Here is a 144,179-nt window from a genome sequence, read left to right as displayed (position 1 = left end):
TTACATTTTTTCTATTTGTTTTTAAGTCATTAAATGGCCTCGCCCCGGCATACCTCTCTGAGCTCCTCCACTCCTACGCACCATCCCACAGCCTCAGGTCTGCGGACCAGACGCTGCATGAGGTGCCGAAATGTGCTATATAAATAAAATTGTATTGTATTGTATAAGCTACAAGCTGTTATGCATTACTTACATAGTAGCTTAACTACATTGAAGTTACTCACTAGAGAAATATAACTTGGTCAGTGATAAGAAAATGACAACATTGAAGCAGTTCATCATTCCCTGTACTATATGCTGTTATTCTGGATAAATAGGTGCACCACACCAGTAATGGAAAGAGCTGACGTAGCGATCAATCGATGGTATCTTTTACGAATAAATAGTATGTAAAACATTAATAACACATTCTGGTAATAGTAATGGCTAATGCTAACAAGACACCTAAAGTGTATTTATATGTCATTTACACACTCAGTCAAATAAAATGTATAATCAGGTAGATACACCACCACCTGTGTCAACACACGTATTGTTCTTGTTCAAATTCTCAAATAACTGTCAGGGGATACATTTTCTGATGGAAAATATGGCATTCTTGCAGTGGACCAAGATGATTGCTCCTCAGTGCTGTTACTTAAATTTAACTGATTGAGCTCATTTAGCATCTTGGATAAAATGACATTAGAAAAACAGCCAGGTTGCAGCTACTGGCCAGCTGGCAAAGCTTTATGGCAAGGCATGTGGTTTCTAATGAATGACAGTTAGATGAGTTTATTAGAGGCAATAATGCCACTGACCTTAAAAATAAACTTTCTCTATACCTGCAAAGATATATATATATACGAGAAAAAAAAATAGATTGAAAAGTTTTGAAGCTTTTTGGAAATAGTGGAGTTGTGCTACAAATAGGGGTGTAAATCACGGTTCGGTTCGAACTTGGGTTCGGTATATTTTCGGTACAAAAAAAACAGACTTTTTTTTTAATATGTTTATTTTGAAAAGATGACAAGTAAATTTTACATTTACATTTTTTAGAAAAAATAAATAAAAGCGAACCATTCGGGTGATATTCTAAGAAATTACACCAGAAGAAAAAATACACTAACAATAAAGATCTCTTAATTTTGTAAATTATTAAGACACTGAAATCTTTAAACACTAAGCAGCAACAGCCTGTGACACACCGAAGTATTCAAGTTAAAGACAAGTTGCCACTGCAGTACATGTATACACTTTTTGTGATTAAAATAAAATACATACAATAACAGTTACAATTGTTGCTAACTATTTTAAAACCTTTTATAATGAAAAAAATACAGTAACTTTACAAAGTCTTTATGAAATTGTCTACATTTTTTAGGCATTGAAATCTTTGAATGTTCAACGGCATATTGTAACGTTTTTATCTGTTGTGGTCGGATTTGTGTGTTGCCGAGTTGTGATGTTTCCGAGGTTCATGAATGCATCGCACGGCAAAGCGAGTGGAGCAGCAGAGAAAGAAGCGCGCGAGCAGTTGTACTTGGAATAATAAAAACGTGATAATTAAACTACGTCTGACGGCGTGTTCCTGGAAGATGCTACAATATGATAAATCTTGCTATTTAAAATTGACCTTTTGGGCTAAAAAGACTGCGCGCTTCCACGTCTAAGAAACATTCACAGTCGGATGATGCCGCCGATCTCATGCAGCAATGTCGGCACACAACGTTCGGACCTATCCACGCACCTTTCCCCATCGGTGATGGGGAACAGGAAAGCCAGAATGTTCCCAAACAGGAGACCGCAGTGTACGCTGGGACCTTCGAGCTCTGGCCCTTTTCTGGCTCTCTCTTTTGTGCCGCCACCCTCCTCTCCCGCGAGCAACAGTCAATAGCGTCCGTGCATAAGCTCGCGCTAATAATAAAAACTGATAAGAAAAGGTACGCAAGGTGGACCGAACCGAATATGCCATACCGAAACATATTAATACACCCACGTGTACCGTTACACCCCTTAGTAACAAAAGATACAAAAGATTTCAAATCCAAAACACAAACTACAAAGAAAGAAAGGCAAGGCAACTTTATTTATATAGCATGTTTCATACACAAGGTGCTTCACATATTTACACATCATTTAAAGCCAACATTTAAAGGCAAAATACAACATTTAAAGTAGGGATGGGCGATACCAGTGATTTTGGATTTGATCCGAAAAAAAAGCGCCTGTGCACTCAAACATTATTTAAAGCTCATTACCTGGCTAATAAGTCCCATTGCAAATCCACATACAGGCTGGGAGTATCGTGAGTGAAATCAATTGTTTACAACTGTTTAACCAAACTAGCATTTAGGTGCCAACTTAATGCAGGTCGGTCACCTGACCAGAGCCCGCCAGGGGACATCACAAGAATATTTATGATCGCTATATAACGCAACACTGTTGTGTGTTATTGCCAAACTTTTGTGTTATAATGACCACAAATACTCAAAACACTCAAATAATGTAAACCATCTTTACATTTACTAAAATTAATAAATAAATACTGACTTGTTAAAACATATAATAGCTGTATGGCTAAAAAAAAAAAAAAAACATGACAAATAAATGTTTTTTTTGTTACTGTATTCCTTCAGTTCTATTTCATTCAAAATGCAAGGATTTGGCATTTGTGTAAAGAAATTTGAATGCTGACGTAGGCCTCATTGAGATGAGCAAATGCTTGTTTGTTTGTGCTATCTGATCAAAGAAAGACGAGTCAGCATGAAGCTTAGAAAATCTTTAAATTACTGATCCCTCTTTACTGGTTGCAACGTTCAACTCATTTCCCTTTCTGCCCTTTGCTTTGTGTGGACTACACACTAATAGAACTTTTTGTACTTCTGTATTGTCTTTGTTGAACTAGGTTAAATTATTATGTTAGAATGCTGAATGCCTGTGAAATACTAACTAACACAATATAATTCAACTGTGTGTCATATTGTGATGCCATCATTAACATTCACAAATTTGGGTTTCCTGCTAGGGATTGTTTAATGTCTGGTCAACACTTCCCATTTTGTACTTGTTCAGCAAGGCTAACTACAGTTCTGCTGTTTCTACAGTAATTACAAACAGACTGTACATACAGCTGACAAATCACTTTTTTCCCCCATCTGACTGCTAGTGACATTCTGTACTCATGCTGTGTAATATTACTCTTGGGAACGTTCCCACACAATCTCAGGTCTTTAACCAGCCCCTTTGGCCATTCCTTTCTTTTTCACTTCATCAGACTGCAGTACAGATTGGAGACTATAGTGTTTGTTCAATTTCATATTACTGTGGAATTTTACTGAGCATGCAACAAAAGCTGCATAAAGTGGGAATAACAATAAAACATGTGTCCAAACAAAATGATTCACACTTTGTCATTAGTGAGGCTATGAAACGCAATATCCATCTCTCCGCACTATTTACTATACCGCTTGTCCTGTTCAGTGTTGCAGGAAGCTGGCGCCTATTCCAGACAACTTTGGGCGAAAGGCAGACGAGGCTACATTCTGGAATAGTTTCCTGTCAATTACAGGGCACATGGAGACAAACATTCACACTCACATTCACACAAGGAACTGGACCCTAACACACGCACGCAAAACACGAACACACAAACACACACAAGTATTATATAGTATGTACACTATACCTCTGCAAAATGATCATCTTCTGTGATTTTTCTATGTATGCGCACATCAAGGTATATGTTGAGGTAAAATAAACATTTTTCATCAACAATTGCTACTTCTTACTGACCTAACTTCAAAGTTAAAATATTGTCAAAAAATACAAAAAATGTTTTTTGCAGAACATGACAAATGGTCAAAATACTCATAAATTTGTAAGAAAAGTTTTTTTTTTGTTGTTGTCTTAATTTTTTTGACAGTCGTATATTTATATACTCACACACACAAACAGCGTGGATCTGCATCCAAATATATTATTGTGCCTCTGTGTGAATGCAATGTACAATGGAGCAGGCAGAAACGTGCTGTCGAAACATGTTCTGTTGAGGTGTGCACAAACATCAATGTGCAAACAATGTGCTATCGAAATATGTATTGCTAATTTGGATCGGAATATCGATATTTTGGTATCGATGCACCCATCCCTAGTTGAAGGCAGTGAGGTCGGCCGTCCCTGCCGATGAGGAGGCCCTTATTTTATTTTCAGGGAGTTGGCAACCCAACTATGTAGAGGCCTCAATGCATACTAATCTGAGGCAGAGATGGGAAATCCAGGTCCAGAAAGTAAAAACTATGACACATTTTGGCTTTAGCAAGCTCATTTGATTAGAAGCACCTGTGGCTCAAGACAAATTGTGGCAGGTTTTTTACGTTCTGAACCTGGATTTACCATCTCTGAACTGGGGACAGTAGGAAGCAATGTTCCATCTAATTTTCAATTTGTGGCGTATGGTTGTACCAATAAGTCTGGAAGAAGTGCTACGTGCATATTTCTTTGGTAAGAATGCAATCATAAATTGATTTCTATAAGCTACAGTATATCTGAGAGTGTTACTGAAAGATTCTTGTGCATCATGTTGTCAGAACCGTCAACAATGAAATCAAAGTAGCAAAGCCCATCAAGACAATATTCGCTGCAGAATACACGGCAGCCAAACCAGTATCACACCTGTCCAAAACCTTAGATCACAAAAAGTTGCATGATGTAGGTATGTTGTAAAAAAAGTTCTAACTACTTACAAATATAAATAAAAACATAACCTATCACTGAATAGAGATTTGTGACACATAAGTTCAGCGCTTGTTACTTTCTTTTATTTTAGCACACAGGTCATTTATAGGTTAAGTATAATTGAGTCGTAATACAATTTGTAAAAACATGGTCCCACGTTGTCTACTCATAAATAATGGAAAACGTATAATTTAATAAAACACGAAAATTTCTTGTCACAATACCTCTGAAACACGAGACAAAGAGCCTCATTTAAGGGGCTATACGCCACGCTGACCAGTGAACTAAATATCCATCACCTCGTTAAAGTGACTTGCACCTTGTAAAAAGCACACAAATTGAAACTCAGGAAAACAAATCATATTTGCAAATATAAGATCAAAATTGTCCCACAGTGTGGAATGCTTCTACTTTTGTGAGCACTATCACACTGACTTGAAGGGAAGACTTGAGCTTCAAAAGATGCGTGATTCATTAGGAAGAGACGCAATCCATTGACAGATACACCTCCTTAGAAAATTAGACCCCTCAGTAACAGGAAGTGATTAAGTGATACAGTGGCTGTATGGGTCATGCTAACTCAACGTCTGAAAGTCGTCCCTTTTTTTTCTCCTCTACAACGGACCTCCGGTCCAGCCGGACTATGCATCCGTACTTAAGCTTGACAGTGCATTGTATTATCTAGTGACAGTTTTGCACTAATCATTGATTCATGTTTAAGTAAGACCAGGGAGAAATGTGAAATGCTAGTCACTGGCTGGTTGGTAAAATGATTTGCTGACAGACTGTTGGCTTTACAGACTTGACTGTCTACCTTCTCTCATGTTGATGATTTTGTTTCAGATGATATATGTACTTTCTTCTTTCATTATTGGTTTAATTAATTAAGGACAGATCTGAAATCTATTGTGTAAGTAAAATGCTGTTAATCCCGATGGATTGTTCTGTTTGTATTAAGTTAAATTGACTGGCATTTTGACTTCAAAGAAAGAAAAATTAAGTTTAAATAAAATACATTCAAAATACTTCATTTTTCATTATTTTTTATTTTACAAAGAAATCGTAATCGTAAAATTGGGTTTGAGAAAAAATAACCGGGATTTTCTTAGGCAAAAATCGAACAACCCTAGTTCAAACTGTAGCACAACAACTGAGTGTGCACCCTTGGTCGTGCTACTCAAACCGTAAGGGAAGTGAGAATGGTGTGGTGTCCTGTTTGTAGATTAAACTGGGGTGGAAATGAAGAAATGAATATAGAAATGTAGAAATGTAATGTGTATGTGTATGTGTGCCATCATCACCGTAGCCTTGTGTTGCCAAGTCATTATTGACGGAATGACTCCGTCACACAATGATTACATAACATGGGTGTTTGCCTTGCATTTCAGTCTTACGTTGTTGATTTTTTTCTTTACCACTCCAACCAGCCACATGCCTAATAAACTTTTTATTGTTTCTTTATATGAGAAGAATGTGAAAATACAAAATGTAAATACAGCTCAGGTTAGAATTTCTTAATGTGCTGCATACATTTGCTGTGCGCTAAGTGGGTGAGAGCACTGCGCAATTGCTCAAGCGCGGAGCTTAGAGGAAACATTGGTCGGAAGATGTTCAGGATTTGGGGTTTTGGAATGGGAGTCAAATTTCTTCACCAAGGAGCAGAAGTCACTGAAACTGACAACAGAGATGAATGAAAAAACTTTAGACAACATAACCTAAATACTATTTATGCTGCTCTTTTAAAAACAAATATGCATGTATTTTGTATTGTTTGTCTTCAAGGAAAATAATATGGTGGCAACCCTCAAACGGCCGGCCGCCAATGGTTGATGAATCAAAAACGTGTCAAACTGGGCTGCTAGCTACAGGGCAACAATCAATGCACAACCCCGATTATTTGCATTCCAGAAGAGAAGTCGAGACTTGAAGGTTAATAATGACGGTGGATTGGCAGCTGGTAATCAAGTAAAAGAAAATCTACTGGCAAGTCTCAGTGGCATGGGACATCAATAATTTCTATTGTCTTTAAACATTATAATTACTACCAGCTACAATAACAACAAAACCACTTCTGCCTTTATTTCATTGAGGCTTAATGTAGTCACAATGTCAATAGGATTTCTGTTGAACAAAACCATTTACTCTAGAATTTTCGCATGCCTTGTCATTGTAAATAATTATGTATAACTGTGTTATTTTATATGTGATCTTTTTCGGTAAAAAACAATCTTTGACAATAAGCGTATTGCTGCAAGCAGGTCCAATGCTGTCGATTTTAACCCGTGTTCTGAGTTGACTTCTGCTGCACTCCAAAACTGCGCTCATTACGATCTAGAGGGGTAGTTCTGTGAGCAGGTTCAACACATGCTTGATATAAATCTGAGGTTTGCGTTGATGTCACCTGAACTCAAAAATTCTGATAATTCAGGACCGGACAGCTAATCTGAATTAGTTCAATCAAATCTGAATACACACATTTAGCTCAAGGTGACTACCTTGAGCGTGTGTATGGCCGCAACAAAAAAGACATCAATGTAGCCCCAGTATGTCGATTCACCATGGAAACTGAAAAAAAAATGTCAAGTTACTTACTTTCCCTTTGGAATTGAAGGCACTCATGGCCTTATAGTAATTATAATTAAAATATATTGTATATAAATACAAGATAAAAAAGATACCAATAAAATGATAATACATTCCCTTTTTAATATTTTATTATTTCTAATTAATTTCATTTAAATAAAGAAGCAATTATTGAATAAGAATAATATTAAATGCACATTATATGCAAAATTATTGAAGTTCCTTTTTTTCTCGTGACATTAAATCAATTAACTATTAGACAAATAAAAAGTATGACATGACTCAACATAAGCGTATATTTTACTAATAAAATAATCCACTCATTTAAAAACTATAATCAAATGATAATTAATATTTGTGAATGAATAAAACGTCCAATTTATATGTTATTTATTGTTTTAGTATTCAACCAAGCTACCATTTATTTATGAGAAAATGAATACAAAATCAATATAAACAAGGGAATTTATTTAATCAACCCATTTTAAGGGGCGGTACGGTGGGCGACTGGTTAGCACGTCTGCCTCACGGTTCAGAGGTCGTGGGTTCGATCCCAGCTCTGGCCTCCCTGTGTGGCGTTTGCATGTTCTCCCCGTGCCTGCATGAGTTTTCTCCGGGTACCACATTCCAAAAACATGCATGGTAAGTTGATTAGACTCTCTAAATCGCCCCTAGGTATGATTGTGAGTGCGGATGTTTGTCTTTGTGTGCCCTGCGATTGGCTGGCAACCAATTCAGGGTGTCCCCCGCCTACTGCCCGAAGAAAGCTGGGATAGGCTCCAGCACGCCCCGCGACCCTTGTGAGGATAAGCGGTATCGATAATGGATAGTTGGATGGATGGATGGATGTTAATGTAAATGCTGAGCAAACTGGAATAAAGAAAGAAGCTAAGCCCTGTACTTTGCCCACCCCTGAATTGGAATGCGTCGTAGTCCGAGCATCAGTGTGCCTATCATAATTATTTAATAAAACATAAAAGTGAAATAAATGATAACTACTTCCATCTTTTGCAATTGTGGATTTTTTTTTTTTTTTTTTTTTACAGGGTAGTAAGGGGGAAAACTACAATTAAACGTACTTTTCTCACTGATGGACACACTGCTTTTTTGAAATATGCTTTGTTGTTAGATGAGAAATTAATCTGAGAATGCGAGTCATCATTTTAAATTTAGTTGTGTCTCAATATGGATTGGAAGAGGTAGAAGGTCAGGGATGGGCATCAAAATCTGATAGCAAGTAGATTAGATTAGGTTCACAGAATCTGTATCTATGATGATTGACTCTGAAATTTCTCTTACCTGGCTCTCTCAACCGGGTAATTCGGAATTTTCCTCATCTTGGGGTCAATTTCCACAGAGATTTCACATACAATCTGGGGCTGACACGCCTGTGTAACAATGTGTGGACATTGGGGGCAGTGCCGCTGGATTGGCAGTGACTGAAGGGTGTGTTCAAAATAAAGGGTGATCATACTCCTCAGCCTCCCTGGTAAAGACTATTCAGTGGTTCTGGAGAAGAAGGTCCAGTTGGAAGTGGAATTTCAGATTGAGGAGGAGCAGCGTAGTTGTTGTCCTGGCTGTGGAACAAAGAACCAGCTCTTTCTCCGTATATCTGTCTGATCAAAATGAGGAGTGGCTAGTAACACCAGGAAACCAGTAGCCACAGTGCCTCGTGAAGAAAATAGTTAAACTGTTTACTTTCCATTGGAACATCCATCCATCTATTCTCTTCACCATGTCTCCTGTTCAGGGTTACGGCTGCTGACTTTGGGCGAAAGACGGACTACACCCGCATATTGAGACGGCCAACAATTTGTAATCACTCTCACACAGTCATTGGGTGAGAACTCAACCCACACAACCTACACTGAGCGAAGTCAGGCGAACGTACCACTACACTTATCAGTGACACCATTACAATGTTCAACTCAAAATCTCTTCACTATAATGTAAGAGTGCACAATCATTATCTAATAACGTGTCATAAGAATATAAAACTAGAAATAAAATACATCATACTCACCAGAGATGCTTATTATTTGAGGACAAACTCTAGGTCTGTGACAATAAATCAGGCTGGCGCCATTTTTGTCTGATCACATCTCACACGTCTGTTTGCGATCCTCTGAGAAAAATGTGCTCTGGCTGATTAAAAATGTCATGTCATGTCATCTTCCAAACCGCTTATCCTATATAGGGTCACGGGAAGTTGCTGGAGCCTATCCCAGCCGTCTGATTAAAAATGTGTTTTTCGCATCTATGTTTAGATATGATGTAGAGTGGAATCCCCTCTGTCACCTCATTTTCAGTTTGATGATCTTCATGCAGTATTTCTTTATCATAGGCATGGACGGATTATTCATACCCTATACCTAAAAGCCTTGAAATCTAGCTTGCTTTTTTTGTATCAACCTATCTCAACTAAATTTGAGGTATTTTGGGGACATGCAGACTAAGTTAAATCCACTTTGTACGATGCTGAAGATATGATAATACGGTGCCCAAATTTTTGTCACCTAACCGTGAATGGGGGGTGACGCAGGAGCGCCTTAGTCCGGGATAAGACAGCCTGCGTACTGTAGTGCAGATGAGAACAGAGAGGATTAAACAAAACAGTTTAAAAAATATATCCTTATATTTGGCTTAGAAATCCAAAGCCAATAATATAAAGGGCTCTAAAGCCTGCACATTGCAGGTGCTTTTGCTCCCATCGAGAGGCAGTCATGCCATATTAACCACTGCCTTTGAAATATGAGATAGTGTAGCATGATAAAACATTTGATGCTGAAACAGACTGATAGTTGCACACCAACTGGAGCCAAGAAAGAGGCTTCAAATTTGCATTTTACATCCAGAACATTAGGTTTAAGGCTTCAAACCATCTGTGATGAATTCCATGCTCTTGGGTGGTATCTGTGCAATCGGATGCTGCAAGTACTGTAGCTTGCTTGATAAATTACAGTGTTTCAATTATACTTATAATACTGTGTCACGCGCATGTGCACACATACAGACCCTCACACACACATAAGCACAATGGAAATAAACAAGTTTCTGAATTTAGCAAATGGATAAAATACCCAAAATGTTTGGCCTGCTCTACCTTGTGTGCACTTGATCAATTATTTTTAGAGAAGTCAATCACATGCTATAATTTGAATGTAGCAGGGTTCTCTAAATCCATTCTCCACCTGTCAGTCCTCATTTGTTTAGTCCTTACACCTCTCGCTCTCTCTCCCCTCTCCGTCTTTCCCCCCTGGCTATGTGCAACCGCAGAAGTGTTTTTGAATGTAGTTTGGATGAAATATGATGAAATAATTAATTGTAACACACACCAGATACTCAGTTAATTCAATACATACAAATGTGTGGTGTTTTGTTTTGATTTTTCAGTCATTCTGTGGCGAGTCAGAATTGTTTTTTCAGGACTTCATTGTGTCCAACATATGCACCCATGAGAATGCAGGTGCTTTGTGTATGGGGGGCGGGGTGTGCGTGTGCGTGTGTGTGTAAACTCTATAAGCTGCAGCTGGCTCACTGCTGCATGCATCTCTACACAGACACTTCGACAGACCCCTTCAGCATTAATTACAGTGGCCATTAATCAGACCAACACATAAATGCGTAATCCTCCATAATTCAGGTTTCTGGACTGGGGCATCCATGTTAACTGGATTTGATTGGTCACTGATATGATTGAGAACCCAAAACCTTCTAAAGGTAATATGTGGCAGTCACTACGTACCTTAAGCTGCACTTGTGGTGCCGTGGTTATTTTAAATAAATAGCTTTTTGATTTAGCCCTTAAGAGTGAAATGATGATAGTAATACTGCAGCACTAAAATTAATGTGCTGTCACCTGCAATAAATATGTGTAAATACTAGCGATAGACCGATATGCTTTTTTCACCGCCGATGCCGATTATTAGTAGTCAAGGAGGCCGAGAACCGATATTTGAAGCCGATATTCATTTGTAGAAAAAAGGGGTAAAATGGTGTCAGAATTTTGAAAACTAAAAACCTCGTAACACGCCTTTAAGCACATTTTTATTCAACAACGTTAGTGATTTACATGTTAAAGCTTTTTTAGATCTTTGAAAATAAACAACTTTGTTTTAAAAGTCTAACAAAAAGTGCCGGGAGCTCCCAGGCCCAGCCGCATGTCTTGTAGTTCAATGAACACAAACATCTCCTTAAAGTTTACAGTCTACAGTAAATAGTTTTCTAAAAATTCACTATAACTGTTACAGTTGTGTGTGTCGCATATGCAGCTGCCGTCTCCATCATGCTGACTTTCTGTGGAAGCAGAAAAAAAAAAAGACATTTTTTTGCTTTTAATGGCTAGGTTCACACCGCAGGTCTTAATGCTCAATTTGGATTGTTTTTTTTAAAAATCTGATTTTTTTTGTGTAAGTGTAGGTTATAAGTAAGTTAGTAAGTAAGTTATAAATACGACCTCGGTCTTCTCTGCTGTATGAAGACACCAAGTAACCCGCATGTGCAGAAGAAGAGACGACGTCACTTCCAAGGACGGGACTTTCACTTGCAGTACTTAGCCATCAACTTTTGAATCATGTACAGCACTTTGTATGGAGTGGTGGTTGTTTTAAAGTGCTCTATCAATAAAGTTGAGTTGAGTTTAGCTTTTCATGACATGTGGCTTACATACAGGCTCGCACTCACTTCTTTCTTTAATTACCATTTCCCTTTCCCTGCAACTTTACTCCTCTCCTCAGCCATGCCATTCACAAAGCATCAAATTTCCTCTGCATTGTTCCAATGGGGGAGCGGTTAGCTTTCGCCGCAAAGCATCTTACTGTGGCGAGCATAACTGCACCTTGTGTTTATAGGACATAAAAGGGGTCATAGTAATGTTACAAATGGTTGTGAGTTATAGTAGACTGACATTTACTAAAATTTCGGCAAAGTCTGTTGCATTACCTTGAACTGCTCACTTGATGTCTCCCTCTCTCTGCATGTGTGTGTGTGCGCTTCGAGGAAAAGCAACCAAGCAGCTATACAATGATGGGCCAGTAGACAAAGAGAGAAGGGCGCTGCAGCAATCCAAAATATACCAATTTATAAATCATCGGTCTTAAATTGTTTTTTTTTGTTTTTTTTAATGCAGATGCCGATAATCGCCAAAATGCCAAATATCGGCCCGCAATAATAATCAGCCCGGCCGATAATCGGTCTATCACTAGTAAATACCAGACTCAGGCAAACAAGTGATGATTTTAAATGTGCATATCTTCTTTATTAGCTGTTGTTTGCTTAAACAACTTGTTTGCTCGACAAAGTATTTATCAAAAAGACAAAAAAACTTCAAAGATTTTATCTGCCTTTGTGACATGCATATGGGGGCAGCCCTTTTTCAAGTTTTTCACTCTTGCAAGCAGACCCGTTTGCAGTGCCCAGCCTCAGGGGGCACATGAAATGCATGGTGGGGAGGAACAACCCCTGGGAAGTATTATCATAGGCAACAATTATAGAACGTAGTACATATACATAGGTGTCATCATGAGTACGTCAACATCGCAGCCGTATTGGATGTAGCAAAGTGAAGCTATTTGCGAAGAAGCCTCGTTCACTTTCTCCTTGGTGCTGCATCATCACGCCTGAACTCATTGGACTAATACCGAACTATGGCTTTGATTATATTATGTCATTCTAACTCAATTTTATCAGTATCATTTGCTGATTTTTATGGTTAATACAATTGGCATACAGTAGCCACATCCGATGTAGCAGATGCGCTTCGAACGGGCCACCCGGTTAAAGCAGAAATTAAAAGAAAAAAGGATAAGAATATCATTTTCATTTTAGATGACCAAAAGGTTTGTGGCTGCTGTGGTTTCTTTTATGGAATGAATTCAAATGGCTCTTTCGTTGCTGACACTAATGCAATATGTCCCTCCTCACTCGCCATGGAGTGATTGTGCCAGGGACAGCCTAAATGCATAATATAGGAAACTAATCATCTCGTAATGTCAGAAAATTGCTATCAAACGTCACCAAATGTTTTGTTGACATACTTACTAGAATGATTGCCCAAGTATTAAGGATTTTATGGCGATGGTGTTTTCCATGTACGTGAAGGCGCTCATTTCAAAGCTTGTCACTTCATGGGGAAAACACTCACAAAATACAAAATATTGCTGTGATATTTTTAGAGGTTGATGTGGGCCTAAGTGTCAATGTCCACATGCATTTTAGAGATGAGTGATTGCAGTTTTGTGACATATTGAGCGACGTAAACTTTTTTTTGGTGAAGTTTTAGAGTAGACTGCTGCCCCAAGTGCCAGTGTAATGCAGTGTCCTCCGCTTTTTTTTTTCTTTACAATTACGTACATATTTTACAGACATGTCTTGCCACATTACACAATGCCACACACAAAAAAATCACTTTGAAAAATGTGCATTACTCTTGCATGCCAACATCAATGTATTTGTCTCATATAAGACTGTGTACCTAACATTATTTTCAGTATGGGCTTGATTGACTGTTGTGGATAAGACTAGCCATCAATCAAACAAAATCAAACCACTGTTTCTTTATATTTTTAATGTCTTAGTCATGAAGAACTCATTATTAGTATTGCACATCACAAAATAGCTACTACTATAATAATAATAAGAAAAATAATAACCCCAATAATAATAATAACGTTTATTTTTAGAGATCCATGCGTCAAATGAGGGGTGGGGGGCACAAGCATCTTGTCAGTGAATGGCCAACCGTGGCCCACCCGTGGCAACGGGTGTGGTCGCGAGAGTACAAATTTGCAAGAATGTGACATGTGACACCAGTTATGGCTTATGATGCACCTTTATTTACGAAGAAAACGAAACCAAGCTAGCAAATACTCAGCAACCACATGGTACATACAGTATTATCACGGTCAAGCAGAATCCTCGAATCTCCAAAATGACAAATTTTCAGGAGATAAAATAAAAAAATTGAGACCTTGCTTCAGTTACCACTTAATGCATGGTTCAAGTTATTATGCCTTATTATATACATTGCACACCAACTTCATCAAAAAAAACACTCCAAAATCATGTTCAATCACAAATTTAAAAGGCTATAAAAATTGGTAATTTATTATGCTGTCAATGATTAAAATGGTCAAATTCAGTGCAAGCTGTGCACATCAGTCTGCCCTCGTGCCGGCTTGGTCTTCTTCCCAAACTCTTTTTTAAGGCTTCTTTAAGCACGTCACTGCCTTTATACTTTATACCACGCGTTGTTTTGAAAATGTGTTGCAGTTTCACTCCAAGTCGGGGGGCGTCGCTACGGCTGATACTGATGAGGACACCACAGGGTGGAAATTCCTCTGCCTTTTCTGGCCAATTCTGGTCGGCGTTTTTACTTCCGAGCAACAATCAAAAAGACAGCAACAACAATGGATATCGTGCCTGCTACAACAAAGGGATCTAGATGACAAGACGATGTATTTAATAGTATCTCAGACAATGCATTGGTCCAATGTGACGTGTTCCGTAATTTCATTGGTCGGATGTGATGAGCCTATTGGTAAATCTATTGGCGGCTTGAAGTTCGTTAGTAAAAATTCATAAATAAACCGTGTCATATTAAAAGCCGCAGGGATCAAAAAGTGGGGAAAAAGTAGCGGTAGTTATGTCACTTCTTGTCATAGTATACCATGCAAACTGTTGAGTGCAGCTTACTGTTTTCAAAATTAGCCTCGCATTTGGATAGCGACATGCAACCAGGGCAGGCAGTGGAGGCAAAGCCTCCTCTATATCCTGCATGTGAGGAGAAATAAAAAAACAAACTAATAGTGATTCATCCATCCATCCAATTTAGTTATTTTCCAGTTTAGTTCCGTGGTCTGTGTTTTAATAATAATTTAATGACTAAAATAGCTCAATTTGGGTATTTCCTGCTCAAATGCATGGGTGAGAACGGAAGAGCAGCTCTGAGTGGCATTGCACCCTAAGTGCCTCGAGCCACTATGCACACATTAATTGAGGCTGGCAGTTATTGGCGCGTGCCCTCTCAGGAGAGACATTGCTATTTCTCTTTATAGCGCCTATATACATGTTTCATCACACATGTACTGCACATGCTGACATTCAACTGTCTAATATATTTAATTAATAAATGTGTATGACATATTTAGTCTTTATGACTGTCTAGGAAAGCAAGTCCAAGTGCACGGTTGAACCCAGAAAGCACTGTGCCGTTGACAGGTGACAGTGTTGAGCTCCATTGGCACAATGCGTAGAATCACTTCACTCTTCCCAAGGGGAACCTCGGCTGCTTGAGGGTGCCTCCACGGCAATATGCGAGAATACATCCACTCTGAAAAACGTGCTTTCAAGCCACAAGCGCACAACACGTTGCAAAATAAAAGGCCCTGTTGGTTAAGTTGGCATTTGAGGGATGCTGTTGCATATAGAAAATTGCCCACATCCTGCCCTAAATTCAATTCAACTCAAATTGCTGCCTCAATTCTTCTAAATCTAAAGTAAACCTTATAGTATGTTTATTTTACTCAATACCCGCCAGGGAATACTTGTTTTATAACGCTTTATCTGCATGTGTGTGTGCACACGTCTGTGTGTTTTCACTGTTGCACTACACATTTTAGGTGTCCTAAAACAGGAAAATCAAAAACATGTTCTTGATTGTGTTCACACTTTCTGGATGGCCAGGTGTTCCAGAGGCCCAACAATCTGTATTTAAATCCATAATAAGTATGTCCCCTTTAAGCACGAGGTCCATCAGCATCATCTAGGGTCCAAAAATATTTGGCAACATGTACTTTTGTAGTATAAGCTTTACTGCCATTGTGCCAGGTATATTTAGAGTTCTATTAAAGTTTTTTAATCGGTTGTTTTCCATTCGCCATACATAAGATATTCAATCAAAACACAAATTGTGAACACTGCAAATTGAAATGATTGTTTTGATTTTCCACGGATTAAAGGACCATTATTTACCAAACTATGATCGTTTTGTTGTAATATTTAACTTAATTTCGGATCAAATAGGTTTGCTGCTTTTACTTAAAAGCTAATAAACAGAATTTAAATTTAATTAACTTAATAAAAAACTTAATGGTATTTGTTTTACTGTTCATATTCTTCAAGGAAATCATTTTGGGCTTTTTCTTTTAAGGCTGTTTTAACAGATTAGTGTAGGACTCCATTAAGATGAGGATGTAGAAATCATTGCCTCTGCTAGATTTGTGAGACATGTAAAATGCTCAGGTCTACTTCCACAATAAGATGATAAGAAACTAACCAAAAACAATTATATGTCAAAAAGTGGGGTATGAAACACACATGTATTGGCAGCAATTTGCCAAAGTGTGACATGGCAGGTACATTGCTAATTAAATGAGTGAAAATCTGGCAGTTGATAGTAGGGGTGTAACGGTACGCTAAATTGCGTTTCGGTTCAGTTCGGGGTTTTTTAAACTTCGGTTCTGTTTTTTTTAAACATCGGTTCGGTATATTTTCGGTACAAAAAAAAAGATTTTTTTTTTTTATGTTTATTTTGAAAAGATGACAAGTAAACTGTACTTTTTTTTTCTAAAAAATAAATAAAAGCGAACCATTTGGGTGATATTCTAAGAAATTACACCAGAATAAAAAATACACTAACAATAAAGATCTCTTAATTTTGTAAATTATTAAGACACTGAAATATTTAAACACACAGCAGCAACAGCCTATGACACATCTAGCTACTGAAGTTAAAGCCAAGTTGTCATTACAGTTAGGGGTGTAACGGTACGCCAAATCACATTTCGGTTCGGTTCGTTTTTTTGGAAACTTCGGTTCGGTATATTTTCGGTACAAAAAAACAGATTTTTACACTTTGTGATTAAAAAAAAATACATACAATAACAGTTACAACTAGAGCTGCAAGCAGCTATAAAGGGCCCTCGCAGCCCTGGCAACGTTGGGGCACCGGCACGTCGGGATGCTCACACATCGGAACTGAACTGGGACAGGGGAGAAAAAAGAGCGCAAGCAGTTATATTTGGGTAAGAAAAACGTGATTAAACTACGTCTGACGGCGTGTTCCTGGAAGACGCTACAATATGATAAATCTCGCTATTTAAGTTGAACGTTTTTGCTCCCTCGTCTAAGAAACATTCACAGTCGGATGATGCCGTGCATGTTAGACGTGCTACAGTATCTGCAACAGAGCCGCCAATCTCATGTAGCAATGTCAGCACACAACGTTGGGACTCCTCCACGTACCTTTCCCCATCGGCGATTTTAACAGGAAAGCCAGAATGTTCCCAAACAGGAGACCGCAGTGTACGCGGCGACTTTCGAGCTCTGGCTCTTTTCTGGCTATCTCTTTTGTGCCGCCACTCTCGTCTCCCGCACGCAACAGTCAGCGTCCGTGCAACAGCATATTGTAACGAATTGGGTTATCTGTGTTGTGGTCGGATTTGTGTGTTGCCGAGTTGTGATGTTTCCGAGGTTCATGAATGCATCGTACGGCCAGCGAATGGAGCAGCGGGGAAAGAAGAGCGCAAGCAGTTGTACTTGGATTAATAAAAACGTGATAATTAAACTACGTCTGATGGCATGTTCCTGGAAGACGCTACAATATGATAAATCTCGCAATTTAAGTTTGACATTGTGCTCCCTCGTCTAAGAAACATTCACAGTCGGATGATGCCGTGCATGTTAGACGTGCTACCTGCCGCCCATCTCATGTAGCAATGTCGGCACACAACTTTCGGACCTATCCACGCACCTTTCCCCATTGGCGATGGGAAACAGGAAAGCCAGAATGTTCCCAAACAGGAGACCGCAGTGTACGGGGGGACCTTCGAGCTCTGGCTCTTTTCTGGCTCTCACTGTTGTGCCGCCACTTTCCTCTCCCGCATGGAACAGTCAATAGCGCCCGTGCGTAAGCTCGCGCTAATAAGTGGAGCAAACCGAACGCAAGTGGACCAAACCGAACATGCCATGCCGAAACATATTAATACACCCACGTGTACTGTTACACCCCTAGTTGATAGGTCACTCAGCAGAACAGATGAGTGCTGGAGGGAAAAAAAAACGGTAGCAAACGGGATATGACTGAGAAGGTATGACCTCCATGAGAGATGAATCCAAACTACCAAGATACACAAATGTAAAAAAAAAAAACACAAATTTGACATGTAACTATCATGCTTTTACCTTACATCTAGTGTTTTCTTAGTTGCACATCAATACATGTAATTTTTCAATGGCATATAAGACAATGTGTACTCAACAAACAATGACTGACAGGGTACTATAGGCAATGGTTGTGCAAATATGGGCACAGTCAGAGGTTTATCATGCAGCCTTCAGTGACTAACAAGACTGGCAGCTTGAATTTGGGCAATAACTGTCACAATGCACTATGACTAATTTAATGACCAGTTGAGACCCGCCCAAGATCAGCGAGTCAAACCATATGAAAAATAAGATATAGCTATTGTCATGCAAAACTCCGTTTCGTCTCATAAATAAGATGGACCTTTAGTCCAATTCATTGATCTGGACAGACCTACAATACACTATATTTGGCTGACCTTGATTTCCCCACATGAGTAAAAGATTCATAGTCAACCAGATGCTTGTCCCGCTCTTGAAAGAGTATGATGCAACTTAGATGTCATAAACCTCCAGGATCACAACTTGCAGTGAACAGAAAATAACAGGACACAGAGAACTACTGGCCAAGTCACTGCATTGTAGCATTTGGTGGTATATGATTGATAAGAGCATTATAATCCATTACAGGGCTGGATGTGAGCAATTAGTGCATTGACTGTTCATTACAAATGTTGAGGTAGAAAGGATGAGAGAGCTGAATCGTTATGGTCATATTAGAAGTTGCAATATTGAAGCATCTTGGGAGATGTGAAATCATGCTCTCATTGAGACAGTCATTTAAATATTAAAAGCCGCAATTATGTGGGGTTGGATTATACCTAAATGCATTACAAAATGGAAGAAAGCAATGAGTGAGTGAGAAAAGTCAGCTGAAAAGTATACATACATGCTACGCAACCAACAAACTGATCAAAGCAGAGCAATTTGCTGGTGCTTCCAGTAAAATGCATTGTGACAAGTGACAACTCAAGAGTTCCCAAACAATAATAGAGTTGAGCATGTAAATACAGAATGGTATTTTTAAAGCTGTGATACACCTCACTGTTTACAAAAATCTAGAAGAAAAAAAAGCAACAGGTCTACCTCTGTTACACACAGATGGATATATGCCATGAGATCCCATTAAGTAACAAAGGCAGATGCTAAGGGCGTCTTGGACTCCAAGGTGCGCCAAAAATCAACTAAAAATTCACCTTCAATGTAATTCTATTCAAACGACTTATTACTAATGAACCCTAGGTGTGATTGTGAGTGCGGATGTTTGTCTCTGTGTGCCCTGCGATTGGCTGGCAACCAATTCAGGGTGTCCCCTGCCTACTGTCCAAAGACAGCTGGGATAGGCTCCAGCACGCCCCGCGACCCTTGTGAGGATAAGCGGTATCGAGAATGGATGGATGGATATTACTAATGAAAGTTAAAAAGAAAAGAGGAATAAATTGAATTAAATATTAACAATTAATTAAGCGAAGAGGAGATAGTAGAATTAATTTGAACTTTTTCCTGTGAGGGCCACATGACTTTTGCCTTCTCTGATGGGGTGCTGGGGTCAGTTTGTAACAGAAAAAGTGTGACAATCGCAGGGGTGCCTAAACTTAATTATTTATTGGTAGGCCTGTCGCGATAACAAATTTTTGCAAATGATATATTTATCCAGAAACTATCACAATAAACGAAGGCATCATTTATTTTTTAAATGACACTGATATACTTATGATGTTAGAGCAAATCTAATAAGTTTACATCCTTTTAAAGTGCCATTATCTTTCAATTCTGAAGGATATGGAACATTTGCACTCAAATGTAGAACGAAAATATGTTGGATAAATAAATATATAAAAATGTAATTAAATTGAAAAGGCTCAGGCTCTGGTATTTATTTTAACAACAACAATCAACAAATATTAACACATACAATGCTATCTGCAGTGGCAGAGTAAAATTATGTCTTTCATTTCCTTCCTTTTCTCCTTACAGAAAAAACATTTTAATGTTTCTAATTTTAAAATGGCAGGAACATTACATGTATGTGTGTGTTTTACGGTATATATTTATTTAATATTAATGCTTCAAAGAATAGGTCACTAACGGAATTATTTACTTAGCAGTGACCGTTCAACAATGAAGACCCCCAATCATTTTAGTGCCAATGGCCATCTTCACGTATAGACTATTTCAAGGGCCAAAATGAAAGCGAACAGATGATTAAAAATATCACTTAGCATAGCTGCACTTCAACGAGCCGTGGCTGTTTGTATTATTACACCAAGTATTAATTACTATTATGACAGAAAGGACAAAGTGCAGTGTCATAGCGTTTGCTCTGTATCCATCCATTTTCTGAACCACTTTTCCGTGAGGAATCTGGGCGTGTAGCCCGGTGTTACGGTTCAAGTGGCTTCCACATTAACTGGCTCCCTATTGCAGATGTGCCATGAGGGAAATGTCAGTCCAGTAATTTTGTGTTTCCTGTCTGCAGATTCGTCACGAACTACATCAAAATTGCTCAACTGCATACCTGTTCAATTCTTCAATAAACACTTGAGACAAAACGTCTCGTTTACAACTCCGAACTGGCTACAAGAAATGATAAACATAATAAAAAATTAAAATATAAAAGTAGACAGCGGTATTTGAACCCGAGTACGAAGGAGGAAAAAAAGAGTAACAGCACCTTTGGAGGGAACACTCTACCCACTACGCCAAGCTGGCACACTTTACCCGAACAAAATTTGTCCTTGCAGATCTAAATAAATTATTCGGCGAGTGCACAAGTTAATCTGGTGCTCATTGTATACACCCATGTCAACTGGCTTCTGGGATGCAATTTGACATGGTGGCGATCGTGTTGTTTTCACCTTAATTAAACGTCTTACACGGACTAATATGCGCCGACATCAATGATGACAAGCACAGGTATGTATAGATGTAAAAAGAAGTGATGTCAAAAAGAAGCATTAACGTGTTTGAAGCAATATTGTAATCGTCTCCATCTGAAAAGGAAGATACGCATAACCCGCTGTTTGTCTGTCTGATCATATTGTTTTATTCATCTATCCATCCATTCATCCATTATCCAAACCGCTTATCCTCACGAGGGTTGCAGGCGAGGTGGAGCTTAGGGCAACATCACTTCAGCAACATTAGTATTTTCATTAACCATTTTGAGAAGATTGTTAACTGTCAGTGTATCACTGACCATGTATTTCGCGCTTGGGGGCGATTACATGTCCAAGTTGTCAATAAGCCAACACAAACGGCTAGTTTTCCACTCTCGAACTGCATGGAAATTGCGAATATTACAAAAAAGTAAGAATCAAATTCAAAAAGGGCGACTTACGTAACAGCCGGACTCGAACTGCATGACGAAAAGGCACTACTCCTTTGTTTTCTCCGCTCTTCTCACTGGCCTACGAGATCTACTGCTGCAGAAGTTAGATCAGGTCACTCAAAAAGTTGCCCTTGTGGTCGGCTGCAAATTGATGCCTGTCAACTGACTGCTGGGAAGCAGTTTAAGATGGTTAGCATGTTGCTAAAGTGATGTTTCCCCAAATCGACTAATCCACATGCTGTTCTGTGTGATTATGAATGAGTTAAAAACAATGTGATTAGACGGGCGAACTGCGTGTCTTCCTTTTAGATTTTGTAGCATGGAGCCAATTGCAACATCGCTTCAAACATGTTGATGCTTCTTTTCCACATCACTTCTTTTTACATCCATGCACATGTACTTGTAATCAGTGATTTTGGCGCATACGTGTCCGCGGGAGTGTCAGATACGAACTTTAATTTAGGGAAAAAAAATACGATCGCGACCATGTAAATTGCTTCCTAGGATCCAGTTGACATGGGCATTATACATGAAACAGCAGATTAACTTCTGCCACCTCGCGGGGGTACTTATTCGTATCTAAAAGTATCAATTGTGCGCCTCCGAAAGTGTGCCAGCTAGTGGCGCAGTAGTTAGGAAGGGTTGCTTTATTCTTCACCGCCTAATGGGTTCAGTTACTGCCCTCCACTTTTTGTTTTAATTTATTTTCATTTTCACTACGTTTACAATTACTTGTAGCCATGAATCGGGAGTTGTAAACGAGACGTTTGGTGTTTATTGAGGATTTGAACAGGTATGCACTTGAACAATTTACATGTAGCTTGTGACGAACCTGTAGACAGGAAACTGACTTTTTGACATTGCCCTAACGCCCACATCTGGAATTGGGAGCCAGTATATCTGGAAGCCAGTTGAACTTAACACCGGTTTCCATGATTAACAAACAGTGGCGTCTCAGGCATGATAAGTTGAGTGGGGCACAATAGTAGGCAATTTCCAATTTATGTTCACAAGCAGCAAAACCTACAAAATAAATTCTAATTCAAGACCACAATCAATTTGTATTCATAGACTTACAAAATAAGTCTATGAATAAAACCTTTGAGTAGTTCAAAATAAAAATGTTACTTACCAGTGTTGTTCATTTCTTGAATATAAAGAATGCATGTCGATCTTTCATCAGGGCAAACTTGTCAATAACTGGCTATCAAAGTCCAATATTTCATGAATTGATTCATTTTCAATGGACAACATAGCCAATGCATTTAATATCTGCTGCCCCATTGTGTTTCTCTGCGTTTCTTGTAAATACCTTCATTCTCTTCAGTGTTGAAAAGTTTCTCTCAGACTCACCTGTGGTCATTGGTGTTGTGATCATTTTGAGCAGTGAGACAGTTTCGGATAGGGCATCCTTTCTGTAAATTGTCATAAATCAACTGCAGCAGAGACAGAGTTGCCAGCATTCAACTCTGAGTGATTGTTCAGGGACTTCAGCTGCAGTTTCGGTCTTGATTTGCTGAAGTAAGTGAAAAGAGTGTGGTCCACAAGCTAGACGTGCTAATCACTCTTGCAAAATCTCTCCTCCACTTGAGTCACCACGGTACGGTATCACAAGCTTCCTTTATAACTGCTATAGAGTTTTATTATTCCCTCCGTTTCTTCAGCGGTGGCTCTCTCTCTCTTGAGTGATGACATCCACCTTTTGTCAGTCGACTCACACTGTCTTTGAAGCTATCCATAGCACGGTTAACTGTAGCCGCATCGACACTTGTTTTGCAGTGCGTCTAAATATCCACCGGGTGATGTCGTCCCAAACTTTTAATTTTTTGCCCGAGTGGCAAAGTGCTAAATTTACCCTTTATCAACGAATCGTTGGTTTGCTATTATTGTCTTTTTGCTCCCGATGAAAACCAGTCTGTCCGCTGATAGTGTAGTGGTACACATGCCTGAGTTGTGTGCGGGCAGCGTGGGATCGATTCCCGCTCAGTGACAGTGTCTATGTGTGCCCTGCGACTGGCTGGCGACCAGTTCGGGGTGTAGTCTGCCTTCGCCCATTGACGGCTGGGATAGGCTCCAGCAACTCCCCGCGACCCTATATAGGATAAGCGGTTTGGAAGATGACATGACATGACATGAAAACCAGTCTAGTTTACTGCTGTATACTTTGGGACGATGGACCCAGTTAATGTGGTCCTATGGTCGTCTATTGAGAGCAGTTTGGGACATGCGCATCTCTAAAATAAACGCTCATGCGCCGGCCCTATTTCACTCCAGTTTAAAGAAGTTAGATTATTGAACTTGGCTTTGATGAAGCCTTTGTATTCCGCATAAATGTTTATTATGAAACTGCCTAAGTAACATAATTGGTATTTATTGCATATTATTATTCTCGAGAAAATATTTCATAAATGATTATCTACAAAGGAGACCGATTCTATTTCCAATTATTTTGAGCCAGCATATTGCTCAACATCGCCATCTGGTGGGGCCAGGCCCCGGTGATCCCAAATGCAGAGACGTCACTGTTCACAAATGCAACAGGTCCGAATTTAGCGACTTCCCGCTAGTTGTTGCTCCGGATCACCTGTTCTGTGTTACAGATTTGGCCTTTGAGTGGGTAGCATTCACCTTCGCCTAGCCGGGTAGCCCATCTCGGCAGCTTTTTGTTGACGTTGCCTGTGCCACCTACGGCGCCTGTCAGACGCGCGACAACAATCCACATAGGTCCCGCTAAATATGGTTAAAGTCGCTCGAACTCGTCCTTTTGTTCTGTAATCCAATGTCGATTAAACCCACACGTTTATAGTTTCCAAGTAATAAGACAGTTAAAGGGGAATCACACTCCGACGTTCAGGTGCTCCGGCGGCTGCCTGAAGCCTCGTCCGGTGAGGCGGGGCCACTACCAACGGGCCAGATGACCGCCGAGAGAGCTGCGGCCCTCAAGCTTAAATTGGAATAGAATGTCACGTAACGTTCCATGTGTGTTTTAGTCTCGATCGTGTTGCCCTATGAAAAAAAAGTCAACCCTTCATATGATTGGCAGAGCCACAAACATTGGTCTGATTTATTTTTTAATCGTCATGCATCATGTAAAACAAAAGTAGCGACCCTGTTTTGAAAATGTATCGAGCAAGTCCAGATTCTGGTGTTAAAATATAACGGATAAAAGTAAAAAGTATTCCAAAAAATAAATACTTCATGAATTACAAAGTACTGGAAAAAACTACTCAAGTACAGTAACAAAGTATTTGTAATTCCCATCTGGCCTACATTAAGCTATGTGTGTGATCTGGTTCTCTGTGTGGTGTACAACAAAAAATATACAGCAAACCACAAACACAAAATACAAAAAGAAAAAAAAATCATCCACCCCTGCTCACAGTTGATTGCACTTTGTGCTAGACCTGAGCTGGGCATGAAAATTGGGCCCTTCATTGTACCCTGCAAAGATTACTGTATTAAATGTCTGTTTTGCCAGTTTTGATGATTTGCCATGATTCATTCAAACCTACATTTAAAAATTAGGTTAGGCTCCTCCAATGAATTTCTCACTGAAATCAAATATACCAACAAAATGCTCTGCTTTTCACTTTACTTTCCAAGCTAATGTGCCTTTATGCTTGAAGTCTTTATTAATCACCTCCACACCACTTGGCTTCTGTGACACATCTTGAATGGACATTACTGTATTAGATTACACATTGCAACAGTGCTTCACTTCAGGCATGGGACATAGAGTGTGACAATGAAGCAGAGCAGATTACTTTGGGGAAAATCTTATGTATATATATATATACATATATATGTATATATATATATATATATATATATATATATATATATATATATATATATATATATATATATATATATATATATATATATATATATATATATATTAGTTTTTATTTATTTATTTGTTATTTTTTTGTCAGGTTTTCATTTGGTCAAATTTAGAATTGAACCCAAATGTCATGACAAACACAACGGCAATACATCACACCCAACACCCCACCAAGGAAAGGCTTTGCGTGAACCGTTTCAACATTTCCCTGAGTACACAGACATGCCTTTGGGGAATTAGTTTGGATTTTACCGAACACTGATTTGAACAAACATCTTTCTTGTCATCTAATTATTCAGTTCACATGAAGAGAAAGCTAAATAAGTGAAAGGAACACAAAGGTACTTGTGAAAGATAGCGTGATGTTGAATTTCAGCAGCCAGTATCTGCAAATAAATATTTGGAGTACTGAATGAATGCCTGTTTAAAGATGTGTGGTAGATTACAAGCACACTTGTGTAACTCTCAGAATCCATAAATAGTAATTTTCCACTTTGCACAGGCAATTTTCTCAACATCAATATTCATTTTTGTCTTGGTTCATTTCAGGAAACTGCATTGAGAAAAAAAAAAATAGATCATTCTGTTTATGGAGGCGTGCTCCAAGAAACTAGACAGAAAAGGAAATCAACACTCAAGAGTCACAGACCTAAGTCACACACATAATTAAACCAAAATGTCTCCTATTCCCCAAGGTAATTTTCAACATCTAGCAGTGAAGACTCACTTAGTAAAAGCGAAAAACACACTGTCCTTTCTAAGTCAACAATTCAAAGATAAGCTTCCAAATACATATTCTATCATATGTGCATAGTCACTGTCAATAGATGAACATGTATCTGCCCGCCCCCCCCCCCTTTATGTCATGTTTTGTTTGTACTGTTTTTCTTGTTGAAGGAAGGCACGCACATATGACAAGATTATTGTAACAAAACCTCTCATGTAAATGTGACCAGCATTTTTTGTTTGACGCAATAAGAAATGTCAATAAATGTGATGTAAGTGGGCTAAATGAAAAAAAAACCTCTAGTGGAAAGTACAATAAAGAAACAATCTTTGAAGCATAGTGTGTACAAAGTATAATGCATATTACCAATAGTTCACTCAGTCTAACCAAGAGTAATTGTCCATTATTATTTGCTGGTCACATTATTCTCAGTTAGTATTTGCTTCATGTATGCAAAACAAAACAATTCACTGACTGACTTCAACGTCAGGCATACAGGCAGAGAGAAAACTCTTGCTGTCATGCTTTAAGGTTAGAAGAGTGGAGGCAGATGGAAATGTGGAAAGCAGTGCACAAGTACAATCAGACACTTGGAAAATGTTTTATTGTCTTAGCTGTATGAGATGTGTCAGAAAAGTTCCAGAACTCCATCCATCCATCCATTATCTATACCGCTTATCCTCACAAGGGTCGCGGGGCGTGCTGGAGCCTATCCCAGCTGTCTTCGGGCAGTAGGCGGGGGACACCCTGAATTGGTTGCCAGCCAATCGCAGGGCACACAAAGACAAACATCCGCACTCACAATCATACCTAGGGGTGATTTAGAGAGTCCAATCAACTTACCATGCATGTTTTTGGAATGTGGTACACGGAGAAAACCCACGCAGGCACGGGGAGAACATGCAAACTCCACACAGGGAGGCCAGAGCCGGGATCGAACCCTCGACCTCTGAACTGTGAGGCAGACGTGCTAACCAGTCGACCACCGTGCCGCCTCAAGTTCCAGAACTAATGTCACAAAATATATAATCATAATCAAAATCCTATATCAAATCCAACCGATAAACTACTAGTCCATGGAGCCATCACCTTACCGTGGTGGAGGGGTTTGTGTGTCTGGGGCTTATATGCCCATGGCAGGGTCACCCAACAGGTTCTAGGTGAAATACCAGACCATGCAGGTTCATGGTTCATATGACCCCCTAATGATGATAAATACAATACACCTAGCTTTACTTTGCCCAAATGCAGGTCACCGGGGCCCCCTTTTGGAGCCTGGCCTGGAGGTGGAGCTCGTTGACGAGCACCTTGTGGCCGGGCCTGCACCCATGGGGCAACGTGGGTTCCCCCTTCCCATGGGCTCACCACCTGTGGGTGGGGACATAGAGGTTGGGTGCCTTGTGACCTGGGTGGGGGCCACAGGTGGGGACCTTGGCGGTTCAATCCCCAGCTACAGAAGCTAGCTCTAGGGACATGGAATGTCACCTCTCTGGCAGGGAAGGAGCCCGGGCCAGCGTGCGAAGCAGAAAACTTCCGAGTAGACAAAGTCAGACTCCCCCCCACACATAGCTTGGGCTCTGCTGCTCCTCTGCATTGAGAGGAGCCAGATGAGGTGGCTCCGGCATCTTGTTAAGATGCCACCTGAACGCCTCCCTGGTGAGGTGTTCTAGACATGGGTGGAGGTCACTTCTGAGGCCTAATTCTCATAACGTCTCGCAATTCTGAGTGTAATGGAAATCCAACTTATATCCCCTGGCTGGCTGGGGAACGCCTCTGGTATCCCAGGAGGAGCTGGACAAAGTGGCTAGGGAGAAGGACGTCTGGGCGTCCCTGCTTAAGCTTCTGCCCCCGGACGTGATACCATCGGACTTTTTTAAAAAAGCTTAACTCTACGGCAATGTATTAAGCATTTGTGGTGTGAAGATCACATGGCAGAACAGTTTCTGCTGTTAATATGTTATAAGCTACTGTGACTGAAAAAGAACATCTGTGTCATGTGTGTATTGGGATTTGGACCCATTCGCAGATATGACACGGAAGTTGAAGTGTAAAAAGTATTTATCAAGAAAAATACAAAGTAACAACAGAGATCATAACTGGAAGAGAGTCCGCATCCTCACTCCAAGAAGGTTTGACATACTGACAGTGTGTCACCGTCTAACTCAAAGTTTTAAACTGTTAAGACTTAAGGCCTATATGACATAATAAAGGACAAAGCATAAAAGGACCATAGCAACTGCAGAGCAACTGATACATCACGTAAACAACCAGTCATAACAATCTGTCCTTAAATGTGTGATATAATGCTGTTATGTAATGGGTAAATTCAATGAATCTATGCTAATATTTTTCAAGGTTAAAATGGAATCAAAAGTTTACACTTTTCAAAGACGAGGAGATAGCTCTTGCAGCAACAACTTGGTTTTGAGTTGTAACAAGTTTAACGTATTGTCAGATTGTGTTTGCATGCCAACCAGAAGTTGACATGTCACCTGGCACTGATCGACTAAGTCCTGTGTGCATATATAGTTCATTGTATGTGATTGTTCAAATCATTATATAAAGTGCAATAAAATGATATGTAAGTGTATATACAGTATAGAAAATATTCTATTTAAAAAATAAATAATTAATAAATATATAAAAAGATTTTTTACAAAGACAATAGAGAGAGACATTAGCCTTAGTTTTCCAGAATATGAGACAGATGAGTGACATCCAGGTTGGGTGTCACCTAGGTTACAGGGAGATCAGGCCAAAAGAGACTGCACAATCTGCCAGACAGGTAAACAGAAGGCAGTAAGGGCCAGATAGTAAACCTGAGATAGGCGAGACAGCGATGAATGACAGACACCAGATCGATGGCAGTGTGTAACTTTTGTCAGTGTAGGCGTACTGAAATCAGCCACCAGTTGGAAGAGAACCGAACCCTGATGTGTGAGCTTGACAGGAGGAAAATTGATCAAGAGTTCTTGAAGTATGACAATGTTAAATTGAAGTACTACATTGGATTTCCCACACCTTAAAGTTTTAATAGGTGTGCTGGCATGTGTTGTACCATAACATTTAACATTCATGCAAGATTTTATTTTGTTTTTTTAATAAATAGCTACTTTTCTCCTGCCAATTGTTTCTGCATTTATACTGAATTATAGTGATGTGTCGGTCACAAACGTCTCTAAGAGCAGTCTCTTTGAAGTGATCGATGAGAGCCCGCATCTGATAGGTCAATATGTGCAGCTTCGTCTCTGACTGATCGGAATAGGGTTGGTATGGTGGCAGTTATCCAGCGATGTAAGAGAGGAACAGAGCAAGAGGCCTCATGTAAAGAGACAACACAAACACTCTGTTATGGAAGAAGTAAGAAAATGAGTGACAACGGGAGAAGTAACACTTACACACTTAAAGTGGAAGTCAACGCAAACATTTTTTTTTCAAGAATATGTTCTATGCAAGCCCACTAGTTGAAACAGGGCATTCTGATAAATATTGCGATTGTGAAATAAGTGTTAATCCACTCGTCTTGGACATATCCGGGGGCAACCATTTTGTCTTCTTGAAAGACGTTCACCAGAAGTTCACAAGCAGTTTAAGTTGTTGCCTAGAAATTTTGAACATCTTCAACATTTTGCCGCTCGGTGGGATATGGGCTTTTAGGTTTTTTGTATTCAATATGTTTTGTAGCACTATGTAGAATAAATAAATAAAGGCATATTTTTATAATCAAAAACATAGCATGTTTCTTTACATTCCTAAACACAAATGTAAATTGTCTTTGGTAAGAAATTAATTTAATTGAATCAACAGCCTTTGTCAGCCGTACCAAAAGTGTCGGTTCTCTAAAAGAGCCAGAATTGCCAGCACTCTTTAACTAATTCAAATGTATGTGTCATACAAACATGGATCGGGTGCACTTGGGAAACTGTATACAGTACATACTTGATTAGTTAACAAACTGTAAACAAAACCACAATAAAACAGTGTTGCAGTAACTCTGCAAATGTACATGACATACTGTATTTGTGACAATTTCTATCATTAATCTAGTCAGGCATCCACAACAATTATTGCCTGTCATGTTTATCATCCCCTTGCACCATATTGTTGTCACGTTCATGCAATTTATTCCAAGGTGACCTGAAACATGTTTGATGTCAGAACATAATGTAAACAGCATTAGAACTTCAGATCAGCCACTGTGGGACATTAATTTGCTATTGACATTACAGGTGGCAACTATTCAGGCCTTGAACACTGGAGGGTAAATTAACAAGTGGGTTTTAATGGGTTTAGTTTGTATCCATAATCTGTCAGCCCTCTGGGATCCAACTAATACTGTACAGTATGTGCTCTTCATTTTATTTATTTACTCAAATGTATAATTTTAAAACCCGAATTTATTGATTGTTTTTCATTAATCATTGTTGCACTCAATATTTAATTTTAGTAGCATTTGTGGTCTGTTCAATCAAACAAAAGATGATACCAAGATGAAAAGCTAACTTTTTTCGTTTAAATGTTAATAGTGGTATTTTGTGGGGGAGGAGGGGAAGCAAAGTTAATTGTTTCTGGATGCTTTTTGGAATTACTTTTTGGAAGCAAAATGAAACCCACATTTTAATGCACAATCAGCATTCAATGCCAGTTTTAAATGTTTACTCAGTTTGAATATGAATTAAACATATCTTCCATCCCGGCTGGCACAATTTGCTCTTTGCCGAGATGAGATTAAATGTATCTTTATAATTCATGGTTCCTTTCCTGTCATCTAACCGTAATGTGTTGATTTACTCATCTTTTGTAGGGGGGAAACACGGGACATTTCATGAAACAACTGGAGGATAAAACTTTGCCATTAAAACAAACCAAACTCTGAACATTTTATCTTTTTGATCCATGGAGGGGTAGACATATAAAAGTCATGAATACTAAATACACAAACCACTGAAGTGTGGATCAGAGCCATCAAAATGATGCATTTGGGGCGAAAAAGCTACCCCGATATTACTTTTTCCACCATAAACAAGCTTAAAGCTTACAGTTTACCCATTCATGAAAAGGCAACTGTTGGCAAAAGGGTTGTTATGCTGCTGTGTCAAAGGTAAGGTAAGTTCTGATTTGTCTTCATTCTCACATATTATTAGAACACTTATTGAATTAAACAATCAATTAGGCTATGGAGGGACTAAAACAGAATTACAAAAAACATTCTGTCACTCTTTAAAACCATTGTAAGATGGATGTCTAAAGGGATTTGATGTAGTGTTTGCATGCATGCACTGGTGCCTGCACTGGCCATCCGTTTTTGGTTTACTCTGACTAACCGAACAGCAAATTTGAGTAATGATCTGAGTTTCCAAATGGTCGGAGTGAACCAATGCACGCTCAGAGCGTATTCCCTTAATTGTTGGCGCAGTAAGAACACAACCAGTTCTACTTGAAAGCAAGTGGGGTCCGAGTGGGAGTAAATTCGAAACACACTTTTTAAACATACTATGATGACAATATAACGCACATTTACTATACATGTTTGAATTTAGTATTGATATATTCATTGCCAGTAGTAAAGGTGGCAACCGGGGTAAAATCAATGATTATTATGGACAATATTATTTTCAAATTAACTTTCAACTTGTGTTTTTATCCAAAGCTTGAGCGTAACCAGAGGACTATACTATCTGCTTTGTTGCCATTATTGTTTTTATTTGTTTTTGTTTATTTTACTCTTTATTTACAGAAGACTTTGGACTTTATGCAGTGTAGTCTACACAAAGCAAAAAAGGACTGCTAAGCAATGAACAAATAAGGAAGATGGAGAACATAACACCAATTCTGGCCTCCCTTTACTGGCTCCCAGTGCACTTTCGGATTCAATTTAAGATTCTTCTATTTGTTTATAAGTCATTAAATGGCCTCGCCCCGGCATACCTCTCTGAGCTCCTTCAGTCCTGCGCACCATCCTGCAGCCTCAGGTCTGCGGACCAGGCGCTGCTCAAGGTGCTGAGGAGTAAGTGGAGCCTCAGAGGGCATCGAGACTTCTCTGTTGCCGGTCCTTCCCTTTGGAATGACCTCCCATTGGATGTTAGCCCCCTCTCTGTCCATGTTTAAAACACATTTGAAGACACATTTCTATTCGTTTGATCTGACCTGAGATTGACACATTTTCGGCTGTTTTTCCGGTGTCTGTTATTATGTAGTGTTTTGAATTAAATTATTGATTTCCCTTTTTGCGTTATGGCTATTTTGTTGTTGTATGTAAAGTGCTTTGTTACAGCTGTAGCTGTTGTGAAATGCGCTGTATAAATAAAATTGTATTGTATAATTGCTTCAATACATGCATCCACTGTAGGGGATTAGGGCCTTTGCTAGTAGCAATGCCAACAGCAAGTGAATTTGTACTGTAGTTAGCACTTGCACGCCTGACCTGCAATGTTTACAATAATTTCTTGAAAATTGGGCTTGGAAGAAGATTAATATTTAAGTGAAATGACCTTTGACTTTAGCCACTTCCACCATCTTAGATTTAGATCTTGTCATTCTACTTCTTCCTTCATAAGCTGGAGCACTTCGTGATGTATACATTTTCCCATTCATCTGGTATTTGGTCCAATGGTGCCATCATGGATTAGTTTCTGTTTTTTTTTTTAATTATGAAATTATATATATGTATACAATAATATCCTTACATGTTTGAATGAAATGGGATGAATTTATAGGCTGGTAGAGTCCTAAAAAAACGCCCCCATTTGACACTTAACCTTAGAAATCGACTACCTCAACAATCGTGTGGTCAGATATATTTAAACATGAATAAGATTCTTTAATGGACACAAGAAATTAATGTTTGAAAATCTGTGGAGTAATGGGAGCGAACCTACTACCTGTAGAATAGTAGCTTCTGGACAAGACATGCCCTTGCCAGTCTGCACATTGTTCTCATTTCAGTAAGGACTATAGAGATAAATCATCCACTTCCCTTCTGACCTTTTATAGAGTGTTGGGGAGATATTTGTTGCTTTTCAGACACCGCAAGCCTTTGCACAATACATGAGCCTGCTGGCACCATTGAGCCCAGAGTTGTATGTTGTTGTTTAAGAGAGCAAGGCACACTCAACTACAAGGGCTTTGCAAGGCCACTGTCGAGCTGGCAGTTCCTGGGGACTTAGTCATCTTTTGCTTCCTATAGCCACAAGCTTTGGAAAACAACAATAAACTCAGGGAACACATGATTTTGGTTGACTGGTGTGCGGCTAGATGGTCTTTCTCTGCCCTGCCTCTAAATTACAGAATGTGCTTTCAAACGTAATCAAAATCAGTGACGGCTAAGCTATTAAAGGGGAAGTTTACAGTATTCAAGCTGCTAGCAAGATTTTAATGTAGCCTAATTTTACTCAGCCCTCCGCCACCTTGACTCTCTGACCTCTCTTAACCAATTAAATGCATCAGAATATACACGTGACGATGTCGTGGGCCCGCGTTGGATGTTCAGGAATTCTTTTGAGTCGTAATGGTGTACGCCGTCAATCACAGGGGCTCTGAAATGAGTAAAGGCAGTGAACGTGAATTGAATTTGATACATGGTTAAGATATAAGTTTACAGGCGGCTGACATGTTTCACTTCTATCTTTCTGCCATGGATACCCGAAAGAGACAAATCACCTGATAACAAATTGGCTGGATCAATGACTACAGCATGTGTAATAAATGCAATGCACTTACTTCGCCACTTGAAGGAATATTAGAAGTCGTTTGTGAAGACATTTTGCTTGTACCTCTGCTGAAGTATTTTGCGGTAGACTTAATCAGTGTGGTCCCTCTGAGGCAACGTAGTGCGCAATCTTCAAAATATTATATTTCTAGTTATGTTAGTTTTTAGTATTTTTAGTATTCTATTAGTTCACCACTAGATGGCAAGTGCATTTTACACGCTGTACCTCTAAGTTCATCCACGAGGTGGGTGGCTCAGGAAAAAAAATAAGCACAAAACAACCTCTGGTGCTCATTTGAGATCTACACCAACATTTTTATGTGCAAACTGATGTCTAAATTACTAAATTTTAAAGTGATTCCTACTAGATAAATAACTTCATTGTGTAAAAAAATAAAATATAATACATACATACATGCATATTCTATACTGCTTATCCTATTCAGGGTCATAGGGAGCTGAAGTAATAGACTACAGCTCCCACTGGCTTCAGGCAAAAGGCAGACTAAATCCTGGACTGCCAAGGTCCTTGCCATCGCTCAACACTGAGGACCCCCTCCCCCCAACCCCCCCAGGTGGTGAGCCCATGGGAAAGGGGGGACTAATGTTGTTTATTTGGGCTGGGCCCCATGGTGCAAGCCCAACTACCAGACACTCTTTTGAACTATGGTGCATATGAGTTGAAGTGGGAAGAAAAAGGATGTTTAATCATAATGTACTGTATTGTGTTTTTGGCATGTAAACGTAACTTGAAAATTATCCAGCATTTCTTTCCGATTTTAATGTCAGCATGAGAGAAAGTAAATGCAACAATGATGAGCATTCTTTATTATTTAACATACACATGTCTATATAAAGGCGGTACGGTGGGTGACTGGTTAGCACGTCCGCCGCACAGTTGAGAGATCGTGGGTTCGATCCCAGCCCCGGCCTCCCTGTGTGGAGTTTGCATGTTCTCCCCGTGCCTGCGTGGGTTTTCTCCGGGTCCTCCGGTTTCCTCCCACATTCCAAAAACATGCATGGTAAGTTGATTGGACTCTCTAAATTGCCCTTAGGTGTGATTGTGAGTGCGGATGTTTGTCTTTGTGTGCCCTGCGATTGGCTGGCAATTCAGGGTGTCTCCCGCCTACTGCCCGAAGACAGCTGGGATAGGCTCCAGCACGCCCCGCGACCCTTGTGAGGATAAGCGGTATCGATAATGGATGGATGGATATCTATATAAATCTCTGTCGTTTCTTTTCCACGGAAATTGATTTTATATACAGTAGACATACGACTCCTGGAAAGGACAACTCACATTTGAATCTAAGGCAATACTTTTTCGATGACTGTCCATAGAGGAACATTCAGCGAATGAGTTAAAACTGTGAAATGCTTTCCATGCCAATAAGTACAATAGAACAGTAGAAGTAACTTTACCATAATTCCCTAAATTAAAACATAGACTAAATTGTGATCATTTTCTATCATATCCATGGCCTTTGTCAGCTTACTAGAAATTTAGTTTCAATAGGCAGCAGGAGTGACAGAAAATGCATTGGTGCAGTACTTCATACTGTGCAACTGAATCTGTTTGACTGACACTTAAAAACACAGAACCTCGAGGTCAAAGAGAAAAGACAATAAAAGACACCTTGGCAGTCAACTCCCACTGAGATGCAGTCCAGGAAATCATTCCACAATTGGAGTTACCTGTCATTTTAAGAACTAAAGACTTACCTTGGAATCCATTGTTAGGAAAAGGCCATAATCAATTCCTGCAAGGTCCTCACGCAAGAAGAAAAGGAAGATGTCAAGTCAAGACAAATTTATTTCTATAGCAATTAATCACAGGAAAGTTTCAAAGGGCTTCACATGCCCATAGCTAACAGCATATAAACGACATCCCTTGATCTTAACCCCTCGGAAGGCAAGGAAAAACTAAAAAAAAATCCCATCTGGGGAAAAATGAGAAACCTTGAGAAGGGACCACAGGTGGGGGAATCCCCCTTCCAGGATGGTCAGGCTGCAGTGGATGCCGAGTGGGCAACATTGAACACACATTATTATACTATACAGTGTTAGTTAAAATAATGTGAAAATTAATCAAATGAAGTACTTATGACATCGGTGAAGTGGGTCCCTGCCCAGTTGGCCAATGAAGAAATCTCCATAGCAGCACCTCCAAGGAAGTGGTCAACCTCCGATGTTGTAGCGGTTGGATGCTGTGTGATTGAAACCTCCGATTCGGTCGTCGTCACCTAATTCCCAAGCCTGGGAAAAGGGAGCAGAGAAAAGAATAGAAGCGTCAGTAAAGAGGCCAAAACAAACAGTTCAACAAAATGTAGGATTGTACAAATAAGTATTCCAAAGCACTGGGGCCCGAATAGAAATTGCTTTAGAGTTCTTTTTGGCTCTTGGGATCATTAAAAGGCCGGCATTTTGTGACCGAAGATTTTGTGTCAGAATACGCTATTGTAACATATGATTTAGTTGCCAAATTATATTTTCATTTTATTTATTTAAATTTGGGCATTGCACATATCATTATGTATTTATTGTTGTCCTAACATGCTACAGTGTTGTCTTTTAGTATATGTATCTATTTTTATTTTGCTTGAGTGTTTGTTTCTTTTTGAGTTGCATTGGCACTGCACATTTTCATGAGCGAAGAAGAAAAGGGAGAGAGTGTGCATTATGCGAGGCTGTTGAAATAAAGAAAAAGATGTAAAGAAATATTGTCCTGCCGTGTCGGTTGTTTTGGCAAGGAAGACACCAGAAGTGGATGAACTTGATTTTATCTTGAAGCCCGCCATACCACACCCTCCGATAAGGTAGAACAACTTATTAGGGTTACAGTATCACTAGATCGGCAAGATAGGAAGATGCTAAGCCGTCCAATATTTTGTAGGTAAGTAACATACCCTTAAATCGCATCTCAAGTGGACTGGGAGCCAATGCGTGATGTCATGTTCATAAATGTATTAGTACATAAGTGTAGGTTGCAATACACAATCAAATTGTATCCCCGCATGGGGAGTGTTGAGTGAATTTAGTTTGGTGGGGGTGGGGGGTGGTCAAAGGTTCCCCTTTGGGAACAGTCAGATTTTCCTGCTGTTCTATCTTTGTTCCTGCCTATCAACCAGCAAACTGGACAGAAGGTCAGAGAGCTGATGCATGCCAAAGTAATTTTTACCCCTCCTTCCACCTTTTTCTCATTTTCCCTTTCAAACATTCAGGACCCCCTAATGAGAATATGTTATTTACAAATACCATCTGTTCTGCATGCACACTAAAAGAGTGAATAACGAACATGTGACATAGTTCCAATGAGACTGATTAATCAAAGTCATTGGGTTGTTGCCCCGTGGAGGACATGTATTACTGTGTCTTCAATATGTTTGTTGAGTGTAACCAAAAGGAATCCTGATATGGCTCATAATTTGGCAACTTTAATACTATAGGGAGTCCTTATTTTACGAACGAGTTCCGTTCCTGCACTGTCGATGTAACCTGAATTTCGGTGTATGTTGGATTTCACCGTTATGAATGACATGCAAAATTTGCTTTAATGCGAAAAAGGTAGCCCAGTCCAGGCGCCGTTTCTGGTTCAAAAGTGGCTTGACCTGGGGAATGCGGCACCTGTAGCCCATTTCCTGCTCATGCCTGTGCACGGTGGCTCTGGATGTTTCTACTCCAGACTCCAGAAGTGGAAATGACGTCCATTTGAGTCATGACGCCGTGTGTCGCCGTACACAGTAGCTGATTCAAATGCCGGAGCAACTCTGTCCGCTCAATCATGTAAACGGGATATTCAGAATGTTTCAGAAATCGGAATTTTGATTTAAATCCGAATATTGACTGCATGTAAACATATTTACTATAGTGCTGGGGACAAAATGGAGGAGGAGGGGCGGGGGTCGTAAAATCGAAACGTCATAGGTCGCGTACGTCGTAACACGAGGACCGCCTGTATTACAATTTGGTATTAACAAGCAGAGATGGGCATTCCGTCCCTGGGGCGTCCGAACATCCCAGGCAGATGCTCATTTTTGGAGCGGCAGGGTGGGGTGTGAAAAAAAGGGGCGGACTAAGCAAGGGCGGAAGGGGATTTTAGTCCGGCTCACTAATCAGCCCGCATGCATGTGATGTGGCCGTGAGGTTCATATCAGCCTACTCAGCGAAAAGGGCAAACGACAAAAATTGTACCCGAACACTTCAAATGCAACACTAGTTACCCAACTGCGTAGGAGATTTTTTTCAACAGGATATACAACGCGAGTTATACTAGTATGATGTAAAGTGCTGCAGCATGTAGAGTCGCAGTATCAGTTGTCTCTGCTATAGTCGAAGATTACATTCAATCTTTTTCACAATATGGCAACAACTTTGCCGTTACACCGTAACGCAATATCTAAATTTGGCAGAAAGGTCATTGTTTGTTGTTCGGTCATGGTTTCATAGTAGAATGTATATGTGTCCAGAATTTTGCTCAGCACATTCATGGTGGAAGTGAGTCATGTCATGTCATCTTCCAAACCGCTTATCCTATATAGGGTCGCGGGGAGTTGCTGGAGCCTATCCCAGCCGTCAATGGGCGAAGGCAGACTACACCCCGAACTGGTCGCCAGTCAGTCGCAGGGCACACATAGACACTGTCACTGAGCGGGAATCGATCCCACGCTGCCCGCACACAACTCAGGCGTGTGTACCACTACACTATCAGCGGACGGTGGAAGTGAGTACAAATCTAAATGAAAAAGTAGTGTTTAGAATTGTAGCAAATTCATATATTTTTGTGCTATGGTGCTTTTTAGATATGAATGAATAAGCCACCAATGTCTGTCTGCAAAGTGGTGTCAGTGACAATCACTCTGATTGGCTGTCAGCCAGGAAATGCAATCAGGCATGAGAATTTGTAAAATGGTATACAATTTATTTCAGATCATTTAACCAAACAACATTGTATTTTTAACTGTATTGCATTGGTTCAAGTAAAAAAAAAACAATGTTTAAAATACAGCAATATATAAATTATACAAGGAAATATGATCCTTTCCACATATATTAACTGTAAAATTAACAATGAATAATTGTTCTGTTTTTTTACAATACATTGCCTTAAAATACACACTGATTCATTGTTTTTCATATTACAGATTGTTCATGTCATGATTTTACAGCATGTTAATATTAATTTCCCAAACATTTTTTACAGTGCAGGTATAATAACCTCATCACTCACGGTTCATGTGTGTTTTAATCTTTTTTTTTAATCACAATGAGCACTTTTCCTTCTCCAATACTCCGAGCTTTTTAATGACATTTCAAGGTCTGCTGATGTAAAAATAACAGAGCTGGGCAGTCCGTCCCTGGGCCGGATGCCCATTTTTGGGGCGGGGGGTGGGGGCTAACAAATGTTTAAAAAGGGACACTCAGAACAATCTCGTGCCGCAAGGAATACCTCTGCATCATTGTCTGATATGGGCATAAAAGGGGAGTAACTCAAAGTGTGGCCCCCATCATCCCCTGACCTCAACTCTGTTCATAACTTTTGGATCATCCTCAAGCAAAGATCTGTGTGAGAGTGGGAGGCAGTTGACATCCAAAGAGCAACTTCAGGAGGCTCTCCTGATTTCTGTCAAAAACACTCAAGCAGAGAATCTTTAAAAACAAGTTCAATGGATGCAAGACTTGCAAAGCTGCTATCAAATAAGAGGCCCCGTGTTCAAATGTAACTTGACCTATTAAGAATACAGCACAACACAACCTCCTAATGCTGCAAATTCAATAAATGACTATTTTCAGTTCTTTGCAACCTATAAAATGTCTCAAAACACTGCTGTGAGTAATAATTTCTCACAGTGCATTTGAATGAAAACCGTGTATTAGTTTTTCGAAAAAAAAATCGTTATCATGAGTCCGGTTTGTTTAAAAAGGCCTTTTTTTTTTCCTGCAAATGGCTTTTACATTTCCAGTGGCAAATGGCATTGGCATTTCAAGTGTTCATTCTGAGTATTTTAAGTTACGAGTGTGGTCACATTACAAGTTTAACTTGTATCTAAAGGCACCACTGCACATTGAACCTAAAGTCACAGCCTTTTGGTTCAAATTGGTGTTTTCAAAATCCATTGACTATACAGTACAAACTGAACAAAATTATTTCCTTTCCCCTTTTATCATATTGTACAGCCCTTTCAGCTTGTAGCTTTTCATTTTTTATTATTGTTGTGGGAATAACATACATGGCTACAAGGAAATATACTGACTCTCTTGACAACTGAGTAGTCACCAAATGACATCATATTTGACTCAGAATTTAGAGATCAGAAGACTTTGAGTTCTCAGTCAGGCAATAACTACATAGTGTATACAGAGCACTGTAATTATTAGAAGCCCAGACATCAAAATGAGATTTGTCACCAAATCAAGTTTTGAATCAAAACAAATTTCCATAGTGTTTAAACTCCTACTACTACTAAACTAAACTAATACTTAATCTGCTGACACATTTTCTTCACTACGAGATTTGTTTTGATGATACAGTTGTGTTTCAAGATAAGGATTTCGAAGTTTAAAGGACAATTTAGAATGTGAGAGGAAACTGCAGTACACACAGAAAATCAAGCACAGATAGAATATGTCAACTTCACACCAGAGGTGGGTAGAGTAGCCAAAAATCGTACTCAAGTAAAAGTACTGTTACTTCAGAATAATATGACTCAAGTAGAAGTAAAAAGTAGTCATCCAAATAATTACTTGAGTAAAAGTAAAAAAGTACTTGGTGAAAAAACTACTCAAGAACTGAATAACTGTTGCAACGTCTCATTTATTTATTTTTTAAAAAACAACCATTCAATCAGACAAAAATACAAAAGAATTATCTTCAGGCAAATTAAAGTCCAATCAATAAAAGGAATTGCATTTAATTAAAGAATAATTAAAAATAATCTTAAAGCAAATTCAAGTACTTTAATAAACAATAAAATGATAATCGTACAAATAAAAGAAATAAATTAAGCACAAGTACCACAAAATTTCAGCCCCTGTACTTTTTTTTAACACGCTCCGCAGGCAGAACAACAAAGTAGCCCATGAACTCGTATAAACTGTGTGCGCGTGTGTGTGTGTGTAGGGTCAGTGTAGGGGTGTTCGTGTGTGTGTTTCAGTCTGTGTGTCTATGTGACAAAACATACAAAAACAAACATTTTCCCCAAAGAACCTCCTCTTCTGTGTCTGCATAGTCGGCATTGCTGCGTGACATTTTTGATCTGTTTCATCCGAAAACAACTCTTTCCCGCAGCTGAAGTTGAATATGATCACGTGACAAGACATGCAGGGCTATACGGCTACGTTTGATTGGTGAAACACAGTCACATGGTAGAGCCTGGCACAGGTCTCTGACAAAATAAATGCGCCTTTCTCTGAGAGAGAGAGAGAGAGAGAGAGACAACGGGTTCAATGTAGCCTAATGTAGCCAAGTAAGAGTACAATTTCTTCTTCACAAATCTACTCAAGTAAAAGTAAAAAGTATAGTGATTTAAATATACTCCTAGAAGTACAACATTTCCCAAAACGTATTCAAGTAAATGTAACGGAATAAAAGTAACTACCCACCTCTGCTCCACACAGGAAGGCCAGAGCCCAGATTCAAACCCCCACATCCTTGTGCCTTCAATACGATAATAAACAAATATTTATCTAATGACACGTAACACATTTATCAAATGTTCATTAAAAACAAGGCGGATGCTTTATTCTTGAAAATTATATGGAAATTATTAATCTTGGTCTCATATTTTTTTATATGTAAATAAAACTGCCATTTAAACGTTGATCCGCAGACCTTTTTATATCCACTGTAGTTAGAAAATAGCAGAAGATTTGTTTATATTTTCATTCAGTGTAACAAAGAGCATTTTGACAGGAAACAATCTACTGCTGAGGTAAACAGGATGTACGCTCAGATAATACTTCATGTATCTAACGTTTGAAAAACACCCACCTCTGTCGTGCAGTAGAGCGTTTGACAATGCTCATTGAACAATCCACAACTGTGCATGGAACATGGTGGCAGCTTTTCACGTCATCATTTGTAACACAGTAGTCACCAAGCCAACAGCACCAAAGAGAAAAATCTATTAAAACCAGCACTGTTTGGTTCATTATATTGTTGGCTTCATATTTCATTTATTTATATAATATGAACAGGGGTGCACATCATTTTTCATAGGGTACTCACATGAGTACCAGAAGATTGTCTTTGGTACTCACTAGTGGTCCATCGGATCACAAAAGTCACATTTAATACCATACAATTGTGCCATGGTAATGAACAGAATTATAGAATTATACAGAATTTTGAAAATTTAAGAGGCCAGGAGCATCTTCATCTATATACGCAAAATAATAACACATCAAAGTTTGAAAACCATAATATTAGTGTTAAAGGGTCACAGTTGTACTTGGATGATGGTCAAAGTTGTCTGCCAATGAAGTTATGACATATTTTCTTATTAATTCAATGTCAGTCAAAAGACAGTATAAAATGTAAGTACATTATAAATAGAAGTAATGTCATGATTGGCATTATTACAAAGAGCAAGCCATTTTCTTTGCCACATACTCCAAAAAGGGGAGAGTGAGCGAATTGTCTCCCACACCTCCCCTTTGTGTCGACATGTTTTTCGAAAAAGACCTATAGTTTTCCACCAACAATATGTTGCCATGTTTTCAAAAGAGTCTGTATGTCTGAATACAAAACTAAACCCATGATTTTACTGCTCCCCTTTGACACAACCCACTTCATGGACGCTGTGCAAAATGGGAGGCTTCCTTGTGTTTATGAATTATATGAGTTCATGAACTCAACAACTTGTACATAGCTGCATCATATATGTTCTCTTCAGAGTTCTCTGAAACTGTCTCTTAAGAAAATGTCTGCAGTTCACTAAATTGATGTATTTGTTTGTATTTGGACACTCTGCTTGAAAGGCAAACTCTTCAGAAAACAGCACTGTCTGTTTATTTTCACAAGGATGCAGGCATGATCCATTTAATAGTGTGGGCACTTTCAAGAGCCTCCTCAAAGCCCTTGACTACAAGAGGAAATGAACTATGGCTTTGACCATTTGACTATTCTGAGTTTTTCTCATGCATAAGAATTTCCATATAATAAAAATGTATATTCTTGATATATTGCTTTTTATTAGGCAACAAAAACGTACTTAAAGTGGAAGTCAACCCAAACATATTTTTTCAAGAATATGTTCTATGCAGGGCGGCACGGTGGTCGACTGGTTAGCACCTCCGCCTCACAGTTCAGAGGTCGTGGGTTCGATCCCAGCTCCAGTCTCCCTGGTGTTTGCATGCTCTCCCCGTGCCTGCGTGGGTTTTCTCCGGGTACTCCGGTTTCCTCCCACATTCCGAAAACATGCATGGTAAGTTGATTGGACTCTCTAAATTGCCCCTAGGTGTGATTGTGAGTGCAGATGTTTATCTTTGTGTGCCCTGCCCTGCGATTGGCTGGCAATCCCGCCTACTGCCTGAAGACAGCTGGGATAGGCTCCAGCACGCCACGCGACCCTTGTGAGGATAAGTGGTATCGATAATGGATGGATGGATGTTCTATGCAGGCCCACTAGTTGAAACATGGCATTCTTAATAATATTGTGTTTGTGGAATATGAGTTAAGGAGCAAAATCCACCCCTTTTAGCCATCTCAGGGGGCGGCCATTTTGTCATTTCTGTCAACTGAAAATGTCATCACAGTTAGCTCAGGACTCAGCGAACACTCAGCTTCAGAAAACAGCTGAGCTGTAACATCTCACCTGTAACAAGAGATGTTTTTATGTTTTTATGTTTTTTTCTTCTGTGTTATGCATTTTATGGCTGGTGCGAATTGCATTCCGGAGCGACGTATAGTCCGGAAAATACGGTATGTAAAATTTTGCGAGTAATTCGTTAAAAAAATGTAATCGTTTCGGGATAAAACGATGTTAAAAATGTTCAAATCGGCATGTTCGATTATTCTATTTTGGGTGTATCTAAGCCACCGTAGTTTCCTCTGCATTTCCGCTTCCTCCCACGAGCGCGCATACCGGGAAAACTACAACACCGTCCATGGCTACCGGTGATTCTGTAATTTGCTCAGGCAAGTGAGCGTTTGTTAATAAATCGGGCAAATATAGATCTGTAGTGTAGTGTGTGCCCCGCATGTACAATACAACCCGCAAGCAAGTAACTCAACGTCTGAGTTACATTCTCTCATGTTGATAATTTCGTTTCAGATGTTTTATGCACTTTCTTCTTCCATTATTGGTTTAATTAAGAAGAGATCTGAAATCTGTTGTGTAAGTAAAATCATGTTAATCCCAATGGATTGTTCTGTGTGTATTAAGTTAAATTGACTGGCATTTTGAATTCAAAGAAAGAAAAATTAAGTTTAAATAAAAGACATTCAAATACTTAATTTTTCATATTTTTTTTTATTTTACAAAGAAATCGTAATCGTAATCGTAATATCGGGTTTGAGAGAAAATCATCGGGATTTTCTTGTTAGGCAAAATCGAACAGCCATATATATATATATATATATATATATATATATATATATATATATATATATATATATATATAGGCGGCACGGTGGTCGACTGGTTAGCACGTCCGCCTCACAGTTCAGAGGTCGTGGGTTCGATCCCGGGTCCGGCCTCCCTGTGTGGAGTTTGCATGTTCTCCCCGTGCCTGCGTGGGTTTTCTCCGGGCACTCCGGTTTCCTCCCACATTCCAAAAACATGCATGGTAAGTTGATTGGATACTCTAAATTGCCCCTAGGTGTGATTGTGAGTGCGGATGTTTGTTTCTGTGTGCCCTGCGATTGGCTGGCAACCAGTTCAGGGTGTCCCCCGCCTACTGCCCAAAGACAGCACGCCCCGCGACCCTTGTGAGGAGAAGCGGTACAGATAATGGATGGATGTATATATATATATATATAGTATAGGTCAATATTTGGTAGGTAGTATTATAATATTCCTCATTTGCTGGATTTCTTTGTTGTTAGTCATATAATACTATTCCTGCCTGTGATTCTGCATGCATTTCTAAACATCTCCGGCACAGAACAGAGCACTCTACCTGGCCATTGGAAGTATGCTTGAATGCCCTTGTGAGATGGACGTGTTGTTCACTGTCTTTCAAAACTGAGACACATCCTAAGTGCTTGTCACATAATGTTAAATTGATTTTTGGGGATGGAAACAGTATCTGTAATACATTAGTTTTATCAGAGCAGAAATAACACCACTTGCATGCATTTACTTAGATTTTGGGTGTCAGCGTGTTTAATGTGCTATTGCTAATATCACTTAAGATGTCAAACCATATCACTCACAGATGATAATACTCCCTGATGTGATAAGATACTGGCTGCATGTATAATCATTGATTGGGTTAATGTAGGCCTCAATATCTTTGATGCTTTGGACATCAGTACAGTATACGGTATGATGTATTGCCACACAACACAAATATAAGTGGAACACTTTTCCCCCTCACTTTTTCCTGAATGGAAAAGAAGAAAAGAATAGATCTATAAACAGTACCTGTCAATATAGTTCCATACATCTACCATCATTTCAAGTTTCAGAATGATAATACCGCAGCCTAACCCTTCCATAAAGCCTTATTTAATATTCTAACTCTCTACCGCCAACTCTGCTGAAATGACAAGGCTTCTGTGAGGAAAATGGTGATCATACTGACAGGTTATATTCCTAACTCTCAAATTAAAAATGCGAACCTTTAAGTCATTGTTTCTTTAAAATAAGGTGAACATTGCACAGTAGATTTTACTGTGACACCAGTTCAAGGCACACCTTTATAATAATCCGGCTCTTTCATCAGCATTGGGTAAATTGATTATTTTAACAAAGGTTAATGCTGATTTTTGGTTAAACATACATATGAACCAAATTTGAGAGCTGCAAGCTTACAAATTTGAATAATTCACTATAATTTATTGTGTTTTGATTTACTATTTCTATAAAACAAGAGTGTTACCTTCACACAATCCCTGATTTCTCTGCTATACCTTCATGCGCCCCCAGAAGGATTCTTCCAAGATCCTTTGCAGCTCCCTCATCACTAGTGTTGGGTCGTTTTTTCAGTGAACGTGAGAGAATGGATGACTTCCTCAAGTGATTCGTTCTTCTTCTTTCTTTTTTTTAAATATACCTTTATTCAAGCAAAGAACAAGTACAGAACTGAGTTTTCTCAGTTGATTTGAACTCAGCCACGTGCATGTCGTCAATCTTCGCAAAACAATCAGCAATCAGTTGGAGGAGGGATTTTATGAACATACAACGACACTATTGGCGTTCACGAAGGAGTCAGTAAGGTAACTTCCCGTTCATGAAGGAATCAGTGTCGTAACTTCCCATTCACGATCGAGTCATTGAGTGAACGTGCTGCCATTTCTCGATCGCCAGTGATGCAGTAAGTGAACGTAGTGTACTGCCATTCTCGTTCATACATTATAGCTGCAACGTATTTGATAGTAGTAATAATAATGATACAAAGGCACAAATTACAATTACTGCAACATCAGGGTAAGCACCATTTTTTTTAACTCGCTCCATCCGTGCCAGAGGAGAGATGGCGTGTTCGTGTGCGGGTAGTGTGTGGGTGTGTGTGGGGGTGTGGGGGTGTGGGGGTGTGTATGTGTGTTGGGGCGGGGAGCAAACGATTCGGCGAACTAATCTTTTGAACGGTTCTTTTTGATGAACTGATTCTAATGATTCAGTTCACTTAAAAGAACTGTCATGCCCATCACAACTCATTACAGCCATCTTGATGTGCACATATTCAAAATGTGTCCCCTTAATAACCCCCTTGAGCTTGGAAAAAGGGGAAAAAAATCACACAACCTAAAGTGGCTGACATGCGCTGAATCTATTGGGTCGATTTCGGAGAGGTTGGACCGGCCAATTTCTAATGGCCACCACGCCCCCGCTCACAATATATGTTATTATTTACCTCTCAGTTACAAGAACCATACAACAAAATTGAATGGAAAAGTTTATTTAGAAAAAAAATCACAACACAATTTTAACTTTATAAATATTTATAACATGCACAAAAAAAAAGAATGAAAACAAGGAAAAGAAGAAAGAAAAAGAATAACCCTGGACGGGGGAGAGGGGGGTTAAAGCGGGTGCGCTTCTGGTCGCCCATGCATGGCAAGAGAGGAAAAAGGCCCGCAGCTATGTTCCTTCAACTTGTTTTCCTGCACCTGAGTACTTTAATTTCATTGGCTCTGAACCATGCATTATAACAGCAGAGATGAGATATTTCATACCATCCAAAACAACATCATGAATAATGAATGATCATCCAATAAAGAACACACATTATTAATATATTCAGAGTCTCTGTTTAGAGGAACAGCTTTGGTGCTTTCTGTAGAAGCCACCCCTATCCAGAAGCACGTCTGCACTCAAAAGTTAAATCAATTTAACTTGGTTTGATAATGAATATCTGTTCAGAACTCATTCTTCAATCCATCAATACATCTTTTACATTGCTTATCCTTATTCAGGTCACAGGTGTGCTGGAGCCTATCCTAGCTGACTTTAGGCAAGAGGTGGGCTACAACCTGGACTGGTAGCCAGCTAATCGCGGAGCACATACAGAGAAAGAACAATTCACTTCCAAACCCAAATCTGTGTCAGTTTTGTTTGTAAGATTCGCTAAATTCTGAAATGTGATGCTATGCAACAATTGGAACAAATGTGAATTTTTATTTTTTTTAATCATATTTAGATGATTGAATAACATACAAATGTGGAATGATTGTGGCCATTAGAACAGCAATATCAAAGTTATAAGTTACCCTAAATACACGATTTTATATCTTGGAACTCCTATACGTATGGCCCTTGAAAAGGTGCTCATGTCTGATAACTGTCCTTTTGCAAAGACCTACCTCGACATGCAGACTCGGCAATCACAGTGCAGCACAGAAAGGTTGATTTTTCTTTCCTATTCTTTTCCCAAACCCAAAGCTTACTCAGACAAATGCAGACTCAGAACAAAGCTTCAGTCAGTGGTCGTACACAGCAAGTCGAAACCCTCAATAATGAATTGGTATGACTTTGTCCACTCCAAGGTTAAGTAGAAATAATATTTCATGGATAATGTGTGACCGTCTTGTTAATGCTTATATTTTGCAAACCTTTCTGAGGGTGACACAGCAAGCTTAAAAAGCTAACCAGGTAAGGTACTACCGGTATATGTATTCCTTGCTTCAGCGTTTGCATACAGACCAGTACCTTTTTCTAACAAATAACTGAAGTAGTACTCAAACTGACCAGACTTTCCAAGACAAGTGTTGCTCCTTAATACCATTGTCATTTGTCATGATCGTCAAGCAAAGTAGAGGTTCAGAGCTTAGCTTCTTTCTTGCATTTGCGTGATTGCCTTGTGTCATTTTGATATCGCTCAACTCATGTGCACACTGCACACCTTTATACTTGCTTCAGTTTGACATGTTTAAAAACATATTTCAAAAATAGGATATTTCTTTAGGGAGAGCAGAGAGTGAAAGCCCATGTTGGTAAGAATAACTTGGCAAACTTAGCAATAATAACTTAGGGGGCTGGGTCTTGGCAAAGGGCAGCCAGCACTGTGAGACAAACTGTAGCTTGTACCGCACCCCCCAAAAAAAGCAATTTGGAAAAGAATTGTATTTTTCTATAGTTAAGAATTTGGTGATTGTCTGCAAATTTCCTGAAAATGATTGTTTAAAAAAGTTGTGTAAAAAGACTGGAAGATCATATGCATTTTGTTCAGACATCTTCCTTCTGGCAATTTGTTTTTCTTTCTTTTAGCTAAAACACCATCTTGGCAAAGTAAACAAGCAATTTGGAGTAGCTAGAGTTGAGTGGGATACACACAGAATTCCTTCTGCTCGAAACCCACATGGCATACCCAACACGATTATTACATTATCTAATTCCATCCCAACACATGTATTATTCAGGCTCTGACAACATAATACTCAGAGGAAAAGGAAGAGATCTGCATGAGTTGAGTCATCTCTGAAAGCCACGGCGATGTGTTTTCTGCATTCTGTCAAAACATCATATTTTCATGGTTGTCACCAGCAAATTATTGTAGGGCACGGTGTGGTGAAAACTTACCATTTAAAAGTTGGATGCAGTCTTACAGTATGTTAGGAAATCATATTGTTAAAGCTAAGCAGTTTCTTTTTTTATGAGCGTGTTGAGAATATAACCAATAATCTATGCTGAAGCATGACCTTAAATAAGGGTCTTTGCCCTTGCCACTTCAAGAATAACTGCCCCCAAGAGACTTGTGCGTCTTGCCCTTTCAGAAACAAGGTCACATGGCTTACAGTGCACATCTTTACCATCCTCTAAGGGCGCACACATCAACAGAGTTGTGTCATTCTAGCCGAAGACCTCTATTGAAAATATAATATGCAAATGTTGTATGTCTGGCTGATTAACACATAGATGCACCCAAACAGAGATCAAACTGATTGACTCTCGCGACAATAATTGAGTATCCCAAAGCATCACTGTAAAGACTTAAGTGTTTCCAGCAGTAAATATGCTATGGTCTCAAAAGCCACGTAAACTAAGATGAAGCGTGGTGCTCTCACTGATGGCTCCCATGCTGCATATAAGACCAGAATCACGAAGATTGGTCACCAGCAGAGCTGGGTATTTTTATAAAAATGTGCAGTTTGTTTATCGACTTCCGCTTACAGCCGGTGTACCCTTCCGCCGTCTGTTTATCTGACACTTTGTCGGGCCGGACCAAATAGTAATCGCCTATAGGCCGGTCCGATTATCATTTTAAACAGGCTTCCGTTAGCGTTTCCGACTACCGACTTGAAAAAACTACCACTAGCACCTTGGGCGATATTTGAAGCGAAAGACTCATTGTGGCATGGAAGCCACACCGCGGACGGACTAAATGCTTCTCCTTTTTGGACCTTAATGTACCTTTGAGGACCTCGGAAGCCTCGCTGCATTTAAAGGAGACGCATTTAGTCCTGCCGTGGTGAGGCTTCCATGCCTCAGTGAGTCTTTCGTTTCAAAAATCGGCCAGCAGTGTTTTCGCGCGAAAATAGACGATGACATAGACAATGGGCTTCCGACTATGCTTAGTCCAAGTATTTTTGAAGTTTCCTGTCGATCCCTTATCGCCTACAAAATGGCCGTCCGTCATAGGCGGATATGTGGACTGGGCTGTATGCCCAGCTCTAGTCACCAGAACTACACATCTGATGCTTACGTAAAACTTTTAAATCAAACCCAATTGGCAAGTCTGCCATCAAGAAAATTTGTTCATGCCAAGTTCAACTCACCTGGGCAAAGACAATAAGGTGGATTCTGCCACATTGTGTTCAGCCTTTCAAAGAGCAATCTAAGTTTGCATATTAATTGAATTCATTAGTGTTGATTTCTGAGAACCAAGAGAAGCAAGGTACAAAAAAGAATATAATAAGGGAGTTAGAGTGTCTATTGCAAGTGTAAAGTGTGTCAGTGCTCTTTAAAAGCCAGGGACATGGAGACTGTCGGGACAGTTATGGAGACAGATGAATGATGCAACCCCATTCAGCATTGACGGAAATGATATCGGATGCTGACAACTCGATGGACATATCTCTACTCTGGCATTTAGATGGGTCTCCACATCTTCTAGCATAGAGCCTGCTGATGTATGTGTGTGTTTCTCCATGCATTCCTGGCATAGTGTCAGGTGAAAGGTGAAGACGTGAGCAGTAATGTGCGAGCGAGGTTTGGCCTGTGATGCTATACAGTAACAGTGGGCATGTTGATGGCTACAGTGATGTACCGGGATACAATAGCAATGGCAATAGCAGCCCCGAACCCCCAGTTAAATTATTTTTCATTGCTGTTTATTTGTTATTGAATATTTGCGGATGGCTGGACCATCTGCCCGGAGAATTTTCAATTTTTCAAAAATGTTTTTCAACTTTTATTTCACTGCATAATGTGTGTTCTGAATTGAGTTATCAGCAACATCCATGAGCTTAATTTTAGTTTGCCAAATTAGCATCTTATTTATTAAATGGCGATGCCTCGTAAACTTGGATGAGTTGAGATTTTATTAATATTAATTCGTCCCACAAGTGGCATCACCATAATACCGTACAATAAAATCACAGCCATGTTTGGATTAGGATCCCTCAGCCAAATACATGTTAAACAAATCAATCCCATTACTTTTTGACAGTGTTTTTGTATCTGTTGTAGATGTCCCGAGGCATTTCCAAATTCATACACGCACACACACACACGCACACGCACACGCACACACACACACACACACACACACACATATACATATATATATATATATATATATATATATATATATATATATATATATATATATATACACATTCAGTATTTATCTGAGATGCAAGTACAATGTAGTACATCATCTGCACAAAGCGCCGGGGGGCACAATCCCACTACAGCAAAGCGACGAGCGGGTTCGGTAGGTGGCAGTCGTGTCCTTTTTGGGAGGCACGTTAGCGGTCCAATCTGCCATATTCACAGCAACTGAACCTCTTTTCTCCCTCGCTGCCTCGGACATTGGAGCATATTAAAACAAAGATTTCGACACACTCACAAAACGCCATTAATTAACACAAATTTAGCAGAAAATTGTGGGTTTTTTTTGGTTTTTTTCCCCCAAACTGGATTCCGTTTCGGGAGCCGCGCAAGTTAAAGTGAGCATTGAGCAACATGTCGGCTGAGGGAGGAGAAGAGAAACAAAATCTTGCCGCTCTGCTCCTGATTCAGCAGCAGTGACTGAGGGAGCACTTTGTCAGAGGGAGGTAACCCACAGGACTGCTAATCAATTCTACGCCTGTCCGCTGTGCTGCACCGTCCGGAACACGCTCTGAGATGCTCCACATCACCGTTTCATGCAAGCCTTCATGCGCGGATTGCAAGCCGGATCCTGTGGTCACAAGCCCGAAGCGATTGCAACCCAGAGAGGAGGAGAAGGACGGATAGAAGGACACTTGAATGAGAAGCATTCAGCATCATCTGTGCCCGTCTGTGAATCGCCACAGTGGATAGGTGAGACTTGATTTTGAGAGATTTACGCACGTGTGGCGCAGAAGTGAAGCTCCTCTTCAGTGACTCGGGTCCAGTCTGCACACGATGATATCAATGCACGGAGGAGAGAAGATTATTTAAAATTTCAGTGCAAGAAAAAAATCCCGCCAGATGTAAGATGTTATAAAAGGCTTCTTGTGAATAGTCGCTGGACCCCCCACCCCGACCCCCTCCTTTTTATCGTGCGCTTGTCGCGCATGATTTTTTTTTTTTTTTTTGATAAAGAACGGGAATAAAAGATACTGAAAATTCTATGTGATTTAAGTTGATCTTCAGTATAACGTTACATGACATTGACTATCCGTTTGAGACTTTTCTGCGCATCTACAAATCTTGAGAGGACAAAATAAACTCTAAAGTTACACTGAGCTGTGCATTGAAATCCATTCAAATTCTGTGGGATTGAGGGCTAAAAGTAAAAGAGACGTGGTGAGAAGTGACGTTTTCAAAAGTGATCGGATGTATAAAGAAATGCCATATGGACGCTGATCTGCGGTGAAAAGGTTTTTTTCCCCCTCCAGGATGCATCATTCTAGAAGCTGAATCCCATATCATATGGGGAGATTTATTCATATTATATCTTGTACATTTACAGCAGCGAAGGAATAACAAGTGTGCAAGTCCATATATCCCCAACTCAGGACAAGCGTGGGACATTAATGGGTCGAGCAGTTGCAGCAATGGCACTTGTGGGTCCCTCAACGCAGAGAGCGTCGTGGAAAAGGGCAAAATCGGATATATCACCAACATTGTGAGAGTTATTTCCAGATCTGGACTGATGGATGGAATGCTTATTGTAATAAGAGTGAGGCTAAATAGCCTCTGATTGTGCAAGCTCGCCTGAAAATTGCGGATTTTTTTCCCTAACGCTCTTTTTCGTGCTTTGAACAAAAGACGGATCGCTCACAAAAAGCTTCATCCAGAAGGATCGCAGTCCACATGAACAAGTAAGATTTTGTGTGTGTGTGTGTGCGTGCGTGTGTGTGCGTGTGCGCGCGAACCACTCTGCCTGTCTCACGTCTGACTATATAACGGCAAATTGTATAACAAATGTCATAGTTGTAACCGTGTAAAGGAAAATTGTAGTTTAGAAACATCGGTCTTTTGCAATAAGGCGTTCTTTATGGTCTGAGACGATATGTGATCAATCTTGAATCAAGCACTGATTTGACAGATGATGCAGGAAGCTGCACCGCGCTGCCGTAAGTCTTGCTGGTTTTCAATGCGCTCCCGGGAGCGTTTAGACTCAAACTCATGTGAGGTATAGAAAAACGTAGCTCTGAGAAGTATTCAATATTCACAATCATAGGCACCACCATGGAATTGTACACTGCACCACGTTGTACACCCTGTGAATGCAAAGTAGGCAACAGCTATTTATTCATCACCCAACCAATCTGCAGCAAGCCAAATTCATTTGAGTGTGTGGTACGTGGTTATTTTGAGACTTTTAAATATGATATGTTTTATATGAAATACTGTTTTGTTTGTGTATCAAGAGCAGCTCTGCTGTTATCACAGTGACTGGTTGCCTGAATCGTCAGACATCACCTGTCATGTATTTTCTTGGCATAGCCAGGATCTACACAGAAGGCACTTGTTCCATGCCTCCATGGCTCTCTGTGATGGAGCTGTCCCCTTTTTGAGGTGCTGAAATTGAAAGCAGCCTTTCCTTTCTCACAACAGCATACATTATATGGCGGTAACCTATTTGTATGCCGCCATTTGTCAGTTGTTGTTATTGAATCTTATTTCGCCAGTTCAATGTATCACATTTCGTGGTACCAGAAGGCCCTTTATCATTCGAGCACAACTGTGCTATACGATGGGCAAAGTAAGGCCCATAAGGGTATAATTAAATAAGTTTCGCAAGATTTTTTTTTTTTCTGGATGTATGGCCGAATCCTGACTATGGATGCTGACAACCGGAGATGAGTGTACAATTTCTTCCATCTTCCTCTCAGTGTAATGGGTTTTATGTAAAAGTAAAATCCCAGCCCCAATGTATATGTCATTGTCATCAACAGATATGAAGCCAGTGCATCATATTACTTATTTCATCATGCAATATCTACTCCTCCACAGGTGATACTGGAGTATATGTCTGGCATTATCAGCAAACCATAAACCACTGTTCATGGTAAATGCATAAATGGGGCTAGCTGTCACTTTTCACATGAAGAATGAATCTCATTATTCACCATGTGAGAAATATAGCGAGTATCTGTCATCCTCTGAAAGAAACGCATTCTGTGATGGAGTGACATCACCTTGGGATGCATTAGAATACTGATTTTGAGGTTTTCCTGCAATGAGGTTACCACCATCGCTTCTCCCCACACACTCACAAGTTTGCAGTTAGAAAAATGGCGCAGGATGATTCACAGTAGTACAAAGATAGATGATTCGTTTTCCAAATTGTCGGCTGACATACACAATGGAAGTATGTATACGATGGGCAAAGTTATTGTTAATGGACACACCTTAAATTTTGTTATTCAACACCTTCATCAACAGTATGTTAGCCCTCCATAGTAGTTAGTTTTAGCCTTTGAGCAGATGCAGTTAAGACACCAAAGAGCTGTTTACACCAAGACAGTGCTTCCCCAGACATCTGTTTTTGAAGTCCAAGTTATCTAGGTGTTGCTGTCTAATGCATCTATTAAAAATCATTCCCAGCAGCCATGTCAGGAAATTAATGAAGTTGTCACATAAGAAGGAGCATAGAAATGAGAGGCCAGGGTCTTGACATATTCTACTGTATATCCATGTTCGCTTCCCACGCTCTTGTCATTTATTTCTCACTTCAGCTTGTGGCCCAGTTCAGATCGGGGCCAGCACTTCAGGCCATAATGAAATGATCATTTTTCAAATCGGATTAATCTCTGCAAAGCCCATCTTAGAACACCATTAGCATTCATTTATTTCACTACAAGGGACTTGTTTCAATGATAGAGCTACTATACTATATTCCCCACCTTCTCTGCTTCTGAAATGTCTCAAAAGGGTTCATTTAATGACAATAGTGCAATTTAATAGATCTCTATATTGCTCCCCATCTACTTGTCTCAGGGACAAACAGATACATTTGTGAGGTTTGAATGCTGGGGCAGCTGGAAGCTCACATGCAGGACATGGAAAAAATAAACAAATAAAGTGTGGACATGGACAAGATAACAGGGGAGGTTGTAAATGCACGTGCTTGAAACTGATGCCAGGGGTGGAGGGATGGATCAATACAACACCAGCATGTGTCATGGGAGATATAATGTATGTTTATTTCTTATTACTATACCGTGTTTGACATTTACAACTATAAAAGAAATTCACAGCAACAACATAACAGGCCTGTAATTTTAAGACGGTTTTTTTGTAAACAAGTATACACATGTAAATAATAAAGCAGTGTATGCCAGTGTATGTATGTATAAATTAAATAATTAATTCATCCAATCTATCCATTTTCGTCTGCTTGACAGGTGACCAATAATTTTACTGTGATGAACTACTTTGAGTGATTATTTCCATAATGAATGTTCATATCGCACATATGACCACAGCCTACAGCCTGAGATTGCTTTATACTCACCATTAAAGCCAATCAAGCTAATGAAGCCCATTCTATTATCACATACTACCATAATATATCAACAACAACCATGTTTGGCCCCCTTTCAAACATGACATATTCATCATTGTTGTTCCACACCAGCTCTACCACGGGCTGAGCTTTCAGTGAGTTTCAATACTTTCAGTGTGTGTAGTCTTTGTTGAACCCTCTTTTTTTTCTAGCTTCAGCTAATAATAACCTCTACACGATGGCTGCCGGCATGTTGTGGCGAGTCAGAGGCAGCTGATGTGATTGTGATAAAAGCTCACCTGAATGGATGACAGCTGCACTGCGTTGAAGAGAATGTTGTGGTCAGATCTGTCAACTACTTTATCAGTTTATTGTTTACTGAAAAACCACGACAGTAGCATCTGAATACAACGGTGTGTACCAACATCTGAATACAACGGTGTGTACCAACAGATGCATTTACAATGGAACGAGAAAACAAGTTGTGTCATTTAAAAAAAACAAGTTTTATCCTAATTTTTACCCCACAAAAAGCAGGGGAATCGATTGGTAGTTTCAGATCTCCTGCATTTTTCTGAAGCTTTTATTTCGATTCCTACTTTGCCCCTGTAGATGCGACTGGATGTTGTTCAAGCTTGCATAATTATAATTTCCAGCAACCAGGCGAAAGCAGGCGTTTTCTACACATCACCCTGACACAGATTGACACGATCGGTATCTGCAGTCGCCCCACTCATTAGTCATCCTCTCCTGAGTGTCTGTCTGAATGTTGTGTCCAAGGGAAGAACAGCTGAGCAGGGGGACAGCCACAGCACATTCCGCCAGTCGATGGATTAATCAATTGGTGTTCCAGCTCAACCAATCCATCTTTCAGAATAATCTGGTCGACATCATAAAAGTGCTATTCTGTCATTCTAGAGGCCAAGGATCACTTGTCTTTTTTTTTTTTTTTTTAAATCTTACCCCCGTCTCTCACACTACACCGATCAGGAGAACATAAGTGGATTAAATGGAACATACTGTAGATGTGTGTTCGATGGGGTTCACACTGAGAGATGCCTGCTTGTGTTTTTTGCTTCTATGAAACTACCTCTTTGGGTATTTTCATCACTTAGGACTAAATTGGGGAAAAAAAAAAATTACTGTTCTTTACGCTTTTCATTAATTCAGTCAAGTGCAGTGACTAAAATCCGGATGTACCATTTCTTACCATTTATCTCACATGTCCCACACTGTTGGACTCATAAATTTGTACCTTCCTAGTCCGCAATGCCAGTTTCTCTTTCTTGGCATCGCAAGAATGTCACACACTGCTAAAATGCGGACTGACAGCACCCAAGATAGGACTAATGTAATGGCTCTGATTATACGCTTGCAAGAGTTCACCATAAATACACAAACACACACATGAAGAGATGTTTTTACATATGTACTGTGCAGGAGGCATTTTCTCTGACTATTGGGCCATTGGGCTTCCTGTTTAAAGTGCGACTGGCTCAGGTCCACGCATTCATTCCTGCTGCTTATTTGGAGGTTAAATGGAATGTGAAATGGTCGAGGGCTAGTTTGTGATGCTTCACTTTATTTCCTAGTTGTATGAAAGTAAGACATTTAAATCCCTACAAGATGAAAAGCAAAGCATAAAAAACAAGTCCGAAAAGCTCTCCTTACACTTCTCTTGTCCGCAGTGGAATTTACAGACAGGAGGCGCTTAATGATGAAAAAAATATGAATGCAAGATATTCAATTAAACCGGTTTTAGTGGTTTTTTGTTGTTGTTTTTTTTGTTTTAGGAGTAGCACAACATGTAGAACCATGATGAGTGCATCCCCAGATAGCTGATGAACTGCTCGTTAAAACTAAGGTTGTTAGCAGACACCAGCTATGGGCATCAATCAGTCTAAATAAAATCTGCGCAACGACGGGCTAGACTTTTTGTTTGCTATTTTGGTATTTGGCGCAGTGTAAAATGGCAATTTTGTGCCGCTGTGTTCGTGAACACAGTTGATTGGCCGCCAATAGAAGTGACTCCTCTCTTTCCCTTTAGGACTACCAGGATTTGGAAATTATTAGAACTGTGAGAGCAGTCGGGTTGCGCTTTGTTGCAAGCTGGCAATGGCGGCAGTGACTAAAATAATAATCATTGCTGCTCGAGTGTCTAATGAAGGTATTTTGTTTATTAAAATTCTGTTGTGAGTAAATTTTAATGTAAATTAGGTCATATAAATGAATGAGAAACAGTTGGTGGAGCCCCTATATTGTTCTGTACGGCTCTCGCAATGCGTGCGTGTCAGCTGTTAAAAAATATATTACTTTGGTGATCAAAGAAAGGAGATGCGTGTCGCAAAAGACTTTACTGCACTTCATTTCCAAGAAGAGGAAGTAAATCGTAAATATGGCACACAAAACAACTCCGTCCCGATCACACTCCAGAACTCTTTTTTTCCATGGGGTAATTATGTCAACAAGAAGCACAATAAGTTCATTATTTTATTTATTTCGACCCTGTGGCATGCACTACCAACAACGTCATGACTATCACATCTAACAGCCTTTTTTTGCCACGTGTAACACGGCTCCTATTGACTGGGGCAGCGTGCCTTTTTACTTTGACTTGCTGTGTGTAAGTCGAACAATTCGTCCTCCAACTCATCAATATTTTGAAGATGTAATGCCTTCTCTACTATGTAAGATTTTTTTATAGATCATGGTGACCAGCAGTGTTTCTCAATACAACCACTGGTTGCTACAGAAACATGGTGGTCATTGCATCCCAGTGCAATGTGCATAAGATTAAGTAGAGCAGTCAAATTGACTGGCATGTCATAGTTAAAGTAGTAATAGCTCGTAACTATTTTCATATTGTTTAATACCATAAAATTGCACCATGGTAATGAAATATATTCATAATTATTAAAAGTCAAGAGGCCAGGAGCATCTTCTAGCTACAGTATATATGCAGAGTAATAACACATCAAAGTTTGAAAACGATCAAAATGATTGCTCTCATAGTTCTAGTGTTAAAATCTGCACGGGAGAGGCACCCAGTGACCCGTGACATAGAGGAAGGAGAAAATTATCTGCTGGAATCAATGCAGGAGGTCAAAGTGCGCAAATTACATTTATAAGAAACTGCAAGCAGACCTCCACAGGCGGATGATGTAAAGTTGATCCTGGGAGATCACAGATCTGTGAAGTGGGCATGTGGGGACTGGAAACATGCCATCCTGGAGACCTTTACAATATTTCCACTGATGATTGACTACATGATGTCCTATGAACCTTTAAACACAATTATTGTGTGAACTCATTTAACATGGTTATAAAATAAACACTAACATGCCACACAGTTTAATACAGTGGCACAATCAAATGTGATCACATAATACAAGAGCTTTAACTTTTACTTTCCAATTATTTTAAAAAAATGCACATTTTAACTGAAGAAAATACATTGTTTTGCAGTGCTGTAGAACTGCAGTTCAGTATTTAGTATTTGACATAGTGTATTTGGTATTTTTTGAATGCCTAATAACTATATATATATATATATATATATATATATATATATATATATATATATATATATATATATATATATATATATATATATATTTATATATAAAGATGCAGAGGTGGACATTTTACAAAGTTTGCCGGCCCGTTATTCGTCACCCATCAGCAGCCTAGGTACCCATCCGTGATTTTACCGAGCCAAACCAAACTAATTGGCAATCGGTCAGTCCGTCATGTTATTTCCAGAGCTGGGCATTTTACTAAAAATTGAGCGTCCGTTATTCGTCATCCTTCTGCAGCGTGGGTACCCTTCCATCATCCGTCATTCACCTTTTTTCCTGGGGGGAAAAAAATAGTACCTGTCTATAGGCCAGTCCGCCCCTAATTTCAAACGGGCGTCCGTCGGCAAGTCTGACTAAACTTGAAAAAAAAAAAAACTTTGAAATGGAATGTGAGGTTGCAAAAGATTCACAACTTCACAAACTCCCAACCCTATTCTTTCCAAAAATGAAAACAGAAATATAAAACTTAACTTACAAGAACTTTTCTGTAAAACTGTCTCTGTATTCAAAGATACTTTATTACCTCTTAGCTCATTAATGAGTTGCTCTTCCTAGCCTGACGAACTCATGATTCTCTCTTTGGTGCATACCGCCACCTACTGTTGATTATACAGTCAACTCAAGTAAGCCTGCCGACATATCAAACACACATGAGACAGGCAGGGCGCGTTTCAGTCACTCGTCAGCAAAACGGGCGTCCGTCAGTGATGGACTGTGAGGTCCATTGGTACTTGATCTGGTTAGTGATGATTACACTGATGAACAAAAACCCACTTCTGCCTGTGCTTAGTCCGTCTTTTTTTTTTTAATTTCCTGTCTATCGTCTAACGTCAGCAAAATGGACATCCGTCAGTCTGACGGAATGCCCACCTCTGAATAGATGATGGATGGATGGATGGATGGATGGATGATGTGTAGATAGGTTTGGAGGTCATCAGATCCACTTTTAGTTTTATATACCAAATGCTCATTAGAAAACAGGAACTGATGATGTTAAGCAAATGCTCATCAAAATTAATTTGCTGGACTTAATGTTTTGCCACAGGGCATGTGCACTTCTAAGCCTGACATACTGTTTTCCCTCCTAAAGTGGTGGCATCTGCATACCCATGGGTGCAGAATTAGAGTCTAAGATCTGAACATAGTGTGCTTCCCAGATCATTTGCACTCATTTCATCCATACACATTAGCCATGAGGTACAGTGTATAACCTCATTTGCAGCAGGAAAACATCATAGCATGCAAGAGTCCCACCTCAGCACGTAGGGGCACATTACGTATTTCAGCTAATGTAGCTATACACAATATCAACAAAGGTAGTGACGAACACCTCTTAATTATTTAATTGGGGTTATGCTTCACCCTCGTTGATTGTTTTCACCGCTTTGGCTTTTTCTGGGTAGTCTGGCTTCCTTCCCCCATATTCCATAAACATGCTAAACTGAAGACTCTCTAAATTGTCCACAGGAGTGAATGAGAGTATCAGTGACTGTTGGACTATAGCAGGGGTGCACGGTTCCGGATCCCGAGGGCCAGTATCCTGGATGTTTTATACAGTATGTCTCCCTGCTGCAACATACCAGATTCAAATGATCAGGGTCGTTATACAGCTTCTGCAGACCTTGCTGATTATCTGATCATTTGAATCAGGTGTGTTGCAGCAGGGAGATGCATAAAACATCCAGGATAACGAACGGCCCTCGAGGACCAGAGCTGCCCATGCCTGGTCTATAGGGTGATTGGTGATCAGTCCATGGTGTACCCTGACTCTCGTTCAAAGCCAACTTGGATAGGCTCCAGCACACCTGCAACTCTTGTGAAGAAAAGCGGTATAGAAGATGGATGTATGGAAAGCTGGAGAGTAACACCCATATGTTGAATAACAACTACTATTCAGCACTTTTGTCCATAAGGTGTGGTTAAACACAACTTCAAATAACGCCACACTGTGACAATGCCTCTCATCCAGAGTAAATTACCTTCAGATGAGAGGCATTTTCATGAGTGTCGTGTCTGTCTATTTTGCTCTCATGTTTGTTGCATGTTTATCTGCGTGATTGCCTGTGTCTTGATGGATTTCGCTCACCATCCACTCGCCCTGTTAGTCTATGACCCTAATGTGTCACTCATCCTGTCACCTGCATGTAGGCAAGGCTGCCCTACTAAGATAGTTTTGATCTGACATGGATCGACTTTCACGTGATTTAATTCAAGTTGTCTCTATGGTGCTGGTCTGTTTTCGCCACTCAGGTCAAGGCCTTGTGTCAGGAGCTGTCAGTCTGCTGCTAAACTAAATGTGGGGAAGAGAGTAAAGAAATACGCCTGAATTTAACATGAGCCACCTGGACATATTAGAGCAGGGGTGCTCACACTTTTTCAGCATGCAAGCTACTTATAAAATGACCAAGTCAAAAGTATCTACCTACCGGGCAGGGTATGCTTTGATTTTTTCTAGGGGGTAGGTCCTACCCGCTACAAAAATGCAGAACATATATTTATTTTCAAATATATTGCGGATTCTTTAATGTACAATATATGTACCTTGCATAACCGTGTGAGCCAATATTGCACAACACAATTAACTATGAACATCTATTATCTTTTTTTTTTTAATGTCATGCAATCTACCAATGCTGCCTTTGTGACCATCTGGTAGATTGCGATTGACGTATTGAGCACCCCTGTATTAGAGCATCTTATGCACATTTAAGGCTTTACATTCGTAGACAATGCAGCTGCAGTCGACCATAAAAACTGGCATATTTTGATTTTTGTGTCGATGCAAGCCTCGTTTATCGTTTTGATTCCGTGCCATGCTGCATTCCAGCGGACCGAGGGCATTTTGTTTGACACGCCCCATGCACACCTGACAATCTGGTAGCTGAAAATAACCTAAGCTTTAAACCTGCTAGGAGTAGGTCCAAGTTGTGGCACGGGTGGTTTACAGTGATTTTGGTGATCGAGGTTCAGGCAGATTGATTCTGAACTCAGCGGATATGTGTGTTGGATGTAATCATATTTCATTCATAAATATGACAACAGCGTGCATTGAATCTTCATCATTGTACAAATCAACTGATTGAACGCATTATTATCATCATCTTGTTCACGGTGCAGCTATTGGGGAGCGGGTGGGCCATTGGGGTCAAATAAGTACACAACTTGGGTTGGAAGGTGGTCTTGAATCAAGTAAGCTGTATTCACGTACACAATGGCACAAAACTCCTCATTTAGACTGCACCAAGTTGTGTGCATCTGCAAGAATACCAACATAAAGTCTAACCCACCCATGTGCGCAGTTAAACTTGAGCTAAGCTAAATGGCCATACTCGGCTGAAGGGACGGTCTCGCTGGAAGTCTGGTGCTCTTAATCTTTCCAAGTCCAACTTTGACATTTCGTCAAGCCGAACTCCGGGGCTTGTATTTATCCAAAATTGACGGACACAGGCCGTTATACAGCTTCTGCAGACCTTGTCCGCTGTATCTCTGGCTGGACAGAATGAAAGCGTTCACAAAAAGACCTCCTCTGTAGCAAACACGGTGCTCCTGGCTGGCTGACCGGCCGTGCCAAACACGGTCGAAGGTGGACACGGAGCTTCTTGGCTGCCTAGACGGCGGATCTCATTGAAACGGAGCCCCATGTCTTTTCAAAGTTTATACCTCCATCCATTTTCTCGAATCGGCCGCTTATTAGCGATCACACGCCACACTGGTAATGCCGAGTGGAATCTGGCAGAACACTGACAACTGGCTGACCGGTGTCGGCGTGGAGCTAACTCCTACTCGAGCGGACGGTATGAACGGTAAGAAGAAGGTCTCTTTCTGCTAACTTTAACTGTTATCAATCGAAAGCTAATCCTGCCTTGACTAGCCGCGGGAGCTAGCGGGAGCCAACAGCCAACGGCTGCCTATACCAGCCGACTTTGGCGAAAGGCGACTCCACCCTGAACTGGTCGCCAGCCAGTCTCCACGGGATCGAACTGAATCGAATCGTTCCATAAACTTCCTTGAATTGTTTCACACCCCACTTATTGAAAACCGTATCAAATTGTCTTTTGTGAAGAGATGCACACCCTTTTTTTTAATATATATATATATATATATATATATATATATATATATATATATATATATATATATATATATATATACATATATATATATATAATATACAGAGATATATTGATTTGTAATCACATTTCTTCAAACTAGATTGCTTTAATTTTTTAGCTGTCAATTCTGCAGACATAGCATAATTTACAGGTAATATGCCACAACCGCAACAAGAATCAATTCTGAACATATGCCACTGCATGTAATGAAACCTTTGCCCTTGTTTCCAAACTGGCAGCTGTGTGTCAGAGAGTTCTATTTGTCATGAATGAAGGCGCTGAATTTGATTAATGGCTACTGTAAGTAGTCAAGCGAAAGAACAGAGATGTAGGCAATCAAGTTTGATGAGAACAGTGTGTGTGTGCGTGGGCGTGTGGGGGTGTGTGTGCATGTGTGGGTGAATGTGTGTCCTTGTATTGCATGTGTGCATGTGCATGTGTGACACAGCTAACCCATGCTGCCTGTGTCAGATTCTTCAGCTATTTGGCGGCAACCCGTCTTTGATTAAAAAACAAAAATTAGCACACAACATTCAAACACGCATCATATTTGTCACATTTTGTTTCCCTTTAGTGAATACATTACCAAAATGTTATTTCACCAGATACTGTATTGTCAGGTATGTGCAGGTATAGGGTCTCAAAACAAATTTAATCGTACAATTTTTAAGTTCCTAAAATGTAAAGGTATGAATGTTGTCAATATATACAATATACTTTGAATACATATGCGCCTGTAGTAATTGTGTGAATATATTTCGGAGTGTTCTTTGTACAAGTTTGCATTTTATTTTTTATTTTCTCGTAATTATGTGCATCACATGTATCCCTAGTCATGTCATCTTCCAAACCGCTTATCCTATATAGGGTCGCGGGGAGTTGCTGGAGCCTATCCCAGCCGTCAATGGGCGAAGGCAGACTACACCCCGAACTGGTCGCCAGCCAGTCGCAGGGCACACATAGACACTGTCACTGAGCGGGAATCGATCCCACGCTGCCCGCACACAACTCAGGCGTGTGTACCACTACACTATCAGCGGACATAAACACATTATTTATAAATATATTGAGAATTATTTGTATATGTACCGTATATGCTGGTGTACCTTGCATGACTGCATCAACCTATATAGCACAATACAACAAAAAAAATGTTTCGTAATTACCTTACTCTGATGACTTGCACTGAATGTAATCAGCCAAGGATGCATAGCCCGGACAGTAGCTGCTGATTGCTTGTGTGATTGTTTGTGTGTGTGTTTTGATTACAGCTGTTGAACTGTCAACCAAAATCGCACTTAGCAGCCAACACAGCCACCGGTTACCAGATTGACTAGCAATGTCCAAACGTACGATTTTTTTTCTCCCGGGGGCGCCCCTCCTCTTCTTCGCTCAAAGCAACCCTAGTGTAGTCACCCATCCGCACAAACACGCTAGTCACACGGCGCGTTTCCGTCAGTCGGCAACGTAATGGGAGTCTGTCAGTGACGGACTGAGAAGATCCATCTGTACTGAATTACTTAGTGACGATTACAGTGACAGGCAAAAACACACTTCTGTCATTTCTTAGTCCATCAGTTATTTTAAGTTTCCCATCATTCGTCTACACAACGGACCTTGACGGACCTCCCGTCAGTACTGATGGAATGAACACCTTTGAAATTTACCATGACTGCAGGTTCAGGCAAAAACAAAATATAATTAGATTTGTTGCCAATTATTGTATAGTGAAGCGAAAAGTATGTTTTTTTTAAAATGAACTGGGGTTGTAGCATAGACTAATATCATCCGTTCATCCATTTTCCATACCGCTTAGCTTGTTTCAGGTAAGATGAAGCGTATCACAGCTGACTTCAGACAAAGGTGGACTACAACCTGGATGGATCGAGACTAATATTAATGAGTCAAATTCATCTCAAACAGATATTTGCTATGAATTGCTACTAAAATAAGTCAATTTTGACTTGGGATTGGAGCAACCTGCATTCTTAAAGCAATGACGGCATGATGCTGTCGAAAGAGCATCAGAGAAAGCATCTTTCCCTCTGTACTGGATTATAGTGATTTTATTTATAGACTATCTCGGTTGTCTATCACTCAGCCTTTAGATTTATTCCTGACAACCCATATGGCGCCCATCATTGTTTCCCATTCGAGAAATTGGGCTCACTGTCAAACCGCATTTTGTTTATCGTCTATAGCCTTAAACATTCTCCAGATAACAGTACTGGATGACTTTACATGATCCCTGTACGAGAGAGAAGGCTCTCAGGGTAAATCTGAACCTGCTTGTTGTCTATATAAATGTAAAACAGGCTCAAGTGACCTTCAGGATAAAGACACACTCACTGGTGATTGGAAGGGAGTGGAAAACCTCAGATCATATGGTGAGAAGGTGCCACTGTCCTGCTTCACCACTGCCACTAAGGTGTCCTTTAGCAAGGAAATTTTATCTCATTATTATATTGATATATATACTGTCCTCAGGTTTCACATGCTAATGAGATCTTGAACTCCAAATGACTTCCTAAAAAGGCAATGAAATGCAAATGTCTGAGAAAGTAAGCCTTGATAACTGTATTACCCTGAATGCAGCACAATCCTTATATGCAGACTACACACGCACACGTGCACACACATCTGTTCAGCTTGTTCACAAAAGGTACATGGGAAAAATATGCACTGTCAAATGAAATATGATATTTGTATACGGCCGAGCACGGCAACATAAATTGAACATCCATTGTTGGATTTTTACCATTCAAAATAAGAGTGCCTCTAATACAGATGGTGACATTCAACTTTTGTCGCTAATCCCACCATAGAATAATTTGGATGATAATTGGTCCATGTATCTGTGATTGTATGGTTTGATGCTGTCCTGATCTGAAGTCTGTTCCCGTGATATAGTGATTATGTATTGCGACAGGGGAACATTCCAGTTTCTGTGTTGACTGCTAATTGGGCTCCAGTGTAACGACTATGTCATATTAATGACCCAGATCCAACTCTTGGTAATATTCAGAGGTGTGCTGCATTGCCTTTTCTCTGTGGACCTGCAGAGTACAGAGGTTTATAAGTTTGTGTACTGAATGTGTCGAACAATCATTTCTATGTTGATGTGTAAACGTGTGGGTGGAACAAAGGATAATCACTGCACGAAGGTCTCTTCTTCAGTTCATCCTTGTGCGTTTCTGATAAATGGGTACAGCATTTGCTGTCATTACACCCCTGATGTAGGTGTCCTATTCTGTGATTGATATAAACAAAAGGTGAGCGTGTGTTATTTACATCAGCAGACAACAGTAGTATGGTAATTGTCTCTTTTTTGTCACATTACATTGATAAAGAGACATGAAATGAATTCTCAAATCTGGCACCCTGTGTCATGATTAACAGCTGTTGTGTGAGCGTGCTGGTGTGTGTGCGCACGCATGCCTGTGTGTGTCAGTGCAACTTAAGAGGGTCTTCTGTATCTAATAAAACAGGTGGTATTCATTAGCATCCTCTCAAGGGATTCCTGCATTCTACCAAGTTCTTATCAGGCCCCAGACATCATACTTCTCTTCTCTGAGGCTATATTCATTTTTTTTTAATCATTGGATTGCAATGTCGGGGTTTGTCATTGAATGAGGTCAAATGAATACAAAGTTTGCCTTATGCTGGGGGAAAAGCCTAAACCTCAGTCTGTGAAGGAGGCAGTACATACTCAACTTCATGCCTTTCCTTTAGTTACCATTGGACATAGCATATGAATTAGGTTAAGCACTTCATTCCAACGGTCAAATGTGCCTGATTTTGCCATGGAGCCTAATTTTCATCAGCAGGTTTATGGGGGTGGGTGTAGGAATGCTAAGTACCAGCATTGATCAAGATTTAAGATGTTTCTTCACCTAGCTCTGGTCCATTCTGTTTGATGTGGAATTCGTACTTTTCGTTCCTTAGTTTCTGATAACCTTGTTGACTGATAAGAATGGTAAAATTGGCTGATGACTACAACACTTGAATTGCCATCCATTCGGATTATGAGAAATTACCAACTGCCTTCTTGTCACCTCCACAATGCATCTTTAGAACAGTCAAAGAAAAGAATACTCTATTTGGAAGACTATTTAATACCTCTTTTCCCTAATTGGCATTGTGCTTCTTGTTGCATTTAACTTTGGACCTTCCTGGTTAATGGAGTTTTCTCGTACGAAGCAATATGATGCATAAGAAATTAGAAATGTTTTCAAAAGACAAATTAGATTTTAATGAAGAATGAAAGTGGTTCTGGGGACTCTTTGGCATAATGTCGAGATTCAGCACACAATGTTTTGGGCAGATAAGGTCCATTCATTATAATCATTTAAGAATGACAGCTATCAATCTGTATAATGACCTCTTAAGTCGTAAATTGCACTGCACGTGCAAGAAGCATACCCATAAATGTCAAATATGCAAATAGAATTGGATGGCCAAAAAGAGATGAACCAATTTTTCCCCCCTTCGTCCCCAAAGATTCAGCGATCCCCATCCTCAGATTTTGACAATGGAGAATTTTGTCATATTGAGAAGAATAGATTCAGTAGCTTATTGGAGATTTTGTGTGCTTTGTGGGGAAAGGAGGGAACAATTTGTCACAAGAATGTTGTGCCATTTTTGGTCCCATTTATTGGAACATCAAACAGATCAGATACTTTGCAACTGCAGCCTCTGCAAAGTGCACTGTAATTCAGATTATCTGGAGCACTGCTGAAACATTATCATGTAGTATTCATTGTTTGTATGATTTTTTAACATTGAGACATTTAACAATTAAATGAACTATATATTAATATATGAATATTCACATTAACTTAAAATTACATATTTTATTATTGCCTCTGCAGAGTGCTTAGAAAAATAGCATGCCCGTTGCACTACAAAACTGTTCATAGTATGTTGGTGACAAGTAAGTTTGATTAGTTCTGGGGCTCTTAAATTAACCCAGCATGCTGCTAACTCTAAACCACATATAGACCGTTGGATTAATAAATTGTGAATATTGAGTGAATTTTTTTATTGCGATGAAATGTAGACAGTACTACAGCATGTTTCCAGTGATATTTTCAAAGTGTAGCACTGATTTGTAAGTAACATGATATTCCTTGTATTACAAGCAAAACCTACTACTGACTATATAATTTCATGAAAAATATAAAATATATTTTTCTATATTTTCTAGGGTTGTGAATCCCTAGCATGAGCACAATTTGATACATATCAAGGCACAGATTCAATTAAAAAACAATATCTTTAAGGGCAGAACAGTTCGATACGATTCGGTTCAGTATGGGAGTGATGCAATTCAATTCGATACAGTGCAGAAACAATTCAATAGTTAACCTTTGTCAGGCACATGCACAGACATTTTTTGGGCAGGTTCTCAAGCAAAATAAAAGGCAACCAATGCCCAAATTATATATATATGATCAAGAAAAAAAAGACAAAACAGCATAGACTAAATGTATATATTAGTTTCTGTTAACATAATCACAGAGGTGGGCATTCTGTCTGACGGAAGTGGATTTTCGTTGGTAAGTGTAATCGTCACTAACGTGACAGACTGATTGACCGTCATTGACAGACCATTAGTCCGTCACTGGCGGACGCCTGTTTTCTGACGTTTTTTGGGGGAACTGACTGACGGACCAACGGACTTCTGACGGACTAACTGACAGTCGGACTGACGATTACAATTCAGTTCATCACGCAAAATGACGGACTGACGAATGACTGACGGGTACCCTGGCTGCTGACGGATAACAAATGACGGACCAGCAAAATGTAGTAAACTTCCCATTTACTTACATTGATGTCTGGACGTGTCATAAAACGTGGCATAAATCCTTCACCAATTAAAAAACAAACTAGGGTTGATTTTATTCACGTCTCTATTCAATGATATGCTCTATTTTGATATCCAGTGTATGTATGTATGTATGTATGTATGTATGTATGTATGTATATATATATATATATATATATATTAGGTTTGTAACGTTTCACAAAAGTCACGGTTCGGTACGTACCTCGGTATGGGGGTCACGGTTCAGAACGGGTACAGCAATAAGTCTCAAATGCATAAGACTAGGTTGTTTTTTTGTTTTTATTTAGTTTTAACGTTTAACGGAGAGCTCGCTACTATTCAATTTGCTATAAATTGTCAAAAAACATTCCCTGTTATAAAAGCACAAAATAGAATAAAAACTTGAGCATTAGGGTTCTTCATAAATAATAATGATAATAATAATAATAATGATAATGATAAAAAAGGTGGTCGACTGGTTAGCACGTCCGCCTCACAGTTCAGAGGTCGTGGGTTCAATCCCGGCTCCGGCCTCCCTGTGTGGAGTTTGCATGTTCTCCCCGTGCCTGCGTGGGTTTTCTCCGGGTACTCCGGTTTCCTCCCACATTCCAAAAAACATGCATGGTAAAATGATTGGAGTCTCTAAATTCCCCCTAGGTGTGATTGTGAGTTTGTCTCTGTGTGCCCTGCGATTGGCTGGCAACCATTTCAGGGTGAGCCCCGCCTACTGCCGGAAGACAGCTGGGATAGGCTCCAGCACGCCCCGCGACCCCTGTGAGGATAAGTGGTATCGATAATGGATGGATGGATATGTATATATATATATATATATATATATATATATATATATATATATATATATATATATATATATATATATTTATATATATATATCCCGTTGCAATTCCACCTGGCGCATTTTTACCTGAATGCCTAAAAAGTTGCATCCAAAGTAAATTTGAAGCAGTACTTTAACCTTTTGGAGTATCAGCATAGTTTTGGTCTCTTTTTGAAGATGTCATGTCATGTCATCTTCCAAACCGCTTATCCTATATAGGGTCGCGGGGAGTTGCTGGAGCCTATCCCAGCCGTCAATGGGCGAAGGCAGACTACACCCCGAACTGGTCGCCAGTCAGTCGCAGGGCACACATAGACACTGTCACTGAGCGGGAATCGATCCCACGCTGCCCGCACACAACTCAGGCGTGTGTACCACTACACTATCAGCGGACCCTTTTTGAAGATAACAATTTGAATTTTTCTCCTCACCTATCAGAATCTTTTTAAGTGCTACTGGCACTGAATTATGGAAGTTTGAATACATAAAATAAGGCGGATTTTATGTCTGCCTATTTTTTTATTTTTTTATTTTTTTATTTTTCATTTTTTTCAAAAAATCTGTCTGGAAAATTATGTAGTAGCGTGGTGGACAAAAATAACACAGGATTACAGCTCAAAGGCTCCTCCAATTCAATTCAGGATGACAAAATCAAGGCTATGCTGACGACCACTGGGTTTTCCTTCTTCTCGGTTCTTATTCTTATCTATTTTTCAAATCACACTGTCTGCGAGTAAGTTGTATGCCACCATCTTGTTGTCAAAATTAGAATTACATCCAGAATAGACAAGGTTTAGAAGAAAATAAGTCATTAACTGTACAAACAAAAAAAGATTACGTATAAACATTTATTCTTTGCTTTAAAAACGTAGTATTTATTCAGCTTCTAAAACGCAACTTTTTTCCTAGATTTTGAGCCCTGCGGCTTGTAGTCTGGTGCGGCTATTCTGTGGATTTTTCTTCCACCGCTCGGGGCGCTCTAACCGGAATGTCAGTACAATTCAATACAATACATTTCTCATTGACTGGACGTGACTGCAGGTGGAGGAGTTTAACAGGCGAGGGCGACATAGACTAGGTTATTGCATTAGGTGCTGTAATGGTTTGATTTTATGTTTTCCTAGAGGTGCCTGAAGTGCACATGAATGCGGTTGGCTGATGTTACGTCTGTTCTGTTGTTTCGATGTGAAATGCTATTGTTGATTTAGCACGTCGTGTGTTAGATTGGCTGACTTTATTAACATAAAACAAGAAAGGTGCATATGTAGAATGTAGTAGAACAATAGATGGTGGAGTCTGGTGGACATTAGCTGACACACTGGAGCGGCAGTCGGCAAATGAAGATAAGTACTGTTTATTTTCTCTTGGTTCTCTTCTGTTTTAATCAGTAACATTGCTGCAGTGTTAGGAGCAAATCTGCCCAGGTACATACATGTACATTTACAGTTCATAATTGTTCTGCAAATGCAGTAAATATAAAAGCTTTCAACATACATAGGTGTGGCTTATATAAAGGTGCGTCTTATTTAAGGTTTTTCCCAAAATGTTCTAAAAATAGTGTGGGTGCGGCTTATATAACAGTGCGGCTTGTAGCCCGGAAAATACGGTACTCACGGTAGACTGGTTACAAATTGTGAGAGGAAGAGAACATTTCTTTCTGCTCGTGTATGACAAATGGTTCATAAAAGTTATGAACAGAATCGGTAAAAAACGGCAGTCTTGGCAGAGTCCAGCCATTTTGAATTAAAGAGATGTCAAAACTACATACATAAGATATATACTGTTACTAGTTATTTTTTTCCCCAGATTTTATGGTTATGACTGGTTGTTACCTGATGTCTAACAGTTTATAAGCTTGAGTGATTCAGTGACACGCTGTCAGTACATCAAACCTTCTTCGAGTGAGGGTGCAAACTCTCTTCCAGATTCAGCTCTATGTAGTTACTTTGTATTTTCGTTGATAAAGATTTTTTACTTTACAACTGCCGTGTCATGTCTGTGTATGGGTCCAAATCCCAATCCTCACGCGACAGAACGTACTGACCAGTCGTGGAACCAGCCGACTCAGACACAATCCATCAAGCCGAAGACATCACCACCTGCTCCTAACCATCCCTCAACCTCCAATCAGGGAGTAATTGTCTCGCTGGCTGCTGCTTTGCCTTTTCGCTGGGAACCTTTCATGTCGCTCCTCCACGATGGGTTGCCTAAACTGTTGCAAGTCCTGGTGTGCCTCCAACCGCCCTCAGCCTGCCAACCACCCCCACACCCTTCGTGTAAACTCTGTCTTTTCTTCCACATCTCTCTCATCCTTGCCATCGCCCTATCCTAGTTTTCCACATTCCCCAGCTAGTTTAACACCCGATGTTTTGTTTTTAGACGCTGATTTTTCTAACTGTGAAGATGGCCACAATTTGGTTAATCTCCTTTCTGATTCTGATTCAGAATTTGACATTTATTTTGGTTTTCCTGGTCCCTTCCCCAGTCATTATTCAAGCCCTTGTCAGCTTTTGTCATGGTTTTCTGATGATGATCTTTAGTGTCCATTCCAGAACCCTTCCCATCAGATACTTGCTTGGGCTCCCGCTTGGCCATTTACACGGGACTCCTGCGGGGTGGCCAACGTGGGCGCCCGAGTAGAGGTTCTGGTTCCCCCCGTAAGTCCGATTTTTCCAAGCCATGTCATTCCGAGCCTGTACCCTTAGTGTCCGTCGCTGAACCCTTCGCCTCAGACCCTTATTTGGGTGCTCGGCTGGCCATTTCCACGGGACTGCTGCGGGGTGGCCAACATAGACGCCCAAGAAGAGATTCTGGTTCCTCCCGTAATTCAGCCTTTTTCAAGTCACTCCATTCCAAACCTACACCCAAGCCACTTCACTCCCCACCTTTTCCGGAACCTCGTTCACTGCGTACTTCTTCACTTATTCCCGTTCATCCCGTTTCTTCTAGTTTACTACCAACCTCTCTTGTCTCTTGTGCTTCCCAACCTCTATGGTGGCAGGTTGATGAGTCAGGGCCCCGTATCGGCACCTCGGCAGCTCATCGGCAGTGCCAGTCCCCCTAACCGGCGCCTCAGTAAATCCAGACCACTGTCCCGGTGACTCAGCAGTGCCAGGCCCCCTTCCCGGCGCCTTGGCAGCTGCAGGCCAACCACGCCGGCTCCTCAGCAGTGCCAGGCCCCCTTCCCGGCACCTCAGCAAATGCAGGCCCCCGTCCTAGCTCCTTGGCAACCTCTCGTCTGGCCTCCGGGTCGCCCACCTGACTGGCCCCGTCCAGAACCTCTCATCTGGCTTTCAGGATGACCACTGGATTGGCCCCGCCCTGAACCTTTCGTATGGCCTTTGGGTCGCCCACCAGACTGGTCCCACCAAGACCCTCTCGTCTGGCCTCCTGGTCGCCCACCGACTGGTTCCACCAGGAACCTCTTGCCTGGCCTTCTCTGATCTGTTGTTGATTTTGTTTTGGAATGTTGTTTTGGAATTTAGTTTCATGTTGTCCCCATGATTCTTTTATATGTGTCTGTCTCATTAGGTTATTGTGTCCACCTGTGCTCGGTTACCAGATCCCTTGAGTTATTCATCCATCCATTATCCTAACCGCTTATCCTCACAAGGGTCGCGGGAGTGCTGGAGCCTATCCCAGCTGTCAACGGGCAGTAGGCGGAGGACACCCGTAATTGGTCGCCAGCCAATCACAAGGCACACGGAGACAAACATTCACAGTCACAATCACACCTAAGGGCAATTTAAAGTGTCCAATCAACCTACCATGCATGTTTTTGGAATGTGGGAGGAAACCAGAGTACCCGTAGAAAACCCACGCAGGCACAGGGAGAACATGCAAACCCCACACACAACCTCTGCACTGTGAGGTGGACGTGCTAACCAGTCGACCACTGTGCCGCCCCAGCTGACTATGGGTGAAAAGCGGACTACACCCTGAACTGGTCGCCAGCCAGTCGCAGGGCACACACACAGACTTGAGTTATTCATCCATCCATCCATTATCTATCTATACCGCTTATCTTCACAAGGGTCGCGGGGAGTGCTGTACCCTATCCCAGCAGTCTCCGGGCAGTAGGCAGGGGACACCCTGAATTAGTTGCAGCTAATTGTATTGAGTTATTGAGTTAGCCAATCAATGTTATTATGTCCACTTGTGCTTGGTTACCAGATCCCTTGAGTCACACAAACCTTTCATCACGACGTGACGGCTCAGGGACGAGTCAATGCAACATGACGTTGCATTTGTTGTTTACAACTGCCTAGGGAAGTACAGTGCAGTGCCTGTGAATGCTACTTTGCTATTGCTATGTGATCAGGAAAGTATTTTAACTCCTGAAAAGCTGTTGAAGATGTTGCAAACATTGACACTATTTGGAATGTAGTTAAACCAGTAGTGTTGCTACTGTCCAACCCTGCTCTTGTTGGTTTAGGCATATCATTATGTAAGGAGCACTACTTGAGAGCTCTCTGTCCTTTTTGAGATGAAAACTGTGAAGCCTCACACAACCGATTCCTAGCCTCACAATAGCCAATCCATAACTCACTAGGTGCATGCAAGGCAGATTGAGGCTCTGCTACGGATAGAGTCATACCTCTCACTTTTACAAATGGATATCCGGTTGTATCGCTTTATCATTCTCAGCTCTAGTGTTTTCCTGCTTAAATTATTGTGGGAACATGTACTGCATGTTTGATTAATTAATATGATATGATGAATAAATCATAATATTGTATTGTGTGAAATTAATGTTATTCTTCTTAATAACATTACAGGCACAATGAAATTAATCACACTAAACCAATGCAAAGCAGTAAAGCAATTAAAGGCTGAGAAGAGTAAGGGATTGTTGAAAAAGTAAGGTGCATTAATTTTAACTTAAGCACTGATGCAGTGCATCCTTATCTGCTTTTGTAGAATCAGGACCGCATGTTATAATCTGGCAATGAACAAATGCATGTATAGATCTTGCTTTAGGCACATTAATTTCAGTTTCATTCCACAATGTAATTTCACTGTCGCTTGAAACATGTTTTTTAAGGCCCACAAAGTGTGCTGTTTGCTCGACATGTCCTATGTGTTATTTTTGGTCACTGCAGCTTTTGGTGTCGGACATGCTGGTGAGCGCAGACAATGAGTTCAAATGTACACTTACCAGTTGCCAATTAACCTGCTGCAGTGTGTGGCATTGCAGTCGCACTTCTCCAATTGTGTCTTTGTCATTCATTCAGTTTAGCAAGATTAGGAATCTCTCTCTCACTCGCTCACTCACTCACTCACTCACTCACTCACTCACTCACTCACTCACTCACTCACTCACTCATTCACTCACTCACTCACTCACTCACTCACTCACTCACTCACTCACTCACTCACTCACTCACTCTCGCTCTGTGCATGTCTGTGTGTGCTTGTCTACCGTTATGAAGCTCATGCCTTTGGACACTGCGGTAAACTAGCATTTGGGAAAGAGTTTAGCGCCAGTAAAAAGATGTAATACACAAAAGCCACCTCATCTCAAATATTACTCACAGTTTATGCCTTTAAATAACCTCTAGATGCAAGAAGTGAAAACACAGATGGACAAATACAGAAAGCTTGGGGGAGAGTGTTTAAATACAGGATTACACTTTGACATACTGTGGGGGAACGATCCCCCCCACCCCTCTTCGTTGTGCAATGCAGTTTGCCATGTTTTTAGCTCAATGCCCTGGAGGTGTTACAGGATTTAAAAACCTAGGAAATGTGATAGACCACATATGCTTCTAAATGTGAAACTAATACAAGGTGTCTCAAGGTGGACTCATATTGTGGCTTGTATACATAAGCTGTAGATTATTCAAATGCATATATATATATATATATATATATATATATATATATATATATATATATATATATATATATATATATATATATATATATATAGATAGATAGAGAGAGAGAGAGAGAGAGAGAGAGAGAGAGAGAGAGAGAGAGAGAGAGAGAGAGAGAGATAGATATAGATATAGACCACATATATATGTATATATGACCCTCCACCCTTGACCTGGGTACCCTTCCGGCCGCGAACCCCCGCCCTTAATCATAAAAATAACACCTCCCCACCCCGTTCCGCCCTCCGGCTCTCCCCCCAAAAAAGGGTCCGTGATTGACGCCGCCGCGGGACAGATGCTAATGGCAGAAGCTTTTTAAGGATCATTAGCTGGTTAATTTACTGTTCGAACCCGCTGTGGACACGCTTCAAAGTACGCCACTAGTACTTTACTACTTACCCAACTGCGTGTGCTTACTTCCATTGCGAGCCCCAGGGTTGGTTTTGTCGTATTGTATAATTATTTGGGTCCAGCAGACGGCCAGACGTCGCATTCAACAAGTTATTTATTTTCCACACTTCCCTTCGTTCACGCCCTTTAAAATAAAAGCATACCAGCAAACCACTATACACAGTAGGTTTGCTACAGCCTATTTCCGGAAGTAGGGAAGATGAGACAAAAGAAGTGCATGAACTCCACCTTGATGGGGCAGTGTCATACTTGACCACTGTGCGTAGCTTGACTATACTCATGGACACAAGTTGTTTTGAAACAGTTACGTTCCAAGTTGGGGGGCATCGCTTCAAAAAGACATCGACAACAATGGATATCGTGCCTGCTACAACCATAAAGGGACCGAGATGACTAGATGATGCATTTAATTTTATTGCCAAACTAGTTTGCTTTTGCAGCAGCAATGAGCTGCGTGCTGCATCCTCTCTCTCCTCTCCGTGTGGGAAACTGTATGTCATCGTCATCATCATCATGTGACATAATGGACCGATCAGAGCAGCAACAATTCCTGATGGGTGCTGTCCCCAACAGCACAACGCGGTGCGGGAGTAGAAAGAAGCCTAAAAAGAAGCCTTTCACGGAGTAGGCTGAGATGAAATTTGGCCGCGTCGCGACCACGTCAAATGCATGAGGGCCGATTAGTGGGCCAGACTAAAATCCACTTCCGGCCATGCTTAGTCTAGACATTTTTTAAAAATTTGTCAATCAACGCCACCCCGCCCCAAAAATGGGCATCCGGCCGGGCCGGAGGGTCCGACCGGTCCGGCCCAGGGACCAACTTCCCAGCTCTGATATTAGGGCTGTCAAACGATTAATAATTTTAAGCAAGTTAATCACAGTTTAAAAAATAATTGATCGTAAATAATTGCAATTCGAACTCCAAAATATGGCATATTTTTCTGTAGTAGATAAAAGACACAAGACCGATATATACATTCAACATACTGTTCATATGTAATGTATTTTGTTTATTATAACAATAAATCCTCACACGATGAAAATTAACAATTTTGAATTAAAATTATTAACATTCTTTCCTTCTGGTCCCTGAAGTGCACACGAATGTGCCAATCGGCTCATATGACGGGTGAGTGTTATGCTCTGTTCTACTATATGAGAAGCAGTACAGTTATCAGCATGTCGTGTGTTAGATTAACTGACTTTATTCACACAAAACAAGACAGCCCTCTTGTCTACTCATCCTCAGTCACTGAGGCAAACAAATTTATTCATATTCCTGAGATTTAAAGCGGCCCTCTTCTTTCGAAAAGTTTCTTTATACTCCCGCGGGCGACATCCAAGAGCCGGGGAAAACTGTACGTCACCGTTTGCAATGAGTGCAAATGACTACCTGCTTATTTATTGCTCCATCTGTATTTTTTTTAGAATATGAATTCCCCACCCAGGGGGCCTACCTGCTTTACAATTACACACGCACGCATCCGCTCTGCTGCTCACTGCACTTCTGAGTGGGATTATGGAGGGCGGTCATCCTGCGCATGCGTTAAATGCATCAAATATTTTGACGCAATCAATCACAAGTTTCCTCATTACAAACATTGCATATATGTATATATATATATATATATATATATATATATATATATATATATATATATATATATATATATATATATATATATATATATATATATATAAATGTTAGGGGTGGGAACGATAATAGTTTTTTTTGCTGCATCATCCGTTTTATTAAAACGATTCTGTATCGATTCAGAGTTATTAATAATCGATGTTTAAAGCATAAAATAAAAGACAAAACAAAAAAAGAAGTGCAAGCGATTACATGCGTTTGTACGTCAGACATCTGTGCCCAGGTTTACGTGACAAGATGGCGGGACAAACAAAACTTCACACGAGCGGCGCCATCTTCGTTAAAAGCATCGGTTTTTAGACATTTTGTTTCTTTATTAAGTGTGAGACGTTGATGAAAATATTTCGAGAACCTAACAAAGATGACACGTTACCACCCAGAGTTGAGTGCTTCGACCCGTCGCTGATGATAACAGCTGACTTACTCTGTCAGGTGCTCTTGCAATTCTCCCACCAAATCCGAAAGAGTAAGAAAAATGACCAAATCCATTGCAGAGTACATTGCATCTGATTTGCGCCCGAATCGGTTGTGGAAGGAAGGGGCTTTCGCAGCCCTGTTGCAAACAGTGACGGTGGATATAAAATTCCCGTCGCGCAGTAAAATAACTGTAGATTACTTCTTTCTTCACACAAAAACCTAGAATATGCACACCTTCGGCAAGATTAATAGTTCGTTTAAAGTTTAAAGTCTGTTATTTATTGTTACAAAATATTCTGCTTTATATTTCGAATAATAACGCTGTTCTGTTTGGTGGCAATTTCTCTGGGCTTAATGTGAGTGTTAATTACACCACTCACAGTAAGCTGTGGAACGAGCTCAAACTTTTATTGCTCTTAACAGAAGAAATGCACAGTACAGTACTTCTACCAGCCACATCGCTACAGCACCGCACGCCTTTTTCTTTCTTCAGTCTCGTCCTCTTTTGTTTTTGTCCACCCAGGGACATTCTTGCTCTCTGGTTCACTTCGCCAACAGTCATTTTTCATACAATGTTCAACACTGCCCTCTGCCGTAATGCGCAATATCACGTCCAACATAAACTACATGTGAAAGAAAAGGTCACCAAATGAAATATCATCCATCTATCTAAACCACTTTATCCTCACGAGAGTCGCGGGGTGTTGTCCTGGGCAGTAGGCGGGGTACACCCTGAACTGGTTGCCAGCCAATCGCAGGGCAAATTGCAATGTCATTTAAAAGAAAACATATTACCAGCTGCTACATTAGGTTAAACAAAAGCGGCGTTCATTGCTAAGTTACACAGTAATGTCAATCAGACGATGCATATTGCACTTAAAGTATTAAAATATAGGTTACGCTAAATCAGATTAAGTTTAAATATGTTTTGATACTTTTTTTTGCTATAGTAGAAGTTACAGACATTTGTTACAACAAATGCTGCCATTGGCACTTTTTGAAATTTGTGTTGACATACGTAAACAAAGTTGCCTTGCTACTTTAATAAATGTCAAAGAGTGAACTGTAAATCCTTACTCTTCCTTGAGCTATGCAAATGTTTTTTTTTTAAAAAAAAGGTACCAGTGTTTTAGATTAACTATAAAATGTAAGCCATTGTAATGATACATCAGAATCTAATTGAATCGTAAGAATCGGAATCGGGTCGAATCGTGGGCCTCTGAATCGGAATCGGATCGAATTGTGAGGTATCCATAGATTCCCACCTTTAATATATATATATATATATATATATATATATATATATATATATATATATATATATATATATATATATATATATATATATATATATGCAGCGACGTGGGTGTTATGTCACGTATATGTGTGTGTGTAACGAAGCCACACGTGCCACCTTCGCCGGATTGTTTTCACAATACAATTAAATGCATCATTTAGTCATCTAGGCCCCTTTGTTGTAGCAGGCACAATATTCATTGTTGTTTCTGTCTTTTTGATTGCTGCTCGGCTGTAAAAAACGCCGACCGGAATTGGATATAAAAGGCAGAAGAAATTCCACCCTGCAGTCTCTAAATCAGTATCACTCGTAGCGACGCTCCCTGACTTGGAGTGAAACTGCAACAAATTTTCTAAATAACGCGTGTGGGTTCGACACGAGTATAAACGCAAACTGCACGCAGCAGTGCCACGGTCTTTATTGTCCACTGAGGTTTACATTTCCCTCTGCTACGTAAAAATAATTAATTTTGTCTTTGAGTGGGGAATTGGGAGGACCTGTTGATCAGACAGGCTCGGAGACTTTCCCATCCACGGGGAGCAGAGGAGCCCGGCTCGGGTCCCTCATAATCATCATCGATCAGGGAAATGCTGGGGGAGCCCCGCTTAGCGGCAAATTGAAGCATATTAGTTTCGATGATCAATCCGCATGAGTTCTCACAACTACCAGCTGCCTTGTTCATCTATGTGTCAGTTCGCTGGCGACATCTTCGCTGGCTCAGCCCAGGGCCGTAGCTAATCATTGAGCTGCAGGGCAAACAGTTACAGGTCCCACAGCCATCCCTTGTGTCAGTATTCACTTTATCATATATAGTATATCATTTTATAAAATAACAAATATAAGCACCTAATATAATATAATATAATATAATATAATATAATATAATATAATATAATATAATATAATATAATATAATATAATATATAATATAATATAATATAATATAATATAATATTATATGATATAATATAATATAATATAATATAACATAACATAACATAATATAATATAATATAATATAATATAATATGATATAATATAATATAATATAACATAACATAATACAATATAATACAATATAATATAATATACAGGGAGTCCTCATTTGACGAACGAGTTCCGTTCCTACAGTGGCAATGTAACACAAATTTCCGCGTATGTCGGATTTCACCGTTAAAATAAAAATTTACGTCAAAATACTTTGTATAAAAAAAAAAACGAAAATGCATTAAAATAAAAAGCATAAGATGCTGTACTAAGCATTACTGCTGGGAAGTGGGTGGAGAAAGAGGAGAGGAGGGCGAAAAAGGCAAGGATACCACCGGCGCGCAAACAGACACGATCGAGACACTCTGCGCATGCTCATTGCTCAACCACAAAAAATGCTGGTCTTTGTAGTACAGGAAGTGCTTGTATTCGGAAGTGTGTTGTTTGGCGCGAAACCCATCGCAAATATACAAGCAGAGGTAAACAAGCTCGGACGCAGCACAAAAGCACACATTCATGTGGTGAGAGAATATCAAGTGTTTTATTGACAGTTGAAAGTAACACGAGGTGTTACTGACATCCAATGACGTCCGTTTGAGTCATGACACCGTGTGTCGCCGTATGCAGTGGGTTATCCAAATGCCGGAGCAACTCTGTCCGCTCAATCATGAAAATGGGTTATTCAGAATGTTTCAGAAATCTGAATTTTGACTTTAACCCGAATATTGACTTGACTGCATGTAAATGTAGTCACTATGATGCTGGGGCCAAAATGGAGGAGGAGGCACCTCCGTCATAAAGTTGAAACGTCGTAGGTCACGTACGTCGTAACACGAGGACTGCCTGTAATATAAAACAAGTATAAGCATGAAATAAACATTTCACTTTTATTTGCACTGTAATTTGTTGACAAACTAACACTAACCCGAACCATCTCATTGTTATAAAGAAAGGAATACATCACTGTATAGCACAAAGAAAACAAACTAATTTCATCGAAATATGCTTGACATATGACAATTTGTTCCACCATTTTGCATGTAAAGACTTGTATGATGAACTAATGCCAAATTGTTGCTTGTGCATCACTCAAATAAATCATTTGATATAAACATCTATTCATGGGCACATCCGGACATGTTATGTTACGGCAGTGTTTTGCTTCCAGGAAAGCCATTGACCCATCAACATTTAAAGGGTCGACTTTAACATCTTACGGTACCTGTTGTTTAATGTGCAATCCAAATAGGGTAATTAACTAAACCATGAACTGACTTTTAACAGGCTAATTTCCCCGTTGAATGTTTGGTGCCTTATCACCAAGATAATTTGCTGGGAAAGGCTGTAATGTCTGTTGATGATTGAAGTCAATGCCCTCAAATTGTATTTAACATGTACTATTGGCAATATAGAAATTCTAACTGTTTTGAATGTAAATAACTATGCATAAAATAAAATAAGGTGCAATGTAGTGCCCAATGTAGTGTCCTTAGTGCTGTATGATTATTCAGAGATCGGCATGTCAGTAAATTTTGTCGATCCGTCATTCGTCATTCGCTAGACTGGGCCACCTGTCCATCATCGTCAGTTATTCATTATTTCAAGCTGGACCAAAACTCTCATTGTCATTCAATCACTCAGTCATTGTTGTTATAACCGTGCTTCATTCATCGCTCAGTTACAGTTCGTCACTGCTATTTTGGAACCGTCAGTAAATTACATCCGTCCGCCAGTGCGTCATTGTCAGTCAGTCACTCCGTCGTCATTATTTTAATCACGTACTGTCTCCTTGTCTCCTGCCCCTGTCTCTGCTAAGTTCATCCATCATCAATAATGATGCGGTTAGACAGAGCGTGAGCTTTCATTTTCTATTTCGCCATCGTCTTGTCCTTCTTGTTTTTTTCCTCCTCTTCTTCTACTCCTTCTTGTTCTTATTAGTCCTCATTCTGTTAGTTTATTGGCGGATTACAGCTCTTTGGTGCATACCATCACCTACTGTACAGTAATCGCAAAGGAACTTGGCAGGCTATGTTATCTACTATAGGTCAAAGCTGAGCATCCGTATATAGTTGTAATGACTTGGCCGCATGTGGCCCACGTTTCCATGCTGTGGACACAAGATTCAGCCAGGACTGCCACCAGGTCTGCTCCAGTCTCACTTCAAAACAATCGAATCACCAGGGGACCCTGGCAATTTGATTTGACAAAGACATGCTAGGACTCGGGGTGCATGGGAGTTTGCCCAACCGGTCTACATGTGTTTTGTGGACTTGGAGAAGGCGTTCGACCGTGTCCCTCGGGGAGTTCTGTGGGGGGTGCTTCGGGAGTACGGGGTACCGAGCCCCCTGATAAGGGCTGTCCGGTCCCTGTACCACCGATGCCAGAGTTTGGTCCGAATTGCCGGCAGTAAGTCGGATTCGTTTCCTGTGGGGGTTGGACTCCGCCAAGGCTGCCCTTTGTCACCGATTCTGTTCATAACCTTTATGGACAGAATTTCTAGGCGCAGCCGAGGTGTCGAGGGGGTCCGGTTTGGTGGCCTCAGTATTGCATCTCTGCTTTTTGCAGATGATGTGGTACTGTTGGCTTCTTCAAGCCGCGATCTCCAACTCTCGCTGGAGCGGTTCGCAGCCGAGTGTGAAACGGTTGGAATGAAGATCAGCACCTCCAAATCTGAGACCATGGTCCTCAGTCGGAAAAGGGTGGCATGCCCTCTCCGGGTCGGGGATGAGATTCTGCCCCAAGTGGAGGAGTTCAAGTATCTTGGGGTCTTGTTCACGAGTGAGGGTAAGATGGAACGGGAGATCGACAGGCGGATCGGTGCAGCGTCTGCTGTGATGCGGACCCTGTATCGGTCTGTCGTGGTGAAGAAGGAGCTTAGCCGAAAGGCGAAGCTCTCAATTTACCGGTCGATCTACGTTCCTACTCTCACCTATGTTCATGAGCTGTGGGTCATGACCGAAAGAACAAGATCTCGGATACAAGCGGCCGAAATGGGTTTCCTTCGCAGGGTGTCCGGGCTCTCCCTTAGAGATAGGGTGAGAAGTTCGGCCATCCGGGAGAGACTCAGAGTCGAGCCGCTGCTCCTCCGCATCGAGAGGAGCCAGTTGAGGTGACTCGGGCATCTGATTAGGATGCCTCCTGGACGCCTCCCTGGTGAGGTGTTCGGGGCATGTCCCACCGGCAGGAGACCCCGAGGACGACCCAGAACACGCTGGAGAGACTATGTCTCCCGGCTTGCCTGGGAACGCCTTGGGATCCTTCCGGAAGAGCTGGAGGATGTTGCTGGGGAGAGGGAAGTCTGGGCTTCCCTGCTGAAGCTGCTGCCTCCGCGACCCGACTTCGGATAAGCGGGAGATAATGGATGGATGGATGGATGCTAGGACTCAGAAAGACACAAACTCCTGATAAGGAGCCACTCTTCGTCACCTGGACCACCTCTACAGACAATGGGTTGTGGATTACCATAAAAACAGTCAGTGACGGAATAGTGGACCTTCCGGAATGCCCATTGTCATTATTGTCATTATTTGTGCATTTTAAGGGAGTCAAGTATAGCCATTCGTAGCTACAAACGCCCCAAAGGAGACATGGGAGAAAAAAGAGGGTTTTCTGAGATTACGCAAACGTTTTGAATCATCTCACAAAAGCTGTTCTTTTTTTTATTCATTCATTTTTTTCTTCCATGTCTCATTGGAGTTAAGTCTAATTACGTATTGATGAAATATTATTACTTTATTTGAAGAAAAAAGTCTCAATGGCCTTAGCACATTGCACAATATTAAAATCAGTATCTCGGATTTGCAATGTCACGATGTAATACATCTAAACATTATTTTAACAAACATCCACAAAACATTCCCGTTTATCAGAATGACCATAAAATAGTAATACAGAGGTTAAGTTATAGTTATTACTTAATTTGCTGTTGCAAACTAAGATCTGCTAAGTGAAGAGATGAAGGAAATTTCAGTAGCATCTGTATTATGGTTTTCTGTTCTATGTCCTCAAATGGAAGCACAGGATAAGTGATTCACAAATTAGATTTCTAAAACAACAGTACACTAAAAACTTTGTGTGTCTTTCCACTGCATACACACACAAATGAAATTATTGTGTGACATAATTCAAATTGAGCCACCGTAGTTTTTGCAAAGTTCCCTGGTCCCAAATCTCTGCCAACTCACTCAGTGCTTTATCTTCTCATGTCTCATCTATGCCACCCTATTGTATGTAATATTTATCCGTCTCCTTCAATATAACGTGCTTTATGTAGCTGGAAATTCAGAAATTTCAATAATCCAGTGTCCCAACTAAGTGGAAAGCTAAAACATTATGTTGCTGCTAAAACATTACACACATAAACAAGCCAGGCTCGGGAGCAGAGCTTCTGGAGAAAGCAAAGCACAGCAGTGCTATTGTTATCACACAGGGGGAGATTAGCGTTGATGGCTGCATGTGAGCTACTAGGCTTGGCTGGCGTTCTGTGTCGGATGCTAACCCAGCCCACCCCTGCTGTCACTGGTGCCATGTCACAATTAGCCAGAATAGCTGTGGGCATGAGCATTCGCCCTGGTGGCAAATGTACTCTATCCTTCTCAAATCACACAGATATCACCACTCTGGAGATCATTGCCATCATAATGAATACTGCCCTGCTTTTCACCTTTCAGATTATATTCTGTGCCAGAATTGGGAGTAATAGCCTGCATTGTTCTTTGCTCTAATTTCTGAGGCTAACAAGCTCACAGTAGACACAGTCATCTCATCCCAGAGTGAATCATCCACACAAGGTAATTTATAGCTGCTGCCGTCAAAACACACAAAGTAAAGCAGGGTGTGTCCTCTTTTTTTTGTACAATTCTGAAAACGAGTTATTTAAATACAAGAGTGTCTGGGGATTCTGTGATTAAAAATAGTGTTTTTCTACTGAAATTGCACTAGAGGTGTGTAAGTGACTAAAAAACGATGCAAAATGACCAGCCAAAAAGCAACAGGAAATCTCCCTGACTGATTACAGATCAGCACAAATAATTAGCAGAGAGACTTCTAAATGGTACCATGATTTGATGTACAGATATAGACTGATCGACATAGATAGAGAGAAGACTCTCCATGGAACACAATAGTGTCCTCTTTGCCCTTCTCTCGTCCGCTGTCATCCTCTGCAATCTTCCTCTTTCTATATTAGGCAATTCTGGGTTAATCATTCCTAGAGGACACCAGTACTAAAAAATGACACACATATGTCATTTCTTGTGTAGACACTTTAATACATCACAGACAATTTGAACAATATATGCAGAGCCAATTGTAACACTCTGATGTCAACATTTATTTGTTATTTGCCCCTCCTTTCACTTAGGGATGAATGCACACGGCTCTCCAATTTTCACATTATTATTTAACATTTCTTCACCTTTGCCAACATCCTTGCTCCCCATTTTGTTCTATTGAGTCATGAGCCCTGTGGGAGGCTGGTGCTCTAATTCATTTGTTTGCATACGGGGAAAAGGTCCAGCTCTGATGGATGGCTTTGGCTCGTGCGCTCGCTCTGTAGCCCAGGGTTTACAATGGAATTTGCTTGCAGTCTCTCAAAGGACTGCATCCTCAAATAGAGAGGGATAAATAAAACACCCACACACGCACACGCTGTACACACTTAAGACTGACATGTAATTTCCCTTTTATAATCACATGTAGGGACACACATGCAAGCACACACACAAAACACATCTACAGCACATGCAAAGAGTCACATAAGGTATATGCACACAGTGGGCCGAAACATGTAGAATATAACTATGCAGCAATTTAAGTCGCATTAATTATGCGCTGAGTGAATGTTGTGTGATGTTAGAGTAATAACCATTAAAGTCTTCAAATGTCCTTACCCAAAATCCTGTTATCGCATAGTCCGCTTCATGTTAATGTCAAATTAGTCTGAATCGTGAGGCTTTTAATCAGTGAGGATGCAAACAGTGATGTGATGTGACTGCTAACATTAAGCCACTCTCTCTATTGCACTCTTCTCAACAACATTCACATGCAGACACACACGCGCCTATGAGGACTCGAGCAAAAAAGGGAAAAACATTGTCTGCCAGCTGAGCCTGCTATTCAGTTAGACTCACCTCCAGCTGAAGCTCAACAATTTGTCTGCCAGTTTTTGGTCAGAAATGTTTGAGGGTTTCCAAGTTTGTGAGTACTCGTCTCTTTGGAAAGGCTACATGTCTGACATTGTTCATGTGTACGGGTGTGTAGGTGTGTGTGTAAAAAAAGTTCACATTGCAAGCTGTAAAGTTCAAATCAATGCACAGGGTGGCACTATTACTCCTAACTATAAGGCCAGTTTGACCAATGAGAGCAATATAGCAAAACTAGCAACATGGTACTTATGATGGGCCAATAGAGTTGAATATGTTTCTTGATTACGGTGAAATGTCAAAAATTTAACACAATCTGTACCATGACTGTGGTCGACTTTGAGGTTCATTATATTTGAAATAGTATATATAATAACATACATAACATATAACATATGATAAAACCTGATTTAACTGTTTCCTCGCAGCCATAGTTTCATTCTTTATCATTAACTGTTACATACGTGTAAAATGACATCAATGAATGGATTGTAAAACACAAAATAGCACACAAAAACCTGGTGGCTAATGAGCCAACAGCTAGCATGAACAGCTAACATAGCAGGCTTTTATCCACATCAAAGTGCTGAGTGCACAAAAAGCTGGTCGATACCGACTGAGACAAATACAGGAAGTAGTTACCTAAATAAAACCAGGAGCCACATTAGGCATCGCTTAACAGAACCCACTCATTTGCCCTGTCATCCACATGCCTGCCAGCGAACGTCTCCTATATGCATAACACGGAAACACTCGGTAACGCTGGGCAGAACTTGAAGACTGCAAGAGTCTGCTTTCAGTGTGAGATTCAAAGGGCAAAGTGTGTTAAAAGTGGAATATTTCATCCATAAATCAATTTCCACACCCTTTATCTTCAATAGGTTCACTGATTATATTGAACAAAAAAGGAGTTTTAAAGAATGTGTGTTCTTGACCACTTAGACCTGAATGAGGGACTTTCTGCACACGCTATAAGTAAGAAGGCAGTGCCAGCTGTCACACATTGATGGTGTTTTGGTGGCAACTCAGCCTTGATTGGCATGCGCAGCTTGTAGCACAAAACGCTTCAGCTTCATCTGTTATAGGATAAGTGTTCCAGATCAAACCAAAACAACATCCTGTCTCTTGAGCAAATGTGAAACAAAGGTGCATGTGCACGTGTTCTGATATGTGATTTATACTCTCGCTTGCCAAATGAAATGCACAAGCCTTTGAGACATTTCTGCATCTGTAACACTGACAAGGCCAAGACATCTGTGACTCTGCGGGGTGAACGGCAAGCATGTGGCAGGGGACATGTATTTTCGTGGTTCATTTAACCCCTGCTCCCTCTGTCCCTCTTCCTCTCCCTCTGTGGTCCTGATTCATTCTCACATAGAAATGCAAAGCTTAGTTCCATTGCTTAGTCAGAGAGAACCAGAACTATTTTGAGAGAGAGAGAGCAATCACGTACATATTTTAATTATAACTCATTATTATGTAAAGCACCAAGAGGCAAGACACCAATGATTCACCACAAATCAGTTACGTGAAATGAGGGATGATGTGCATTTAATAATAATCGTATTGAGCCTTTTTTTAACAACCAACCCAGCCCAATAAGTACTGCATGTGTGCATCAAAGTAAAAAGAAATACAAATTATATGGGGCATATGTGAGCCTATAAATTAAATAATTCATAAGAGGTTTGATGAGTCAACCCCCCCTCGGACACACACACACGCACTTACACTTTTTTTTTTTATTTCTGGCATAACCGAGCCCCAAAGCACCATCCATAAATGCATGATTCAATGAGGTTGGTGTGGAAAATTGTGGAACAGTTCCCGTTATGTAATCACCAGGTGTCCGAATACCTCTTCTGTTCCTGTGTGTTTCTTGTTTAGTGTTTGGTGATCTGCAACCGACATTTCTTGGCATGCTGAATTGAAATGCATGTGAATGTATTTCTATTTTCCTCCACCTCACATTTCTTAATAATTCATAGTGTATGTTTAAAAGTCAAGTACCAACTTAAATCTTCAGTATCCTCTTGTGGATGTAGCAGAACTACAAGGAGAGTTCAACAAGTTTATTTATTGGCACACAGCTGCACACTGTCACAGGCAAGAGATCTGTGTGGGCTCTCCAATTTCCTCAAAAAAACATGTATGTAATGCTGACTGAACGCTCTAAATATCCCGTACAGTTAGTTGTGAATGTGAGGGCAACAGGTTGTTTTCTATACGTATGTACCCTGGAATTGACTGTCCATCAGTCCAGGCCAGGCTATACCACAGACCCGTCACCACGGGCAAATCATAGGGGGCCGTGCCCGCCCACCAAGATGCTTGTGCCCCCTTATTTGAGGCACAGATCTCTAAAAATAAACTTTTATTCTTATTTTATTCTTATTCTTATTTTTGAGTTGTGAAATACTATCATATTATACTAACACATAAAAAATATCAAGAAACAGTGTTTTTTGTTTGATTGATGGCCAGTCTTATCTACAACATCCAATCATGGCCATGTGTGCATGTGAGAGTCCTGCACATTAGCATTGTGTAATGTTGCAAGACATGTCTCTAAAAAAGTATTTGTAAATAACGAGAGCCAAGGACTCTGAACTAGACTGGCACTTTGGGCAGCAGTCTAAAAAAAAAAAAAAAAGCTTATGTCACTCACTTAAGTCAGAAAACTGCAATCACTCATCCCCAAAATTTATGTGGACATCTCTTCTTATGGCCACATAAACCTCTAAAACTATTGACCCAATATTTAGTATTGAATGGAAGACGCATTTCTTTGTAGTGAGTGCCTCTCTAAAGAGGAAAACGCCCTAAAATCTGTAACACTTGGGCAATAATTCTAATATTTTCAGAGGTTTGATGTGACCATAAGTAGAGATGTCAACATACATTTTGGGGACTATTGATTGTAGTTTTCACACATTATGCGACGATTAGTTTCCCACATTCCGCCTTGAAATGAGCCAGGTCACTTGCTGGAAAGCTGTTGCTCTAGAGCGTTCAATTTCGAAAATGACTGGGAATGGATGTCTTTTAATTTTAAACAACATTTAAAAAGGAAAGCGTGAGCTGTCAAAATTATCCGGACTGCTTGTTACGATGAGCAGCACTACTAGCTAGCTCTTTTCCCGCAAATTGTAGGTAAATACCCTCACTAATTCCCATCACGAATCACCCACAGCTTTACTATTGAAACATCAAATGATCAATATCATCTGCTAAATTTGTCACTGCGGGAATAAAAAAATACAACACATATCAATGAGTACGTTGGCATGTGAATGCATATGTGTTTATGAGATGGGAAGCGGGCCAGGGGGTGAAGCGAACTTCTCTTTTCTACATTTCACAAGTTATAACAAACACTGGAAATGTGGACGTTTTGAACAACAACTTTATGTACAGTATCTGGCCAATCTATTTTCTATCTTTTTTTTTAAGCTGAGCCATGATTGGTACCTGAGCCCTGAGGAACTGTGATGTCATTTTTAGGTGAGACTAAGTGGGAAATGGTCGCCGCCTGACATGGACAAAAAGGGGTGGATTTTACTGCTCAACTCATATTCCACAAACGCAATATGAATCAGGATGCCGTCTTTAGACTAGTGGAGGCGCATAGAACATGTTCTTGTAAAAACACATTTTGGGTTGAATTCCTTCTAAGGCTGGGTTCTGGTGACGGGTGTAAGTACACCAGACCCATCAGCAGAGCACACTGTGTCAGCTAGGTAGGCTCCAGTTAGTCATGACCCTAATGAGGACACATAGTACTTTCCTAAGCAGAAATGTCGTGTGATTTAAGGGAAACCACAGAGAAACTAAAAGCTTTCTTACTCATAATTAAAAATTAATTTATTAAGTTTTGGTTCTAAGAGTGCAATTTCTCAAAAGATGCCTGCAGGCTTTGGCATGTTTTTAGTCTCTGTTCTGAATTAAAACATACTGTGGCAGGAAGTGTTTGTGTGGAAAAACAAGTGAACTCATGTCAAAATTGCTTCTTGGCATTCCATCCACAGTAGCTGCATGTTTTGTGGCAGCAGTCAAACTGTAATCGGTTCATTTTGAAAAGAATGAATAAAACTGTAGCATTTTATTCATGTAAAATTTTGCCATGCCAACGGGCCTGGCAGTGCTCCCTGAGAAAGAAATAGAGGGCAATCACAGCTGCTGTCTCACATTTCACATTCCGCTTGGTGTATCGCTCAAAGACACACGACTATAAAAGCACATGGGGGCTACACTCCACTCTTACATGTCCTGTTTAATTTGTTTCCTATTTGTTACCCATGGCGCCCATGGTGTTCAGCTACTTATACAGCGTAGACATGCAAACATATTGGACAGTAGGTGGATGTCATAAATTTGAAGAAGGTCATTGCTTATTAGCAGTGCAATTTGCACCTCTGGAAACTTTAATGCCCCGTTCTGGATTGCACAGTCCGTACAAATGATCCCTATTGCATGCAACTATCCACCTTTATAACATCACAAACAATTTTGACACAACTTGTTTTTTAGACTGAAGCAGTAGTGTGATTTTAGTCCTGTATTAAACAAAACTCTTTGTGAAACTAAACACTGCACTTAATTCTGGTAATTGTTCAAAGGTCACAAGGCGCAATATATTCTAAAACATTTTTTTGGGGGGTGGGGGATTGCCATTCCAATGGAAGTTTTGTAGGATGTATTGGCATCAAGCCAGCACATGTTAAATCTCTAACTGCCGTGAGCTGGAGTGTATTGGTTCTGTTTTTGATGAATTTGTAATTAAAGTTCATTGCTTTTTCATTGCACTTTTTTAAAAATTTATTGTGTAATTTAATTTGGCATAGAGGGACAAAAATAAAGTGCTCTTTACAGTCTAATTGATGTTGGTCTTGCTGCAGTTCTGCATCCTCAGCAGCTCTACTCCTTAGCCGATGGTGGGAAATGCCATGCGGAGGGTGATATATGTCAAGGTGAGGGAGGGAGGGGAAGCCAAAACAGGCAAAGGCCCAAAGTTCAAGAAGACGCTTTTGTGTGAGGGGGAGGGAGAATGTGATTCTTTTAACATGCATTGTTAGTTGGTGGCTTTCAGAGACCGCAGATGTAGAATAATTTTTCTTGTGACTGTTGCGTGGGAGATTAGCAGACTATTGTTTCTTGTTTCTATTTAAAGAATAGACGTAAAAGCAATAATGAATAGTGCCTCCATATAAACTCTACTCAACTAATGCTACAAATTATTTCCCTCCTTCACTGACGCACGCTCCAAAGAAATGTAAATCGTTTGCTAGTTCATCATTACTCCTCCAGCATTTACTTAATTTTACAGAATTACAGAATGGGAAGTGTTTGTGTATTTCAAATGCAACATGTATGGGAGAAAATATTGCTCAGGAGCCAAGAAAGAATTCCTACAGAACGTTGTTGCTCAGGAGTGCTTCACTGCAGCAACACCGTTATCTTAATTGTATTCTTTCTGAGAACCTGCACCGACGAGAGGCTCAGATCGCTACCAATCTGCCCAACGTGGGGAAGGATTTTTGCCCTGAAAGTATAAGAAGCCACGTTTCATACTTTCTGCAGCAATCTTTATTTTTAGTATCGTGGCTTTTCACAGGGAACCTCCCAAATGACCTGATTGTACAGATGCATTTGACACCCGTGTTCATTAAGAGAAATTGGGAGCAGAAAGGCACGTTTTCATGAGCTCCCATGACGACATAAGCACTGTATAGCCTCGACAGGCCACAGAGATGTAGCTTTGCAAAGCTTATGTAGCATCATTCTTGTCCGCCCAATAATTCACTCCGGTCCTGGTGGAGTAAAGGTGTCAGACAAGACATTCCACAGCTGCTTCATCCCCAACACGAGACACGGAATGATGAAAGGAAAACACCAGAGGGTGAGGGGGAAGGACAAGTGACATTTTTTAAGAACTCTGGAGTATTGTGGGGATTCTATTAATGAGGAGGACTGGGATAAGAAGCTGTACTTCCCACATAGAGAAAGGCAGTCCTTGGAGGAGCCTAAAGAACCACTCGCCATGACTGTGTGTGGAGAGAGCCAAGGAGGGCTCTGCCGACCACATTTGTGTGAAGCGGAAGGAAATTGACTGAAATGAAGGCGAAGATGGCATCAGGAATGAGTTGCTCTGTCTTTCTTCTGCTCTTCTCCCACTGAGATAGTGGCAGTTCTCTGGTGAAGATCAGAAAGGTGTGAGATGGAAAGTGGGGGGAGACAGTAGCCCCAGGAGAAGAGATCTCCAGTCATGAATTCCACTGGGATTCCCTCTATCTGTGCTCACTTTCCATCATAAGTTAAAAAATAAATAACCTCCTCAGTCAGCCTCCTTTGAGAAGTCAGCTTTTCCCAAGGGCAGGGTTCACTTTCCATGTAGTTATCGCTATGCCGTCCCTCTTAACTGTGCCTTTTTCACACCCTGTGACACACGCTATATTCATAAGTTCTGTGGATATACATTTCAGTGTTTCATCCATATTTGAGCTTGTAGGCTGTATTCACACTTGTAGCGGTTTGGTCTGGACCAAAGTTTTGAAAAAAAAAATGCAAACATGGCACAGTATTCACATATTTTTCAGCTTGGCCTTTAAGGTGGAATTTGTCATTGGGCCAAGAGCAGTTATTACAAGCCAAGAGTTGCCCAATAAAAACAAATGTGTGTCATTCTAATGACTTGATTGGATCAGATTTGTTGCATCGTGCGAAACGTAACTCATCTAAAACATAAATTATATCTACTGGGTCACATTCATTCAGTACATTGGCTGAATGGATGTTTTTAGCAGCTAAAGTAAGGTAAACACAAAGGCTACCGATAATCCGGCAAATCCTTTGATTATCATATTTTATTATCTCCCCTGCGGGGTAGAGTGTGTAAAGAGGGATGGTCCTCCCCAATCTGCTCAGAAAGTGTCAGGATTTACAACCGTGAATGTTAAAACTGTTCAATATTTGCAATCACCAATCCTTGTGTGTCGAAAGCATTGAGTTTGGCCTAGGCACGGAATCGGTGATTGTGACGTGAAATGACAATTAGAAAGCAACCTGTAGCTTGCACTGTTGTGTAATGTGTCATCAAACACAATAAAAATAACAATGAAACAATTTTGCTACCACAATGTGGTTACCAGATTAGCTAACAGTTACAATGCAGTCATTCTTCCTCTACTCTTTCCCTTTCTTTGTATTTGGCAGTCTGGATGCTTTGTAGGCACATGCCGCCTCTCACAGGTCAGCCTTGCTACTACGCCAAATTCCTGGTTTGCGGGAGGAGACTCAATTGTCATGGAGAGTTTTGTGTGTGCTGTGTTGGTCATCTCGAGTACACCGCGCACTCTAAACTCACTAAGAACACTTATGCCGACTTTTTCCTTGCTCACATTTTAAAAATTGTTTTGTGCCGATTTAGGATGTCACAAAATATTCTAAAATGTATTCAAATAGTGTCATTGCCCATAACGTTTTGGTCTCAGTCCTGATTTGGTGTGCTTATTTGAATGATAGCGTTTCGACTAGGTCAAATGAACTGCGCTAACAGAGCGATTGCACACAAGTCTGCTTTTGGTAGTTTTTATCTGTGTTCACTAAATGCATCCATACAGTAATTGAGTCTAAGAGACAAGGATTCACAATTCTTGCTAATCGTTACCATTACGGTTGTACTTTTCTCAGTGTTAACACAAATCAATTTTATCAAAAGAGAAACGAGTAATTATGGATTATGATTATTCATTTTGATTTTCTGCAGCCGATCCTGTTCAGAAACATGGTTGAGCTAGATCCTGACTTTACTCTGTTTAATCATAAGGCGCAGGTTGCATAGATAACCATTTACACTCATATGCACACCTCCAGGAAATTTAGAATCTCTAATTAAACTAACATTTATATTTTTGGACTGGGGCGTGCTGCAGCATTTAACATTTCATTTCCAAATTGATTTTAGAGGCATTTTCACTCGGTGACAGTAGGCTATCTTTAGTTATCTTAACAAACACATGGGCAAAAAATAGTGATGATTTTGTTTTTTTTATCCTTACTCCTCCTCACATCATACATCTATGTTTACTCTCCTTTAATATGGGAGGTTATGAGAGACTCCTGGCCACTTATCCATGACGAGGGAACCTTTCTATGTAATCCCAGGCTTTCATGCTACAATCTGAGCAGAGGAAGGAACATCTTGATCTTGTACGCCTGGTTCTGGTTGTCTTTTGTAAATCAAATTAGTAATACACCACCTATTCAGAAGGAATGCATTCAGAAGAAAGCTTATGTTTTATCAAAGTGACACACACATAGACGCATGCACACATACATATACAAACATCTCAATGCCTTAGTGATTTGGCTCATAGACTGAAGGTATTAATATATTATCAAATACAGAGACACTTTCACTCTCTTTCTCTAGAATGCTAATGTCCTGCATTATTCCGACCATCATATTAGCACGTTTTTTCTAGTACCATGTCAGCATTCACTGTCCTAATGTGACTATCAACTTAAAGTCCTGAAATCTGTCATGAATGGGAGGCTTAATGTCGATGCTGCAAAATAAACTCGCTTTTGGATCCCAAGCATAAAGCCTATATGGAATTGACTGGCTACACTCACACTACTGAATGGTAGCAGTAGTCTGCTGAGCGCAATGTTGCTGAGTTTTGTGGGGCTGGATGGATGGAGACTCTACATAAGCTACAATGGTGCTGTCCGGGGTGTAAGTAATGCTAAAACTGCATTATCAGTGGGAAAGCTGAGCTCCTTTTTAGAGGCCAGGATTAGGTCCTCTGATATGAGCAGCAGAGTTTAGAGCATCCTTACCTACCAGAATCAGGTCATGCACAATGGCCAAAATAAAATGGGATGATCTATGACCTGCAAAAGTAACAACTGTCACTGGGTTCCGTGAGGACCCGGAACCAAAGCGGACTCTAAAAGTGTGGACTCAGAAGGTGTTTGAACAAAAACGGTTTATTACAAAAAATTTGCAAGACCGACAAAGTGCAACTAAAGGCGCTGGTATGAAAAAAACAGGAAAACGAGAATAACCAAAAACGCTTGCCAAAGGCAAGGAAAGAAATAACAAAAATTGCTTGTCGTAAAAAGACAAGATCACACCAATTCCAAAAAGTAGAAACGAGGGTAGCTTTAATAACTTAAGATACACTACTTACTATAGCGGAAAACTCGAGGCAACAAAGAGAGCAAAATACATGGCGAAAACATGAGATGACATCTCGAAAATTCAATACGTGGTGCTATGGTCAAGGGCAAGCAGAGGAATAATCAGACGAGGAAGTGACAGCTTGGCAGTCCTTTTAAACAGCACTGATTATAATTTGACAGGTGCGCCGCTAGAGGGAACTGCCCACCACTCTAGCTGGGAACCACACAAAACAGAACAGATTCATGACAACAACAGCTGCCCATATTCTGACAGGTGTGTTCCTTAGTCTTGTGAGAGATTAGATTGATATTTATATGTGTATATAAGATAAAAATACTATTTTCAGTGAGTATTTATATAAAGTATTTATACCCTTGAGATGACATGTATGCACATCTCCTGTACATGCGCAAGGTACACATACATCTGCCATGGCACGATAATTAGATAATAGTATCAGTAGAAGTTAACAAGTCAGTATTAATCAGTATTAACCAGCAAAAAACAAAACATTCTTTTAAAACTATTTTCATTTGAATGATAAATGTGAAGGGCCAATGCATGCACCTCATGTGTCATGTACTTATTAACAACTGTTACTCAATAATAAAATTAAGTTGAGTACTAATGTAACTTGTAACTAATGTCATGTGCAAAATGAAACCGAAGTCTCTGTTCATACTGCAGGTAAATTCAGATTTGTTTGCCCATATGTGACATGGATCAGATTTTTTTGTTTGTTTTTTAGTTTCAACGAGGCAGTCCGGGTCGCCTCCACACACAGCTTGGACTCTGGTAACAGCCGTCTCTCGAAGGGCTGGCCTCCCTTCCACTATGGAGTTGCCCACAGTGAGAGGTGCAGAGCAGGTGTGGGCGTACTTATTACCCACCGGCTTGGTGCTTGTACGTTGGGGTTCACCCCAGTGGACGAGAGGGTGGCCTCCCTCCGCCTTCGGGTCAGGGTACGAGTCCTAATTGTTATTTGTGCCTATGCACCAAGCAGAAGATCAGAGGACCCACACTTTTTGGAGTCCTTGGAGGGTGTGCTGGGGAGCACTCCTCCGAAGGACTCCCTTCTTCTGCTGGGGGACTTCAATGCTCACATGGGCATTGACTGTGAGACCTGGAGAAGGGCGGGATTGGGAGGGATCCCCAATTGTGTTTTGTTACTGGACTTCTGTGCTCGTCATGCATTGTCCATGACGAACACCATGTTCAAACATAAGGGTGTCCATATGTGCACTTGGCACCAGGACGCCTGAGGCCACAGTTTAATGATCAATTTCATGGTCATGTCATTGGATTTGCGTCTGCATGTTTTGTATTCTCGGGTGACGAGAGAAGCGGAGCTGTCATCTGATCACCACTTGGTGGGGGGAGAAGCTGTTCTGACACATATTGTGAGGGTTTGCTGAGAACGTCTGGCAAAATCCCGCGTCAGAAAGCGTTTCAAATGCCACATCCGGCAGAACTTCACCCACAATCCTGGACATTGAGTCAGAGTGGACCATGTTCAACGCCTCCATGGTTGAGGCAGCCGATCAGAACTGTGGCCTGTGGTGGTTGGTGCCTGTCGTGGTGGCAATCCCTGAACCCGCAGGTGGCTACCAGTGGTCAGGAATGCCATCAATCTGAAGAAGAAGTCCTATCGGACCTTTTTGACACCGGAGGCAGCTGATGGGTACCGGCTGGCCAACGCAGCTTTGAGGCAAAAACTCGAGCATGTGAGGAGTTCGGTGAGACCATGAAAAGCGACTTCCAAATGGCTTTGAGGAAGTTCTGGTCCACCGTCCAACCAATACACACTTATGAAATAACATCCATCCACTATTCTCTGTGCCGCTTATCCTCACTCGGGTCGCTGACACGCTGTAGCCTATTCCAGCTGTCTTTGGGCAAGACATGGGGTACACCCTGAACTAGTCGCCAGCCAAAACTGTAAAGAAAACCATCATTTTTAATAGCTGGATAAAAATTATTTGCAGTCAACGACTGCCTGAAGTACAGTGCCCTTGGACATACTGTAATTTGACTTTGCTACTTAGCAACATTTTGACAGGCCTTCCATACAGCCACTTGCACACTTGCTTTTTTTGCCTTCACTTATGTCTTCCAATTGAGGCATTGGGTTGGTCATTGGAAAATACAGTATTCTATTTGTTTGTCTTTTAAAAGAGTCTTGGCAAGAGGACTGAGACAACCCCTTCAAGAAGTTGCAATCTGCTTGTTCCATGAGCAGCTGTGATCGGAGCTCACGCTTGACCAATCGCAGCAGTTTGTTTCACATAACACATGGCAAGTGTGAACACAGTAAATGATTCAAATGTGCCTCTACAGAATTTTGTTTTTCGTCTGTACTTATTTTAATGTGTATTCTCCTTCAGTCCCACTTGAAGGACTTAATTTCTCACCATCACCTCACATTTCCTCTTTTCACAATATATCTCACTACACTTTATATTACGTTCCCTGTTTTTATCCCCCCAAAGACTGCCTTCACTTCCTCGGTGGAACTGTAGCGATTCTGAGTTATCAGTGATTCGTATTACATATTCTTATCGGCTTAGCATGTTAATCCTCCTGTATCTCAGTAGAAGTATGGCAAGCCTTCTGAGGCATTTTTCAGAGGCTTTTACCAGTCTTAAAAATGACAGACATTCCATGAAATAAATTGAATATTGGTAGTGTACTCTTCCAGCTGTTTACTATGCAATATGCTGCTAAAGCTGCCTTTTAGCAGGCATTTTGCTGATGGAACCCATTTTGCCTCTTCTGAATATTTCCATTTTTGTCCACCTTGATGTCCTCCTCTTCACCAACTATTCATCCTCACTTAGTGTCAGAAAAGGCACGTAGCTACACACTTTTTTGGGCTGTGCAGATCCTCCTATCAACTTATAGTAAGTGCAACATTTACACACCCTCATGAAATGTATGCATTCTGGACGGAGCAACCCTGAAATCAGGGTGTTCCCTGCCAAATCTGGCTGAGCATGCATTTCACCAAAGACTTAAGCATCTTTTCTCTTCCACGCTGTAGTAAGTCTAGCACCTCTTGAAGTTGAAATATCATATTGCACGTTTTGATTCCATTCCATCCAGCTGCTTCCATGCACCACTAGTGGCGGCCAGGCTGCAGATCCCGTGATGGCAGCTTGGAGTCTGTCCCAAAGTTGTTGTCCCCACAACAACTGCAGTCATTGTAATTGTGGCGATGAAAAGTTAGACTTTGAATTATTTCTTTTTATCTGAAATAATAGCACCATGACTGACATGATCATGTCAGTCCATAGAACTGACGCTCTCCTGTGTGTGTGGCGAAATGCATTGCTAGGCAAAACTAAACAATGGCTCGCGCTTCAGTTTTAAGCACCGTACTTAAAATACTTTATTAAATACAGAATGCAAATGCACATGCTCCTTCAAAGTAGCCTGTTAGATGAGCTGTGCACACATCACTGACGACAATCAGTATAAATTATGGATCCAACAGGCAAGTTAATTTCATTTAAAGTGTGACATATTTTTCAAACAGACCTCTATGGAATTCACGTCTCATGAAAACTCCACGATCCGGAAATTAGGGCCACACTCAGACTTCACCGAATCATGACTCTTTGGTGGTTGTGCAGTTTTCCAGTTTACACATGGAGGATGTGTTAGAAGGTTAGACAGAACAATGGCCGCACCCTGAAAGTGCGCAAACCAAGTGCGAAAAAATAACTGAAGCGTCAATGGGAGAATATGCCCCCAAGTACTCTCCTCCCTTAGGAAAGGGTCTTCATGAAAACGGACCACAATGTCTTCAAAGACTGAGAAGATGAAGACTGAGAATTTTATGAACAACTGACAGCTGAAAAGCAGACTGGACTACTATGTATTTTTTTAAGTTACAACAGTTCTTAGGTGTCTTAATAACACATCTGTGACATGCTTTTATCAAAATACTCCAAGGATGACGAAACTGACATATTTTGGTAATCAAATGTGATATCAGCCCATTTTAGAGGTGGCTTGTCTCATGCAGTGAGCCAGCACTCATCCAATGGGCCAATGGCAAGCCCACCTTTCATTAAACAAGGACAAGTGGGTTGGATTTCACCAGGCGAGTGTGCAGAAATAACAAATGGGAAGAAAATAAAATATGTACCGTACTTGGTTGTTTAATTTCACACTTGATTCTAGGGCAGGACTATTTGTATACGAGACATTAAAAGGGCAATTTTCATAACAGTTCCCTCAATGTCTGGCTTTGCAAGATATTTTGGAAAACTACTTTTTCACTTGCAGTTTGTGAAAGGCCTTTATGTTCCAGCATGATTGTATTTCACCATGTTATCCTCCAGCCTTTAAGTAGCTTCAATCCGACTGGACTTGTAAATAGTTTTCTTTTGTTTTATCCAGAATGACCACTAAAAATGTGGCAACAGTTGTCACTGGTTAAGCACCACATTATGGTGGCATATTTTTCTGTAGTGCAGACAAGGCAAGCCTGGTTATTGGGACTGTGGTTATTGCCACAGTACAAACACACACAAACACGTGCACACACACACTCTATCTCTCCTGGAGATGAGTTTAATATGACATCAAAGTCTGTGTATTAACAAACGTTGTATACCCCTTAAATGTGTCTTAATTAATATAGTTGATTTTTCTACATTCCAATTTATTGTAGTCACACATCACGTAATTAATAGAATTGGAGTAATGAAATTGCTTTTTTTGTTCCACATAATTGTTTCCCGACTTAATTCTTGTTCTGAAGCCAATTAATTTGTTTTATCTAGTCTCCATCATCTTACTTAGTCTCATTTATTACAAAATATGAAAGTGATCCCAGAGTGCATTTGCATCGTGTCAAAGAATAAAATTATTGGATTTCATGCTTCTTTTTATGCTCTTTCATATGACATCCCAATGCTTTTATTATGGAATAATCTAGTATTTGCTCCGTAATATTTTTCATTCGACATCATCCATCCCTCCTTACCTTCTTTGGACTTGGTCTCTCTTGACTTAGTGATTCAGCTTGGTAGGACACTTCCAGCAGATACAAATGGATTTACCATTAGATAATGACAAATGGCGGGCACAACTGAGCTGATTTCAGCACTTACTACTCCTTTGGGAGGCGGTGCTCACTACACTAGAACAACCCGTAGACCACCCAGACCAAAGATCGGGTGGCTCTGCAACCAATTGATTCAGCCTGACATACATTTCGTTTCCAGTAGGTGATGTAGTCTGACTTGTAGGTCAAAATATTCAGGGTTGTAGCACATAAAACATAGGCATCAGGTTTGATTTGTTGAGGGACTACTACTCTTAAACAATATCAAATAAATTAGATATGAAGACAGATAACTGCTTGGGAGAAATTGTTTCCGTTGCCTGTTTTGTGCATAGGTATAATACTACCTGTACTGATGAAATTGGCCATAGTTGCACTATTCTTCTTATCAAAAGAGCCACTTGAGATTGGCACATTAGAGACAGACACTGGGTGAATAGTGATAGTGATATTTGGATTGGATACTGGATTCCAAACATAAATCCATCCACCCATTATGTAACCAAAGCATCACATTGAGTGACATCACTTTTCTTGAACGACAAGGATGTGCGGTCAATGCAGAGGCAGAGCCTCACATGCAACATAAACAAATAATGATTGGATACAACTTCTTTGTTTCCCTGGATATTGCTTTTCTTTTTTTATTCAATCATGCTCATGACTTTACAGTCAAATTGCTAGATTTGCATGGATTCGGTTCAAGTACATGGGGGAGACGCAGTGCGGCAGTGAGCAGAGAATTAATAATTAAGTGCTCATATTCTGTCTTGTCTTTTGCATTTCATCATGTAATGCACTTCTAATAACTTCCGCTAAGTGTTATGACCCCATGCTGATTTATGTCATCTTTAGATTAACAATTTACAGCACTCTTGCACTGTTAAACTGATTGTTCACATTATGCAGATAAATATAACAAGACCAAGTTGACTTTCATCACCATTCAGCTGTCATACTGTATTGCAAGTTACATTTGCGGGTGTCTGTGTCAGTTGCATTGTGTTTTAATTATTTGCACACTACTATTTTCCTCCCTTTTGGTCATGTACTGTAGTTAATGATATATTTTCATTTTTCATGCACTACAGTGGGGTGAAATACAAATGTGCGCCACATTGACTGTCATACGCTGCAGCTCCAAATTCCACTTTTTCATCGTCTTAGTGTCAGGAGCTGTTTCTGTTTACTCTGCATGTGTCTTTCTGAGAAAAACGGGCAGCATACAAGCAGCACTAACAGGAGTCATCTGCAAGCACGCATCTATTATTATCAAGAGTCTATGGTGTGATCCTGACGTCACGTGGCACGCTATTAGGACCCATTAGCTGACCCAAAACATGCCTGATGTAAAATACACAAATCAAGCAGCAAACTTACCTGCATCGAACAAAACATTAATCACCAATGTCAGGTTATAGACGATTACATAGATGGGCGAAAATCCACTTCCGCTTATGCTTAATCCGTCTATTAATTTTTTTTTTCCCATTTATCGTTTATCGCCGGCAAAATGGACATTTGTTATAGTCGGATAGACAAAACGGTCCGTCGGCTAGACAGAATGCCCAGCTCTGTATGTGTGTATCGATATGCTTTGTTTTGCGAGAACCTCTTACAGGACATTACTAAAAGCTTGAAGAGTTCAATCCTCAGGAATGGGCGACATTTACTCATCCAGTATTTCAAACACATCCACACAGGTCCAATCCCAATACCCACACTTGCACCCGGCGGTCTTCGCTAAAATGCACACATAGTCGAAGTGCACGAAGCGTTCGAGGGCGCAGGTTACAAGTGTACAAAAATTGCAGAATTGGGAGACTTAGGCTGACGTCATAGACGTATGCCCCTGCATCAGCGAGAATGGCAGCACGGGTTGTTGTTTTGCCAATTTTGAAGTAAAGTAGTATTAAAGTAATACTTGGGCTCCGTCTTCCAATCAATGGGAGCTATGGCTCCATTATTTGGATTATTTGTGGCTCTGCACGCTATGCGGCGCATACGCAGAAGGTTGCTAAGTATGGCAGCTAAACTAGGACAACATACGTAGGTAAACGGTAACGGGTAAACGGTGATGTTAACACATTGATTGAAATTACACATATGTAAATAATAAACCTTTTTATAATCAAGTATTTACACTTGAGACTTTTTTCGGCACAGGTACAGGAATTTCACCTAATGTCGTCAGTTTCCCGCTAATTTGGTTAAATCTGCAATGAATTGTGGGTAATATGTTTCTGCTGAGGGGCCATGGATGCGGGCTTGGCCAAAGTGCACATCAAGGGCGCAAAGGTGGCGGGTCGACAGAGCACTTCGCAGAATTGGGACACCCTACACACTCGTACCCTCGGCAGAAACGCGCAAGTAAAGGGCACAAGGGTGCAAGTGTGGGTATTGGGATTGGGCCACACACTTGTATGGACAGCTTCCAAACTCAAGACACATGAACACAGTAAAAAGAGGAGAGATACTGCATGCTAAATAAATGACAGCGGAAAAAACAAAAAGCTAGAATTCGTGATGAAAGGATCCTGTATTTTGGTCCCACAGTTCCACTCAATTTGCACATTAAAAGCAGCATGCTACAGTAGAAAAGCCACAATTTTATTCTTTGGGCTGTCTGCAATGAAGGCATTCAGGCTTGGAATTGAATTGCCTTACGCATTCCGTATGGCATGCCATTTATTTACTCTTCAGATGTAAATATCAGTTTTAACATTTCCACAGCGGTTTTCTCAAAAATGTGTCTGTCAATTCTTGCAGGCACACTCTTTTTTGATGGCAAGAAGATACTACAGTATACTCGTTTCTGTTTTTGAGTTAAAACAGCCTATTTGTATAACGAGATGTTACGACCCCTTCTCAAGATGGCAAGAGAGGAAGGGTCTAACGTGTGAGTTGTATGGGGTAAATAAAAAGGTGCTCTACAAAATTCTGGCCATTTCAACACAAAAGAGACACACCACACAACACTACAAGGGGGAACAACTACACAGAGACACACTATGTTTACACTCCCGAATCCCGATTAAGTGCACACACAAATGGACTGACAGCTCAATGAATTGAAGATGTTACGGCGAAAATGAAAGGATAGAGTGCCTAATCGAAGGGAAGGATGAAGTTTATGGCAAAGGAGGTGCATTAAACAAAAGACAGTGGTAGAAAACACAAAGGAAGAACATGGAAATGGAAGAACAACTCGCACACAAGAACAGAAGACAAGCCAACGCCAAGCCAGCTGCAGGGCTGGCTCCACCACAGAAATCCAGCCTGGTCTACCAGCAACTGAGCCCTATTTGAGCTATGGTGTTAATAGTATAGCTGGTAGCACACTTGTAGCAAGTAACTAATTGGTCACTCTCCACTGCTCTGATTGGATGGCGAAATTGGAGACGAATGCCACCAATCAGGAAGGAGCAGGGGAGAGCACAACTTAACAGCTACAAAGCATCGTGGACTGTAACACAAGAAACTGGATATTTTCTAATCTAAACATTATTTTACATTATTTAATTGATGTTATTCATTAGAAATGTTTTTTTTTTCTTTCTACCAAACTCTGTATTTTCATTGCTGATTTTATCATAATTGGCTAAACATTCGGACAATAACATAAAAGGAAAAAAAGACAAAAGAAAAGAAAGCACCAACAACTCATTGTACCCTTCCGGGCCACAAAATCAGATACACCGCCAAAATCTACATACAATGTTTTACAAATAATATTGAACAAAAAAGGGATGACCACCATTTTAGAAATGTTCCTCACTATGATGCAGTGCAAAGGCAGAAGCTTCACATTAATGTAGGCAATTAAGTTTGGCACTTTACTTACATACAGTATGCACATAATGGATATGGCTTTGCCATTGTCATCATTATCATGATAACAACATCATCAACAACATCAGTACTTCATTCCGTATCCACATTGAAAGCCTGCTCTGGCTTTCCTCCTCCTTGGCAAAACAGCACATTTTCCCCAAACATATCTCAAGTCAGTCTTAAAAAAAGATGTTTGCAACCTACATGAACAAACCAAACCAAACCTTTTACCCTTGTAAACAAGTGATATTTGAAGCCGATGAGGCACTGATATTCGAATCAGATTTACAAATGTATGAGCCAAGCGGGAGCCTGTCATTAAAAATAATAATCATCATCATAAAGGTTTATTGAATGAATTAATTGTGATCTGTGATCATGTAGTTTATACACATTTATTTGAGGTGTTCCTGAACGTACCTCACACAAGTAAGCTAGGATAAACTACAATCCATGAGCAAAGCGGTGGAAAACAGTAGTGTGCAAATAATTAAAACACAATGCAACTCACACAGAAATGCATACATGCAACTTGCAACACAGTTTGACAGCTTGCATGGTGGTGAAAGTCAACTTTGGTCTTGTCATATTTTTGAGAAAGGGCTACATAAAAAAAGATGTGATGTGATGTGATCTGCATAACGTGAGCAATCAGTTTAAAGTGGAAGTCAACCAAAAATATTTTCTTTACAAGAATATGTTCTATGCACACACATTAGTGTAAACATGACATTCTGATTGATATTGTGTTTGTGGAATATGAATTAAGTATTTAAATCCACCTGTTTTTGTCCATCTCAGGGGGTGGCCATTTTGTGTCTTGCTCTCAACTGAAAATGAAGTTTTCAGGGCTCAGGTAAAAAACAATCTTTATTTTGCCTCTTGCATTTTCAGGGCCGGTATTCTGCTGGATTGGGGGTTTAAATGGGAATGACCGGAACCTTACTGAACTGTAATTGACTTGGCAGGTAAGGACTCACTCTTTTAAAGTATGATGCAAGCTGTGAGACGCAAGCTGTAATGAAAAGGATACAAACAGCATCGCACTGTTCAATTGGCATTCAGAATGAGAGAAGAGTAATAAACTGAAGAATGTGGAGTTTGGCTTTCCTTGAATTCACTTAAATCTACAATGAGTAGATTAAAAATGCACACATACTGTATATCTTTTCCATTTCGTCTAGATTCGCTTTGTTAATAGTTTTTTCCCCACTACACTATGTCTGCAACACTCCACAACACTAGGTGGCAACACACCAATTTGCATCTTCCACTGCCATAAGACATTTCCAGTTGACCTATTACATTATGTCAAAACATGGTTGCTCTGTATTAAAATGAATAACTTAAAAGCTCTCCTCCCCACGTGCATCATTTCCGCTTTACTAACATTTGTGGATGCTCTTTCGGGTTACGTAAAATATGTGTAATTTCTTGTGTCATCAGAGATTCTGCAGCCTTTTATCAGGTCAATGGGGACAGCAGAATCTGAAGCACTATCAGAAGCACTGACCGACATTTAGAACCTAAGTTATTATATTTGTTCCATTAATTTTAGTGGTATTATGTATATTTCAATAATTGCCATTAGTCTGGATTTCAGGGCTCATGAAGACTTGCCTGCAACCTCTTCTACATCCATGTAGTATTAATTTCATTTAATGAGGGTGCCAATGTAGAATGCTGATGATGGGTTCACTAGACTTTGCAATGTGATTTATTTCTGCTTCAAACCTTGAATTTCACTGGGACAGGAAGAGGATGGTTTTAAAGGCATCTCCAATCAGTTTTGTAACCGTAATTCGATGCAAGTCATGATACTTAGCAAAGCCGAGTTATCTTTTGCCTAAATTTAACAAACCTGTTTTGATGAAGACATCTCTCAATGTCTTGAATCAAAGAACCCATAATGACCAGCCACAGCAAGTTTCTTATGAACTAAAAATTCACAAGACCATGAAAATGCTACATGCTGGACAGTCATGCCACAGTACACGAAAGCTAAGCTAACTAATGATATAGCAGTCCCAAAAAAGGAACGGCTAACATTAGTTTGTTTTGTGTTCAAAATGTCAGCAACAAACATGTAATTTTAGTATGACTGCTTATACGGAAGGGTACTCTGGCCGTGGGCAGAAGGTGATAAACCGCAAATTTGTAGTAAAATGCCCAGCTCTGTAATATACAGTCTACAATTAACCAAAACTGCAGATTTTTAAAGTGACGGAGGAACGGGCTAACTTTAGGCAGGAGAGCCGCCTAAGCTGACATTCAAACCCAAGACCTCTTCACTGTCAAATAAACTGTCTATAACATAATTCAATGGCGAAGTCGAACATAATTCATTGGCGGAGTCGATGCATTTATTCACCCCTAGCTTCTCAATGCTTCAACTGCGACCCAGAAATTGTTCCCACGCCTCCAGTTTAAGGGGAATCTCAAATGTCTTGAATATGAATATTTTCATGAATGTCTTTTATTTTGGTCCATTGTTTCATACTGAAATGACTTAATTACACTGGCTCGTGGTTACTACGTAAAGTCTGTAAAAATCAAGCAATTTGTCAAATGCATTTGGCCACAACAAGAAATAAAAAAGTCTTGATGGTTCTACTCTGTTTTTGCATTCCACATAACACATAATAAAAATATCAACACCGAATACATATTTATAAGTCACTCCAGGGGTTGGGAGGGGTGGGGAAGCACACTCACAATCGGAGTTGTGAAGAGTAACAGTGTTGCTCATATTTGAGTTTATTTTAATTCCACTTGAAACATAAGCATAATGTGGACAACATAACAGTTTGCCACTTGCTGTTGATTGTAAATGACATCAAATGGGCTCAGGGCTCAGGTAACCACGGCTCACCTAATGTTCACAAGCTGAGCCGAAGCTAAGTCTTGCTCGGCGCTATGAGTTATGTTGATCTGTTATGATCTATGTTGCTGAGTATGCGTATTAATGATCTAATGGACTGTTTCTCCCATACATTTGGTGATTAATTTTGTCTTGTGGTCCCAAAATGTTAACGGGTTTCCAACGCTCTAAAAATATTACAGAAATATTATGAGTAAATATAATGTATTACAGTAATGCTTTAATTTTGTAACATGTTACTCCGAACACTGGACATGACACATTTGTTCCTCACTCCTTTTTCGGTTCTCCTCATAGTCATGTGTGTCTATATTTCTGCTCTTCTCCTCAATAGGATCTCTGGTGTGAGGTACATGTAGAAAAATCATGCCTCGCATCATAATCCATCAATCATGGCCCATTTTCATTTATTTTTATTTTTTTTTGCTTTTGCGGGGTCTTCGTTGGATTATAAGTGCCCATGCATGTTTATCAATGGTGATGCCTGGATGATTGTGCTTGCATGGAACTCATACTAAACGGAATGGATGGAACAACGTTTGAATAAGCAGTCCTTGTGCAAGTCCAAAGCGGTCTGCGTCTTTTAACCGCAATGTCTAGTTCAGTACCTGTGTTGGAGGGAGCTTTTAAAGTATGCACTCGCACAAACGGGACCAAATGAAATTCTTACTCGTCTGCAGTGAAAAAATGGTTGCATTGGGACCATAATGGTCATAGTCTCAACCCCAAAATATATATGAACCCCTTCCCAAAATTTACCAGTCAACATTGCCGCATTGCAATCAAAAGGAGCGAGTACAATGTAGGTAGCTCAATGTAATGGAGTAAGAGTAGCATTGTGTCTTAATACATTTACTGGAGTAGAAATAAAAGTATGTTGCATTGAAACTACACTGATAAGTACAAATCTTCGAAAAGTTAGTGAAATATATGTAACAGAGTAAATGTAAGGCATTGCTACACACCTCTGTTCAGTGAAAGCTGCATTTCAAAGCAGAGTTATGTAGCATTATGACTTGTCTTTCAAGGCTCAGAGAATATTGTGTAAGCAGTGAAAAAAAACATTTCTAGCTGTTTCCGATATTTAGTAATTAGCACTAGAACATGGGTTGGATTCACAAAAACACAAATTTCTGAGGCAAAAGCAGTGAAAAAAGCAGCTTTTTTTGTGAAAAGTAACATGTCAAGCAGAACAGTCTTTGAAGCTAATATTATTTTGTTTTTGTGACATCAAAATAATGACTTCGAAACACGCCGTGAGCGATGCTGACTCACTGCATTTTTGGAGTGTGGCTTTCTTACATGGCGTCACCATTCACTCCATGAAGAGTGTCATCTTTTTTTACAATCGTGACACACACTTTCTTCTACCACTACAAATACTTTGTTTATACCATACATATTGTATTCATACACACAGAACTGGGCATTTCACCCTTTTTTGCCAGTCCAGCCTCGACCACCCCAATAGCCGCCCTTCCCGACTCCCCCGCCCACCCCACCGTTGACCTGGGTACCGTTCCGGCCTCGACCCGCACCCTTATTCATAAAAATTATCCATATATGTTTATTAAAGGCAGTCACTTAAAAGCTGACTGGACAAACGTCAAATGCATTGCAGGCCAATGAGAACCCTTCGGAGTAAATGTAACTGTTACTGTAACAGCATCATCCACACATTGTGTTATTGTTCCATTTTTTGCATTTGGAACATCTAAACCAAGGGCTGCTATCCTCAGAGGAAGTGAGTTTTTTTTAGTAATCCGCTATGATATCATCTTTAGACGTGTATATGAAATGTAAGAAACTGTAACTGATCACAAGTCCTGAAATTAGGAAACTCTATATTTTTGCAGAAAATTAGATACTGTACATAGAGGAAGCGAGGCATTCTTGCAAAAAACAACAACAAACAACAGAAATATTGCCATCAGGTTTTAAAAGCTAACTTTGACTTTTTCAGAGTCTCTGCTGTGCTCATAATCTGCTGCTCAGTTGAACCTGTGTTGCGTGGGTGTAATGACTCCTCGATCAAGGACGTGTTACATGCATGGGTCCTTGAACATGTCATCAGTGGAGGAGTTTGAAAATATTCACCTTCACAGATAAAGTACATAAAGTGTCTACATTATCCATTACCAAGCCAATTAAAAATAATGCTTCTCTTGCATTGAAACCTTATTTTTAAATTTTTGATTGAAACAGTAAATATGAACTTGGGCTTGTGTGCAAGCCACATGCCTAGGCTCTTAAATTCTTTTGGAATTGTGTTTCTATCTGCTACAGGGGCTGCGATAAATTACTATGTAGGTGTGGAATTTCAGGCAAAACTTCAGGTTTTAGAGGGTGATTCTAGATATAAACCCAGAATGTAAATTTAAAAATCCTACTCAGTACATCAATGACTCTAAATTGCCCATGAGCGTGAATTTTTTAAAATTATAATTGTGAATGGTTGCTTGTCTACAATATATGTGGCCTGCAATTGACCAGTTCAGGGTACACCCCATCTCTCCCCCAAATTCAGCAAGGATAGGCTCAAACTTACCCACTACCCGAATGTGGAAAAGTGAGATGAGAATGTGAATGGATGGATAAACATTTACAGTAACTAGACTGGAAAATGAGGTGTCTAATAGTTGCAAGAATAAAAACAAGTTAGGAACCCAGACGCAAGATAGCAGTGTTTTAAAATTATGTTTTTGATTGTGTGAGCATTGACACTGGAGTCGAAGCAAATATTATTCAGTAGAAACACCACTGTAAGCTATAGAGAAGACTGATGATTCAACAGATCTCCGGAGACTGCTCTTACAGCTTCAAAAGTATGAGCTGACCCCACTTTGCTGATGCATATTTATATTACTGACAAAAACATAGAAAAACACTGAAGTAAATGTCAAACGTGCAATGTGGGGTTGAAGAAACCAGAAATAAGTTTGTTATAAATTCTGCTCTCATAATTTATTCAAATAAACCAGCCCTATCCTACATGAGAATAAAGTAGTTCAAATAGGAGAGAACAACTATATAAATGGCATGCCAGGGATGTCATGTAACTGCCACCCATTCATGCTCCATCTAATATAATAGTTTGATTCTGTACCATACACTTTGCCTTTTTCCTTTTGAAATCTTATCAAAACAGATATTGTACCACCTTTTGGGACCCCTAGTTGCAGTCCCAATTCTCAATATCTAAAGGATGGGCCAAGATGCAGGTTGATTGCTTGACATTGTGTCACCACAGGAAGGTAATTTTCAGAACACCAAATATTATGAAATATAGTGGATAATACCAGTGACAATTCAAAGGCATCCATCTCTCTCATTAACACTTTTCTTTTCAGCATTGAACTGGGTCACAATTCTTTGTTGAAATCATTGCCGGGTTACATTTGTATGGCGCTAATATGATGTCATCTAATCACATAGCTAATACTGTAACATTAGTTAAAGCCGGTTAAGGTTAAGATTTGCTTTTATACTATTAGAGGATTAAGACATACTACTGTCATACCTTATTGTCTAAATCAGGGGTCGGCAACCTTAAAAACTCAATGAGCCATTTGGACAGTATCACATAGAAAAAAAATCACTGGGAGTCATAGAACCCTTCTGATATCAAAAGTGACAATAACACTGCATATATTGGAGGGCGTGTCTGCTTGTGCGGCACCTGCTTGTGGTGTGAAAATTACGTTCTCGACGCTGACTAGATGTCGCCGACGAGGCGTGGACCGGGACCACATGGTCGATTAAATATGCAGGACTAAACGCGGTGGCAGTTAGGTGATGCCCAGCTCTGTATATGTGTATTTATTTATGTACCGGTATGTATTTATGTGTGTGTAGAACTGGTTAATGTGATTTTTGCTCTTCTTGGAACCGCGGCACGTGAGGGCTGTAAAATATCACTTTCATCGTCACACTCACAAGATTTAAAACTGTCACCTGTGTGGTTACGGTAGCAATGTTTGTGTTTGATATAGTACATGTAGGGCATAGCATTAAATGTTCTCTTTTCTTTAGAAACCTTTTTTATCTTAGATTTATCCATGGCTTAACCTAGCAACAGGCGAATAGCTCAACAAATCTTGACGCCAGGTGTTGCACATGGGTGGCTGTGGATCCTTATTTTACTCACTTAAATGCTATTTTATGTATATTACTAATTATTTACTATATTCCCTAAAGTCACAGAGACCCGCAGTAGAATGAACAAACAGCCACATGCAGCTCTGGAACCGCGGGTTGCCGACCCCCCGGCCAACTTTTGTTTCAAATGCTGGCCATCATTTGTTTCCTTGTATTTTAATTCTTTTAAAATATAGTATACATCATGTACTGAATAGATTTTGCTTTAATGGTCTTAAACAGTGTTTTTCAAACTTTTTGGGGAGTCAAGACACATTTATTTCATTGAAAAAATCCCACGGCACACCACCATCTGAAATTGTGAAAAAAGCTTATTTTAACAATATAAGTGTTATATTGTTTGTATAAGCATTTTTTAACATTGAAGAATTACGTTATATTATAACATCTTGAATAGGAATTAAAAAAACACAAAGAAAAAAGTAATTTATAATGTTTCATATTGATACTTAGCGTGAAACATCGGCCTGTTTGGATAAACATGCGTCACTAATTTGCTTGTCTCTAAACAAAGTCAATTAGCTACCTGCTGCCGTGCTGCTGCTGTAACCTGCTGGAATGGAAGAGTACTACAATGTAGTAAAGACATGATTACGCTGCCAGGCGCTAGACCGCACAGGCACACAAATTAGATAATTTCTCACGGCACATCTAACAATATATAATATAAACACCAGTGTGCCGCGGCACAGAGTTTGAAAAAAAAAAACAGGTCTTAAAGACAATATAGAAGACTAATAGATTTAGCAAGAGATTTAGGCCTGTTTCCCCACTTTAAAATATGAATAGGAGTAACAGTAGCTTTAATGGCATCGACAAACATTGGCCCATTTAAAGAATGATTTGCCCCATTTTAACACAAGTGAAATTCTGGCTCAAGTCACGAGTAATGCAACAACTATTGTAGAAAATATTTTCCGGTGGGAACTACAGCTCCGTACCTTTAACCAGCCATGCAACATTTAGACCACTATGGAAAAGGGGGTGTACAGAGGGAAGACTGGTGTTTAATATGGTGAGCATCACATCCTTTCTGGAATCCATAAATTACTTTAGTTTATATTTAGAGCTGTTGCAAGCATGCAGGCATGATCATGAAGTGACCCGATTTGATTTATATCTCATTAATCTCTCCCTCTCTGTCCTCACTCTTTTTCTTTCAAGTGTAGAATGCAGGCTGACCTTCCCCTGTAATATATGTTTCTCATTCTATAATCTTCCATCATCATGCCTCCTGCAAATCATACAGAATGAAAGCAGTAAGTCACTCTCACATCATAATAAGCATCATCAGCCAAGACTCATTTCCCTCACTTCCTTGTTGTTCCTTGTTGTTTTTCCTCCCCAAAATGAACCCAACAAAACCAAATTAATCTAGTGACTCTGAAAGACAACAACAACAAACAAAAAGAAAAACATCCTTTCAGCCTCTTGTGAAGCGGTGGCATTCTCCTGAACAACTTGAGCGTATCTTGAATTTGACATGTCAGACATGCTGTCACCGATCAAAAATCACTGATGAAAATCCCCTTTCAAAAGTATTGGAACTGCAAGTCCAATTCCTTCATTTTGCAGTAGACTGAAAATAAACATAAATATGAGACAGCTTCTATATTTTCATATCTGGATCTAATGCACAACCCGGAACATAGCACCTTTAGGTTTTTTTTACACTTGTTTTTCATCAGGTATGAACAAAAGTATTAAATCATGGCTTGGTCTATCCTATTACATTGATTATTCAAACAAAAAATAGCACTCAATTACGCACTGCATGATGGAATGACAATAATAAACTGGACACTGGTTCATTTGTCTAAAACAAAAACCGTCCTTATCGTCCACAGTCCTGTTCATTTAGGCCACATATTTGTACTGCTGACAGATGAAGAGAAACTGGCGGTTGACAAACGAAATATCAGTTCTTGTAGCTACAGTCTATTTTCTTAATTATTTTTAATCAGTCATGCAAACTGAAAACCCAATCAAATCCCTTGATTATCTAAGTAAGCCTGTATTGTAATTGCTTTGGAATAGTGTCATCTCTTGTACTTCAGTTTGGATTTGATAATCAGGTCGCTGTTGGTTCAAATATGAGAACGAAAGTAGAGCAATTGGATGGTTTATTTGAATGAGCGTGATTCATGGTAACAATAGAGCCTCTTTTAGTCACATTAATTATTACTTTCACTGAAAATATTTGTCTGCCTTTTTTCTAAACCTGCATCTCATACATGGCTGAGGCAGCTATACTACTATAGATACTGTTTTGAAAAATATCTTTTGAAAAAGTGACAAATAAGCACATAGTATATGCATTGCTGACACAATTATACTCATGCGCACTAACATTTGCACACTTTTTTTAAAATCTAGCTATCTCAGCAGAAGTATTATAGATTGTATTTCTGTCGCTGGAGTGCGACCTTGTGAAGGTCCCTAAAGTCTCTAATATGATTTCCAAAACATGGCAGTCTTTGCTGCTTTGCTAGCTTCTCATTCTGATCTATTCCATAAGAGAGATTGTTCTACATGAGGAGCAGCTAAAACGACAACACCAAAGCTATTATGATTGTGTTTTTTTTAACGTACTGTATGAGTTTAATGATGCTTTTGATCTGTACATCATTTAATTTATATCAATTTTCTTGTGCTTTATCTCATTACAGTTGTCCCCGATGCTCTTTCCAGCACGTGGAAGACCAGTCAATGAATTATGAATGTTAAACAAGATGACCTCCTCTCAGCAGCAGCAGATGATGCGAGGTCCTAGGTGGAACCGGGCCTTGTCCGACCCTTTGTTTGTGCTGCTCCTGGCCCTACAGCTTTTGGTGGTTGCGGGTCTAGTTCGTGCTCAGACGTGCCCTTCCGTCTGCTCCTGTAGTAATCAGTTCAGCAAAGTCATCTGCACACGAAGGGGGCTACGAGAGGTCCCTGATGGCATTTCTACCAACACACGCTACCTGAATCTCCAAGAAAACCTCATCCAGGTCATCAAAGTGGACAGCTTCAAGCACCTAAGACATTTGGAGATCCTGCAGCTGAGTAAAAACCACATACGAAAAATTGAGCTTGGGGCCTTCAATGGACTTACGAGCCTCAATACCCTGGAGCTTTTTGATAACCGCCTCACCACAATCCCAAATGGGGCATTTGAGTACCTGTCCAAACTAAAGGAGTTATGGCTGAGGAATAATCCCATTGAGAGCATTCCCTCCTATGCCTTCAACAGGGTGCCCTCATTACGACGGCTGGACCTCGGGGAGCTTAAAAGGCTATCCTACATATCCGAAGGGGCCTTTGAAGGGCTGAGCAATCTTCGCTACTTAAATCTGGGAATGTGCAATCTGAAGGAAATTCCCAACCTTATTCCCCTGGTGAAACTGGATGAATTGGAGATGTCAGGGAACCAGTTGTCTGTCGTCCGGCCTGGCTCCTTTAAGGGGCTCATCCATCTCCAGAAGCTATGGATGATGCACGCCCAGATCCAGACCATTGAAAGAAACTCATTTGATGATCTCCAGTCACTAGTTGAGCTGAATTTAGCCCACAACAACCTTACGCTCTTGCCCCATGACCTGTTCACTCCTTTGCATCATCTTGAGAGGGTGCATTTGCACCACAACCCTTGGAATTGTAACTGTGACATCCTCTGGCTGAGTTGGTGGCTCAAGGAGATGGTACCAGCAAACACCAGCTGCTGCGCCCGCTGTAGCTCACCAGCTCACCACAAAGGGCGCTACATTGGTGAGCTCGACCAAAACTACTTTCACTGTTATGCTCCTGTTATTGTGGAGCCCCCCGCTGACCTAAATGTGACAGAGGGGAGCGCTGCAGAGTTGAAATGTCGAGCCAGCTCTTTGACTTCTGTGAGCTGGATTACACCCAATGGTTCCATTATGACACACGGTGCGTACAAGATCAGAATCTCCGTGCTGAACGATGGCACTCTGAACTTCACCAATGTTACCATGCAAGACACTGGAACATATACATGTATGGTCAGCAATTCAGCCGGTAACACGACAGCGTCCGCCACACTCAATGTGTCCTCAACTGAGAACAGCAGCTTCAGCTACTTCACCACAGTGACTGTAGAGACGATAGAAACGCCACATAATGAAGGCTTCACCACAATTGTGCAGCAGAAGGTAGGCCCCAGCCCCTCGGCTCATACGTGGAAGTCTGTTTCAGCCAGTTCTACAACTACCACCACAGTGCAGACCCCTGTCTCTACTCGTGGCACAGAGAAGACCTACACAATCTCTGTCACTGAATTTGGGGGCGAGGGCTCCCTAAATGGCTTGGATGAGGTCATGAAGACAACCAAGATCATAATCGGCTGTTTTGTTGCAATCACGCTCATGGCAGCTGTTATGCTGATCATCTTCTACAAAATGCGTAAACAGCACCACCAGCAGAATCAACATGCTCCCACACGCACCATTGAGATCATTAATGTGGACGAGGACTGCGTAACCGGAGGACCGGGCATGGAGGGCCACCTGACTTTGCCTCCTCTTGAACATGAGCACCTCAACCATTACAACACATATAAAACAGCATACAACCATGCCTCCACTATCAACTCCATACACAGCTCGGCGCATGAACCTTTGTTAATCCGAGCAAACTCAAAAGACAATGTACAAGAGACCCAAATCTGAACAGTCTTTTCTCAAATAACGGAATTTCAGCAAGACTCAAACATGAATGGACCACAGTGTGTTTGGCAAATCAGTGGTTGGCGATGTTCATTTAAGGACTTTGGTAATTAGGGTCTGTTACAAAAAGTGTCTTTAAAAATTATTTATTTAAGAACAAAGACTATTGTTGTTAAATCAAGGGGAAAAATATTAAGCAGTTGTTTTTTTTTTTTCAAAACTTAGTTCACCCCCCACTACTCTTGTTATATTGTTTGACTGACATGCTTTTAAGATTATGCTCAGAGACAATAGATTCAAAAGAAATGAAACCAGAAGACTGTTTATATTTGGTAAACTGTAATCTTTGTTTCCCAATGAATCTAGAGCACATGACATTTTTCTCCAACTGTGGAGTAAGTGGTAAAGTAGTTGTATTAAGTTCATTTTGTCTTCTTTGTTATCTATATTTTGGTTGGTTCATATATAACAGACAATTTTAGGTCGTTTAATTACCTGATGAAGGCGGAAGTACACGCCGAAACATGTCAGGTAATTAAATGACCTAAAATCTCGATTGTCTGTTATATATGAACCAACCAAAATATAAAATGGTGAAGTATTTTCTGACCACCCGATGACTGGATGAAATGAATATTAAGTTGCCTGTTATTTCAAGATGTTCAGCGGAATTGTCAGTAATGATATTCATTTTATTAAGTTTGATGATTATGAATGACACGTAGTTGTTAAAAATGTTTTTTATTTTTTCTCCTACTTATCCTATTGGTCTAATTTGCATAATTGCCAACTTGTTATATTCAATTTCTCAGCTTCCAAATGCCCAATCAGATCTCAAACGCAAGGCCAAATGGAAGAAAACTGTCAAGGAAGTGGACTGAAACGTTTCCAACATTTCATCCTTTTCCATACTGATACCCATGGTTTGTTGTGCGTATGTTTCCAAGCTTCCTGAGCTCCCCTTTTAAAGCATGTACCCCTTATCTCATCTACAGGGCAGTAGGACTGCATGCTCTCAGGTAGACTGGTGAGCTTAAACCCTTTATAGAGCTGTCACAGCAGATTTGCCTGTAATCCGCGTGCCACATTTCCACATGGGCAGTGCCTGGCAGCTCCACATACACACCCTACCCTGCCAGCCACACAACTTGGCCCTGTGCAGCACGTTTTGTGGCTAAATGTGGGGAAGCAGGCATCGGCCAGATGTTTATGCTACACCTGCCTTACTCCCACAGCTCCATTTACATTTTAATTGACGTACCCATGGGCAAAACTCTGCAAAGACCCTTTTTCAGGAAAGTATTGCCAAGAGCATGTCATGAAAAACAATCAAGCACCACAACTTGAAGGGCTAGGTGGGCAATCGGTAAAGCCCAGCATTTAGAATACAGTACAGTATATCCAATTTAGAAATGTGCATGGTTGCCCACCTCGCCCCGTAAATGTCTGTCAACACCCCCTCCCCAACTCCACAATGATTAATAGTGAGAGATACAGCTAGATCAATGAGCTATTGTTGCCATTATTACACTTTCGTCAGACAACGCAATATACAACTGCATTCTTAACATTCAATGTGTTAAAGAATATTGCAGCGTTTGTGATGTATTTCGAGATAAAACAACTCAAATTTTCAAAACAAAAATAGTGTCCATTGGCTTCTAGTTTCTATATACTATTTTCATAAGATGAGGAAAGCTTCTACAATATATTTCATTCTTATTTAAGAAAAACATGATTTTGCATATGCGTTTAACCTACGCCACATTGGCGGAGACAAGCCGCAAAGAAACGGAAATGTGGACGCTCAGTATTTGATGGAGAGGGGGACAGAGCCATCAGTGAAAAACTGATGCTTCCCTCAAAATGATAATAATTGCTCATATTAATAATTTATTTAACTATAAATACCACAAACTATAATCTCAAAACACTATAATAGCTTTTCAAATGCTGACAAAAATCTTCAAACATTGTTGTACCTTGAAAAACACGGTAAACATCTTATGCTTAAGCATGCACATACACAACGTGGAGTCCCTGACCAGATGTTAATAATTGAGATGACGAAATATTATAGTTGTGAAAATTAGATTGCAAAGCAAAGTGCAAGAGTTCCTGTACATTGATGATACTGACTGCGGATGCTTCTGGGGCTGCTTGTGCTGGTGCTAAAGTCTGCGACAGTGACTAGCACTTGGGTATTTACTGACCCAAAACTGCTGGATCCACTTAGTGACAACATAAACTGGTGGTGGTAGATGGATTTAGTTCTGCTGAGCCGTTGTTTGGCCCTCCACTGCATTCAATGTCACATTCAGTCCTCATTTACCAAAACTCTTGTGAGCCATTGTAGGTCTTTCCGTCCGGCTATCAATCACAGATTTAAAAAAAAAAAAAATGCTGCTAGATCTGTTATTGGGAGAGAGAGTGTGACTAAGTGGAAGGCCCGTCTACTAATTCAAGTGTGGTTAAGCGCAGGTTTGGTCATGCAGACAGATATTTTGACATGTTTACAAAAAAGATTAACCGTTCGTTGTCTCATTTTAATGAGACCTTTCAATAAATAAATATCACACATAACTGTATTTTGTAAAAAAAACAAGCAAACAAACAAACAAACAAACAAACAAACATAAACAGTATTTTCCCATGTCAGGCACAAAATCTATCAAGGAGCTTTCACCCACCCACATGCACACACATAACAGCCTTCTTGCCTTTTGCTACAGATTGGACAGCTAGTTAGATACTTTACTAAATTTAAGAGACGCTACAAAACAATACATATTATACGTACTATAGACAATGATTTGCAACGAAAATAAATGAAAAAAAATGGAAACTTTTTTCTGCCTTTTTTGCCACATTACGGTCTGCAAATAGGTACATTTGTGGATGTTGAACCAATAATATGTGGGTCCACTGTACTGTATACCGTATTCATGATACACCTTGAAGCTCTTTGTTTCTTGTTTTATTTTCATGCTAATACTGTATTGTCTTTGGTCTGTGCAGCATTCACATTTGAGCCGAAGTGACCCATTTTGCACCAGAGTTGACTAACAAGCGAAGTGGCCAAGGTCCGCTTGTTTGGTGCACTCCAGGGCTCCAAAGATAGACAGATACACTTAACCAAACAACCACCATCAAATCAGAACAATCACACTAAACATATACTGCCTAACTTGTGTAAGTCCAAACTTAATGAACCAGTTGCTGATTAGTCAAAACAATAAACGGATCAGAAGGCTTGATATATTGTTTTCAATATAATTAACAGATCTTCCACAGATTAGTACATGCGATGTTTTATATTTTATTTCATTACAAAGACACAAAGACGTACATTTTCAAAATGTACTCAAACCAATAAAGCTGTTGTATTTGCAATACCTCCTATTGAAATCACATCATTGTCATTTACATACTTTCTGCAGTCAGGACAAAAAATGTCCTAAGCTCAATGCTGTAAATTTCTTTCACAAAGCTGTCGATATACTGTATACTGCATAATAGCAGTTGATGTAATTTTGTCATTACAAGATCATGAAAACCAAATCAGATCCAACAAGATAATCTAATTCATTTCACACACATGACACGACCACGTTGTGTGTGTGTGTGTGTGTGAGTGTGTGTGTTTTCTAAGGTGACAACATTAAATTGATCCTATTCAATTTCTTGTTAACTAAGACTTCCCCAGCACGTAATTTTACCAAAATTATGGGATAATATTAGTTACATCCAAAGGATGGATCATGTTCTTTCCTGCCCCTGCAGGATTATGAAGCATCAATAAAGATTATGAGCACTTTGGGGTGCAAAAGCTAATGAGTCTACGCAGCATGCCCACTGTTTGTGTCAATAGTGTTTAGGATATTAATATTAAGCGGCAATGTTTAGCAAATTTAACAGAAACAGTCATATGTTTGAGTGTGCTCCACATGAAACAAATGTCTTCTATCAATGACAAATGAATTGATATAATGTCCACAGACAATTTTGGTTAATTATCTTATATAATGCTTTGTGCTGCCCAAACAATAATCACGACCTCACACTTCTGATTCTCTTTATTTTATCTCTTTGATGTTTCAGAGCTACTCATTTTACTCTCATGGGCCTGTTAAGGTTCCCATTTTTTGTCTTTCTTTGCAGGTTTGTTGTATGGTCAATTTCTTGCATTTTAGACAAGCTCCCTGATGTGTGTAAGATATCAAAATAATTCTGTTCTTACATATGCATTTTTGAGAGGACATGCAGTTGTAGTTGTAGATTTATACAAAAGTACATTTTTGAGACTGCAACATTTAAAAGGGTCAATAACAAGTGTTTTTGTTGTTGCTGTTTGTTTTTTGTTCGGTTTTGTTTTTACTCGTACCAACCAGCCGTCTAAAAAAGCAATGTGCTGTAAAAGACTAAGAAATTGATTTCCATGTAAGAATTATTACACAACCTTTACGAAGATAAGGAGACTGATTATAGAGACCAGAGTTTGTAGTACATACACAAATATGGTTAAAATAAACTTGTTGTTTTTTTGTACCTTGTCTGCATTTTGTGTTGTTTTCCATCACAAATGAAAGAAAAACATTTTTTTCAGAACGTTACAGATATACGGTACATTAAAGTCTAAATTAGGAGTGTTTCGATTACGATTTTAGGATGCGGACTGCGATCACGATCACATGGATTAGTTGCACATTTTTCAATTTTAAAGCTTCTCACAAATGATTATTTTAATAATTGATTAATGCGTCAATTATAAGTGTTTTGGAAAATGAATTAATTGTTCAATTAATTGATTAATCAGATTCCCCCCCCCCCCCCCCCAAAAAAAAAAAAAGAAGACATTTGATCCTAATTTCCATGCCTACCACGGCACATACACACCAGGCAAAAATTGGACTAAAAATGTAGGACAAAATACTCATTGCGGTCCGTGGACACCGTGACTTGAACAACACAGCAAACTTATAATAGCCAAAACTGAGCAGGCGTAGGCTACTTGGCCTCGCTGGTAATACGTGTATGGACTTGTTTACAGCTGTTAAACCAAGACAGCAATAGTTTTAGAGAAAATCCCCACCACCTGAATGACTGGCAATGTTCATGCATTATGTTTCCCTTAATGCCAGAGGATATGTTGTAAACATATAAATGTTACATGTTATATTTAAAGTGTTTTTTAATTTTGTTTCCCAATGCTATCGCTATTGTGAGGCTTGACAGGGTAGTAAATATGCAAGTTGTTCAAACAGATATATTGCGCCATCTTCTGATCGAATCGGTGATCAAGTTTCGTCTTTTTCAAACTCGTTGATCAACACCAAAAACCCTGACCGCATTAAGCAGACATGAGCAAAGTACGAGTCGGGGGCCACATCTGGACTGCCCCAGTGTCTCTGACCAGCAATCACAGTGACCATGAAGTCAAAGTAATATGAAAAAATACGTGATGCTTTTATTTTTAAAGTTGTACTTTTATTTTATGTGCACATGGGTGGACACAAGCACAAGCGAGGTAGCGAGCAAGAGCTACGACTTGTGTCCGCAGTGTTGCCAACTTAGCTACGTTTTCGTTATATTTAGCGACTTTTCTGACCCATCTAGCAACATTTTTTGCAAAAAGAGACTAGCAAAAATGACAAATATGGCCCTAATGTTGACAACATTCTTATTTCCTGCACGATGGAGGGGAGAGGGCCAAGACGATTTTGCTTGATAATACTCTATGCAAATATATCATAATTTCATAGACGGTACATATTGGGCGTACTATAAATCATCCCTTCCCTGTATTATTATATGTCATTGTCAATAATATAATAGTGTACTTCCCATTCTTTATTTGGGAGTCCTAACTATAAACTTCTAATATGAGTTGGCGGTTAGTGCATAAAATTGTTACAATTGTTTTAAGTGTAAAGATGTAATTTTTATGGCTGCTTATAAGTTTGTTTAAATGTGTGGTTCCTAATTATAACAATACGTACCATATACCGGTAACTACATATAGCAATTTAGTGAAACAAGACAATATCATTATTTTAAATATATGAAATATAATATAGACGCAGTTGAGGTTAGCATCTGGCTTGGCCCTCGGCAATCATTCCAGTTTCTCATGTGGCCTCTTTGCAAAATTAATTGCCCACCCCTGGTGTGAAGCATACTAAATAAACTCTGTGAATTAAAACAAAAAAAAAAAAGTATTCTACAGTATATACCACTTTCCTGCAGCAGTTTTCTTACTGCTCCTAAAAGGATCCCCAACCATAACGAAAAACAGGACTTAAAGTACAACCACTGACCTCTACTATAAAACAAATTGTTAGAAATATATTATGTCTTGAGTGTTTACAGCATAATTTGATACAAATCTGCCGTCAAGTTTTCATGCGTGCAATGCATTCTGATGTGATTGATTGCTTCCCATATTGCTGCCCTCTGCTGAGTAAAGCAAAACAATTGTGAACTACTACTAACATCAGTCAAAATGCCACATTGTGCGGCTTTTGGATGTGATTTTAATGAAAGGTGAATAAGAAAGTGAGGGAAGCCTCCAAAACTTTCCAAAAGAAAGAAAGTTAAGTAAACAGTGGGAGGATGCAGTCGGAAGAATCCACCTGTCCAAAGACAGCTGTGCTCTCGTCATTTTAGCCCAGGCACATTTGAGACCTTTCATTGCCCTCAGCGAGAGAACTCCCTGGTGTGTCTGATTATAAATGACGGTTAAAACCAAATCCTGTGCCTACCATATTTCCTCACAAGGAGCCTAAACGCCCACGAGTGATGCGTGAAAATGAGAAGGACAGGAAGCACATACCTGGACCATGCTTCTTGTTCAGTAGCTGCAGCTATGGACGACCTCTGGACACGCAATTTGCAACAGAGGAAACAAACAGACTAGGCTCCATTTAATAATGGAACCTTAAAAATATTCCAGTCAAGCAGCCTGGCATCTGTAAGTGTGCAATGTTCACAGCTTACGACAGATGTATCCTCTCAGACAGAAATGGGGTTTCCATCCAGATTTTTGGATATTTAGAAGTGAATTGAATGAAAATGCGCAAAACTTATGCCTGTTAACATTTGTTATTATTTCGCAAATATTCAAAGGAGAGGAGACTGCGCCATGAGACGGCATCATATGAGAGCCTCTCTCTGTCAAAAGAAACTCTGCTGACTGTTAACTAAAGTGATCATGGACAAATTGTTGATTGAGCTTTTTGGTTTGGACGAACTCTGGTCACAATTGTCACAAGTGTGAGCATTCACCACATAATGAGACATCAAGGAAAGAAGACGGCAAAGAAGATCATTTGTGTTTAGAATACTGTCAAATATAAGGAAAGCACTCTGTCGTTCTCCATCTGCAGCAGCGTTGCCAGAATATTTTCAGTGGGGTGGTCAGTGTGACATAACGCTGTGAGAGAGGTGGCCAGGGATGACTGTGTGCGTGCGTCCATCATTTTTTATCGTAACATCCACAGTCAGGGTTTCAAGAAATAAAACTCACACAAATCTAGAACAATGCCCATCACATTCATTACGATGAGTATACACATGCAGATGATCCAGATGAATTTGACCTCCACTTTTGTTAAAAGTAGATAAACGCCCGATAATCTGTTGCTTCTAAAGATTCCCGTGATTATTCTGTGGTACATGTTGTATTTATAGCGTCTTTAGTCTATTTTAAGTGGCAAGGCTTCAATGGCTGTGGCAAGCGTGGTGAGTAAAAATAGTGAGTTGTCGTTGCTTGTGGGACATATTTGAGTGATGGACCAGGCTGTGAACAAGCTTCCATGACGCAGTGAGTCACTCTTTCTGTTCAAGTATCGGCAGTGAGTCACTCTTCCTGTTCAAATTTGTTCAAATTCAACGAGCGCTCCACTTGTCTGACTGAAATCTGCAAATGTTGTTGCGTGCCTTCGTTGAGCCGCTTGTCTGACAGGGAGCACTAACATTCAGCTTATATAGACCTGTCACTCGCACTGCTTGTTTGTGATTGGTGGCCTTCGTACAATTGACCATCCGGCCATCCAATCAGTGCGCTGATGGGAGGGCTCCTGCACACAACACACACTGATTGGATGGCCGATTCTCTGATGAGACACAAAAGGTGCGTGGGGGTAGTTTTTTTTTTTTTTTTTTTTAGAGTTTAGAATTGCTGACGGAAGCCAGGTTAAAATCAGAGGCAGACCGGCCTATAGGCTGGTACTATTTTTTTCCTCACGGAAAAAGCGCAAATGACGGACAATTTTTAGTAAAATGCCCAGCTCTGAATTTTACACACAGGATGTCATCTAGGGACTGGTGTAGAATATACAGGATGAAATTGTTGATCACTTATTTCTTGGAAATTCATGTCAAACAAATGTTTTTCTTGTGTGTGTTGGTCACTTATTTCTTGGAAATTAATGTCAATCGAATGTTTTTATTGTGTGTGTGTAGGCGTGGGTGTGTGTGTGGGGGGGTATATTACCTTGGCAGTATGTTCATTTTAAACACAAACAGTGCACTTAATGCCGCAGCTGTTATTCAATGATGTTCATTTTGAAATGGCACAACTCAGAGTGGCACAGATTATCTAAACTAATCATTTGCATTTTGTTAGCCTCTGAATAACTAATTAGTGGATTGGTAAAACATCTTGTGGCTGAGAACCTATCCAAGCAGATCGCAGCACAATACAGAGTGATTGCACGTTAATCTATCATCAGCTTTCATGAGCAATTGTTCCACTTCGTGTTGGCCAAATAAAGTGAGATTGGGATTCTCATGTGATTAAGTGATTTTGCACAAAGACAGCCCACAACAAACACTGGGACCCAAAAGTGCTGCAGTTGAGCCAATTTGCAGCAAATAAATGTTTGTTGCAGAAAGCCAGGGATAAGGAATTTAATTATACTGAGTGATTTATAGTGTGCTTGATGAAATAATTATCAAATTGTAGTCCACCAATAAACTTGTTATTCTACTTGGACACAAAAACTGTGTGTTTATCCTAGTTTCTTGAAGAACCATTTTTTGTTTTTCGTGGGTGTTGGGTTGTAATATGCATGACCTCTCAGGTCACAAATTGAAACCAAATTAACATATATGTATAGTATAACTAATACTTTGTCCAACTCCTACACGACACGCATTCTCAAACAATATTCAATCCTATTGCACTTCTGCTTTTGCTTAACTGTTAGGTTATTTCTCACAATAGTTATCCAATGTATAATGCATGGTTGTAATACAGTACTTCATTTCAAATCCTGCAAATAAATGTATATGGGCCATTTGCTTGTTGTAACGGTTTCAAAATTAACTTGAATTTCTGTCTTTTTTCAACTCTGAATCTGATAATACATATATTGAACTACGCATACTATCCTATCTCAGGAAACATACGTTTTTTATGTCAATGTTGTATTGTATTCAAACTCCTCATTTGCGTAATAGGACTAAACGCAAGAGGAGTGAGTTTTTACCGTAGAATTAGCAATGCATGAAATATCGCCGTCTGGTATTTATGCTAATAGCATGTTGACACTGTACATTACAGGGTTTAAACAGAAAATTACATTTTAAAAAATGAATCAAATAACCAGAGGATCTTGCTAAGATTTCCCGGTCGCTTCATCCGATAAAGTTTATCGCCTTCCACCTGCACCCGGCGTACCCTATCCTCCATTTTGTCCGGCCGGACCAAATAGTAAACGCCTAAAGCATTCATCGTTTTAAACGGGCTTCTATTAGCGTTTCCGACTACCATCTTCAATAAAACTACTACTAGCATCCCTCGACCCCCGCTGGGCGATATTTGAAACGAAAGACTCACTGCGGCATAGAAGCCTCACCGCGGTCAGACTAAATGCGTCACCTTTTAGCACCTTCCAGGAGCTTTTTTTGTTTTATGTAAGGAGGATGAAAATAGATGCTTACATAGACGGAAAAAAATGGGCTTACGACTATGGTTAGTCTTTTCCCTTTATCGCCTACAAACTGGGAGTCTGTTATTATTGTTATTATATATATTAGGCGGACTGGTCTGTCATAGGTTGTCAATAATTATTACAAAAATAATTGAGGTGACTGAGATTTTACTTCCCAGTCAGAGTTTAAATACTGAATATACAGAAAAATAAATGGGTGAACTTACTTTTGGCCTTCCCAAATGAGATGTAGTGGTTCTGAATGATGCAACTTCCTGTGTTACCTGAGTGGGTAACACATTAGAAGCATGTCAGAGTCCTTTGAAGATACCTGGGAACTATTTTGTGTTGGGGGAAAAAAGCACAATGTATCCCTTTTTAACACCCCGCCCCACCCCCCATCCAGCAAAATAGAAAAAAAAAAGAAACAATAAAAAGGGTAATCGTCTCTTTTATCAAACTGCTCTTTTATTCAATGAAATAATTATATGTATGATGAATAACATCCTGGGAGGATGGCAGGGGTTTGCTTGTGCAAATAAAATTGCTTCAAAGAAGAGCAAAAGCAACTTCTGAGAAGTGATTCATTTTGCCTTTTTTTTTTTTTTTTGACTGACACAATTCCACATTCCATCTTATTATCATTCCATGCATTAAAATGTATGTTAATGTGCAGTGTTGTGGTGCTGGTTAAAAATTGGCATTCAAGACGAGGTGATTAGATTTGATTTAGGTAAATACAATTAGAGTTTGTAACCAGGAAATCTCCCCAAGTCATGAAAGTGTATTTAAATCATTAGATGAGACAAAAGAGTTGTTTCTCAATACCCAAAAGATTTGTCACGAGAATTGGAAGTGTCAAACCCTAATCAAATCGAAAAATAATTATAATGACTGGATAATATTATACCCCTTTTCGACACCTCACCATCTTCATGTACAACTTAGTTTATCCTACTTTGGCGTGCATGACCTTCATGTAGATTGACAGCTTTGGGGATTCATGGCATCTTCCGAAATCATTAGCCTGAGGATTGCTACCTCGTCCATCCTCATTTGATAAACAACTGACAGTATTTTTGACCCTTCTTTTGCTCACTCAGCAATGTTTCATTAAAAGTATTCACAGGATGCACATTTTATGCTTCACTAGTCTGAGAAGGCTAATTCGTGTAGCTAATTACCAAACAGGAGAGCTAAATTATTTGCTGATGCAGTGCAATACTTATTTGTAACACATGCTGCCCGTCTTTACAAGAACTAACAACGCTAATGACTGTCACTATAACAATCACTACCTTGCAAAGCGTCTGTTTATTTAAATCTTGAGAATGGATCAATGGTGATTATTTGTATCATAATAATTACCCATTTTTGTGGACAATTACATTAATGACGTTGTATTGCATAATATAACTTTGGAAGGAAAGGCAGCTTTATTTATACAGCACATTTCATACAATAAGTAACTGAAAGTATTTCCCATAATTGAAAGCATAGGCGTATGTAGCCCATTTTTAGGGTTGCGGAAGTGGGCCTACCCATAAAGGGAATTATAGCACACTAAACAGTTTTGAGATCTTTATATTTTATTTTACTGTATTCTTTTTAACAAGGTAGATTGTGCAAACTATACAGAACTCAGTTGAAAAACAGTGTTGGTCATATGCAAATAATAAATTACTAACAGTGGTAATTTACAGTTAATGGTTAGTATCTTTACCATTCACATCACAACAAGTAAGCAACATGTCAGGGAAGTCACCGTTTATTATGCGTTCCTCAGTCATGGTTACATAATTTGGAATGCATACGTGTCCAGAATCTTGCTCAACACTTTCATGGTGGAGGCAGGAACAAACCGAATGTAAAAAGCAATGTTCAGAATTGTGGCAAATTAATAAATTTTAGTGTCATGATGCTTTTTAGATATGATTTGAATTAATGAGACACCCATGTCAATATGCAATGAGTGGTGTTGGTGACAATCACACTGCTTGGTTGTTAGCCAGCAAATGCAAATAAGTGCATGAGATGCGAGTCATGTTAATGGCAACGAAAAAGGCATTATCCACTAAATTAAACTCAGCAAAACCTTGCTTTTTATTCAGGCTTGCATGTCCTGCATGTGCAGATGTATTGTGTTTTGGTTCTGGATATGTGTGAATTTTGTTTTATGAAACCATGAGTGAGTGTGGCAAGCAGCTACCGGGCATCCATCCAGCAATCTTATCCATGGTTGGGTTGCGGAAACAGAAGCGTCAGCATGGAAGCCCAGACTTCTCTCTCCCATCCCTCACCGAGGACCTGTTTGCCATGGTTGACTCTGCCAGGGGCATTAAGCCCAGACAACTGAGCTCCTAGGATCATTGAGACACCCCTAAACCACATTCAGGTGATGGTTCAAAATGCAGCTAATGTGCATACATGAGAGTTAAATTAGCATTTAATAGTGCATGTGCATGTGTGCTTCCAGCTTTACGCTATAATTGTGTGGGCTTATAGAATAGCCACTACCTGTTTGTAGTCCTAGTAGACCTCGCTGCATATAAACAGACGTAAACCACCACCAGGGCAAGCTGCGGATACAATTAAGCAGTAAATGAAGATAGTTTAATATGATTCTTCTTGGGCGGAACGGTGGTCGACTGGTTACCAAGTTCGCCTCACAGTTCAGAGGTCGTGGGTTCGATGCCGGTTCCGTCCTCCCTGTGTGGAGTTTGCATGTCCTCCCCGTGCCTGCTTGGGTTTTCTCCGGGTACTCCGGTTTCCTCTCACATTCCAAAAACATGCATGGTAGGTTGATTGGACACTCTAAATAGCCCCTAGGTGTGATTGTGACTGTGAATGTTTGTTTGTCTCTGTGTGCCCTGCGATTGGCTGGCTACCGATTCAGGATGTCCCCCGCCTTCTGCCCGCAGACAGCTGGGATAGGCTCCAGCACGCCCGCGACCCTTGTGAGGAGAAGCGGTAGGCTATAGATAATGGATGGATGATTCTTCTTACTAAATATTTAGTAATTGAATAAAGCTCAGTTTACTACACAATAACATACAAATCCTGAGAGCAATGCCAAATGGCCAGACGTTCCTTTATTTCTTGTTACACTTAAGTTTGTCACTTAAATGCAGTGTGTGAATATTATGTATTTTCAATATTTCATCTTTATACATTGTCTATGCATGAGTTCAAACATATACCATTTTTCTAAAATATATACAGCAGTTTTAATTATTCATTCAGTTATTGAAAACATAGTTTACACTATAGGTAGAACATAATAAAAACACATCTACTCTATGTATGTCACAAAAAAATCTAAAGTAATCTCATGTTTACTTTGCTGAGTACAGGAACTGAGTTAGTAATTCAATTACTTTTCTATTAAGTAAGTTGTAACTATTATTAATGACTTTTTGAAAGTAAGACTCTTGAAACCCCACAAAAAATTTAAATTTTGAACAGAAAAACTGTGAAAATCTGTGACAATTAAAAACTGTCTGCAAACCTTTTTCCAAAACCTGAGGAAAAGTCCAAATTCGCAATGTTCGCAAGCATTCACAAGTGTTCGCCGCTCAGTGAGATACCAGCTTTATCCAGCATTTAAATTACAGAGCATCTGTTCATCACGTGTAGATTGGTCTGAACATCACATAAACACCCCATTTATTGTTCTTCAATTGACAAATTAAATTATAATGTGTGGGTGACTACTGACAGTGGTGTCAGCTGCTGCAATGATCTGCGTCTGTGTTTAACGGGATACTGTGAAAACAGGATTCACTGTTTTACCATGTTTTACATGTGCAACTGCCAGAGCTTCTTAAATCGCACACATGCACACACAAACACGGAGGCAAACACCCACCGTCTCAGGTACTTCAATATTTAACAAGTAAAACTACATTCGGCAATTGTATTAAATGCATTGGACATATTTGTTGTCAGGTAAAATAAAATCCATATCTTGCATCACCAAACCATGATTGTATTCTAACTCATTTGCTTGGCGTTTGAAACGTTCGGAGGCAATTTTTGTCATTTGTCCATTTCGCACAGTAGGTTTACTGTAGAAGAACTTTGGACGCCTCGCAACGTCACACACATGAGAGACAATTAGTGGGATGGACTAAAGTCCACGCACTAATGTTTTGCGAAAGACAGGTGGCGACTAAATGTGTAGTTGGAAAAATATTGCTAACATTTCCCACTCCTTGGCAAATATTTACGAACATTTGCGACCTTCTGGAGTGGCAGGCGAATCTACTCTGCACATCCTGCCACTATGGATCCACACCGACGTAAAAAGGTGCGTTCAGTTTTCAACTGTCCACTGTTGAAGATGGAATTCAATTTGGTCAAGATTAATATCTACCAGGAAGAGCCTCAACATGCTGCTGCAATTGAAGAAGTGCTTTGTCTGGCTGCTGCATGAGTTATTATTGCGCACCAAAAGACAAAGAAAGAAGATGAAAGAACTAAAAGAAGGAATGTTCGGGTCTGAGAGTGGTTGGACAGGCCGTGCAGGCATTCATTCCTTCACTCCCTGAAAAAAGTTCAGCAGTGACATCAGGCTTGTGTTAAACGCACTTCCTGTGTGGAGTGGAGTGAAGGTGGCTGTGTTGTTGATTGTGGCAGATTCTGACATCAGTGTGAGATGCAGGTGAGAGGCGAGCTTGTCCACTACGTTACCTCTCGCTTGGTGTTGCGGCGCTGTTTAGGTCCACATAACAGAGACACTTCACGGAAAATCAGATTCAAAGTTTATTAAACAGCCAGCCTGTGGCTCACACAAGATGACAGACATTTGAGCACATACGTCCTGATAGGTGTATACCCACAATGCTTTGTGTTGCAACAGATTACGGTATAATCTGAATAATATGACAAACATATCACTTGGGATTCAAATAACAACGCCAAGCTCTTCTGAAATTATGACTTCCAACAAAAATTTCGTTTGGAATGGAGGCATAGTTAGCTGCTAACTACACATTGTAGTGGTAGAAATGGGCCAAGTGATTCTAATTAAATAGCTCAACTGTGATGGTGCTGCTCATGCACTATTTTAGCCACACCCAAAAAATGAGTTTTCAGCAATTATCTTCAAACATGTATAATGTGTTTAGAAATAAACCTTTGAATATACTTTACCTTTTATCTTACCTTAGATTTTCTTTTAAAGCAACATTCCTTTTTGTAGTCCATCTTATTAGTGAATAAATACTGACATAGCATGGTGTTCCATTTTGTCAAATATATTCCAACAAAACCAGGAAAAAACATACATCTATGAACAGATTTAGAATTGTACTTTTACTGTACCAAGAGAATGGACTTGGACTTATTTTTTTTTTCCTTGGCAATTCTATTTTCTGCCATTGAGAGAAGTTAGGTATAGGTCATATTGTTTGAATAAAATACATTCATAAATATGTATTCTAATAGTATGCAGTCATACAGAAATCACAAATACTTTGTAGCTTGGGCTTTGCCAAAAACTCTCATATACGGACTTGGAAAAATACTGGCTTCTGGCTTTTTAAATAACTGAATACATACTTACATACATACATGCATACATGCATACATACATGCATACATGCATACATGCATACATACATACATACATACATACATACATACATACATACATACATACATACATACATACATGCATGCCTTATATTGCAATGTAAACACATATTGCATTAAATATTTCTTTTAATCCACAAAGGCTAGTCTTTAATACAGTATGTCATCAGCTGGGAGAAAATTCTGCACCATGTGACAACAAGATGGAATCTTGTGCTGATAGCTCATAGGAAGGTTCATGGCATTGTCTCAGGAAAACTAATTAACTGATGCATTCCATTTCATCAGAGTCTGGGGAATAATCCATCACACTCTGAAGCAAATACAAAATACAGTACTCATGTAAATTAAAGTCTCACAGAGCTCCCGGCTCAGTATACATCATTTTCATTCGCCTATTAACTTATAACGTCGCAACTCCTGATGTGAGCCAGTGCCTTGACCATTGTGAGCCTAAGGTCACTGACTGAAGATTTTTTTTTCTTACCTTACTCCTCAAACCAAGGGCAATTTATCAGTTATACTACTTATAAGTAGATTGGTGTGTGAAACAGTATGTAAGCCTTTTAATAACTGCTTGAGAGAGTGCGAGAAAAGAAAAGAACTCGGTCAAGTGCAGACACTGCCTGTCATAGTCCTTCGTATCAACATTTGTGATGAAGTCCATATGTCACTGAGCGGTGAAGGCTTACGAAGGTAGCAAATTTGGCATTTCAACAGGGTTCGTAACAGTTTTTCACTTGCTGCAAACACATTTTCTTGTCACAAGGATCCAGAAGGAATCCATTGTTTCACTAATAGTGGCAAGTGTTTGTCAAACATTTACAAGCATTTGTAAATGGTCGTAAGATGCCAAAGTTATTGTTCATTCGCCAATGCTAAAGACTACGTGACCATAGTTCCAATATGTCAACATATTTTGCAGTGGCAAAATCTGCAGCTAGAAAATAGATTTGCTCCACTGTTGCGGGACCCTGGATCGACATTTCATGACCTGGCCAATTTCTCACACTCACAGAGAAGGGTAAGATCCAATGATGGGAAATTTAGGTCCAGAGAGTAAAAACCCTGCCACAGTTTGGCTTTCGCCACAGGTGCTTCTACTCAACCATCAGGTAAACAAGCTCAGTTGATTGGAAGCACCCCCAGAAGTGATTTACATCCTCTAAATACTTGCTACACGACAAATGAACTTAAAAAATGCAAAAGAAAGAACAAATACGAAGCTGCAGGCCGTGAGAGGAATGTGCTTTACAAGCCCGCCAGCAAACGATTATGCCAGAATGTTGGCTAATAACTACATTAACGTTTTAATTTTCATCCCAAAATTGGGCTTACCTTACCTGTGGTGCATTTTAGCCAAAGGTACTTCCTGGTGGATTAATGCACTTTCAAACCCTTGTTATTGTGCAAAGAGAAGGTTAGTGTCATTACTTCTGCTCTTGTTGCTGCTGCTTCTTCTTTGTTGCCGTTCTCGTTGCCTTCTTCTGCATCTTTGTTGTCGTCTTCTTCTTTCTTCTTCTCCTCTTTTAAGACCACGAATAAGAAGCACTGTCACCGGAAGTCGTCATGGCAACTTTCACTTTGCACAATAGCATCAACAAGGACCTCTGGATAAAATGCAATGCACAATTCTTGTTTAGGTAAGCTCTTTTATGACAAACTTTAACAAACACTTTAACATTTTATTTGCCAATTTTGCATCATCCTTGTCGTGCGTTGTAGCTGAGCGCGCGCCACTCTCAGCTTCTCAACACAGCTGTTTACTATCCGCTTATCCAGCTCAACTCTGACTAACTGAACAGCACATTTGAATAATGTTATGAGTTTCCAAACAGAACGTTGTTCAGAAGTGCCGTTTTGTTTATTAGCATGGACGAGACTGGGGACTCGCAGCGGGAACCGATCACGCGCTTTGTATGAGTGCCTGTGGATATGTACAAAGCCTCTGAGTCAACTCATCTCTTTGTTTGGCATGCTGGGAAACCATCTCTCTCGTACATCAACATGAAACAACGCGTCTTTCTGCAGTATGGCAGCCGATATGGCTGTATTTTTTCATTTTTATATTTGGATTAATATTAATATTGAAAGCGCTGCGATGCACTGAGGCCATGAAATTACAGTATATTCAGCGCATCCCGCCCCCAAAAAATCAAACCTGAGCCGTATTGGCATTTTGCATTTTCACACAAAGAGATGGGAAAGTTTATTTGGCACTTATTGATACATACATACACTGATTGACAGAGCGAGAAAAAAATGTGACATTAAAAGACTGAAATGCAAGGAAAGCGCACATGATGCCATCTAATCTTGTCACACACGACCAATGTTCTCCGCTGAAGCCACCCGTACGAGCAGAGGCGCCTTTGTCTAGAGTTTGCGCTGTCCACTTGTCACCTCACCGATCCGGTCAGAGTCATCACCGACCGGGGCAAGGAGCCTTGATGCTTATAGTAATGGTATGTCAATGCCGATCATGTTTTTGCAATTCACACGAGTTCTAGCAGCCCAAGCTGCCTTCGTCACCAATGCACGAGACGCAAATGATCACACTTCGCCTGGCTCAGTAAAATATAGTTAGAGCCCCCCTTTTCCTGTACTTCAGATCAGCTTTTACAAAAGTTGAGTGAATAAACTTGTATGTTTCAGTGTGTGAGTCAAGGATCAAAGGACTAGTTTATTACACTATTAAAGAGACACTTGGATGACCTTAACATTGGCACTTATATAATATCTTGCATCTTGCATGTAAAAATGACATCAGTACTAAAATGCCCACCCCAAAGGGGTTTTAATATTTTGAGGTCACAATAATCTTACAATTTACAACTACAATCAAACAAACGAACAAATAGAAATAAAATACTTTGTTCAGATATTGTGCAGTTTTGGTGTCACTGGGCTTTCCGAGCACGCCGGGTGCCTCCTGGCACGTCGTCAAGTTTTGTCAAATGTCTCTGAAGAAGGCAAATGCTGATCACCAAAATTGCACAAGGTCTGAAGAAAGAAGTTAAAAACTTTGACTTAATAGTTCCTGAATGCATCATGCGACTCGCTGGATTGGAGGGGTGTGTGAGTGAAAGAGCGAGAGGAGTAGAGATGGGCATTACAGTTCACTGTATCACTGACTCAGTTCATCAAAAATAACCATTCAAAAGTTTCGTTCACCGGTATTTCATATTACATACACTTGAAACACATTTTTGTACACGGTATTTGACATTACGCTGACGTAATTGTGGCATCAATCTAATGCCATAGTTCACTCACTGACTCATTCGTGAACCTTAAATGCAGCACGTTCACTCACTGAATCGTACGTGAACGGGAAAGGCAGTATGCGTGCTCATTGAATCGTTGGCGAACGGGAAACGCAGTACGTTTACTCAGTGAATCGTTGGCGAATGGGAAATCACTGTATGTTCAATCACTTACTCGTTCGGGAATGTGAAGTTACGTCACTGATTCCTTCGTGAATGGGAAGTTACCGTACTGACTCCTCCGTGGACGCCAATCGACTGCTGATTGATTGTTTGCAAAGATTGACGGCATGCACCTGGCTGAGTTCAAATGAACTGAGAAAAGAACGAATCACTATATTCTGTACTTGTACTTTGTTTGAATGAAGGTATATTTAAAAAGAAAAAATATAGAACGAATCACTTCAGGAAGTGATCTATTCACTCACATTCGCTGAAAAGATTCGTTCTTTTTGAATGAATCTTGCGAGAACGACCCAACACTAGAGATGAGTGAGCAGACGGCGCGCAGACAGCGAGCAGGACCAGCGATTCGTGTGTACTTATGACGGAACTGTTGTTGCACTGTATTTGGCATTGACAACGGCCCACAGTAGCCATGTTGGAATAATAAAAAGGGCAATAACTAAGCTACGTCTGACATTGTGTCATTACAATACGTTACAATACACTTCAATCAGAGATTTATAATTTATTTTCCCAAGCCACACAGAGCCACAACACAAGAATGAAAGCGCTGCATGTGGCTCCGGCGTCGCGGCTTGCCAACCCGTCTTAACAAAAGAATACATCAAATGGTAAGATGGGACACAGTAAGAGGTGGGACTCTTCCATGTAAACGGATGGTATTGACGTGGCATATTATAATGAATCAATTCAGAGAATACCAGTGACATGGGACTTATTCATGTGTGCAGACATAGACATAATAGTGCATTGTGTCTGAAGTGAAGAAGTCCGTCTCAATAGTGATCGAAAGACGACATCGGGGAGCAGCGGCAGTTTCACCGCTAGCTGTAGTGCAGAGCTAACAGCATGAGCTAACGGCGCGAGCAGAAGGACTGGTGGACGGCGAAAATACAATGGATTCCCTGTTTTCAATCAACCCACCTGAAAACTTTGATTTCGGTACCTACTCGTCATGGCCCAACTGGAGTCGCCGTTTTGAGAGGTTTCGTGTTGCAGCGGGACAGGACGGCAAGGAGGAAAACTATGGTGTACACGATGTAAACACAATGTAATATATGAGAGGGCACGTTTTAACAAAAGATGCCAAGAATAGGGGGAATCAGCTGAGTCCTTCATTGCTGCAGTCTACAAGTTAGTAGAAAACTGCCAGTATGGACCACTGCAGGATGAAATGATAAGAGATAGGCTAGTGGTGGGCATACAGTACCATGGCCTGTCAGAAAAATTGCAGATGGATAGTGGATTAACACTGGAAAAGGCAGTGCTACAGATAATACAGCATGAAGAGATAAAGAAACAGCAGCCAATTGTGAGAGAAACAAACGTTAAAGACATGAAAGACGCAAACATGGATTTAGTAAAGTTGAAGAAAAAGACTTTCAAAGATAACCAAGCAGAGAAATCAGACACAAAGAGTCAGCATCAATTCAAAAAAGGACACAAGCAATGTGGGCGCTGTGGCAAATTACCTGCACACTCCAAGATTGATGTGCAGCGAGAGATGCAGAAAATGTCGGAAAAAGGGAAATTTTTGCAGCTCAGTGCAGATCAGGCAGAGTTGGAGCAGTCCTGGAGGAGGAAAACAACATGTTGTTCCTAGGAGCTGTTTCAGCAGGAGCAAAAACCAACAACTGTAAAAAGACATTGGAGGTAAATGGCAAAAATGTGACTTTCAAATTGGATACAGGAGCTGACGTGACTGCGATACCAGCTGCCAGCTATTATAAAAGACATTCATGGCCCGCTCACCAGAGCGGAGAAACCTCTGTGTGGTACTAGTGGAGAAACTCTGAGGGTTAAAGGGCAGGTTGTTGCTGTCATCAAATACAAAAACAAAAACACAATAAAGCCAATATACTGTCTATCCCTCTGTTAGGCTTTCCTGCTATTTTGGCATTAGACCTGCTGCACCCTGTTGACAGTGTGAAGGCGTTGGAGGCTGATATAAAAAAGATTTAAGCCAAGGTCTTCACAGGGTTCAAAGGGGAGTACAAGATAAAATTGAAAGAAGGTTCCATTTGTATGGTAAGGTGAAGGTAGAGCTCGAGAGGATGGAGGAAATGGGAGTGATTGAAGCTATTGTGGAACCAACCGAGTGGTGTGCAGGAATGGTGGTGGCCCCAAAACCCAATGAAAAGGTCAGGATCTGCTTGGATGTTACTCACCTGAATGAGTTTGTTTGCAGGGAGCGCCACATTCTGCCTACCCAGGATGACACGTTAGCAAAGTTGGGAGGAGCGACAGTCTTCACTAAACTGGATGCTACAGCTGGATTTTTCAGGTGCCTCTACATACGGAATCAGTCCCATTAACCACATTTATTACACCATTTGGAAGGTACTGCTACAAAAGGTTGCCATTCGGAATATCGTCAGCCTCGGAGCATTTTCAAAAGAGACTAACCCAAATGATGACAGGACTGGAGGGAACGGTGTGCCATGCAGATGACATTCTGGTCTGGTCCACCAGAGAACAACATGACCACAGACTTCACCAAGTACTGGAGCAGCTCCAGCATGAGGGTCTGACTCTCAACAACGACACATGTCAGTTTGCTGTGAAAAAAGTCATGTTTCTGGGTCACATTGTAATGGCACAGGGCATTGAAGCAGACCCTGGCAAAATCAAAACGATTACGGAGATGCCTACACCCAAAGATACTGCGGACGTGAAAAGGTTTGTAGGCATGGTAAACTATGTTGGAAGGTTTTCGCCACGGGTTGCGGGGTTCACACAGCCACTAAGAGAGCTCCTCAAAGCAGACACCGCATGGGAATGGGGAATAGCACAGCAGTGCGCCTTTAACGAGCTACGAAAGGAACTGAGCTCACCTACAGTCCTTGCCCAGTACTGCTTGAACAGAGAGACTAAAGTAGCTGCAGACGCTTATTCGTTTGGATTAGGCGGGGTCCTGTCGCAAAAGCAACGAACTGGGGAATGGCGTCCTGTGGCTTTCATTTCACACAGCATGACAAACGCAGAGCGCAGATATGCCCAAATTGAGAAGGAGGCACTTGCGCTGACCTGGGCACGTGAATGATTTCAGTCCTACCTGGTAGGAATGGACTTTTTGATCCAGACAGATCATAAGCCTCTCATTTCCCTACTCGGCAGCAGGGCTCTTGATGACTTGCCACCTCATATTCTCAGGTTCAGACTACGACTACTTCACTTCACATATAAAATCGAGCATGTCCCTAGGAAGAACTTGATCACGGCAGATGCGCTGTCCAGAGCACCTATCCAAACTCCGCCCACACTGCAGGACAGGCAGTCAGAAGAAGATTTGTGTTGGATGGATGGATGGATGATTGTTACATAATTTTACATAATATTACTTAAATTAGTTTCTGGACAGGTCATTTAGGACCAATTCACAACATAAAATGTGCATAAATCCTTAAAAGGGGAAGTCAACCCAAACATTTTTTTCAAGAATATGTTCTATGCAGGCCCACTAGTTGAAACATGGCATTCTGATTTACACTGCGTTTGTGGAATGAGTTAAGCAGCAAAATCCACCCGTTTTTAGCCATCTCAGGGGCCAGAGATGGCTAAAAACGGGTGGATTAATTCTTATTCCACAAATGCAATATTTATCAGAATACCTTGTTTCAACTAGTGGGCAGAGGTGGGCATTGCCGTCCTGCATATTTAATCGACCACTTGGTCCCGGTCCATCCCTCATCAGCGACAGCCACTCGGCGTCAAGAACGTAATCTTCACGTCACACGCAGGCGCCGCAAGAGCAGACACGTCGAGAAAAATTATCAAACAAAAACAACAGACACACACACACGCACAGCGTGGTGATCGGTGAAATAAAAACAATATGGGGCACGTCATTGCGTCTGTGGGACCACTGTTTTATTTTTTCCTTACTCGGCCACGTGTCAGGAGTACACTACCTGCAGGTGACGTGTTACAGGTTAAGTCCGTTCTCAATATCGTGTGGCTGACTGAGTTGGACCACGTGGGTCGATTAAATATGCAGATGGGAAATAGGCGATGCCCAGCTCTGCTAGTGGGCCTGCATAGAACATCCATCCATCCATTATCGATACCGCTTATCCTCATAAGGGTCGCTAGGCATGCTAGAGCCTATCCCAGCTGTCTTCGGGCAGTAGGCGGGGGACACCCTGAATTGGTTGCCAGCCAATCGCAGGGCACACACAGACAAACATCTGCACTCACAATCACACCTAGGGGCAATTTAGAGAGTCCAATCAACTTACCCTGCATGTTTTTGGAATGTGGGAGGAAACCGGAGTACCCGGAGAAAACCCACGCAGGCATGGGGAGAACATGCAAACTCCACACAGGGAGGCCGGAGCGAACCCACAACCTCTGAACTGTGAGGCGGACGTGCTAACCAGTCCACCACCGTGCCGCCTGCATTGAACATATCCTTGAAAAAAAAAAATGTTTGGGTTGACTTCAACTTCAACCAATTCTTCAAAACTAGGGCAAATTGAGATCGGGTGGAAATAAACAATAATCAAATACCACTACAATTTTGTGACAGCGAATGATTTGGGCTAAGAAAAGCAACAGATATTTTTTTTCTGGGGAAGCAGTCCAATTTATTCTTATTTTGAGTGTTTACATTTAAATCACAGATGATGCAATTCACAAAATACAAATGCCCATTATAAAATCTTGAAATGATTACCCAGTCAGAGAGCCCAAGCCTTTTTAGTTGGCAGTATCCTTACTTCTCTCCAGACTATATTGCAGTGCAGATCAGGCTGGAAATAAATCTTATCTAGGAGCAGTTTGTATTGACTACAGCCCACGCTCTGCTGTAAAAATCACTGCACTATAGTCCATCACAGGTGAATCCCAGATGGATGCATAAGGCATTCAGGAGACTCCAGACAGACCACATTTTTTTTCCCTGCAGTATTCTTTCAGATGTAACTCCACAGACACTATTTGTTCACTCATTGTAGGGTGGTAAGGGATCCAACCAGAAGAACTCAGAAGCATATTCTGTAATTTGTTGCAATCATTTGGAATTTGTGGCAAAAATTGTAAACACTAAAATTGAATTGTAATTAAAAAGTAAGTTAATGAATTCTTGCATTTTTAGTTACGTCAAGATGTGGAAACATCCACTACTGAATTAAAATGTGCAAAATGATCGTCATGTACCCCTCATGTCAATCCTTGACGCTAGTAATTTGAGGTTGTGCAGCCTTCTAATTACCTCTTGACTCTGGTTTCTGTTTCTATTCTGTCTAGTCATTGTCTCTATGTGTCCATTCCCGTCTAATTACTGTCATCTCATACTCAGATGTGTCAAGAATGTGACGGCAAACAGTAATGGCTTGGTGAAAAGCAACATACACTTATGCCTCACCCCATTGCTCTTACAGTTTGCATCTAATTGGCTAGAGTGAATCTCTGTATACTATTCTCTGGTCAATTGCAGTGTGAGTGAGTGTATCTATTCCATCTATTTCATTGCAGGGATGAGTATTTGAATTATTGTGACTTGACCTCGTTTAGCACTTGTATTGTGTTGGGGTCAAAATTGACCCGTTTTTCAAATCAATTATGGGGTGAATTTGAACCCAACACAATACAAGGGTTAAACCTGATTCACTACTTTGATGACTTGACTATTGCTGCATTCCATTTGTACTCAAGAGGATGGAATTTCAGAGTTCCTAGTCAAATTTTTCAACTTGAACATCTACAGGAGTCAAATTTCCTTCTCTTAAAATTGGAGACCCATCGCACTACCCTCGAGTTGGCTTTCAAAGATGGCTGCCCCAAGTGTGAAAAATAAACACAAGATCCTGGATAATCTCTTCATTATCACTTCTAGTGATGTATTCACTCAAGCCATGATTCAATTAAATTTCCAGTGCCCGATTTTCGATTTGATTCAATTTTTTTTTTTTAAATCACTACCATGCTTGTTTCTGTGCACTACTGTTACAGGGAGACCTCATTTTACGAACGAGTTCCGTTCCTAAACTGGCGATGTAACATGAATTTCCGCCTATGTCGGAATTTAGTGTTGAAGTCGAAATTTACGTCAAAATACTTTGTATAAAAAAAAAAGAAAATATATTAAGACAAAAAGCATAAGATGCTGCACTTAGCATTACTGCTGAGAAGTGGATGGAGAAGGACGAGAGGAGGGCTTTTGGTTTACCTTTTGTTAATTTTTTTTTGTTAACCTTTGTTCATGACTGCAATAGACTTTATTATCTCAGAGCATACTTATCTCGTCCCGCCCATGAAGGATGAACTTCTTTGACTGACTTTCCACAACGGGATGTGTTATTCACTGTAAGAAATATAGTTTGAGTATTTTTGAGTATGGCATGTGTCCAGTCAGTACAGAGCCTGGTACAATGAGGTATTATTTCCAGTGCCTGGGAAATTTCCAACTTCAAGTGTGCCGATACAGAGTGGGTAACCTAATTGGTAAGTGGTCGCTCCCTGGCTGAACAGATTTGTCATTGCAGCATCATGTTTACATGTGAGAGTATTCAAGAAATTACAGAAACAAACTCACATGCTAGTTTATCTCACCCAACCTTAGTTCTGACTGCTGCAATATTATACCCATAGTCTCCAATTTTCTGTAGCCGTCTGCTTTCTTGCTGCCCTCAGTCTCATATGAAATAAAATGCCTCTCTTTAGCATGGTCAATTCATCTAATATGATGAAGCCCATAAATTGTTAGTAACAGTAGCATTGTCCCACCCACCTTTCACATTTTATTTTAATATTTGTATGGCTCTCAGAACTTCTAAATTGATGGATTCAGTCGTCATCTCACATTCATTTGGTTTACTGTCTGCTGAAACTTTCAAACACAATTGGTCTCCACTTATCAAGTCTCCAACCATTGTTTCAATTTCACAGGTGGAGAAATTGACTGGTTTCATTTCTGTCCCACATTTCCATGTCTAAAGAATGATAAGCAATAGCGATTTATATGGAAATAAGCTAATTTGAGTTTTGTCACCCTTTATTTATAGCTGTGAGAGTGGGCATTAGGCTCCTACATACCGTATATACATATACCTAAACCTACCCACACACATGTATGCGTGTGTGTGTATCATATATATATATATATATATATATATATATATATATATATATATATATATATATATATATATATACACACACATACACAGATAGCAGATATAGGGACAGTAGAATGCATTGATTCCATGGTATTGACACATCATTTTCCTACATTTTGCGCAGCAACTTGTTTTTATGATTTAGTTCTGTAATGCATCAACTGCTGACTCACTCAGCATGCCATCAAACCGAATGCAGAGTCAGCAAGACAAGAATGTCATAGCCACTTAAAACACTTGACAAGTGGCTCAATAAGCATTTGTTGACACAGTTGATACAAGCTTCACTTTTTTAAATTCATGATTTCACTTTGGTATAATTAGGTCTGCAATGTTGGTATTACTACATCATTTCCAATGTGGCAAGCATATTTTTTGTCGTACTTTTTTGTAAGAATTGTTCTTACCTGTTGTTAAATCATGTTTGGTTTAATTTCTCTTCTGTTGAAAAAACTTCAGTCTGCATACATGAAATGCACAGACCTAATACCAAATACTTTTGTTGTTCCCACAAACAATAATCAACAGGGAACTCACATAGTAATTAGGGCAAAGATTAAATCATTATTAGCATATCAATGGCAGAGGCAGTCTTTGTTTTCTTTTCACTAATCCTCTTCGACCCTTTTGCTCTTGCTTTAATCCGCTTTTATCACTTGGGTCATTACACAGAAGAAAAAGCTCCCAATTTCTTCTCCTGTCATCTACAGTAATTATATCATTATCTAGCCAGTAATTGCAGTTTCAAGATTAGTCTTTCTGCATATGACATGTTGCAAATACATAAGGCTATTAAAGTTTCAAAAATTACCATTGAATGATTGCCACAGTTAATTGACAAATAAAAAAAAGTATATGTCAACATGTATTTTATTTTAAATCATTGAAATTACACTAAAATGGAAGATATGCAGATTTGTAATTACATATAGTTCAACACGCCGTGTTATATGTTTTTATAGTATATTAATATTGTTGCAGCGATGTTTATGTATAAAATTAAACTACCGCAACCAATCAGGTGTGTTGCAGCAGGGAGGGATGAAAACAGGTAAGACATCAGCTCTCGAGGACTGGAATTTCCCACCCCTGCTCTAACCCAACAGAAAATAAAAACATTTGAAAATCACTAGTCAATCTGGTGACCAGTGGTTGTCTTGGCTGCCAAATGCTTGAATTTTGGTTGACACTTCAACAACTGTAAACAATTCAGTCCACTCATCGGATACTCCAACTTCCTTTCCCCCAATTCTTCAAGCGTGGTCCATTTTTGTCTCAATCCAGGCCATAAAGTAAGCTGTCTTTTTGTACACATCTTGGTCCCACAGAGTAACCTTGTT

At 40.1% G+C, this 144,179-nt stretch overlaps 1 protein-coding gene across 5 annotated transcripts; it reads left to right on the top strand.

The window, feature by feature from the left end:
- The first annotated feature begins 51,670 nt into the window (after positions 1 to 51,670).
- Positions 51,671 to 121,287, top strand: lrrc4ca (leucine rich repeat containing 4C, genome duplicate a). Of its 5 annotated transcripts, none has more exons than XM_086029324.1 (4): positions 51,671 to 52,176; positions 52,814 to 53,162; positions 105,931 to 106,004; positions 114,745 to 121,287. In XM_086029324.1, exon 4 carries the CDS (start codon positions 114,796 to 114,798, stop codon positions 116,740 to 116,742), a length of 1,947 nt encoding a protein of 648 aa, XP_085885450.1. In that variant the 5' UTR covers positions 51,671 to 52,176; positions 52,814 to 53,162; positions 105,931 to 106,004; positions 114,745 to 114,795; the 3' UTR covers positions 116,743 to 121,287. The 5 variants fall into 5 exon arrangements, with proteins under 5 accessions (XP_085885450.1, XP_085885451.1, XP_085885449.1 ...); XM_086029325.1 differs by having other exon boundaries at positions 52,811 to 53,162; XM_086029323.1 differs by having other exon boundaries at positions 51,671 to 52,718; positions 52,811 to 53,162.
- The last annotated feature ends 22,892 nt before the right edge of the window (positions 121,288 to 144,179 follow it).

The sequence above is a fragment of the Filicampus tigris genome, chromosome 4 (genome assembly GCF_054856515.1).
Source record: "Filicampus tigris isolate MCC_2025a chromosome 4, RoL_Ftig_1.0, whole genome shotgun sequence".
Lineage (NCBI taxonomy): Eukaryota > Metazoa > Chordata > Actinopteri > Syngnathiformes > Syngnathidae > Filicampus > Filicampus tigris.
This window is presented reverse-complemented; position numbering and strand designations above follow the sequence as displayed.

Excerpts from the sequence above, each read along its gene's own strand:
- lrrc4ca (XM_086029324.1), top strand. The coding sequence starts at position 114,796 with ATGTTAAACAAGATGACCTCCTCTCAGCAGCAGCAGATGATGCGAGGT.